This window comes from Conger conger, chromosome 10 (genome assembly GCF_963514075.1).
Source record: "Conger conger chromosome 10, fConCon1.1, whole genome shotgun sequence".
NCBI classification, from domain to species: domain Eukaryota; kingdom Metazoa; phylum Chordata; class Actinopteri; order Anguilliformes; family Congridae; genus Conger; species Conger conger.
This window is the reverse complement of record NC_083769.1, coordinates 3,811,165-3,955,343: the sequence shown is the minus strand read 5'-3', so window position 1 is coordinate 3,955,343 and position 144,179 is coordinate 3,811,165. Positions and strand designations below refer to the sequence as shown.

The following is a 144,179-nucleotide window of genomic DNA, read 5'->3' as shown; positions in this document are numbered from 1 at the left end:
CCTCAGTCTTTAATTTGATCAGTTAGATAATTATGTTACCTCTTTTTATGTAGCCTAATTGTTTGTGATATAGCATAATAAATACAACGTGAACACCCGACGGTTATTCTTCATGGAACGCATGTTTGTTCCTTTATTGAAATGACTTGGGCAAGCCTGCCTAAAAGTTTTTTCAAGCCAACTAAAGGAGGCGCAGAAAACACCTGTAAAACAATAAGAAATGGTCCTTGCATTTAATTTTGTTTAAGGTATAACTAAAGCCAGTGACAAATGGGAAAGTCCAAGCATTCTTTGAGTGAATGTATAAAAGTAATTTAGTGTAAATGCATGTGTAAATGCAAATGTGTTCATCCTTTTTATAGGCTATATTTCCCCCCAACTCAGGCACATAAATATGTAACCCATCAATAACTATTTAATGAGTTTATTTGTTTTTTTGGAACAATTTATATCTCAATTTATTTTTATATCTATGGCAGTAAAACTCGACCGACCCCAGTCACTGTGACACTGTGTCACCACCTAAGCCCTATTCTGAGCCAGGAAAACCCCTTGAATGCTTGAAAGCTATGTCTGACATAATGTGGCTTAAGAGGGAAAATAATCCCTCTAGACATGAAGACCTAAGACATGACCTAATTAAAAAAAAATTAACTTGTTCAAATCCTGGGATTGATTGGAATGAAGACCAGCATACACAGGGGGTCCCAGGATCATGTTTGGGAACCACTATCGTAGAGAATCTCTGTGTGCCAAGAGTGTATGTGTCTTTGCTTGTTTGTGTGTTTGTGTGTATGTGTCTTTGCTTGTTTGTGTGTTTGTGTGTATGTGTCTTTGCTTGTTTGTGTGTATGTGTCTTTGCTTGGTTGTGTGTTTGTGTGTATGTGTCTTTGCTTGGTTGTGTGTTTGTGTGTATGTGTCTTTGCTTGTTTGTGTGTTTGTGTGTATGTGTCTTTGCTTGTTTGTGTGTATGTGTCTTTGCTTGGTTGTGTGTTTGTGTGTATGTGTCTTTGCTTGTTTGTGTGTTTGTGTCTTTGCTTGGTTGTGTGTTTGTGTGTATGTGTCTTTGCTTGTTTGTGTGTTTGTGTGTATGTGTCTTTGCTTGGTTGTGTCTGTTTCCTTGACCTGAGCGCTCAGCTTCTGAACCACCCCCTGCTCTCTGCGCACATCGACGAGACTGACGAGGAGGCTCTCAGCTCCATGAGCCACCTAGAGGTGAGAGTGCGCTACTACAGCTATTCGCCTGAAGAACATGACTGTTTCATTTTGATTCAATTTGGGTTCTGTCTTTGTACTGCCAGCATAAGCATAAATATAACATAAGGGTTATATTTAGAGGGAATGCAAAAAAAGACAAAAGCCAAACTGAACATACTCATTTGCTTATTGATTATTTGTGAACATTGTAATTGCCTTAAAACACTCCTGAGAGAGGTTAGGGCCTCCAAATAAATAGATAGACATGTTTAATCACACTCTACAAACATTGTCCAAACATTAAGTGTTGGTTATAAGAAGTGATAGTTCCTCATACTAACAAGGTTGTGGCTCTCATTTGAATAGCCTGATGTATGGTACGCATTTCAGCTGTAAATGTCTAGCCCTGTCGTTGGCCACATCAGCTGTCTTGTTCAGCGTTTCCATCTTATAAATAACAGTCCACTGGCTACTTGTTTTCTGTCTCTTCTTAAATAACAGACAGACAGTCAGGGAAGATGGCATGTTCATTTATACATTCCACTTGCTCAACAGGCTGGTGGACAGGTGGGATATACTGAGCTCAGGTACAGCCGTTAGAAGCAGTTACTGGCAGTTACAGTCCCCAGGGTGGTAGTATAGCGGGGGTTGGGGGGCGGTAATGGAGAGGTGTGTATTTAACCAATATCGCTCACGCGCAAGTGCTGATGTACAGTATAACAGCGCACCTGCTTTTGTACAACACTTCTGTAAACAAGGCTGTTTATCCAGTAATGATAATTTCACACAATAATTTCAGATAATAGATTTTGATTTCATTGTTTATTTGGCACCGGCAACAAAATGAGTTCCTTCAAATTTCTATTAGCCACTGTAACGACTGCCACTTTTGCAGGCAACGCTGTAAACAAATGCAGAAACTGACTTATCTGACCAAAGTGTTGTCAGGCACTGTTGTTAGTATCACTGTTGGTCGCTGTATGCATTCAGCTGTACGTCCCCATGGATTGTGCAGTTGAAGCTGAAGCAGGACTCCAGGACTGCGGTGATTGAAACTCCAGATATGTTTGTTGCCTTTGTCTGCTGTTGAACGGTGTGCTGGATTCCCTGCAGCCTGTTAGGATGCTGCTGGTTCTCTTCCTGAACTCAGAAAGAGGCGTAGGAACACTGGACAAATATTCCTGTTGTCTAGTGGAAGAGATCATTTGATGTTATCATTGATGTTATCAAATGTATACCCGCTTTATTGAAACTGAAATGTAACTAGCTAACGAGGTAACCTTTTTTTCCCGATTTTGGTGGTATATCGCAATTGCAGATTGATCCCAGCCAGTGAGGAGGTTCGAGTGCTGTGATTTTGTGTATCAGCACTGATGTTACAACCGCTGGTGTGTGATAGTGTATGCGCAGTTGCAGTAGTGTTGAGGCTGGCTGGTGCTGATGCAGTAGTGTTGAGGTGGGCTGGTGTTGATGCAGTAGTGTTAAGGCGGGCTGGTGTTGATGCAGTGGTGTTGAGGCGGGCTGGTGTTGATGCAGTAGTGTTGAGGCGGGCTGGTGTTGATGCAGTAGTGTTGAGGCGGGCTGGTGTTGATGCAGTAGTGTTAAGGCGGGCTGGTGTTGATGCAGTGGTGTTGAGGCGGGCTGGTGTTGATGCAGTAGTGTTGAGGCGGGCTGGTGTTGATGCAGTAGTGTTGAGGTGGGCTGGTGTTGATGCAGTAGTGTTGAGGCGGGCTGGTGTTGATGCAGTAGTGTTGAGGTGGGCTGGTGTTGATGCAGTAGTGTTGAGGCGGGCTGGTGTTGATGCAGTGGTGTTGAGGCGGGCTGGTGTTGATGCAGTAGTGTTGAGGCGGGCTGGTGTTGATGCAGTAGTGTTGAGGCGGGCTGGTGTTGATGCAGTAGTGTTGAGGCGGGCTGGTGTTGATGCAGTAGTTTTGAGGCGGGCTGGTGTTGATGCAGTAGTGTTGAGGCGGGCTGGTGTTGATGCAGTAGTGTTGAGGCGGGCTTGTGTTGATGACTCTGTCCAGGTGGAGTTCCAGGAGGACCCGAGGAGGGGCTACCGTATCGCCTTCCACTTCAACCCAAACTCCTACTTCCACAACAACACCATCTTCAAGGAGCTCCACGTCAGACAGGCGGGTGAGTTCCCTTACAGGAGCTTTTTCACACAAGTCACCATGTTTATGTTCCAGTTTACATCTGACTGCCTTGCCAACTCCGTTTGTTCTGGGCGCAAAGTATCACTCAATTTAATATTTCAGTATGATATAATTTTCTCCATCCTTCCTCTTTTCTCTCCTCTGTCTTTCATCCCACCTATTTCCTCTGTTTCCCTCCATCCTTTGCATTATGGTAGTTTTTTCTCAGGAACTCGGGGGTAAAGTCTGTACTTTTAGTGTCAGTAGCTCAATAGGATGGAGAGACTAGTTTAATCTTCAATAATATTGTGGTAGTACATGTAGGTTTTCCTGGGTAGTGAAATGTGTTACAGTTGGCTCTGTTCCAGAATGTTCCTCCATCTTCCCTGCCAGGGTCCATGGTGTCCTTCTCCAACCCCATCCTGTGGCACCGGGGGCAGAACCTCACCTCACCGGGCGCTTCTGATAAAGAGAGCGGCAGCTTCTTCTGCTGGTTCAGTGACCACAGCGACCCCGGACATGATCAGATCGCCCAGGTATGACTGCAGCGTCCGTCTGTTAGTCTGTATTTCATCAGATCGCCCAGCATCTGTCTGTTAGTCTGTATTTCATCAGATCGCCCAGGTATGACTAGCTGTCTGTTTGTTAGTCTGTATTTCATCAGATCGCCCAGGTCTGACTGCAGCTGTCTGTCTGTTAGTCTGTATTTCAGTTCTTTCTTGCCAAATTGGATCTGATGAGCTGATTTTTATGCTGTTTCCCAGTGTTTTACTGCACAGTATTCCTGCTATCCAGGCTTCATTCAGTGGTTGAATGTAGAGCCAGGCCAAGTGTGTGGAACAGTTAGTTAGTTAGAACAGTTATTCGAGTTCTTTGACATGTAGAGGTTCTACCATAAGTGTTACCAAGTAATGTTGAGATGCTGAGTCTTGTTTTATGTTTTATGTTCCCCATTTACATTTTTATGTTTACACATTCCCCCCCCCACCTATGTCAACTTCATGAATTTTGTAACACACCATGTTAAACTGAACCAGCCTATTTGTTGTGTTGTAAAGTTGTCAATATAAAAATCTTTTCTGATGATTTGTTTAAAGAAAAAGGGACATTGTACAGTTACAGTTAATTTCTATTGAGGTGTAGGTTTCTTCACTCTTCCCCCTCACAGCCTCTCTCTCTCCCTCTCTCCCTCTTTCCTCCCCTCCCTCTCTCTCTCCCTCTCTCTCTCTCTCCCCCCTCTCTCCCTCTCCCTCCCTCCCTCCCCCCTCCCTCCCTCTCTCTCTCTCCCTCCCTCCCTCCCTCCCTCCCTCTCTCTGTAGACTCTGAAGGATGACTTGTACAGAAACCCTCTGAGATATTACCTCACCCCCCTGTGGGAGCCACGTGAGAACGGCAGGTCTGTGTCTTACGCACTTTCTAGTTTACCTACTAGTTTCATACACTAAACTTATAGGCCAGCGGAGGATGGGCGTGCCCCTATAGCCGGGTTCCTCCAGAGGTTCCTTCCCATCGAGGAGTTCTCGCCACTGTTAGAGGGTTTTTCTCCGCTGAGGGAGTGGTTTACCTCATATGCTATTGGGAGCTTAGGGCTGATATGTTGATCTCTCGCCTGTGTTATTCTGTAAAGTGTCTTTGTGACAGTCTTCTGTAAAAAGCGCTATACAAAAATAAATTGAATTCAATTAAATTGTCCACAACCATATCTTAGCGATTTCCCGACATAGACGCAGCAGTGGTGCTGTCACCAAATTATTATTCTTATTTTTGAGCTGTTCAGAGGCGAACGGCCCATTGGCTCAGAGTGGCTTTGTTCAAACCAACGCGTAAAACTGTACCATATTTTATTTTGCTAAACATTTGTATTCCTTAAAGATGCTGTCAGTGGAACATTCATTTTTTGCCATATTCATTCATATTCCAGCACAAAGCTTGCATAAATGGTTGCACTCATTTACTTACTGTTTCCATAATGCTTCAGACATGTATATATGGCCATGTGTATGACCCGCTCTATCATATATCATAATCATAATCAAAGTCTTAAAGGCCAATTTCACATCAGCTGTGTTTTTGGCTACATGTCAATATATTTGCTTTATTGGTCTGTATGTCTTCATGTCAAGAGTAAATGTTCAGAGTAAAAATATAGTTTTAAAGATGACACAAGTTATAGCCCCCGAGTTTTATAGCCCAGTGTCGGTAGTCTCCCAGCCTCACATAACTCTCAAAACAAAACTTTGAAGCCGTTCGTCTCAAAAACATAGTTTGGTGGCACTGAAAAATGAACTCCCTTGATATCTGGAGAGGTAACTTTTGTATGATTACAAAGCTTACTCCTCTTTTGGTTAAAACGCAAAATTGATTTTGATAGAGCAGATCACACAAATATGGTGTGCCTATTTTTAGACAGTTTAGACAGCATGTTTAGACAGCATGCAGAACCACAGATATACAGTTCTTTCCCAAAGTATTGGAACAGCAAGGTCAATTCCTTTGTTTTTGCAATAAACTGAATACATTCGGGGTTGAGATAAAAAGATGAACACGAGACAAGAATATTGAATTTCAGGTTTATTTCCTGGTATTTACACCTAGACTACTAACAACATAGCACCTTTGGTATCAGACCACCCAATTTTTAGGTGTGCAAAAGTATTGGAACACAGAGTATTTAAGTAAATGAAAGTAAATAACACTTAATATTTTGTAGCATATCCCTTGCTTGCATCAATCCTGCAACCCATTGACATCACCAAACTGTTGCATTCTTCTTTTGTGATGCTTTTCCAGGCTTGGAAATATACCTTTTTTCCGACTTACCCCGACTTACAAGATTTAATTTTCTTTTTTGTGCATTCACTGGCTTGGTTTCCATGTTAGCATAACATGTTAGCTTAGCATAAAGGCTTGAAGCCTATAGGAGTCAGTATTCCGTAACTCCAGGATTGGTTAACGCTGAAAAGTCTTCATTCAGTGTGACAGTCTCATTACATTACATTACATTAATGGCATTTGGCAGACCAGGGCAACGTACAGTTGATTAGACTAAGCAGGAGACAATCCTCCCCTGGAGCAATGCAGGGTTAAGGGCCTTGCTCAAGGGCCCAACGGCTGTGCGGATCTCATTGTGGCTACACTGGGATTAGAACCACCAACCTTCCGTGTCCCAGTAATGCACCTTAACCGCTACGCTACAGGCCGCCCAAATCTTTGTGTCTTTTCCTCTTCACCAGAGATTTCAAGCCTTCCCATTGATGGCAGCACCATATCCCACTCCGTGCAGCAAAGACATTCGATTTCCGTAGGCATAGGTTGGCAAACTCCACATTCATCTTCATCCTCTCTTATAAAGTTGGCCATGATCATAAGTAAAGTGTTAGCTAGTTAGCTAGTCACAGTTTTGTTCATAAGTGAGCGCACTTTGTGCTGGATCTAGCTCGACCTTCAGAAGGTGCGTGGATCACTGCTCAACCAGCGGAAGAAGGAAGGATCCATGCAAGGGGCGAAATGGCTCAGGCGGTAAGAGTAGTCGTCTGGCAGTCGGAGGGTTGCCGGTTCGGTCCCACCCTGGGTGTGTCGAAGTGTCTGTGAGCAAGACACCTAACCCCCAAATGCTCCTGACGAGCTGGCTGGTGCCCTGCATAGCAGCCAATCGCCGTTAGTGTGAGTGTGTATAGACGCTATATAAATGTGTGTTCTACACTTGTAAATCGCTTTGGATTAAAAGCGTCTGCCAAATGACAAAAATGTAAATGTAATGTAAATGTTCTGCGGTTATAGTTCTAACAGTCTAACTTCTCTGAAAATGTCGTCTCTCTTAAAAAAATTTTTTTTTTCCCACACATGTATTTTTAATCCACACGTTACCTTCTGTAAATAAGATCGCTTCGGAGTTACTGTAAGGTGTATTTCTTCACTTTAAAAGAGGTAGGCTACTGACTTCTTGGCTTCAAGTCTTTATGCTAAGCTAACACGTTATGCTAACATAGAAACCGAGCCAGTGAACGCACAAAAATTAAAATGAAATCAAACTCGAATCTCGTTTAAGTCTGGGTTAGTCGGAAAAAAGGTATATTTCCAAAATTCCTTTAACTGTACCCTTTTTCAGTTGGTGTTTATTTCTTGGGGGTGTTCCCTTCAGGAGGTGAAATGCATGCTCAATTGGCTGAAGGTCTGGTGATTGACTTGCCCAGTCTAAAACCTCCCAAAGTCTCTTGTGTTGGCAGTGTGTTTTGGGTCATTGTCTTGCTGCATGATGAAGTTCTTTGTTTGTTTGGACGCATTTCTCCGTAAGTTGGCAGACAAAATGTTTTTGTAGACTTCTGAATTCATCCTGCTGCTACCATCATGAGTTACATCATTAATAACGATTAATGAGCCCACTCCAGAAACAGCCACGCAAGCCCAAGCCATGACACTTCCTCCACCGTGCTTCACAGATGAGCTTGTATGTTTTGGATCATTAGCAGAACCTTTGTTTCTCCGCACCTTGGCCTTCACATCACTTTGGTCTCGTCAGTCCATAAAACTTTGTTCCAGAACTTTTGTGGCTCATCACTGCACTTCTTTGCAAATTGTAATCTTGCCTCCCGATTCTCTATTAGTCTTCTTCAAACAGTTGATTGAGAAACTTTCACCCCTGCCCTGTGGAGATTGTTTGTGATGTCACTGACTGCCCTGTGGAGATTGTTTGTGATGTCACTGACTGCCATGTGGAGATTGTTTGTGATGTCTCTGACTGCCCTGTGGAGATTGTTTGTGATGTCACTGGCTGCCCTGTGGAGATTGTTTGTGATGTCACTGGCTGCCCTGTGGAGATTGTTTGTGATGTCACTGGCTGCCCTGTGGAGATTGTTTGTGATGTCACTGACTGCCCTGTGGAGATTGTTTGTGATGTCACTGACTGCCCTGTGGAGATTGTTTGTGATGTCACTGACTGCCCTCTGGAGATTGTTTGTGATGTCACTGACTGCCCTGTGGAGATTGTTTGTGATGTCACTGACTGATGTTTTGGGGTTTTTTCTTCACAGCTCTCACATTGTTTCTGTCATCAGCTGCTGTTGTTTTCATTGTCAACCTGTTCAATGTCTATTGCTCAGTATGCCAGTTTCTTTCTTTTTCAGAATATTCCGAGTTGTTGTACAAGCTATTCCCAATGCTTGTGCAATCGCTCTGATTTCCCCTATTTTCTAAGCTTCAAAATGGCTTGCTTTTCTCCCATCGACAGCTCTCTGGTTGGTTTATCTTTTCTCACACAAATCCAGTCTCCACAGGCAAAACCCATGGCTAAAACCAAGAGTAGACATTCAGAACTATTTATTGTTGAACCAATCAATCTAACAGGACACATCTAGGCAACAAAAAACACCTGTCAGTCACATGTTCCAATTATTTTTTCTCACCTAAAAATTGGATGGTCTGATCCAAAAGGTTGTGTGTTCTAAGTTTAACACATCTAGATGAAAAGCAAATAAAAGCTGAAATTCAGATCTGTCATCTCATGTACATCTTTTGACCTCAAACTCAATTGTCTTCAGTGTATAGCAAAAACAAATGAATTAACCTTGCTGTTCCAATACTTTTGGTGGGGACTGTACATACATGGCAAGTTCAGCTGCAGATATGTGTGCATGGTATACAGTTACAGACCTGTGTACATGGTATACAGTTACAGACCTGTGTGCATGGTGTACAGTTACAGACCTGTGTACATGGTATACAGTTACAGACCTGTGTGCATGGTGTACATTTACAGACGTGTGTACATGGTATACACACAGTGAGCACTTTATTAGGTAGACCTGCACACCAGCTTCTTAATGCAAATATTTAATCAGCCAATCATGTGGCAGCAACTGAATGCATAAAAGCATGCTGACATGGTCAAGAGGGTCAGCTGTTTTTCAGACCAAATGTCAGAATGGGGAAGAAATGTGATCTAAGTGACTTTGACCGTGGAATGATTATTGGTGCCAGACAGGGTGGTTTGAGTATCTCAGAAACTGCTGACTTCCTGTTATTTTCACACATAGTCTCTATAGAGTTTGCAGAGAATGGTGCGGAAAACAAAAAACATCCAGTGAGCAGCAGTTCTGTGCGCAAAAACACGTTGTTAATGAGAGACGTCAGAGGAGAATGGCCAGACTGGTCAAAGCTGACAGGAAGGTGACAGTAACCCAAATAACCATACATTGCAACACTGGTATCTCTGAATGCATCAAACACGTCAAACCTCTAAGTGGATAGGCTATAACCGCAGAAGACCAATAGAATAAGTAAAAGAATAATAACAAAAGAGTAATTATAATAAATTCCTAATAAAGTGCTCAGTGCATGTATAAAGCTACACCATATGTGGCATGTTGAGAGGTATGGACTAGCAGTGAGGTATAGGCTAGAAGTGTATGTTTTTTGCTTTATAGATCTACAGAGGTGTTTATATAGTGTGTATAAGTACAGGGGTGTACATGGTGTGTATAAGTACAGGTGTGTGTGTATAAGTACAGCTGTGTGTGTATGGTGTGTATACGTGCAGGTGTGTGTGTATGGTGTGTATACGTACAGGTGTGTGTGTATACGTAGAGGTGTGTGTGGATGGCGTGTATACGTACAGGTGTGTGTGTATACGTACAGGTGTGTGTGTATGGTGTGTATACGCGCAGGTGTGTGTGTATGGTGTGTATACGTACAGGTGTGTATAAGTACAGGTGTGTGTGTATGGCGTGTATACGTACAGGTGTGTGTGTATACGTACAGGGGTGTGTGTATGGTATGTATAAGTACAGGTGTGTGTGTATGGTGTGTATAAGTACAGGTGTGTGTGTATGGTGTGTATAAGTACAGGTGTGTGTATGGTGTGTATACGTACAGGTGTGTGTATAAGTACAGGTGTGTGTGGATGGCGTGTATACGTACTGGTGTGTGTGTATACGTACAGGGGTGTGTGTATGGTGTGTATAAGTACAGCTGTGTGTGTATGGTGTGTATACGTACAGGTGTGTGTATAAGTACAGGTGTGTGTGTATGGTGTGTATAAGTACAGGTGTGTGTGTATGGTGTGTATAAGTACAGGTGTGTGTGTATGGTGTGTATAAGTACAGGTGTGTGTGTATGGTGTGTATAAGTACAGGTTTGTGTGTATTGCGTGTATAAGTACAGGTGTGTGTGTATAAGTACAGGTGTGTGTATCGTGTGTATACGTACAGGTGTGTGTGTATGGTGTGTATACGTACAGGTGTGTGTGTATGGTGTGTATACATACAGGTGTGTGTGGATGGCGTGTATAAGTACAGGAGTGTGTGTTTGGTGTGTATAAGTACAGCTGTGTGTGTATGGTGTGTATACGTACAGGTGTGTGTGTATGGTGTGTATACATACAGGTGTGTGTGTATGGTGTGTATACGTACAGGTGTGTGTATGGTGTGTATAAGTACAGGTGTGTGTGGATGGTGTGTATAAGTACAGGTGTGTGTGGATGGTGTGTATACATACAGGTGTGTGTGTATGGTGTGTATACGTACAGGTGTGTGTGTATGGTGTGTATAAGTACAGGTGTGTGTGTATGGTGTGTATAAGTACAGGTGTGTGTGTATGGTGTGTATACATACAGGTGTGTGTGTGTATGGTGTGTATACATACAGGTGTGTGTGTATGGTGTGTATACGTACAGGTGTGTGTATGGTGTGTATAAGTACAGGTGTGTGTGGATGGTGTGTATAAGTACAGGAGTGTGTGTTTGGTGTGTATAAGTACAGCTGTCTGTGTATGGTGTGTATACGTACAGATGTGTGTGTATGGTGTGTATACGTACAGGTGTGTGTGTATGGTGTGTATAAGTACAGGTGTGTGTGTATGGCGTGTATACGTACAGGTGTGTGTATAAGTACAGGTGTGTGTGTATGGTGTGTATAAGTACAGGTGTGTGTGTTTGGTGTGTATACGTACAGGTGTGTGTGTATGGTGTGTATACGTACAGGTGTGTGTGTATGGTGTGTATAAGTACAGGTGTGTGTGGATGGTGTGCATAGCTGCAGGTGTGTGACACTGTGATTGTCTCAGTGGACACAGGGCGATGGATCACAGCACTGGAAGCGATTGTGTGGTGATCTCAGACTCTGAGGAGGATGATGATGAGGGCACGGCTTGCAGGGATGAGGAGGAAGAGGCAGACACAGGTGAGGTTGTGCAAGTGGAGAGAGACACTTTTACAGAGACAGAGAATTTGAAATAATTACTCATTATTGGCAGCCTATTCAAACCACACATTGCTTGTAATCGTTTTCTATTCTAATTGCATATATCCTGTCTTCTTGGAGCCAACATTAATGAAATGCTTGTGGTTCTGTGCAAAGAATGACTTTCTATGGGGTGACTTCATTTCCTACTGTGTGCTCATTGTGCCAATACACCATATATTTTCTTGCTTGTTTTTCCGATAAAGAAAATTGAGGATGCTGCCAACAACCACGATATCTAAACAAGTTGACTTACAAGTGTTTTGATTATGATAGGGTAAAAAACATCTAGTCCGTTTGCTTAAAAGCAGAGGCAGCAAATTCTGTTAAGAAGGGGAGACGTACTACCGTTCAAAAATGAGCTTTTTCAGATAAAATTTTTTTTCTCTGTTTGTAATCAAAAAAATAATATGTAGTTAAAGCGCAGACTCCAAGATTTTATTAAAGGGTTTTTTTTAAATACATTTTGGTTTCACCATGTAGTAATTACAGCACCTTTGTATGTAGTCCCCCATTTCAGTGCCTGAGACAAATGAACATAATGTCAAATAAGAGTCATGTTTTGTATTTGGTTGCATATCCTTTGCATGCCGTGACTTCCTGAAGTCTGTGACCCATCAACATCATCATATTTTCAGGTTGTCCTTCAAGCAATACTAAAACTGTTTGCATTGAATGGATCTCTATTGGAATTGGGGGGTGGGGCTAGATTCAGCTGTAAATTATGCTGATACAGTATAGAACACATTTGTTGTCTAAATGGCTTTGAGTCATCAAGGGTCCAAGGTAACAAATGAGCCTCAAACTACTGGGCTGCTGTCAGATATGCAGTAGATACTACAAGAATTGTTTCCACTAATAGGGGTCAATTCCATCTCAGCGAATTGAATTGAAAGATGCTGATGATCTTGCAAGGGGGACACAACACTTGTCATGCAGTGAATTGAGTTTAATTTCATTCCCTGAATGGATTAAATTGAAAGTAAAGTATTAAATTATTTAATTGTAAGTAGCGTGCCTGTGCTGGAGACACATTTGAGAGATCTCCATGGCGATGCGTTCTTCAGGGTCGGGCGACAGCGAGGGCGCGGAGCTGCGCGGGGGCGACTCCTCCGACAGAGAAAAAGAGGAAGAGGAGGAGGAAGAGGAAGAGCTGGATGTGGAGGAGCTGGACGAAGAGCAGGAGTCCAGCAGCCCAGAGGTCAAAGGGCACGAAGAGGAGGAGGATGGGGCTGGAGCCTCGAACTGACCGTCTGAATATGATAACGAGGCTTGCCCTCACGCCATTTCGTGTACACACACTCTCAGAACCCTCTTCTCTCCCCCTCCTCTAGCGCCTTCACGGTGTGTCACACAGTACCTGCTCCCCTGACCAATTACATCATTACCCACTCATCAGAGAGACATATATTAAACAGCACTGTATGTACCCGTGACAACAAGGTATTCCACCCTTCAGTCAACCCTTACCCGCACAATGTTGTGCAGCACACAGGTCATAACACTCAGTACATACACAGTTCATAGCATACACTTGATGCACAGTTCATAATGTACACTAGATAGACAGTTCATAACACAGTGCAAACACAGTTCATGAAGAATAATAGCAATGATAATATCCCAGAGCAGTCGTCTGGAAGGCTGTGTGATGCGGGGACCAGGGGCCCATTTCTCTTATTTTTCTCCTCTTTTCATTTTCTTGCTCTTTTTTCTGCTCCGAGCTCTACCCACTGAGAGAGCCTAGAAAAACAGCCAGTTCGAAGCCACGTCATTTATAAGTCAGGCTTTCTGAAAGAAATACTTTCGCAAAGGATGCGCTGATGTTTCCTTGCTCAGAGGAAACATTGGGCGTACCTCACTTCTAGCTCCTAGAAAGAACATTTAACGGGTTGGAATGTCCCTAAAGATGGCGGACCTCGATCGATTTCTGGGTCAGGAGTAAGGAAATTAACAAGAGGAGAAAAATAAGTGATTGGCATGAACCCCAAGTTGTATTTTGTGAGTGGTGATGTCACAGGGGTCTAGTCTGGGCCGAGTGGGAGCTCCTGGAGTGACCTGTTGTGGTCTGAGCAGCTGAGTACACAGCATCCGGACCAAGATGCACCTTCATTCACACACACACTCACTCTCACACATACACATACACACACACACACTCACACACACACACACACACACACTCACACACACACTCACTCACACACACACACACACACTCACACACCCTCACACACACACACACACACACACACACACACACTCACACACACACTCACACACACACACTCACACACTCACTCACACACCCTCACACACACACACACACACACACACACACGCAGCGCTCACACACACACACACACACACACACACACACTCACACACACACACACACACACACTCACACACACACACACACACACACACACACGCAGCGCTCACTCACACATAGTAGGAACTCACACCTTATAGACTGACATAGCAAGACAATAATGCACGGTAGCGCCGCCAGAACAGGTTTCGCAATTCTAACATCGTCAGAATGTCAAACAGTGTGTAGTTTATTTGTTGCATTGGCATTAGCATTCACAGCTCTGACTGCTTTCTGCCAGGGGCGCTGCGGACCGGCGTTACTGGTGCACGTGCCCCTGTGATATTTCACTGTGTCCTAGTAACATGCTCATGAAACACTCTCAACCAAGTTTTGACAACTAATGAAACAAAAAACCTGTCTGCGCTTGTCAGCGAACGAGAGGCAATTTTACAGAAACATAATTTTTGGGGAAGTCAAACTCCAGTCCTGGAGGGCCGCAGTGTCTGCTGGTTTTTGGTGTGTTTCAGCACGAGAGATACATTTCTAAGTCTTTCATGGGCTAAAGAGTCCACACACCTTGTTCTCAAGGCCTTAATTGGCTGCTGATTGAAAGGAAACCACAAATACCAGCAGACACTGCGGCCCTCCAGGACTGGAGTTTGATACCCCTGGCTTAAAGAGTGAAGAAACATCAGGAGCATGTTCAGTCGAAAAACGCTTTGCTCCATTTTCCAGGTTTAACGATATGTTTCTTCCCAATGGTGTGCAACGTTTTGCAACAGGCTTTGGGTATGTTTGCTCCAATTTGGTAGGTGTGTTGTGGGTGTAGCCTGAATCAGTAATGATTTAGGCCTGTGCATTAAAGCCCAGAGAATGTACAGAATGGCCTTCTCAGACGCCTTAGTAGCAAACCACCCACTGGTACACCACTGGTACGAATACATAAAATTGGCTGTCTTATCTCGTTGGCAATATTTGTATCTATATCTGCAAAATGGACAAAGGCTGAGCTTAGTCCTGAACTATTCAGTTTTGTATGAAAGAGCTCCAATGGCCATCCTTTCCTGGCTATTGGTTTTATTTAGCAATGATTGATCTGGTTTATTATTGGTTGACTGAGGTCACGTGATCAGTGCTTTGAGGTCAGGTCCATACAGGCCAGCAGTAAAGACGGACACACATCTGTTACCCATCTGTTATCCACATACACAAGTCAACTGGAATCTGGTAGCAGTGCTTTAAACCTCTGTCATTATTTACTGTAAATATTTGCTTTATTATCGCTCCTATATTATTATTATGTGTAAAACTTGTGTAATCTACTCACTTTGGACCAGCCCAGTTTAGGAGGAATGTAAAATGGCTGATTTCAGTCACAGTAAATGTAGTGAGAGTAATCGGTGTATTGGACAGTACATTCCGTACTAGATAACTGGAGGCTGTTTAGTACAGACATTCGCTGGACACTATAGTTCAGTCCTGATAGGAACGGTGGCTTCGTCCCGACTCATTGGCATTTTCAGTCTTTCTTTTTGGAGAGGTGAGGAAAGGGAAGGTTTTTGTATTCCTAATGTAACAGGTCAAATGTGTGCTGACATTAGTGGACATAAATGGAGTTACGTTGATGTTTAAGGTAATTAAGGTTATTTATTATGGGAAATGACCTGTGCGTGTGGGTGCTGCTCCTCTAATATTTTGCTGTTTCTATGTGATTACACTTTTGTAGATTGTATATATTGATTTTCATAGTTTTTCCATTTGGAAAGCAGTTCGGCTTTGTAACCTTTGCATTTATTGTAATTATTATTAATAATTATTATTATTATTATAATTATAATGATAATAACAATAGTAATATGCCATTCCTTTCCATACTAGTTTGGATTTAGGATTTTTTGAAAATGGTAAAAACAGAAGGTATTTTGTGTGCTGAATTTACTTTGAACAGGCAGCCATTTTATAACATGGATAGTTTTTAGGAACAAAGAAATAATGTACTACAAAATTACTGTTCTGTATTTTTTTCTAATAAAGACAGATTTGCAATTGATTTGCTAGTGAATCAGATTCATTCTCACCCGGCGCTCATTCTCTGTACAGCGGTTGTCCTGGCCAGTCACTCATATACGAGTAATTACCCTCCTAAATTAACTGGTAACACAACCTTTCTCAGTCTTTCACATCTCTGTGAGGAATTTTAGCCCACTCCTGAATTAAATGCTTTCATTCAGACAATTTGGTAGGTTTTTGAGCATAAACTGTTAGTTTCTGGTCTGTGTCAGGATATCTCTATTGGGTTCAAATCAGGACTTTGACTAGACCACTCACTAGACTTGCTTTTGTGTTCCGGGGTTATTGTCGTGCTCTATAGCTTCACGGACAGAGGACCAGACATCCTCCTTAAGACTTTTCTGGTCGAGAACACAATTCACGTTTCCTTCAATAATGGCAAGTTGTCCAGGTTCCGAGGCAGTAAAGCATCCCACTACCATGTTTGACTTTTGGTATGATGTTCTTACTATGAAATCCCGTATTTGCTTACAGACCTAAGGGGACCCGTGTCATCAAAAAACGAATCCACCTTTGACACTGTCCATAGAACATTATCCCGAAAAGCAAGGCAAAGACGAGCATTGATGTTTCTCTCGGGGAGCTGTGATTTTCACCAAGCTAGCCGGAGCTAAGCCAAAATATTTCTTAGCATTTGCCTAATTCCTTTGCTTGTCTCCAAATTTAAACCAATATCAGTGGGACCAACAGGGCAAGTCACGCCCCTGAATACACATTTTAGTCAAGCCTGCAGCCTTGCAGAGTGGAGAATGAAGCCACATCCCATGATGCTGTTCTTCATGCAGGGCACCTGTAGGCGGGTTCAGGGAAGAAGAGAGGGTGGTGCCTTGCATGTGCATCCTCATCAGCCTTGGGCCAAATACAGCACTGTACTGTATGTTGGATTCAAATACTTTTCTGTGCTCGTTTGATCTTCCCTAGTGCACTTGAGGTGGGGTTTACAGGTGGGGTTTACAATTTTTGAGAGTATTTCATAGGTTCCAATACACCACACGCTCATTAAAGCGTAGAAAAGTATTTTAATCCAAAACGATTACGTATTTTACCGTGGTCTAGTTGTCCTCATACAGATGGCAACAAAGGAAAGAGCTAAGCAGGACTATTAAGTCTGGGAATTAATGTATGAGCCACTCCAAGCTTTCTTTTCTGTCTGTCAGAGGCTGTGAAAGAGGTCATTTTCATATTGAAGAAAATGGTTCAATTTCCTGTCTTCACTGTTAAACACTCGACTGCCCTGCTTCTGATGTCAAAACATCTAGTCCTTCAAATAACTGGATTCTCGGGGACGGTTGATCCCTGGTTCAGCGCTGAACAGAAGAGTGGTGTTGAAGGGATCCAGGTTGTAGAGTTTAACAGCCAGGAGGTGGTTGGGTGGGCAGGTGTATTTTCTTAATGCAAAGTACAAGGTGACTGAAAAGACAGCAGGACTTGGGTAGTAGTTTACCACAGAGCTGAGTTTGAAAGGAGGTAGATGTCTGATCTTTGTGAAGTCACCCTTGTTTTCATGCTTGAGAGAAGAAGTCTGAAGAAACTGCATGTGAGTGTAGTTCAAATGAGGAGCAATGTGTATAAATGTACCTTCCTGTACTGAGGGGTCATGTTTGGAGTTTTTGTTACCACCAGCAGGTGGCATAATTGCTTAAGAAGTTTTTTTCTGAAAAGGGTCCATTTTACATTAGATGAATATTTTACATGACACTATGACACACACTATCAAAAGATATTCCAGTAAAATACAACCATTGTATCAAAATATTCAAAAGGAGAGTAATTTAGACAGTCTAAACATTTGTAACAACTAGCTATATGATTCAAATTATAATTCAAGAGACCAACCTAAATTCTGTTCAACAGTTAATATTCTCGAACAAGTATGCAGAAAGCCATGTTGTTGAACAGAAAAGAAAAATAAAAAAAAACCTTTAATGACATAAAGTCTTTATGCAAAATTGGAAAAGAGCTGAAGGTGGCTTTGGGAATGGAAAATGAGAAACGTTTCAGTTGGATAACTGTAAGTCACCGTAAGCCTCCTTTGGCCCATTATGGCTAATGAGAAACAGCCAGAACGCATTTGGGGGTATTTGCCCTCCGAAAATATACTTAATATTTGGGTCATAGTTACAGCAAGAGAAAATACCATTGTGTGGAGAAGTTCAGATGGTTATAATTATAGTTTTTTTGAGTCCCCTGCCTGGCTGGCCCCCCGCGGCTCCTGGTCTGTCCGCTGCAGCGGGGGACATGGCTCCAGTCCGCTCCCCCGTCCCGGGCCGCGGTATATCCTCCGGATCATTGTGCGCGCGAGTCTGGACGTTTTTACGGCCACTGTGAACTTTCCCTCTGCCTCTTTCCCACACAATTCAGCCATGTTGTTTTTGCCTCTTTGAAAGGAGGCAGTTCTCTCTTCCTCCCAAGTCCTCTTCTCCGGCCTCCTCCCTGTGTGATGTGTTAACCGACACTGAGGCGCTGACGAAATCTAAGCGGGGACACGATTAAAGACCCCCCCCACAAACACAGACGTCATAAGTGCGGTATTCATGTGACGATGTTCTGCACCACAGGGTTGGACATTCACAGGCAGGTAAATAGAGGTCATGTTTAGCTGTGATATGTCATTATCTAGGGGTGAATGAAAGGTTATCGGCGAGGTTAAGGCTAAGTGATGGCTGTCAGTGTGGGCGTTGTAAAGGAGTGGTATTAAGGTGCCGCTGTACAGAGGACCAGTTTACGGATAATGTCCTGTCTGCAGTAGCAGCTTGTCTGCAGATGTCTCGGGACCAGCTCCTGTTTGTGTTATTTGAAATGGCCATCCTGTAAATGGAAATTATAGGATGTAGTCCATTTGCAGACCTGTCAATTGTCTGTTAGAGAGAGAGATACATTTGTTCTTACATGATATTCATGTTTTTTATGTCATTAGAAAGATAGAATATGACTGCCTGATACAACATACGACTGAGTTGCAGACATAATTACTACAATACATAATTACTACAATACATAATTACTACACCTTTATCTCTCAAAAACACTCCTCCCGTCAAGCGTCATTCCACTGGAACTGCCTGAGAGGTGCTTATTACCTGCCCCGAAAAGTAGTGCTAATCAAAGAAGCTATACACAGAGAAGAGCACAAGCACAGCGAGTGACTAAAGGCTTACGGACAGCGCTCAACAGCGTGACCCAGACTCGGTCTCTCTCTTCTCTTACACATCCAGACTCATGGGGGAGGATTTGATTTGATGGAGGCCCTAGAATCCCAAAGAATTCTTGAGCAAGGACACATGAGCACATCCTTCTTTTGCGGAAGTATTTATCTGGAATTACATTACATTATTGGCATTTGGCAGACGCTCTTATCCAGAGCGACGTACAACAAAGTACCCATAACCAGGGCTAAGTGCGCTGAAAGACCCTAGAGGGAAGTACAATTTCAATTGCTACCCGTACAACAAAGATAAGGACCAGGGCCTATATTTTTATTTTATTTTTATTTTTTTATAAACAACAAATAAACAAACAACAAAGCAAAAGTGACCAAACTTAACTATCCAAATACTGCTTACCTAGCCAACTAAAAATACCGAAACACTACGTAAATCACAAAGACAACAATTAAGGATCACAGGGAAGTAGGGAGGGATGGGGAGAGGTGCTGCTTGAAGAGGTGCGTCTTCAGTTTGCGCTTGAAGGTGGGGAGAGATTGTACAGTTCTGACCTCAACGGGGAGTTCGTTCCACCACAGTATAGCCAGAACAGACAGTAGTCGTGAGCGTGAGGTGGAGGTTTGGAGAGGGGGAGGTGCCAAGCGGCCTGTGGAGGCTGAACAAAGAGGTCTGGCAGGGGTGTAGGGTCTGATGATTTTTTGTAGGTAAGCTGGGGAAGACCCCGTAACTGCTTGGAAGGATAGCACCAATGTTTTGAATTTGATGCGAGCCATGACAGGCAGCCAGTGGAGGGAAGTAAGCAGGGGGGTGACGTGTGAGTATTTGGGAAGGTTGAAGACTAGACGAGCTGCTGCATTCTGGATAAGTTGGAGGGGTCTGATGGCGGACGCTGGGAGGCCAGCCAAGAGGGAATTGCAGTAGTCCAGGCGGGGCAGAACCATCGCTTGGACCAGGAGCTGGGTCGAGTAGGGGGTGAGAAAGGGGCGGATTCTCCGTATGTTGTATAGGAAGAACCTGCATGACCGGGTCACCGCCACAATGTTCTCGGAAAGGGACAGTCTGCTGTCCATCACCACGCTGCGGTTTCTTGCACTGGGTGTGGTATCCCTGAGGGAAATGGAGAGATCCAGGTGGGGAGAGGTATTAGCAGGGATGAATATCATTTCAGTCTTGCCTGGGTTGAGCTTTAGATAGTGGTTATCCATCCAGCTCTGGATGTCACTCAGGCAAGCAGAGATACGGGCAGAAACCTGTGTATCAGATGGTGGGAACGAGATGAAGAGTTGGGTATCATCCGCATAGCAGTGGTAGGATAGCTCATGTGCAGTGATCACAGGGCCAAGGGAACGAGTGTAAAGAGAAAAAAGAAGCAGGCCTAGGACTGAGCCCTGGGGAACTCCTGTGGCAAGGGGCCGAGGTGTCGATACCGTACCAGCCCAGGCAACCTGGAAGGAGCGACCAAAGAGGTAGGACTCAATCCAGTCCAGGGCTGTGCCACAGATGCCCGTTGCTGACAGGGCGGACAGGAGGACGGAGTGATCCATAGTGACGAAGGGAGCAGAGAGATCTAGAAGAATGAGGACAGAGGAGAGGGAGGCTGCTCGTGCGGCATGGAGCGACTCACTGACGGAGAGGAGTGCGGTCTCTGTCAAGTGGCCCGATCTGAAGCCAGACTGATGGGGGTCTAGCAGGTTGTTGTTAGAAAAGAAAGAAGAAAGTTGAGTAGAAGCGGCTCGTTCTATGGTTTTAGAAAGAAAACGAAGAAGAGATACTGGGTGGTAGTTCAGGATGATGGAGGGATCCAGTGTAGGCTTTTTTAGCAACGGAGTGATGTGGGAATGCATGATATATGAGGTGTGGCAATTACGTGTCTCAGCAGCCTCAAACTATTGAATTACATCATAGAGTCAGCCTCAAACTATTGAATTACATCATAGAGTCAGCCTCAAACTAATGAATTACAACATAGAGTCAGCCTCAAACTAATGATTACATCATAGAGTTGTGCAGCATTTGAACACTATATAAGCCCAGTCTGAGTTCTTTTAAAGTATTATTGTTGTTTTTACAGGTGAGTTTCTAACTCTTCTGAAGTGCACTCTGTAACCTAATGAGTTCTTGGCTAAACTGGAAAACAGTGTTCCTTCCACATGTCTTTGAGTACCACGAGTGCATGAGAGAGGGACGGGACAATGTGGAGCATGATCCCAAATCTGGACAACCCTCAACAAGAAGATCTGAGGCCAACATTCAGAGGGTCAATGAACTGGTGTGGATGGACCACAGATTGACAATCAGAACGATTGCTGAGGAATTATATTAAGAGTCTGTGAGGGTGATCTTGGTGGAAAATTTGGGAATTTAGAGGTGCGCAAAGAGGGTGCCCAAGTTCCTCTCTGAGCACAACAAGACTCGCCCCTCTATGAAACCCCTTGTGCCGCTCAAAGGGACATTGTCTGCTCCCTGTACACTTCTTTCAGCATGGTAAGGGTCTCTGTTGGTCAGCCAGTTTAGCCAAGGACTTGATGTTAGTCCTTGTATTAGTCCTTAAGATAGATTGAACAAAGTGAGTGAGTAGTGAGTATTCCCAGAATGCATCTGGACTTCTTTAACTCTTTAAGGCCTGAGATCACAAATATTGGAAAGTTTTTCAGGGAACATTCAAATGATGATGTAACAGGTGATCAAAAGCAATGGATTACTAGAAAATACTTAGAATTCTGAAAAAACATTCCAAAAGACTTACTCTTCAAAGCGTTAAAGCCACTCTGATTGGTGTGACCATCTGCAGCACTTAATTCTATAGCCAGGCATGTAGGCATAAGCAATGCTGTTTGGCTCCAACTTGCCACACATAGAATGATGTCTATGGCAGGAAGAAACTGGTAAAGAAATGTACAGGTTCATTTTAATGGATCTGAGTGGTATCTGAATGTACACATTGACACAATGGTTATATCAATTTTGGAAGATACACTGAAATATTGTAAAAAATCAGGCATATCAGGTCTGAGAATGATGCTGCGGTGCTGATGCATGATGTCTATGTTGGATTGTCGTTGCACTTCTGCTTGGTTCATTACATTTGACATCAAAGCGTCTCCATGAGTACATAATTCAGACTGTTTACCCACAAACACCACTCGGGCAATATCACCCCTGTCCTTGGATCATTGGCTCCGGGGGTTGAGAATAAGGAGTTGCTTGTTATCTATAAACATGGCCTGGTACTGTTGCATTTGCAGGGGTTAATTAAGCCAGGCCCTCCCAGGCACGCCCTGCATTCACAAACTGATGGTTTCTTCTGCTGGTCATCCATCCACCATGTACAGCTGGAGAAGATTTGAGTTGCCTTGCACATTGGCTCCTTTAACTCTTTAAGGTGAGAGGTCACAAATATGTGATTAGAATGTTCTAGAAGGCTCACTGCTGAAATTCTGAATGAAAAAACATTTTTAAAAACCTTGAATGTTCTAAAGGGTTAAATGAGGCCTAAAGGCATACCTGTTCCTGTGTGCCTATTGGAATTATATCTTATTTCCTTCCTTTTTTTCTTCATCTTCTTCCAGATCTTTTGTAATACAAATTAGATGTTTATATGAAGGCCCTCCATAACAGCTTGTTTTGTATATAGTGTACTGTAACTAAATCTGTGTTATTAAGACTGCCCTGTACTGTACTTCACCACATCAAAGTACTGTCTCTGCTAGCTAACACACACCACACATACACATCTAATACACTCACTGCAGACAACACAGCATACACATATACATAGAAGCTAAAGACAGTCCACACATATATTACACACACACACACACACACACACACACACACACACACATTAATGGCCTCTGTAATTCCATTCAGTTTAATCCATCAGAGTTCACAGTAAGTTCAGATGTTATTGCTGGTGTAAAATGCAAATTTACATTGACAGGTCTGAGCTATTCTATGCTCCAAAATACACTGGGCTATTGCTCTCCCTCCCACCAAAGTAGATTAGAACCCCCAAACCAGGTTAGCTTCAACCCTGCTATGTCATCACACCCATAAGGGTCAACCCATCAGCCCCATATGTTCACTGTCCAGAGAGAAGGGTAGACCCTTATGAAACCAATTGTATTACACCTGTCTTTGCTACACTGACAAATTATGCAATTCTTAGAAATGGTAAATAGTCTGTATTCATATAGCGCCTTCATCCAAAGCACTGTACAATTGATGCTTCTCATTCACCCAATCACACACACACTAACGGCGATTGCAAGGCACCAACCAGCTCGTCAGGAGCATTTGGGGGTTAGGTGTCTTGCTCAGGGACACTTCGCCACACCCATGGCGGGATCGAACCGACAACCCTCCGACTACCAGACCACTGCTCTTACCGCCTGAGCCAATGTCTCCTCCGTAAGAACACAACTTTGTTGTGATAGGAAACTCTTGGTGGGGTCATACAGGAGCATCCCTGTTCTATCTATTTGTCTTCTACCCATAGCACTTCCCACAAAGTCCTTCTTCTCTTTGCTTGTTTCTCTCTTTCAATGATGAGGCACCAAGCAACTCCTAATCCCAAAGAACAACAGCTTTTAGAGGCATCTACGACCTTTCCTGAACTCATCGGATGGATGGAAAATGGACTTGACCATGTGTTGTCTGAAAGAACCCATACCCTGAGGCAGCCAGAGGAGGATGCACTTTCCCTACTGAGTATGGCTGCACCTCCTAGGGCTTCCTTCTGTCCGTTTGGGAGTATTTCCTTGCCACAGTCACCTCCGCCTTGCTCTAAAAGGGTTTAGGCCTTGGTAAACTATGAAGTATATTGTGATTACTTCTATGTAAAATTCAGCACCATTTCAATGGAATTTGAAGGCTCATCTATCCATCCATCCATCCATTATCTTAACCCACTTATCCTGAACAGGGTTGCAGGGGTGCTGGAGTCTATCCCAGCATACATTGGGCGAAAGGCAGGAATACACCCTGGACAGGTCGCCAGTCCATCGCAGGGCACACACACCATTCACTCACAGACTCATACCTACGGGCAATTTAGACTCTCCAACCAGCCTAACCTGCATGTCTTTGGACCGTGGGAGGAAACCGGAGTACCTGGAGGAAACCCACGCAGACACGGGGAGAACATGCAAACACCGCACAGAGAGGCCCCAGCCGACGGGGATTCGAACCCAGGACCTCCTTGCTGTGAGGCGGCAGTGCTCATCTAATCAAACTTAAAAAAACCGGAAAGCCTGATCTCTCTCCTGTGTGTCGCCCTTCGCATGAGCTCCACTGGTGGATTATGGTCCATGTGGACCCTCTGACATCAGCAGTGCTGGACGAGTGCTTTTCAAATCTGTTTCCTGTATTTCCCAGAACAGGACATTCCATTCCTTATCAAGAATGTCCTGCAGCAATACTGTGCAGATCCAGCTCCTCTGTTAAATAGCGGGACGACAGAACCCCAACAGGATCCCAATAACTCCCCAACAGGATCCCAATAACTCCCCAACAGCATCCCAATAACTCCCCAACAGCATTCCAATAACTTTCCAACAGCATCCCAATAACTCCCCAATAACTTCCTTGTTGTTCCAGGTGTGCTGTTCTCAGGGGCTTGTTGTTCCAAGTGTGCTGTGATTTATTAGTAGAGTTGTGTGGGGTACAGAGTGGGTCAGTGTTTAGTAGAGTTGTGTCGGGTACAGAGTGGGTCAGTGTTTTAGTAGAGTTGTGTGGGGTACAGAGTGGGTTGGTGTTTTAGTAGACTTGTGTGGGGTATAGAGTGGGTCAGTGTTTTAGTAGAGTTGTGTGGGGTACAGAGTGGGTCCGTGTTTTAGTAGAGTTGTGTGGGGGTACAGATTTATTTGTGTTTTAGTAGCGTTGTGTGGCGTACAGAGTGGGTCAGTGTTTTAGTAGAGTTGTGTGGGGGTACAGAGTGGGTCAGTGTTTTAGTAGAGTTGTGTGGGGGTACAGAGTGGGTCAGTGTTTTAGTAGAGTTGTGTGGGGTACAGAGTGGGTCAGTGTTTTAGTAGAGTTGTGTGGGGTACAGAGTGGGTCAGTGTTTTAGTAGAGTTGTGTGGGGTACAGAGTGGGTCCGTGTTTTAGTAGAGTTGTGTGGGGGTACAGAGTGGGTCAGTGTTTTAGTAGAGTTGTGTGGGGTACAGAGTGGGTCAGTGTTTTAGTAGAGTTGTGTGGGGGTACAGATTTATTTGTGTTTTAGTAGCGTTGTGTGGGGTACAGAGTGGGTCAGTGTTTTAGTAGAGTTGTGTGGGGTACAGAGTGGGTCCGTGTTTTAGTAGAGTTGTGTGGGGTACAGAGTGGGTCAGTGTTTTAGTAGAGTTGTGTGGGGTACAGAGTGGGTCCGTGTTTTAGTAGAGTTGTGTCGGGTACAGAGTGGGTCAGTGTTTTAGTAGAGTTGTGTGGGGTACAGAGTGGGTCGGTGTTTTAGTAGAGTTGTGTGGGGTATAGAGTGGGTCAGTGTTTTAGTAGAGTTGTGTGGGGTACAGAGTGGGTCAGTGTTTTAGTAGAGTTGTGTGGGGGTACAGATTTATTTGTGTTTTAGTAGCGTTGTGTGGGGTACAGAGTGGGTCAGTGTTTTAGTAGAGTTGTGTGGGGTACAGAGTGGGTCAATGTTTAGTAGAGTTGTGTCGGGTACAGAGTGGGTTAGTGTTTTAGTAGAGTTGTGTGGGGGTACAGAGTGGGTCAGTGTTTTAGTAGAGTTGTGTGGGGGTACAGAGTGGGTCAGTGTTTTAGTAGAGTTGTGTGGGGTACAGAGTGGGTCCGTGTTTTAGTAGAGTTGTGTGGGGGTACAGAGTGGGTCAGTGTTTTAGTAGAGTTGTGTGGGGGTACAGAGTGGGTCAGTGTTTTAGTAGAGTTGTGTGGGGGTACAGAGTGGGTTAGTGTTTTAGTAGAGTTGTGTGGGGTACAGAGTGGGTCAGTGTTTTAATAGAGTTGTGCAGGCCAGCCTGGTGTCTATAGAGCTGTTTGGGGCTCAGCGGGATCTCGATAGTGCCTTTATGAGTGACCTCTTCCCCACAAAGGCCAGCCGGAGAGTGGGGGTGCTTCGGGAGAACACATGGGGGGACGGCAGGGTGTGAAAGCTCGCCCTAATCCCCCCGGTTACCCTGTTTCTCTTTTTGTTAGTTGGAGCACCAAGCTGCCAGGAATCCCAGGAATTCTACACCGACCCCCCCATCCCCCAGCTCCTGCTCAGGACAATGACATCAACATCTCTCACAACAGCCATTACTCACACACAGGGGGGTGTCTATTTGTGTTCCTGTCTAATTCACCCACATGCCTAAACATACCCCCAGCCTGTACGCTGCCTTCTGATAAATATCAGGCATAATAACAGACGGCTTGCCTTCGCGGATCATTGGGTCCTTCTCTCAACCTAGGGACAGTGTAGACCACTGCCATATGGGCGTGGCCTGCGGTGGAGCATCTGGAGTTTATCATCGATGAGCTGGCTGCAGTTTACCCCCCTAAGCTACTGTTTTATTTTAATATGAATCGCAAATCTACAGATAAATGGAAAGTACATTGTGGATTGGATGCGGTGGGGTTGGGGTTTCGGTGTGTGGGGGGGGGGGGGGGGGGTGCGCCACATGGATGGAGAGCCCATGAGTTTGGTGACAAGGATGAGAGAGAGAGAGAGAGAGAGAGAGAGAGAGAGAGAGAGAGAGATACAGGGGGGCATGAAATGGGGACTATGTCTGTGGCAATAAGAGCAGGATAGACAAGGAGTTTAGTCATTAACATCTGTATTCATGCTTATCTTCTTATCTTCTGTCATCTCAATGTGCTCGTTACAAAAAAGAAAGGAAGCGGCCCTGAAATTAAACATTACATTCTTTTGTTCATAGTAAATAAAATCATAATTTAATGTTTGCGTTTAAGTGTGCCACCGGCTCTTTGTCCCAACCGAATAATTCAAAGCCTTCACACCAGATGCGACGACTGCAGGCGTGATTCCCACTGCGGCTCGCTTTGCAGTGAAAGCGAGTCTTCGTGATGGTGTGGACCTTCCGTGTGTTTCAGTATAACAGCGCATTTTATTATTTGATGCTACGTGTGTTGAGTGCGGATTCAACACAATATATTGTATAGTAATTGTTCAGAAGTGTGAAAGTACAGTGTGTTTAAAATGTGATGGACCCAATAACAACGCTTAAGCAGAAATAATGCTAAAGCTTATAACAAGAAAATAATTGGCTCAAAACAAACTCCTAAATATGAGTAAACATTTGCAAAGATAGAAATGGTAAATCGTTATACTAATGATTATACACATGGCGTAATCATTCAAAAGGTGGTATTATCCTGAAAGTTGAGGGATGACTTGCAGCAATAAACATAAAAAACTAAATTTGACTGAAAATGTTTTGGAACCTGGGTTAACGCGGAGAGATCAGACGGAGAGAGAGAGAGAGAGAGAGAGAGAGAGAGAGAGAGAGAGAGAGAGAGAGAGAGAGAGAGAGAGAGATCTCAACACCTGCCAGCACTTGACTGGGGACTTACTGCAGTGTGCAGGGATATGTTTCTTTTTCTCTTTCAAGAGTTTTGAGAAAGGCGGAGGGCAGAGGCACGATTAATCAAACGCATCAAAGACTTTCTGACATATCACAAAAGACTCGGCTAAGATCGCACGCTTCGTTCCTTTTTACAGCTTTTTACGACTTCAGAACCAAAGCGGACTTTCACAAGTGGATTGTTTGAGGGTGATTTAAACTTGTGGAAGAGTTTCGAGTGCCTTTGTGCCGGACGGTGCGCTGAAACAGTGTTCAGTCGCCAGCGCAATGTAGCGACAATTGGGGGAGACAGCATCTACCTGCACATCAGCAGAGCAAGCACATTTTAATCTGCAATACCGAAAAAGAAAACATTACTAGGTAAGTTCTCTCTTCCTCACCAAATGCCATGCAACGTTTAAGTTGAGAAGCAGTTTGAATATTTGAGCGTGGTCAAGCCAATAATCTTGATGATTTTTTACGAACTAGTGAGTCTGTAGTCTGGTACATAAACCTGAGTGTTTTCTTGTGCTTGTAAAAATCACGTAAAAAATGTCTCACTTGAACAGGGAACAATAGTCAGTTGTAGCCTCGAGCGTTTAACTCTGGTATTTCTGTCGACCAGTTCAGCTCATTACTGACAGGGAAATGGTATAGCGCATATGCAATGATAATTGCTAAAATTGAGAATTTACACATTTGTTTCCATATGAACGAAAGTGGCGGTGTGGCACTTATTCGTATTACCATTTTCCCGGATGTCTGCCATTAGAAAAGTTATTTGTATTTATTCCACCTCTTTGTTGGCTTACAATGACAAGATGCGCAGACTGTATTTGTTCAACAAACCCGCTGAGCTCAACAACCACCCACTGAAGAGCTTGGTCTATAAATAATATAGAAAAGTTAAAAGCACAACCGTCTTGGTCACCTATTATTGATGCCAGAAATGTTCATCACCCATCTCTTAAGGCCTGTCTTATATAATTTAGTTTCGCTTGGTCTTTTATATAAGCCTAAACTATTTTGAAATTAAGCAGAAAATGTTGTGTGCCATGTATAAATACTCGTAAAAAGTTATATGGAATTTAATCTACCTTATCCAAGGAACTACAGTGGAGGAGGTGTGGTGGGCAATGTGTAAAACAAAAGGCTGCATGAAGATGCCGAACTCGACTTGAAAGAGCTTTTAGACATTTTCCACTTTTACAGGTTCTGTTTCATCCACTCCTGTTAGTTTTGACACACTGGCTAATGGCTTTTCATTGCTGGGCTGGCCATCATGGCTGAACACAGTTGGCGTCAAGGGCACTGATGGAAAACTGTGGTTTTTGTTGACATGCTCTGTCAAGGATAAAACCTTTGGGACCATACAGTCATACTGTTTCTGTGTATCTGCACATGTGTGTCTGTGTGAGTGTGTCTCTGTATGTGTGTGAGTGTGTGTGTGTGTGTGAATGTGTGTCTCTTTAAGTGTATGTGTGTGTGTGTGTGTGTGTGTGTGTGTGTGTGTCTGTATGTGTGTGTGTCTATGTGTGAGTCTGTATGTGTTTGTGCGTTTGTGTGAGTGTGTGTCTCTCTCTGTGTCTATGTGTGTGTATGTGTGTGAGTGAATGTGCGTCTCTAAGTGTATGTGTGTGTGTTTGTGTGTATTTGGGTTGTCCAGGTTTCTGTGTCCAGACCTGCTCTTTGTGTACTTTCTGTTCACAGTGCTATTCTATACTCCATTCAGTCTTTTATCTGATGCCAGCCTTCAGCAAAACAGGCAGAAATATTTGGGTATCTTGGTTTTGCTCTGTGTCACATTCCTGTCTGAGGTCCCTTTTCATGTGCAGCACAAAACGCCTCTGAAACCATGTGATCTGCTGGGCACAAAGAGAGAGATGACAGACAAACCCAACCCTTACCCCCCCCACCCCAACTTCCAGAATCTTCTGAGAATGCTCTTCGCACCGAATTGTCCTTAAGGATTTGGTGCATTCTGGTAGTTGCTAGGCAACTCCTCACCACAAAATACAGCCAGTCTACTGGGACTGTTGCTGTGACGACCTCAATGAGGTGTCAGAGGTCAAGTGGGGGTCAAGCAAGGCTCCTGGGGTCAGGAGGAGGAGGTGGGGGTAGAGTGATTTCTGTGGAAATGACAGCAGCTTTTATTCGTAAAAATACTCCAACAACATTTACTTTCTTACTCTGTGGTTTCTGTTGCATTTAAAGTGAGCATTTCATCTTATCCTCCTCATTTTTGTTTTGTTTTACAAAACAAGTGTCTTGGATGAAAATACAGTGCATGTGCTGTGGAAATATTTTTAATAACTGTTTCAGTACATAGGGCTTTGGGCTTTGGTTGAAAAGGTATTAGATGGGGAGTGCCATACATCACTCTTGGGATTTAATGGCAGTTACACTTAAAAAATAAGAGAAAATTGTATTATATTATTATTTTTGAATGTGGTGTAGGTTTCAGCATATCAGAATATATGGCTCTTCAGATGAGACAAACGCATGTCCCCTACAAGGGACAAAAATTGTTGGGACTTGGGAAGATGCAGCGGATAGATATTCACAAAAAATGCTATAAACTAAAAAATAATAGTTATACACATACGCTTTATGTCCCAACATGCGTTAAGTAGTGTGCTTTATTAATGATTCAGTAGAATCAAACAAAGTTTGGCACCCCTGGTGTAATACTTTGTGCAAAGATGACAGACTTTTCCTATAATTTGTGATAAGGTTAGAGAACACATTTGGTTTTTCATGGGATTTAAGTCTGGTGGCCATTGCCAAACATGGTTTTTGTTTTACTTAACCATTTCTGTGTGGATTTTGATTTATGCTTGGAGTCATTGTTCTACTGGATAATCTATCGACAACCAAGTCTCAGCTTCCTAGTAGAGGCAAGCAGATTTTCTGCCAAGATTTCCTGGTACTTTGTTGAATTCATTGTGTTATTGAGCTATTGAAATTGTGCCCCTGGACTACTGGCAGCAAAACATCTCCAAAACATCAATGATCCACCACCATATTTGACAGTAGGTATGAGGTGCTTCTCCTGTTGTATGGCCAAAATGTTTAAAATGTGGTCTCATCTGACCATACACTCTCTTCCAGTCATAATTCCAATGAGGTTTGGCCAGCTCGAGATGCTTGGTTTTGTTTATTGTGCTCTGTAAGGGCTGTCTTTGTGCCACCCTTCCAAAGAGTTTGCTGGAATGGAGGTGCCATTGTTTTTTTTAGAATTGGTGACCCCAAGACACAACCAATCTCTGCAATTCATAAACTGTGATCCTTGGGTTCTTTATGGCCTCCTTCTCCATCTTCCTTCCCATCCGTGGGGATAACATGCACTTACATCCTCTTCCTGGCAAGTTTGCAACCATTCTATATGTGTTATGCCTTTGTATTATTGCCCTGACAATGCTAAGTGATATGTTGAACCGATTATGTACAGTACCAGTCAAAAGTTTGGACACACCTTGCCGTTTATAACGTTTTCCTATAAATGTTTTATTTTCTCTGTTTCTAATCAAACAATTCTAACGTGGTGAAAGTGCAGATTCTCTGCTTTTATTAAGTGGTATTTTTTTACAGATTGGTTTCACCATGTCGTAATTACAGTACTCTTTATACATAGCCCTGTATTTCAGTGTTTGAGACAAATGAACAAAATGTCAAATAAAATAGTCATGTTTTATATTTGGTTGCATATTGTTTGCATGCCATGACTTCTTGAAGTCTGTGACCTATCAACATCACCAGAGTCTGGATATCATATTTTCAGGTTGTCTGGCAAGTGATACAAAAATCTTTTTGCATTTGAATGGATCTCTATAGGAACTGGGGAGTGGGACTGGATTCAGTTAAATTATCAGTAATTATTCAGTAAAAACAGTATGGAACACATTTGTTGGTTAAATGGCGTTATGTCATCAAGGGTCCAAGGTATCAGATGAGCTGCTGCCAGATATACTGGAGATCAGCGCTACTCAACTCCAAAGGCCGCAGTGTCTGCAGGTATTCGCACCAAACACCATCTGATTTAACAAATGAGTTGTCCCGCTTGGTTCAGATAATACTGCGGCCCGCAGGACGTGGAGTTGAGTAGCGCTGCAGACACTGCAGGACGTGGAGTTGAGTAGCACTGCAGACACTGCAGGACGTGGAGTTGAGTAGCACTGCAGACACTGTAGGACGTGGAGTTGAGTAGCACTGCAGACACTGCAGGACGTGGAGTTGAGTAGCACTGCAGGACGTGGAGTTGAGTAGCACTGCAGACACTGCAGGACGTGGAGTTGAGTAGCACTGCAGACACTGCAGGACGTGGAGTTGAGTAGCACTGCAGACACTGCAGGACGTGGAGTTGAGTACCTCTGCAGACACTGTAACCCGCAGGACGTGGAGTTGAGTAGCTCTGCAGACACTGCAGGACGTGGAGTTGAGTAGCAATGCAGACACTGCAGGACGTGGAGTTGAGTAGCGCTGCAGACACTGCAGGACGTGGAGTTGAGTAGCACTGCAGACACTGCAGGACGTGGAGTTGAGTAGCACTGCAGACACTGCAGGACGTGGAGTTGAGTAGCACTGCAGACACTGCAGGACGTGGAGTTGAGTAGCACTGCAGACACTGCAGGACGTGGAGTTGAGTAGCACTGCAGACACTGCAGGACGTGGAGTTGAGTACCTCTGCAGACACTGTAACCCGCAGGACGTGGAGTTGAGTAGCTCTGCAGACACTGCAGGACGTGGAGTTGAGTAGCAATGCAGACACTGCAGGACGTGGAGTTGAGTAGCGCTGCAGACACTGCAGGACGTGGAGTTGAGTAGCACTGCAGACACTGCAGGACGTGGAGTTGAGTAGCACTGCAGACACTGCAGGACGTGGAGTTGAGTACCTCTGCAGACACTGCAGGACGTGGAGTTGAGTAGCACTGCAGACACTGCAGGACGTGGAGTTGAGTACCTCTGCAGACACTGTAACCCGCAGGACGTGGAGTTGAGTAGCTCTGCAGACACTGCAGGACGTGGAGTTGAGTAGCAATGCAGACACTGCAGGACGTGGAGTTGAGTAGCGCTGCAGACACTGCAGGACGTGGAGTTGAGTAGCACTGCAGACACTGCAGGACGTGGAGTTGAGTAGCACTACAGTAGATACAAGGGACATTTCTCCTGACTAATTTTCCTGTTGAACTCAATGGAAGAATTATTTAGGAGAAACAACCCTTGAAGTATCTATTGTATATCTAGTAGCAGCACGGTTGTTTGAGGCTGGTTTGATACCTCCGACACTTGATGACTTAAGATCATTTGGCCAACAAATGTGTTCCATACTGTATTGGCATAATTTACAGATTAATCAGGTCCCACACTCCAATTCCCATAGAGATCCATTCAAATGTAGTATCACTTGTAGGACAATCTGAAGATATCCAGACTCTAGTGATGTTGATTGGTCACAGACCAATCAGGAAGTCATGGTTTGCATGACTATTTTATTTGACGTTATGTTTATTTGTCTGAAACGTGGGGCTATATATAAAAGGTACTGTAATTACTACATGGTGAAACCAATATGTACAGAAATACTCTATAATAAAAGCAGCGAAACTGCACTTTGACCACATATGAATTGTTTGATTACAAACAGTGCAAATAAAACATTAATCAAAAAAGCATGGTATATCAAAACTTTTGACTGGTACTGTATTTTTTGTGCCCATTACCAGACTTGTGGATGGTCAGTTAACATCTATCCTGAATTGACAGTTCTTTGGCTTTTCCCATGCTGATGGTTGACGGAGGGATTTAGCATGCTTGTTACCTAATTTCTATACTCTAGTGAAACAGGACGTGATGGAATGACACAATATAGTTCCTCTAGACTTAGATTAACTAAATTAAAGTAAAATTGTATTGCCAATTTACAATAAATGTTAAGGGTGCCAATAATTTTGACACCAGTGGTTTTCAGAAAAAAATAGATAAATAAAAAACATTGAAACATGAGAGTAAATGTATTAAAATAAAAGTATAGACTAATTGTAATTACTACTCATCCAGTATGTTTAAACATAAAATATATATAATTATCTATAATCTAGTTTATTATATGTAGCCATTTTGTAGCGCGTTTTGAGGCCCCACTGTATGTGCTTGCAGCTAAGAAGCAGTGACATTCAGCCACACTATTTAAAAGTGCATTCAGTGTATAAGTTCCTGCTTTGAGTCCTCCCAAAATCACTCAAAGCAGGAAGAGGAAGGTTCTGAACCTGACAGACCAAAGCCAAACTGGATTTTGTCCAGCTCGGAAGAAGCAGTGTTTATATTGATGTAGTTTTTTTGGTTTTAAATGCCATCATTCTATCCATTATGCAATCTTTTCTTCCAAATGGGAGTGCCTGAGTGTATGTCAAAGCCAATCCCACGACCTCACTCAAACACATCACACTGGGCACACTGAGAACGTTGAATTATAATGTTGTCACTGACATAAATATATAAATATAAATATGTTGTTTGTAGGGCAATTTGATTGGATTTTGATATTGTATATTCAGAGAGTACTTTTAAGGTGTCTCTGATAATTGTCTGTATATAATTGTTTTGGATTCAAATACATTTCTATGCTTTACTGAGCTTGTCTGGTGTATTGGTACCTATGAAATACTCTCAACAAGCGCAAACCCCACCTTCTGGTCCTCAGGCAAGATCAGTCAAGTATTTGAGACTGATCTTCACCATGGCACCCTCTCTGCTTTCTACCCGTCTGAATAAAGAAAAACAAATGTGAAAGCAGAGTGGCCAGTCCTGCTCTCTTTTCAGTAACTGTCATTTTAGGGATTATGGGCTACTAATAATCCATAAAATGATATATAAAGACTCAATAAACACTCTCTATGAAGGATATTTAAGTGCTGCATGTTGAATATAGATAGAATTGTTATTAATACTACAGTATTAATGCTGTGTGTTGTGGGGTCAGGGCACTTGTTCATGTCACTAGGACTTCAAACATGACAGCACCTGACGTGACTTGGGAATGTTAAACCCTCTGATCCTCTTCCTACAGCAATGGACACAATGCAGCGGGCAAAAGGGTAGCTAATCCGCCCAGCTGCCCCTGCCAGGGGCATTAAGCCTCCATACTGCACATTCCTGGGCTGCAGCCAGTGGGAGAGCTGGTGCCTCACGGCACAGAGGGTCATTACTGTAAGCACAACATCACAACATCACAGCCACAACAGCCACTTCTCCTAGCAACATGAGATCAGAGCTGGTCTGCTCTGTGCCAGTACAGATCTGGTCAATTAGAGAGTTGTGCTGTTCTACAGTGTGAGAGTGTAGATCTGCTCAGTGTGAGAGTGTAGATCTGCTCAGTGAGAGTGTAGATCTGCTCAGTGTGAGAGTGTAGATCTGCTCAGTGTGTGAGTGTAGATCTGCTCAGTGTGAGAGTGTAGATCTGCTCAGTATGAGATTATAGATCTGCTCAGTGTGAGAGTATAGATCTGCTCAGTGTGAGAGTGTAGATCTGCTCAGTGTGAGAGTGTAGATCTGCTCAGTGTGAGAGTGTAGATCTGCTCAGTGTGAGAGTGTAGATCTGCTCAGTGTGAGAGTGTAGATCTGCTCAGTGTGAGAGTGTAGATCTGCTCAGTATGAGAGTGTAGATCTGCTCAGTATGAGAGTGTAGATCTGCTCAGTATGAGAGTGTAGATCTGCTCAGTGTGAGTGTAGATCTGCTCAGTGTGAGTGTAGATCTGCTCAGTGTGAGAGTGTAGATCTGCTCAGTGTGAGAGTGTAGATCTGCTCAGTGTGAGAGTGTAGATCTGCTCAGTGTGAGAGTGTAGATCTGCTCAGTGTGAGAGTGTAGATCTGCTCAGTATGAGAGTGTAGATCTGCTCAGTATGAGAGTGTAGATCTGCTCAGTGTGAGTGTAGATCTGCTCAGTGTGAGTGTAGATCTGCTCAGTGTGAGAGTGTAGATCTGCTCAGTGTGAGAGTATAGATCTGCTCAGTGTGAGAGTGTAGATCTGCTCAGTGTGAGAGTGTAGATCTGCTCAGTGTGAGAGTGTAGATCTGCTCAGTGTGAGAGTATAGATCTGCTCAGTATGAGAGTGTAGATCTGCTCAGTCTGAGTGTAGATCTGCTCAGTGTGAGAGTGTAGATCTGCTCAGTCTGAGTGTAGATCTGCTCAATGTGAGAGTATAGATCTGCTGAGTGTGTGAGTGTAGATCTGCTCAGTTTGAGTGTAGATCTGCTCAGTTTGAGTGTAGATCTGCTCAGTGTGTGAGTGTAGATCTGCTCGCTCAGTGAGAAGCTGTAACATCCCCTAATTATACGGTTGTTGTGCAGTGAGATGGCAGAGGGACTCCACCCAGCTGTAGACCTGGTCTAATCCCACTTCTGGCAGACACGGGCAGGTGAGCCAAGAAACCGCAGGTTTAAGTTAGCACGGAAATGAGGGATTTAATTAATTAAACCGCTGGAAGCTTCTGGGGTTAAGGCTCTGGGCTCTATTTTAATGTTTTAAACACAGAGGAGAATGCTGTCTGACTGTGGCTTAGCACCGCTTTGTAATTATGCCATGGCAGCAGAGGGAGGTCCAGGTAGCTGGAGTGTGGCTGTCTGTCTAACTGACTAATAATGCGTTTGACTTCTTGAATCTTTAATCAAGCATAGTGCAGCCGGTTCAGCGTTAAACAGGTTTGTTGTGTCTTCTGAAGTCTTTGTATTTATCCACCTTTATTTGAGTTATTTGATTACTCAACTGCTTTCATATTTGTAACTGAAATCTCAGTGGCTTTAAAATGGTAGTATAAATTGGTGTGTCAGTTTGTCTGTTCTCCAGAACACTGTGAGTTGGCTGATTGCTGCCCTCAGCAATTTGTCCATAGCATTTTTAAGACATTTTGGTGTTCATTGAGGTGCCCAGTGGTTTCTAACAAAGCCTAGAACATAATGTCCCATTTAGCTAGCCCGAAGGCAAATATGTTGAGAATTAAGTGGTATTTCAAACCAGATGTTGTATCTTGGATTTGTAGTGCTGTGCCAGTAACCACCCTCTGGAGAATTTCTCGGGGCAGGATTACAGATTTAGCTGGATAACTGTGCTGAGTAAAACCTGTGACACCTCTTTTTACTGCAGTCCATGTTCCAGATTTGGTTGGCTTGCAGCTTTTACAAAAGCCTTTTACAATTAATATCTAAGTGAACAGAAGTGAACCTGACCTCTAAATAGTACAAAGTTAAACACAACAAATTTCTTCCCAAGTTTACTTTTTTGTTAAAAGTTTTGCTGTTTCAAAATAATAAATAGGAAAAGGGCACTGTGCAAAGGTTTGGGAACCCTATCAGTTAGTACTTTGTTACTCTGGCAACTATAACAGCTATAACAGCAACTATGGCAACTCTAGCAACTATAACAGCTGCAAACACTTTCCATAGCCAGCTAAGAGTCTTTCAATTCTCGCTTTTTCCCCATTCTTCCTGGCAGAACACCTCTAGCTCAGAAATATTCTTCAGCCTCCTTGCATGCATGACATGTTTGAGATCTATCCACAGACCTCCAATAATATTCAAGTCGGGGGTCTGTGGTGGCCATTCCAAAATCTTCATCCGTCTTTGCCATATTGGTCTTTGTTGTGTAAAGTATGTTGTATTGTTGTCCTGTGAACAGCTAGACCTGTGTTTGCTACACTTTTTTGCAGCTCTTTTGCAGTGATGTGTGGGTTCTTCTGAACATTTCTCACCAGGTCTTGGGCCATTCCAGACCTGACCTTGACTTCAGCTGTTCCATTTATTTTCTAATAATGTTTCAGTGGAAATAAGTAGCTTGAAACATTGAGATTTCATTCTGAAATCCTTGGACAACTGTTTAGAGGAACCCATGGCTGTTAACGCCAGACAGAACAGCCACTGCAGTTTGATAGATTAGAAGGCATGGAGTTACTTCAGAATAAAAAGTTCATCCCTCACTTTGCATTCACCTGACTCACTGAAGCCCTTAAAGTAAATCACCTGGGTCTTGGCCTCTAATCATCTTTTTAAGAAGTAACAAAGAATAATCCAAAAGGGTTCCCACTTCCTTTTTTTAATAATTTATAAACAGTAGAAAATGAAAATAAACAGCAATCTTGCTTTAAAATTTGCAGAAAGGTCTTAACTCTGTACCATTTAGAGTTCAGGTTTGCTTTCGATCACATACAGATTCATTGTAACAGACATTTGAACCAGGGGTGCCCACACTGTGTCAGTTGGAGGGATGTGGGCATATTTACCTCATGAGTCATAGCGGCAGTTTGTTTCGGTAAGCCTATTGTTTGCCCCATCTCTCTGTCTTTTTCCTTCTTATTTCTCATAATGGTTTCCTTGAATGTCATTGGCACAGTCTCTGGCACAGTCTCGTAGCTCTGGTCCTCATGTTGACAAACACAATAGCAGATTCAAAGGGCAACCAAAAGCCCAGAAACAAGACTAGATACTGAAAGATTTCTTATACCTGCACTAAGGAAGCAATTCTTTGGTCCCATAAAATGTAGGGACTTTGTATAAAAAGGGATGTAATTCCTACATGGATCTTCAAATATGGATGTACATAGTCTCAAATTAAACGTGACAGTCTGCACTTTAACTTTAACCTCCTATTCATTGTTTTGTTCCAATGTGCTGGAGTTCAGAGCCAAAAGAACAGAACAGTGTTACAATAACTGTCCAAATACTTCTGGGCTGAAATGTTCCTGGCAAAATATGAAACCTGTGTACAAAAATATGAACTTTCCCTGGGTTTCTTATTGTCACAGAGCTTCCTTCGGTGTTGTCTCACACCAGTCACACATTCAGTCACGCCACGTGAAATTTGGACAGGAACATTCTCTAAAGCTTTAAGATTAGATATGAGGAGTCAGGAAACCTTCTGATAAATGAGGCTATCGGAGGCTGTACGCTGGCTTTCTGAGGTACGCCATTTTAGTTCCAGCTGGCTGTGTTTTCAGAACTCAACTTCACAAGGGGAAACACATCTTTCATTCCTTAAAATAACAATAACAACCAGGTTCTAGAAAGATGCACTGAAGGAGATCTTGTCTGGTAGTCTGAGATATTCATTTAACATTACAATTGAACTTTAAACTGATAGAAGCTCAGATAAAAATAAAAATATACTCTGCAAAAACTGTCTTCAAGTGTTTTACTCTTGTAATAAGACATATTACAAGACTATTTAGCTTGTTACAGTATAAGTTACTGTTGCTTGACAAGTGAAAAATTAGCTCATTTTGAAATGAGTCAAACTGTCTTCCCTCATTGGCATTTCTTTTGTCTTATTCAGCATCAAAGCCATTAATTGTTTTTCTGAGCAGTATTATCAAAATTGGAGTCCATAATCTAAAAGCAAACAGAAAAGTGTGTCAAGATTTTGGATGTGACACTCCAAAAGCAACACCCCAAATTCCACTCGCAAGTGACTTTTTGGGTGTCACCACCCCCCGCAATGTTTAAAAGCCAATATCTCTACAACAAAAAATGCAATGAGTCTAATGTTGGGTATGTTCTCTATTGAATAGATATAGAACATTTACACAAAGTTTGAGCAACACTGGAGTGGTCACTCCACACCTCTGGTTTATTATTCACTGAATTATCCTTTTTTGTAGTGTGACATTGGCCGTGATGTGATGCATACTAAAAGTGATACAAGAAAGAAATATTAGAAACAATAAGCCGTGGGTATTAAAAGCACTATAAACATAGATGCAGCTGCATGTGCTTGTGTGTCATGCTGCTCAGCAGCTGTGTGGTATAAATAGGAGGGCTGGTAGTTGAACAGGAATCTGGTGTTTATTGTGTGAATGAGAAGCTACACTGTGCTACAGCTACACTGCGACAGGTGGTGGAATGTGTGCGCGTGCGTGCGTGCGTGCGTGTGTGTGTGTGCGTGCGTGTGCGTGTGTGTGTGTGCGTGTGCGTGTGCGTGTGTGTGTGTGTGGGGGGGGTGACTAAGGAGGGGGCACGGGGGATGGACAGCTTCAAAAGGAGGGGGGGGGCGGGGGGTACTTAGACACCCCTTTCCCTACACACATACACACACCACACACAGTGACAGAGTTTGCTAAAGTTCAAGTCTTTCATTTCATCCCCACCTGTCAGACTCCTCACTCTGAGAAGTGTGTCTTGTGTCTGTGTGCCTTGTCATTTTAGCATCCATGTGAAGTCCTGAGCAGACGTTTTCTGGAGCTAAACTGTCGCGTGTGGTGATGAGGGGGTGTGAGGGTGTGTGTGGTTGGGGGGGGGGGGGGGGGGGTGACTAAGGAGGGGGCACCGGGGACGGACAGCTTCAAAAGGGGCCGATAAGACGGCAGAAGCTTAGCACCGTTTGAAGAGAGGTGCTGAATCCGGTATTTAGGAGAGCTGAGGTTTAGTAGACCATACTCACAATCGCCACACACAGCCAGGATTAAGGACTGAACCCTGATCAGTCTGTCTGAGGACACAAGTTTAAGATATCTGCAAATAACACACAACCATCTGACCAATGACACTGTTCTCTCATTATCATAATGTTACACAAACACTGTTCTTGCATTATCATAATGTTACTCAAACACTGTTCTTGCATTATCATAATGTTACACAAACACTGTTCTTGCATTATCATAATGTTACACACACTGTTCTTGCATTATCATAATGTTACACACACTGTTCTTGCATTATCATAATGTTACACACACACTGTTCTTGCATTATCATAATGTTACACAAACACTGTTCTTGCATTATCATAATGTTACACAAACACTGTTCTTGCATTATCATAATGTTACACAAACACTGTTCTCTCATTATCATAATGTGACACAAACACTGTGCTCTTATCGTATTATATCGTACTAACACTTATTAATCAATAATGTCAGAGCACACTTTGTGAACTTCCATTGGAGTAATCAGCATAAATAAGAATAATCAGTGAGCAATAACAATTAGTGTAGTAATTTGTGTGCAGTAGTTAATAATCCATGTGATTATTATCAACAGCAGGCCATATGCATTATTTACAGTAAGTAATGCTCATTCGACATAGTAATTGGTGTGCAGTGACCGCAATTACTGTGATCTATTCAGTGTAATAAGTGCCCAATTTCTTTCACTATTTAATTTCTGCACAATAATGAGATTACTTGTGAATGAAAGAAAGCAATGCACGTTCGCTACCTTAATTACAGCCCAGTATAATGAGAGTAATTTGTTTACAATTGTCAGGTGAAAAATAATGCCAGTAACCTGTGGTTTATCTCTGCTCCTCTGCAGAGACGCACTGTTCTTAAATACTGCAGTTTTGGAGTATCTCCAGAACTGACCCAAAGACGGAAGGAAAGCCAGAGTTGAAAAGGGGGGCATGCCATTTATGGTGTTCAGATTACTGACAATATTTCTATTCGCAATGGTGTCAGAAGTGTGCATGACCACTGTGTTATGCAAGGGTACGCATGTGTGCTTGGCTTTGCTTTATCAGTGAGAAATGTCAAATTGTTTTTACTAATGGCGGCTGGGGATTGCTAAATAAGGATGTTTTCTGCTGTTATTGATGTAGTGTGTGTGTGTGTGTGTATGTGTAGGTCTGTGTGTGTGTGTGTGGGTCTGGGTGTGTGTGTGTGTGTGTGTGTGTGTGTATATGTGTAGGTCTGTGTGTGTGTGTAGGTCTGTATGTGTGTGTATGTGTGCGTGTGTGTAGGTCTGTGTATGTGTAGGTCTGTGTGTGTGTGTGTGTGTGTGTGTGTATGTGTAGGTCTGTGTGTGTGTGTGTGTGTGTGTGTGTGTATGTGTAGGTCTGTGTGTGTGTGTGTGTGTGTGTAGGTCTGTGTGTTTGTGTGTGTGTGTGTGTGTGTGTGTAGGTCTGTGTGTGTTTGTGTGTGTCTGTGTGGTGTGTGTGTGTGTGTGTGTGTGTGTGTGTGTAGGTCTCTGTGTGTGTGTGTGTGTGTGTGTGTGTGTAGGTCTGTGTGTAGGTCTGTGTGTAGGTCTGTGTGTGTGTGTGTAGGTCTGTGTGAGTGTGAGTGTGAGTGTGAGTGTGAGTGTGAGTGTGAGTGTGAGTGTGAGTGTGAGTGTGAGTGTGAGTGTGAGTGTGAGTGTGTAGGTCTGTGTGTGAGTGTGTGTATGTGTATGTGTATGTGTATGTGTATGTGTATGTGTATGTGTGTGTGTGTTCTGCCCCAATAGTAAACTACAGTACTCTAAAATACTGTTAACAACAGGTCTAATAAAAGAACATCGGTCTATGCATATAAACTTTCAGACTTTCAGAAAGCGTTTGCGGGATGGTTTCATGGAGGCCTTCGGAGAGTTTTTAGGGAAAGTTTTACATTGCTACCGGAGCGTGGGATGCTGCCCTGGTCCACATTTAGCTTCAGCTCCGACAGGAATGGGAACATTTCGGCTTTGCTGCAGAGCCAACAGCAGTTGATTAACAGTGAGCAAATATTCCCGCCAGAGGAGCCAAATCAGAAATCCTTGCCTGTTGTGCACTGGCATCAACATATCCTGTCCGTTTATCCGACTGACCTTCCCTTTCTGCGAACCATTTACCGTTCAGTCTTTCACCCTCCATTTTAGGAGATGGCCGCATTCCTCGCACCATGTCCCGGCCGTGAGTGACCCACAAACCCCCAGACGTGCGTGACCCACAAACCCCCAGACGTGCGTGACCCACAAACCCCCAGACGCGCGTGACCCACAAACCCCCAGACGTGAGTGACCCACAAACCCTCAGACGTGAGTGACCCACAAACCCCCAGACGTGCGTGACCCACAAACCCCCAGACGTGAGTGACCCACAAACCCCCAGACGTGAGTGACCCACAAACCCCCAGACGTGAGTGACCCACAAACCCCCAGACGTGAGTGACCCACAAACCCTCAGACGTGAGTGACCCACAAACCCCCAGACGTGAGTGACCCACAAACCCCCAGACGTGAGTGACCCACAAACCCCCAGACGTGCGTGACCCACAAACCCCCAGACGTGCGTGACCCACAAACCCCCAGACGTGAGTGACCCACAAACCCCCAGACGTGCGTGACCCACAAACCCCCAGACGTGAGTGACCCACAAACCCCCAGACGTGAGTGACCCACAAACCCTCAGACGTGAGTGACCCACAAACCCCCAGACGTGAGTGACCCACAAACCCCCAGACGCGCGTGACCCACAAACCCCTCCCTCCCTGTTCCTGCGCTGCAGCCTTCCTCCGGTTGGCGGTTATTTATAATAACCCAACAAAACAAAACTACACTAACCGTTTCTTTTAAGCACAGTGATTGGCCAGATGCATAATGTCAAAGCATTCCGATTGGCCTCGTACGCTGTAGTGTTAAAGTGCTGTGATGTTGCAGCAGGGTACGCTGTAGTGTTAAAGTGCTGTGATGTTGCAGCAGGTACACACAGGTACACACATGTACACACAGGTACACACAGGTACACACAGGTACACACAGGTACACACAGGTCATAAAGGGCCCAGCAGGCCAAATACGTCATCGTTTTGGATTCACTTTACTGAGCTTATATACTGAGGTATATTGAAACTTATGAAATACTCTTAGAAAGCGCAATCCCCACCTTCTGGTTTTCTTGCTTGGCTCAATTGCTCCAGATTAATCGAGAACAGAAGAGTATTTGAATCCAAAACAAATGCATTTGATCCAGGCCTGCTGGCTGTAATAAGTGATCCAGGCCTGCTGGCTGTAGTAGTGATCCAGGCCTGCTGGCTGTAGTAGTGACCCAGGTCTGCTGGCTGTAGTAGTGACCCAGGCCTGCTGGCTGTAGTAGTGATCCAGGTCTGCTGGCTGTAGTAAGTGATCCAGGCCTGCTGGCTGTAGTAGTGATCCAGGCCTGCTGGCTGTAGTAGTGACCCAGGCCTGCTGGCTGTAGTAGTGATCCAGGTCTGCTGGCTGTAGTAAGTGATCCAGGCCTGCTGGCTGTAGTAGTGATCCAGGCCTGCTGGCTGTAGTAGTGACCCAGGTCTGCTGGCTGTAGTAAGTGATCCAGGTCTGCTGGCTGTAGTAAGTGACCCAGGCCTGCTGGCTGTAGTAGTGATCCAGGCCTGCTGGCTGTAGTAGTGACCCAGGCCTGCTGGCTGTAGTAGTGATCCAGGTCTGCTGGCTGTAGTAAGTGATCCAGGCCTGCTGGCTGTAGTAGTGATCCAGGCCTGCTGGCTGTAGTAGTGACCCAGGTCTGCTGGCTGTAGTAAGTGATCCAGGTCTGCTGGCTGTAGTAGTGATCCAGGTCTGCTGGCTGTAGTAGTGATCCAGGTCTGCTGGCTGTAGTAGTGATCCAGGTCTGCTGGCTGTAGTAGTGACCCAGGTCTGCTGGCTGTAGTAGTGATCCAGGTCTGCTGGCTGTAGTAGTGACCCAGATCTGCTGGCTGTAGTAGTGACCCAGATCTGCTGGCTGTAGTAAGTGATCCAGGTCTGCTGGCTGTAGTAAGTGACCCAGGCCTGCTGGCTGTAGTAGTGATCCAGGCAGTCAATTGAACAGAGCCAGATGATGAACTATTATTTTTGTGTGATTGTACTGTATTTGTTTTCATGTGTTTTTTCATTTGAGGTGAGACCAAAAATATTTTTCCAGCCTTTGTGGGACAACCAACTTCTATTCTATTCCACTCTATTGTACTCTATTGTACTCTATTCTTCCCCAGACCGGGACAGGTAATGCGTTTGTGCATTCTGCTCTTCCCTCTGACAGCCTGTCTCCTTCTCCGGATTGTTCTTGTTTCTTAATGGGGGTGATTTTAGTGCAGATTATGCCTGAGATATCACCATGCTAATTTCAGACCCAGACCCAATTTTAATGGAGGTTAACGGATTCATTTGGTCTATCCTTGTTAGAGAGTCGGCTTTTGCCCGGTCACCGGTGATTTATTCCTCTCTCCATGGCGAAGCAGCAGTTGTGCCCCTCCCCTATCATTCTGACAAGACCAAAAGGCACAACATTTGCTCAGTTGTCTGGCAGTCGGAGGGTTGCTGGTTTGATCGTGCCCTGGGTGTGTCAAAGTGTCCCTGAGCAAGACACCTAGCCCCCAAATGCTCCTGACGAGCTGGTCGGTGCCTTGCATCACAGCCATTCACTGTGATGCACATTCACACATTCATGTGTGAGTGTGTGTATGAATGGGTGAATGAGAAGCATCAATTGTACAGCGCTTTGGATAAAGGCACTATATAAATTAATGGTGATGTTTGAGAGAGAAAGGGACATGACTCGTGTGACTGTTTTGTACGTCGCTTTGGATAACAGTGTCTGCTGAATAAAATGTAATGTAATGTGTGCGTACTTTCCATGTAAATAAGTGACGCTTTTTGGCCAGATTATGTGACCTATAGTACGTCTTCTTTTCTCTGTGTGCCACACTCAAACTTTGCTGATGTTGCAAAACACAGAGATGGAAACTTTAATTTCTATTTTCAGTCACAAATGAATAGAAAAGGAAAATGCATGGAGGACCCAATCGGAACATGGAAACGGTAAAGTGTGAGAGTCTGGTGTGGTTACTGTGTTCTGGCACTCTCACGGCCCTTGTGAACACTGATTTTGATTGGCTTTTGTGGGCCTGGGGGGTTGCCAAGCTCTCATTCTTGTGCACAGTTATGCTTCTGGCTGCTTCAGAGCCGCTAACAGGTTTTGCTATAACGGTAGCTGCGTGATTTTACAGCAGGGAATTTAACCCTTTAAATCACTCCTGAAACATCAGCACATTACCACAGACATGATTACTACATCAGCACACATTACCACAGACATGATGACTCCATCAGCACATTACCACAGACATGATGACTACATCAGCACATTACCACTGACATGATGACTACATCAGCACACATTACCACAGACATGATTACTACATCAGCACATTACCACAGACATGATGACTACATCAGCACATTACCACAGACATGATGACTACATCAGCACATTTAAAAAAAAGGAATTGACATTGCTGTTCCAATACTTTTGGAGGGAACTGTATACACTCAATGATCACTTTATTAGGTGGACCTGTGCATCAGCTTGTTAATGCAAATATTTAATCAGCCAATCATGTGGCAGCAACTAAATCCATAAAAGCATGCAGACGTGGTCAACAGGTTCAGCTGTTTTTCAGACCAAATGTCAGAATGAGGAAGAAAGTGGTCTTCGTGACTTTGATCATGGAATGATTGTTGGTGCCAGACAGGGTGGTTTGAGTATCTCAGACACTGCTGATCTCCTGGGATTTCCACACACTACAGCCTCTAGAGTTTGCAGAGAATTGAGCAAAAAACATACAGTGAGCAGCAGTTCTGCGGTCAGAGGAGAATGGCCAGACTGGTCAAAGCTGACAGGAAGGTGACAGTAATGCAAATAACCACACATTACAACAGAAGAGCATCTCTGAACACACAATGTGTGGATAGGCTACAGCAGACTTAAGTTTTAAGTCTAATAAATACCGAATAAAGTGTATGTATACTTACTATATACCGTAGAATGCAAATTAGTGCAGACACACTCAAACCAGACACAGCTGTAGTGCATTTAAAAGATATTTCCACCCAGGTTCTGCAAAGAAAATAATGTTTTCAAACTCAGCCTTATGATCAACATGGAAACACATTTCTCTTGTTTTGCATTTGTGCTCTAAATGCTTTCTGACCTATTATGTCATAGAAGCGTAAATTCCCAAGGTTTTATGTGAAAAGCAGGGATTTTTAAAAACCAATGTAATAAAAGGGTTTTACGGTCTGGGTCATGACTTGGGCCCTGGTTCCTGGAAAGATCACTGACTGGTCAGTCAACAGTGCCTGATCTCTCCATAAAAGCATTACAAATATACATCTTTATAAACAGCCATCTTTAGAAATTAATATCTTTATAAACAAGACCTCTATAAACAATCTTTATAAAAAGCTAAATGTGCATAGTTCTTTTCCAGAGCCATCCCATCATTACATTACATTACATGGCATTTAGCAGACACTCTTATCCAGAGCGATGTACAATGAAACCATTGGGTCTACCTCTCTGTTTTAACCTGTTTTAAAGACTGTTCTCTTTTCTCTCTGCAGGTGAACCGTGGCATCGTCACCATGGTGACGGCACCGCCCATCCTCTTCCTCCTCCTCTTCTTCAGTTTGCATGTCTCTGGTCTCCCAGGCAACCCCCGCCCTGCCCCCAGAGTGCACCTTTCTTTCAAAGGTAAGCCCTCTGAAAATGTGGCTTTTCCACGTTGACGTGTTTTGTTGATACACGTCAGGAATAATAGGTGAAAATAACGGCCTGTCCAAGGGGAATATTCTCCATAAGGAGCCCGCTCAGGCTGTTCTTCTACTGCGTTGCATTATTCAGATCTCTCCTTTATCACAATAAGGGTAGAAACTTGTACTGTTGGAACTAGGTCCTCAGAACTGCTCTGTTTTAATTGATTTCGATCCACTAATTTCAAATGCACTTGGACGGAGACTTTTATAACAGACCTGGATCAAATGTGTAAAAATCTGTAATTGTTTTGGATACAAATACTTTTCTATGCTTTACTGTGCTTGTCTGGTGTATTAGAATACTCTCTATAAGTCTTCTTGGTAGGCTCAACAGCACCAGGCAAGATGGAGCACAGAAAAATATTTGAATCCAAAAACAATGACGTATTTGACCCAGGTCTGCTTCAGGCTGGTATTTTCCATCATACCTGTAAATAGCAGTCTGCTGTTGTGCCCAGTGTGGCGCAGGCCTAGGTCTGTTTCTAGGAATGAGAAATCCCCCCTGTAGCCCCCGCCCCTCCCCCGCGGTGGACACCTGTCTGTGAGCCGGGGCGCGTGGGGGGTCACCCAGGGTGGGGCGGTGTGGGACGCTGGCGCCGGCCGGTTTGTGCGTAGGAGACGGGGAACTGGGCCGTGTTTCTGGGAAGCGGGATTGGCCGCCGTAGCGTCTGGCAGAGCGGGCGCACACTGGGAGGTATAAATAGGTCTGGATTTACCTCCGAGAGAGAGAGGCAGGGAAGCCCTGCTCCCTGCCAACAACCTGCTCCACAACACCGCTCCTGCACACCCGAAACCAGCACTGTCCCCCTCCCCGTGGCTCCCCCTCCTTTCTTTCCTCACCTCCATTCTCTCTTCCTCTCTTTCTTTCTTCTCCTTCCTCTTGTCTCCCCAGCTCTAGCTTCTGCTTTTAATGTAGTGGGAATGTGACAGTAAGCTCTCAAAAGGATGTATTGATGTCCAACACATTTTTTGTGTTACTTCTTTTGTGTTACTTTTCAACACATTTCTTGTCAAAGTTACTCCTTTTGTGTTAAATATGCAGAATATGTATTACAAAGGGACTGACTGTGTTGAAAATGTGTTTCAAAGGAACAGAAAATTTTGTCCTTAAATAGGCCTGGAGGTGTGTTGAAAAAAGACATGTTATGTGTTGCTTTAGCACATCTGTTTAGAAAGTGTTAGTCATAACAGGCATGTTGGCTCTGGATTTAGCTCAGACCTCTACAGTCACACTGGCTCTCTGCAGTCACACTGGCTCTCTACAGTCACACTGGCTCTCTGCAGTCACACTGGCTCTCTGCAGTCACACTGGCTCTCTACAGTCACACTGGCTCTCTACAGTCACACTGGCTCTGCAGTCACACTGGCTCTCTGCAGTCACACTGGCTCTCTACAGTCACACTGGCTCTCTGCAGTCACACTGGCTCTCTGCAGTCACACTGGCTCTCTCTCTCTACAGTCACACTGGCTCTACAGTCACACTGGCTCTCTGCAGTCACACTGGCTCTCTGCAGTCACACTGGCTCTCTGCAGTCACACTGGCTCTCTACAGTCACACTGGCTCTCTGCAGTCACACTGGCTCTCTACAGTCACACTGGCTCTACAGTCACACTGGCTCTACAGTCACACTGGCTCTCTACAGTCACACTGGCTCTCTGCAGTCACACTGGCTCTCTACAGTCACACTGGCTCTCTGCAGTCACACTGGCTCTACAGTCACACTGGCTCTCTACAGTCACACTGGCTCTCTACAGTCACACTGGCTCTCTGCAGTCACACTGGCTCTACAGTCACACTGGCTCTCTGCAGTCACACTGGCTCTCTACAGTCACACTGGCTCTCTACAGTCACACTGGCTCTCTACAGTCACACTGGCTCTACAGTCACACTGGCTCTCTACAGTCACACTGGCTCTACAGTCACACTGGCTCTCTACAGTCACACTGGCTCTCTACAGTCACACTGGCTCTCTACAGTCACACTGGCTCTCTGCAGTCACACTGGCTCTCTACAGTCACACTGGCTCTCTACAGTCACACTGGCTCTCTACAGTCACACTGGCTCTCTACAGTCACACTGGCTCTCTACAGTCACACTGGCTCTACAGTCACACTGGCTCTCTACAGTCACACTGGCTCTCTACAGTCACACTGGCTCTCTACAGTCACACTGGCTCTCTCTCTCTGCAGTCACACTGGCTCTCTGCAGTCACACTGGCTCTGCAGTCACACTGGCTCTCTGCAGTCACACTGGCTCTCTGTGCAGTCACGATGGGGAGACAGAAGGCGAGTGGAGGAGAGGCAGGGTAACAGCAAGTGTGCGTAAAAGCAGGAAAACTGCGCTGAGCTGTAACACTGACTAATTGTGTGAGAGGCATTTCTCCATTTCCTGGTGTCAATCTGACCAAGCTCTCTGGGAAATTCCTATTTAATGAGATTATATCTGTGCAGTAGTTTCTTCAAGCTTTTTTTTCTCCCTGTCTGTCTCCAAGTGCATCTAGAAGCACTATGTCACCAGGTAACCCAAATAGGCAACACATTCGGTTGAATCGAGTAAAAGAGTCGGGTAATACAGTGTATACAGTGCCGTCGATGGGACGTAGGAACTATCATAGATTCTTAGATTTTTGCCTTTTTTTGGCAGTTCCATGACTTTCTTAAAGTTTTCCTCTAATGTGATTTAACAGCAGTTTTCACATAAATCGTGATCTTTTCACTGCCTTGTCATAATCTGTGGAATTCAGGGCACTGACCTGTATTACTCTGTACTCTGGCCTCCCACCCACTCCTCTGAACTCTCTTCTTGTGTTTAGATTATTTTTTATATGTATGTATTAGTTTAGTTTACTTCTCAGAGAAAATGCACATTAATGACATTTTTGTAAATGTGCCAGGGTAAGCCCGGGAGGCTAATGCTAAAGGGGTGAACAAGCAAACTACGTGCAGTGGGGGACAGTGCCGGCCGCTGCACCTCTGTGTCGTCAGATAGGGTGGGGGCGGGGAGAGGACAGGCCTTTTCCATAACGCTTCCCTTCTGCTTCTGGCTCTCCCTGTAGAATTCTGTTTCTGGTGGTCCCTATAGAATTCTGCTTCTGGCAGCCCCTATAGAATTGTGCTTCTGGCAGTCAGTACTAGTGTCAATAAAAACATTATTTATGTCAGTATTGAGTGGTATTTATGATTTTATATGTATTTATAATTGTACTTTCATTCCATTCATTCAAGGGTTCACAGTGTAGCCTCGCTGTCCTTTGTGCATTTGTATTGATTTGACTGATTAGTTGGTTTAACACTGAGGAAATGGGTTGGCCTTCATTTCCCATGCTCCCCTATGACCCCGAGTTTGACCTTAGCTTCACTTAGCTTCCCTAATCGGCTTTAGTGAGGCCTTATACTACACAACACTGCAGCTGCTCACAGCAGAATAGCAGTGGACAGTCTGGCTTTAATTCGTGTGATTAACACAGTATTGTTATCCGAAAGTTTTATTTACGATTGTGAAGGTTTGTTTGCCAACTGGAAAATGTCCAGCTGGATCCAAAATGGTGTGCTTGTTCATAGATTTTTGATATTCTCATTAATATCCAAGATATTTAAGGTTTTCCAGGGAAGAAAGTCCCGATAGGAATGAATGGAGGAATTATCAGATTCTGCAGTGGTGACAATAAAATGGTAAATGGCAGGCATTTATATAGCGCCTTTATCCAAAGCGCTGTACAATTGATGCTTCTCCATTCACCCATTCATACACACACTCACACACCGACGGTGATTGGCTGCCATGCAAGGCCCCGACCAGCTCGTCAGGAGCATTTGGGGGTTAGGCGTCTTGCTCAGGGACACTCAGGCTCAGGGCCCGGGTGGGGGATCGAACCGGCAACCCTCCGACTGCCAGACGACTGCTCTTACTGCCTGAGCCATGTCGCCCCCCTATAATAAAAAATAATAAAAATAAAAAAAATGTTGACATTTTTTTAAACTGCCATTACTCTGCCAAACTGTTCATTTTTAACCGGCATACATTGTATAATAATTCCTCCTGTCTGCCCTGTCAGCAACAGGCATCTGTGGCACAGCCCTGGACTGGATTGAGTCCTACCTCTCTGGTCGCTCCTTCCAGGTTGCCTGGGCTGGTTCGGTATCGACACCTCGGCCCCTCGCCACAGGAGTTCCCCAGGGCTCAGTCCTTGGCCCACTTCTTTTTTCTCTTTACACTCGCTCCCTTGGCCCTGTGATCACTGCACATGGGCTATCCTACCACTGCTACGCGGACGATACCCAACTCTTCGTCTCGTTCCCGCCGTCTGATACGCAGGTTTCAGCCCGTATCTCTGCTTGCCTGAGGGACATCCAGAGCTGGGTGGACAACCACCATCTAAAGCTCAACCCAGGTAAAACTGAAATGATATTCATCCCTGCTAATACCTCTCCCCATCTGGATCTCTCCATTTCCCTCGGGGATACCACACTCACGCCGTCACCCAGTGCAAGGAACCACGGCGTGGTGATGGACAGCAGACTGTCCCTTTCCGAGAACATTGCGGCGGTGACCCGGTCTTGCAGGTTCTTCCTATACAACATACGGAGAATCCGCCCCTTTCTCACCCCCTACTCGACCCAGCTCCTGGTCCAAGCGATGGTTCTGTCCTGCCTGGACTACTGCAATTCCCTCTTGGCTGGCCTCCCAGCGTCCGCCATCAGACCCCTCCAACTCATCCAGAATGCAGCAGCTCGTCTGGTCTTCAACCTTCCCAAATACTCACACGTCACCCCCCTGCTTACTTCCCTCCACTGGCTGCCTGTCATGGCTCGCATCAAATTCAAAACATTGGTGCTAGCCTTCCAAGCAGTTAAAGGGTCTTCCCCAGCTTATCTGCAAAAAATCATCAGACCCTACACCCCTGCCAGACCTCTTCGTTCAACCTCCACAGGCCGCTTGGCACCTCCCCCTCTCAGAACCTCCACCTCACGCTCACGACTACTGTCTGTTCTGGCTCCACGGTGGTGGAACGAACTCCCCGTTGAGGTCAGAACTGTAGAATCTCTCCCCACCTTCAAGCGCAAGCTGAAGACACATCTCTTCAAGCAGCACCTCTCCCCATCCCTCCCTACCTCCCTGTGAACCTTAATTGTTGTCTCTGTGACTTGCTTTGTGTATCGGTATTTTTAGTTGGCTAGGTAAGCAGTGTTTGGATAGTTAACTTTTGGTCACTTTTGCTCTGTTTGTTTGTTTGTTCAAAAAAAAAAAAAAAAAAAAATTGGCCCTTGTTCTTATCTTTGTTGTACAGGTAGCAGTTGAAATTGTACTTCCCTCTAGGGTCTTTCAGCGAACTTATCCCTGGTTATGGGTATGCACTTTGTTGTACATCGCTCTGGATAAGAGCGTCTGCCAAATGCCAATAATGTAATGTAATGTAATAATACATCAAAATGTTCATATACACCTTTTCATTAGGCATACATGTACACCAGCTTGTACACGGAAGTATTTAAACACCATTGTATTAGCAGTAGTAGCAGTAGTCCACCGATTTGCTGCAATCATAGTCATGCTCATCTCTAGCTTTAACTGAAATCTGTCTAGGTGTCTCAGAACGGCAGCGTTTCTGAGACCAGGAGGACTGATAGGATCATTCAGCACACAATGAGACTGAAACATTTGCTGTATGTCACACAAGAGGTCTCAAGTGTTTTAGTCTTGTGATGAGGCTTAATTTTTTTTCCTCAAGTAGAAAATATTAGCATGTTGACAATACTGAAATTGTCTTACCCCATTGAAATCTTGAAATGATTAAAACTGTTTTTGCCTCCTTGGCAGTCTTTTTGGACTTATTTAGCAAAATAGTAATTTAAATAAGATTCTAAACCTAAAACTAAAATGTTGACTTTATTGTTTTGTTTTGGCCGTGTTCCCTCCCTTCCTGTTTACCTCCACTCAGGCATGATATGGAAGGCCAGTGAACATGGCCTGTGTTTGAACACAACAATGCTGCCGCAATAAATATGGCTGCAGTACACTAATCAAATTATACGATGCATGTGCACATGATGTGTGCATTAGCTTTAAAGTAGTGATAACCTTTCTGTATTTGGACAGTTGGTAGCATTTGATGCATGTAAACAGCACAGTCATTTCAAATAAGTCTCTTTACATTAGATTCAACTGATTGTCATTGCCTTCTAAGGCTTCCTCTGCATTTAACCCCTCCTAGTTACCTAGGAGTGGGCAGCTATACGGTGCCTGGGGACCAACTCCAGTTCTGAGGACAAGGCAGGAGTACACACATAATTAATCTAACCTGCATGTCTTTGGACTGTGGGAGGAAACCCATGCAGACACATATGAGGCTAAAGTGCAGACTGTCATCTTTAATTTGAGGGTATTTATTGGGTGATACGTGTAGGAATCGCATCCCTTTCTACAAAGTTACCCAATTTTAGAAAAGTTGGAGCCTCTTCACCTCAATCACTTCTTTAATGCAGGCTGAGAAATAAAAAAACTAAAACTAAATCAGAGATGTAGGCTAAACAATAAGCTTTCCAAAATAAACAGTTTGGAACATCATTAAGAAGAAAGAGAGCGCTGGTGAGCTCAGCATTCTCTGAGAGGCTGGTAGGCCAAGGAAGACCTCTACAGTCCATGATGGAAGAAATCTCATGTAGACAAGCCCCCAAAACACAGAGACATCCTTCAGGAGTCAAAATCAAAGCAAGGCAGTGATCCCAAACATACTCCAGTGCTCGCTTTCTTCTTAATGATGTTCCAAACAGTTTGTCTCAATCATAAGCCGATTGTTTGGCCTTTGTCTCTGACTGTTTTTTATGTCTCTGACTATATTCTCAGCCTCATGGTTCAAGGAATGGATTCCTTGACTGTCATTGGCACAACTCTGGTCCTCATGATGACAAACACCAATAACAGACTGTGTGACTCCAAAGGCAATGAAACGCTTAGAGTCAAGGCTAGATGCTGAAGGCTTTCTTATGCCTGCACTAAGGAAGCACTTTAATATGACTTCAGAAGCAGCTGAGAAGCCAACCATCCAATTACTTTTGGTCCCCTAAAATGGGGGAGGACTATGTATAAGAAGGGATGTGAATCCTACACGCATTACATGATATGGATGTGAATACGCTCAAATTAAAGGGGACCAACTTTCCAAATACATACGGACATATATGTGAACCTATCCGTTTTCTGGAAAACTGTATACCTTTTTCTTGAACTGCTTTTGAGAAATACAGTAGAGTGTCAAAAATTCACATGCCTTGCTTGGTTTATAGATTGCTATGAGAGACATAACACAGCCTCTCTCACACGCAAAATAATAGAACATAAAACCGCATATTCATCAAAATCTTAATCCTCATAACAAGAATAATTAGGATAATTCTGGTTATTGTCCTTTTTATTCTAGGTGCGGCAGTGTGTTTGTGTGACCTCTCCATTCTCCTCTCTACTGGTGTGTGTGTGTGTGTGTGTGTGTGTGTGTGTGACCTCTCCATTCTCCTCTCTACTGGTGTGTGTGTGTGTGTCCTCTCCTTTCTCCTCTCTGCTGGTGTGTGTGTGTGTGTGTGACCTCCCCTTTCTCCTCTCTGCTGGTGTGTGTGTGAGTGTGTGTGTGTGTATGTGTATGTGTGTGTGTGTATGTGCGTGTGTGTTTGTGTATGTGCGTGTGCGTGTGCGTGTGTGCGTGTGTGCGTGTGTGTGTGTGTGTGTGACCTCTCCATTCTCCTCTCTACTGGTGTGTGTGTGTGTGTCCTCTCCTTTCTCCTCTCTTCTGATATGTGTGTGTGTGTGTGTGTGTCCTCTCCTTTCTCCTCTCTGCTGGTGAGTGTGAGTGTGAGTGTGAGTGTGAGTGTGAGTGTGAGTGTGAGTGTGAGTGTGAGTGTGAGTGTGAGTGTGAGTGTGTGACCTCTCCTTTCTCCTCTCTGCTGGTGTGTGTGTGTGAGTGTGTGAGTGTGTGACCTCTCCTTTCTCCTCTCTGCTGGTGTGTGTGTGTGTGTGTGTGTGTGTGTGTGTGACCTCTCCTTTCTCCTCTCTGCTGGTGTGTGTGTGTGTGTGTGTGTGTGTGACCTCTCCTTTCTCCTCTCTGCTGGTGTGTGTGTGTGTGTGACCTCTCCTTTCTCCTCTCTGCTGGTGTGTGTGTGTTTGTGTGTGTGTGTGTGTGTGTGACCTCTCCTTTCTCCTCTCTGCTGGTGTAATTTATGCTCTGTGTTCAGCCACATGTCCCGCAGGTTGGCAGTAATGCCTCAGAGATCAAAGTGCTGGTGGCGCGGGGTTAGCATGAGTCATTTTTAGCGGCGCGGCGCTGCGCTGCCTCCCAGCCTCCCTGTTAGTGTCTGTCAGGGACCCGCCACCACGTCTGCACGTCCTCACTTCCTCTGATTTATGGCTAAAGTCAGCCGTGACTCTTCTTCTCTCTTTCTCTCTGTCTCTCTCTCTCTCTCTCTTTATGTCTCTGTCCTTCTCTCGCTCTTACTCAATTTCAGCTTTCAGTTTAGCTTTTCTTTTGTTTGATTGTTTGGTTGTTTGGCTTGCCAAAACAGAGCTTGTAACACTTGTTAACACGGCTAAAGTTTGATTGTAATGCAAAAAGCAAGTATAACTACATACATGCATGCATACTTGCATATATATTGTACATAAAACGTGCAATATGCAAAATGACATGAATAGCTGACTATTACCTTTTTATAGATGGTATATACACTCAGTGACCACTTTATTAGGTAGACCTGTACGCCTTGCTTGTTAATGCAAACATTTCATTCGCTAATCATGTGGCAGCAACTAAATGTGAAAGAGCATTTGGATGTGGTCAAGAGGTTCAGCTGTTTTTCAGACCAAATGTCACAATGACTGTGTAATGATTGTTGGTGCCGGACAGGGTGGTTTGAGTATCTCAGAAACTGTTTATCTTCTGGATTTTTTGCGCACAACTGTCTCTAAGGTTTGCAAAGAATGGTGCAGAAAACAAAATACATCCAGTGAGCAGCAGTTCTGCAGACAGAAATGCCTTGTTAATGAGTGAGGTCAGAGGAGAATGGTCAGACTGGTTGAAGCTGACAGGAAGGTGACAGTAACACAAATAACCACACATTACAACAGGTGGTATGCAGAAGAGCATCTCTGAACACACAACGCATCATCTCTGAGCGGATAGGCTACAGCAGTATAAGACTATTATTAATTAAAATAATAATAATAATAAGTGCCTAATAAAGTGCTGATAGAGTATATATAACAAAAGTACATAGTAAAGTGCTGTTAGAGAGTATATATAACAAAAGTACATAGTAAAGTGCTGATAGAGGGTATATATAACAAAAGTACTTAGTAAATGCTGCCAGTAACCCTGCAGGGTGAGGCACAAGAGGATTTAGCGTCCCCCACAAATGGGGTGGATTTACTATCTGGTATTAGTGTGCCCACTGTTAACCCCGCTGGTCAGTCAGGTACTCTCGAGTCCACCTGCTGCACTGTATGTCAAAATGTATGTCGTAAAGTGAAAAGTCCAACATGCAGCCTGCAGCCTGACCAGGAGGGCTGGCAGACATTGTGTGCTTTGCAGGAGAGCACGTGCACTTTTGCGCTGTCATGAATCTGCTGTGGAGCTCAGCAGCATGAGCATGACATCCCACACCTGGTAGAAAAGGGTGAAAAAGTACATATAAATACTTTAATAATAATAATACTCATGTATTGAGATTTTGGCTCTTTCTCTGTCTCTCTATCTCTCTCGCTATCTCTTTCTCTGTCAGAAATATATTGTGCTGCCTTCCTTCATTCCTGGAATTGGGAGTTTCTGTTCATCAGGAAGATTTCTGGAAATCTGTGCAAATCTGGGCCAGTTTTTCGTCTCCCTCCCTAATCCTCAATTCTTTATGACCGAACACAATTTCGTGGAACCTGTTTTTCCTGTTTCAATATTACGACAGTGGCTGTATTGGTGGTTCAGTGGCGATACTGTTGTTTTTATCCAGATGTAGTGAAATGTGGGTTCCCTCACAAGGGCATTTACTCCAGGCTGTCAGATGAAGAGCATTCAGAGAGGCAGGCATCTGGGGTGCTGCCCCTGCCCCGCTGTACTCTACTGCCCCTGCCCCTCTGTGCTCTACTGCCCCTGCCCCTCTGTGCTCTACTGCCCCTGCCCCTCTGTGCTCTACTGCCCCTCTGTTCTCTACTGCCCCGCTGTGCTCTACTGCCCCTCTGTGCCCCCCCCACCACTGCCCCTCTGTGCTCTACTGCCCCTGCCCCTCTGTGCTCTACTGCCCCTCTGTGCCCCCCCCCACCACTGCCCCTCTGTGCTCTACTGCCCCTGCCCCGCTGTGCTCTACTGCCCCTCTGTGCCCCCCCCGCCACTGCCCCTCTGTGCTCTACTGCCCCTCTGTGCCCCCCCCCCCCGCCACTGCCCCTCTGTGCTCTACTGCCCCTCTGTGCCCCCCCCGCCACTGCCCCTCTGTGCTCTACTGCCCCTGCCCCTCTGTGCTCTACTGCCCCTCTGTGCCCCCCCCCCCCGCCACTGCCCCTCTGTGCTCTACTGCCCCTCTGTGCCCCCCCCCCCCTGCCACTGCCCCTCTGTGCTCTACTGCCCCTCTGTAGAGCCGAACCAGGCTGGCTCATTATAGCCCTTTCCCACTGTAGAGCCGAACCAGGCTCGCTCATTATAGCCCTTTCCCACTGTAGAGCCGAACCAGGCTGGCTCATTATAGCCCTTTCCCACTGTAGAGCTGAACCAGGCTGGCTCATTATAGCCCTTTCCCACTGTAGAGCTGAACCAGGCTGGCTCATTATAGCCCTTTCCCACTGTAGAGCTGAACCAGGCTGGCTCATTATAGTCCTTTCCCACTGTAGAGCTGAACCAGGCTGGCTCATTATAGCCCTTTCCCACTGTAGAGCTGAACCAGGCTGGCTCATTATAGCCCTTTCCCACTGTAGAGCTGAACCAGGCTGGCTCATTATAGCCCTTTCCCACTGTAGAGCTGAACCAGGCTGGCTCATTATAGCCCTTTCCCACTGTAGAGCTGAACCAGGCTGGCTCATTATAGCCCTTTCCCACTGTAGAGCTGAACCAGGCTGGCTCATTATAGCCCTTTCCCACTGTAGAGCTGAACCAGGCTAGCTCATTGTATCCCTTTCCCCCTGCAGAGCTGTTGGACACCCGGACTATCAGGCCCTTCAGTTTTTCTTTCAACACCAGCGATTACCGGATCCTGCTGATGGACCAGGACCAGGGCCGGCTGTACCTGGGCAGCCGGGAATACTTGGTTGCCCTCGACATGCAGAACATCAACAAGGAGCCCCTAATTGTGAGAGCTGGGTGCCACACCCCACTGCTACATGCCACACCCCACTGCTACATGCCACGCCCCACTGCTACAAGCCACGCCCCCCTGTTACAAGCCACGCCCCCCTGCTACAAGCCACACCCCACTGCTACAAGCCACACCCCACTGCTACATGCCACACCCCACTGCTACATGCCACACCCCACTGCTACATGCCACACCCCACTGCTACATGCCACACCCCACTGCTACATGCCACACCCCACTGCTACATGCCACACCCCACTGCTACAAGCCACGCCCCCCTGCTACATGCCACACCCCACTGCTACATGCCACACCCCACTGCTACATGCCACACCCCCCTGCTACATGCCACACCTCACTGCTACATGCCACACCCCACTGCTACATGCCACGCCCCAATACTACCCCACTGCTACATGCCACGCCCCAATACTACCCCACTGCTACATGCCACACCCCACTGCTACATAGATCCAATCAGCAAGTGGACACTCCAAGTGCCCCCCCACCCCTGACTGCACAGAAAACTGTTTTAAAACCCGGATTTGCATTTTTATTTTATTGCCAACAGCTAACGGCATTGCCCATAAAATGAAATGATGTCCCTGAACAGACTGATGCAACGCCAGTGCTGTATTTCATTATATGATCATTTTTCAAGATGCATGACCGCTGTCATGTCACATGTCACGCATTGTGATTCCACTGCCTTTCTATGGGGTTTGTACAGGGCGCCTTAGTCCATAATGGGTTAACATTGCTTCTGCAACCGGATGTTAAAAATGAAAATGAACAAATATGATCAACTAGGTAGTCATATCCCCTAGGGGCTTTCCTAATGTCAAGAAATACTGTTGTATTTCTGTTGTATATGTGTGTGTGTATGTATGTAGGGAGCATTACTGTACATTGGCAAGAAATCATTGGAATGTTTTGTTGTAAAACAACATAAGTTTAACAGTTTCTCTTTACCCCTTTCAATACTCTTCCTCCCTCCCTCTCTCTTTCCCTCTCTCTCTCCCTCTCTCCCTCTCTCTCTCCCTCCCTCCCTCCCTCTCTCCCTCACTCTCCTCTCTCTCTCCTTCTCTCTCCTCTCTCTCTCTCCCTCTCTCCTCTCTCTCCTCCCTCCCTCACTCTCTCCCTCTCTCCTCTCTTTCTCCCTCCCTATCTCTCTCCTCTCTCTCCTCCCTCCCTCCCTCCCTCTCCTCTCTCCCACTGTCTCTCTCTCTCTCTCTCCTCTTTCCCACTGTTTCTCTCTCTCTCTCTCCCTCCCTCTTCCACTGTCTCCTCCCAGATCCATTGGCCAGTCAGCTCCCAGAGGAAAGCAGAATGTAGACTGACGGGTAAAGGAGGGCAGGTGGGGTGTCTCTCTTTCCTCTCACAATGATGACCACTTCCTGTCCAGAGTCACATCACACGGTTCACTCTGCCCTGAGCCTTCAGTGGCAGTCCCGTGATCTAGCAGAGCATAACTGGATTTAGACCACCTGATTCGGTAATCTGTGGGTTATTAAGTATAGTGGACTTGGGCCAGTGTGTGGCTTAATGTGTGGTGGTCATTTAGGTCAGTTTGGCAGTGACCTGGAATTTAATGAGCCATTAAACCGAACTACACAGTATGCTTGGGATAAAAATAAAGCAAAAGCATGCAGTCTGTTTGTTTTTGGACAGTGGGACAGCTTCTGTTCTTTTGACTCTGCTTTTCAGCATGCAGGATGTGAAATTAAACAATGAATATGAGGTTAAATTGCAGACTCTCACATTTAATTTACATTGCGTGATCCATGTAGGAATAACATCCATTTTTATGCATAGTCGAACATAATCGAACAGCTGTGTTCTCAGCTAGCCTGTGCCTTTGACCCCAGTACTGACCTTTTTTCTTATCATGTTTTTGGGAGGCCTTTTGGCGTGATTTTCCACCTAATTTGCATATTATTTTTTGCTATTTAAAATATTGACAAAAAAAGTACCTGATTGTAATGTCGAATGGCAAAGGCCCCAAATTGTCTACATAAATGGTGAAAGTCTTGGCTTTACAATGCACTTCACTGCAAATTGCTATGTAAAATGGATCAGAAGTTATCATACAAAACGTTGGGGCTATTCAAACAGCTGCGGACAAGGTTCCGCCCACTGGTTTAAACCATGCTAACTTCCAAACACAGGTAGGGATACAGGTAATATAGCTGGTTGAACAGGTAGGGATAGAGATAATATAGCTGGTTGAACGCATACAGATACAGATAATATAGCTGGTTGAACGCATACAGATACAGGTAATATAGCTGGTTGAACGCATACAGATACAGGTAATATAGCTGGTTGAATGCATACAGATACAGGTAATATAGCTGGTTGAACGCATACAAATACAGGTAATATAGCTGGTTGAACGCATACAGATACAGGTAATATTGTGGGTTGAACAGGTAGGGATACAGGTAATATAGCTGGTTGAACAGATACAGATAATGCCATACTCGCTCACCCCTAGTGATTATCTTTATTGGCATAATGTCATAATCAAAAATCATATTCAAAACACAATTAAGATACCTGGATTTTTGCCTTATCTTGTCTATTTTTTTTTGTGCATGCAGAGAGATGTCTAACTTTTCTTTTGGCTTTTTGAAACTGTGCATCCAGTCGATGACTGGAAACAAGCATGGTTGCCAATCGGTTCAGCATAGGCCAATTACGGAAATAATCATGAAAACACAGCTATTGATGTAATCTTATAATATTAATATAATACTTATATTCATATACACTGATTTGCTCTCAATAATCATGGAGTCATGCCTGGATAATTGTTTTGGATTGAAAAACTTTCATTCCAATTAATTGCCTGGTGCAAGATCAATAAATTAGCAACCACGAGGACCAGAAGGGTAGGATCTAATATGCCAGACAAGCTGAGTGTTTATTTGACCCAGGTCTGGCTGGTGTGCATGTAAACATGTTATTTGTAAAGGATTGAGACAGTGAAACATCCTCCTTCCTCCAGGGTGAGTGTGCCAACTTTGTGCGTCTGATCGAGCCCTGGAACCGGACCCACCTGTACACCTGCGGTACTGGGGCGTACAAACCCATCTGCACCTTCATCAACCGCGGCTGGAGGGCGGAGGTGCGTGCCCCTCCCTCAGAGAGCTCCAAACCCTCTGCCTTACAGTACCCACACCGTCTCACCCTCTCTCTCCCTCTCCTTCTCCCTCCCTTTAGGAGTATCTGTTCCGTCTGGTCCCAGGGTTTGTGGACTCTGGGAAGGGGAAGTGCTCCTACGACCCCCACCAAGAGGCTGCAGCCGCCCTCATCAGTGAGATCACAACCACTCAACACACACTTAAACATCTACTGCCTCATTACCACAGTCACTTCCTGTTAAACATCCACCCCCTCATTACCACCTTCACTTCCTGTTAAACATCCACCCCCTCATTACCATAGTCACTTCCTGTTAAACATCCACCCCCTCATTACCACAGTCACTTCCTGTTAAACATCCACCCCCTCATTACCACAGTCACTTCCTGTTAAACATCCACTGCCTCATTACCACAGTCACTTCCTGTTAAACATCCACCACCTCATTACCACAGTCACTTCCTGTTAAACATCCACCCCCTCATTACCACAATCACTTCCTGTTAAACATCCACCCACTCATTACCACAGTCACTTCCTGTTAAACATCCACCCCCTCATTACTACAGTCACTTCCTGTTAAACATCCACTCCCTCATTACCACAGTCACTTCCTGTTAAACATCCACCCCCTCATTACCACAGTCACTTCCTGTTAAACATCCACTCCCTCATTACCACAGTCAGTTCCTGTTAAACATCCACCCCCTCATTACCACAGTCACTTCCTGTTAAACATCCACCCCCTCATTACCACAGTCACTTCCTGTTAAACATCCACTCCCTCATTACCACAGTCACTTCCTGTTAAACATCCACCCCCTCATTACCACAGTCACTTCCTGTTAAACATCCACCCCCTCATTACCACAGTCACTTCTTGATTCTCACATATACTTCCTCCTCATCATAACTTCTTTCTTGCTTCAGACCACTTACCCTCAAAAAAGTACACATCCTCATAAGCATGTCAAAGTACTCACACTCATAATTTCCTCATCCTGACAATATTGCTTCTCTGGTAATAGCGTATATTTTTATTTGATCTCCATCATTTTGTCTACAATTCTTACTTTCTGCTCTTTCTCCCCAAGATGGAAATCTATATGCAGGGGTCCATGTAGACTTCATGGGCACAGACTCGGCCATCTTTCGAACCCTTGGTGACAGACCTGCTGTCAGAACTGAGCAGTATGATTCTAGGTGGCTCAATGGTGAGTTTTGCACTGGCACTTCATCTGGACAACTCTAAATTAAAATCAGACCTGGGTCAAATAATTCATTGTTTTGGATGGAAATACATTTTCCAAAACTTTACCAAGCTTGTCTGGTGTATTTGAACCTATGAAATACTCTCAAAAAGTGCAAACCCAAACTTTTGGTCCTCTTCGTTGGCTCACTTGCACCAGGCAAGATCAGTTGAGAAAAGAAAAGTCTTTGAATTTGACTATGATTAAAATGGATGACTCCGCTAAAACCTTCTCCTCTGTGTCCCTCTGGTAGAGCCAGTGTTTGTGAAAATCCAGCGAATTCCTGACAGCACAGAGAGGAACGATGACAAGCTCTACTTCTTCTTCCGGGAGAAGAGCCTAGACGCTACGGGAGGGGCCAGCCCCACAGTGCTGGCCAGGGTGGGCCGTGTCTGTCTGGTGAGACACGTCCGTCCAGTTAGTGCCACCCAGCACTTAATATGATATCACACCCCTTTGATGACCATTCAGACAGGAGGGATCTATCCCTACACATGCCCCCATCCATCATGCAAAGCTGCATCCTTTTACAAAGCCCCCTCACACACACACACACACACACACACACACACACACACAGACACACAGCTCCGGATCCCACCTACTTGGAGTGCCGCCTTTTTGGGTTCCTCTCCTGCTTGTGCATTAATGCACTCAGATTTACAATATAACAGTATACTTAATTACAACAGTAAAAAAACTACAAAAGTAGCTCTAATACTGCTCCAATAGGGCTAACAATATGACCCTCAAGCATTAGCACTCTATACATCCATACAAACACCAGCATGATGAAAGGGTAAATGAACCCTCTTCTTTCCTCAGAATGACGATGGAGGTCAAAGGTCCCTGGTGAATAAATGGACGACCTTCCTGAAGGCCCACTTGGTCTGCTCTGTTATTGGAGGAGATGATGGGGTGGAGACATATTTCCATGAACTGAGTGAGTCAGCTGATTGACCAGTTGTTAACCACTTTGAACTGGCCAGTAAGCATCTCTGGGGGAATTAAAAATGTGAAAGAAAACATTTTTGTCAACATGGAGAACAAAAATCTCTGTACCCATGTTTAATCATAGAATCATTGTGGTGGTCAGCTTTTCCAGCTCACTCTCCAGCTGGTTAATTGGCTCTCTGGACTGATTAGTGCTGTATGATCATACTCTCCTCCTTCCTGTCTCCAGGAGATGTTTTTATTCAGTCCACTCAGGATGAGCGTAATCCAGTCGTCTATGCAGTCTTCTCCTCCACTGGGTAATGTATCTCTCCCTCTCTGGACTATATCGTTCGCTTTGTTCATAGACCTCTACCTGTCTGGACTGTACCATCTCCCTTTTTTGGTGTGTCCCTCAGCACTGCTTCTCTCCCTCCATCAGGTCAGTGTTCAAAGGTTCTGCAGTGTGCGTGTACTCCATGGCCGACATTCGCAACGTCTTCAATGGCCCCTTCTCCCACAAGCAAGGCCACAGTTACCAGTGGACCCCGTATACTGGCAAGATCCCCTATCCTCGTCCAGGCACAGTGCGTCCTGCTCTCTTTCCGAATAAGTGTGGGTGACTGTATATGGATCTAGGTGATTGTGGGTAGGTGTAGATAAGTGTGGGTGACTGTATATGGGTTTAGGTGATTGTTTTCCACCCTCCCTTTACCTGGGAGTCTGCCGTGAAGAGAGTCTGGCCAATCAGTAGTACTAATTACCAAGGATTTCGATTTGAGGGCCAGAGTTGTTGTTCCCTGGTGTTTTAATCTCTTTTTCTATCTTTAGTGTCCAGGTGGAACCTTCACCCCAGGCTTTCGTTCCACCAAGGCGTTTTCGGACCAGGCGGTGAACTTTGTGCGTGCCCATCCCCTCATGTACCACCCGGTATACCCTGTACACAGGCGCCCCCTGGTGGTCCGCACAGGGGTGGACTACCGCTTCACCACCATCGCGGTGGACCAGGTGGACGCGGTGGATGGGCGATACGAGGTCCTCTTCCTGGGCACAGGCGAGTTCCTTCTCCAACGTCACCATATTTAATATCTTTGTCAGCCTGTAGCTTCAATCCCCGGTGTAGCCACGATAAGATCCATACAGCTGTTGGGCCCTTGGGCAAGGCGCTGAACACCACATTGCTCCAGGGGGACTGTCGCCTGCTTAGTCTAATCAACTATAAGTCACTTTGGATAAAAGTGTCAGCTAAATAACTAATTATTATTATAATTATTATGTATGTGATCTTAACAAGAGGTAACCACCCTTATTTTAGATCGTGGAACAGTCCAAAAGGTTATAGTCCTTCCAAAGGACCCCAGCACCACAGAAGAGCTCATTCTGGAAGAGGTGGAGGTTTTTAGGGTAATGGAAATCTACCATATATCTCTCTCTATCTCATATGTTCTGTGTTGTAAGCCAGTCCTACATAAATAAATGTACAGTAGCCACAGGGGTAAAGGAAACAACGGACCAAATACGTTCTTTTTTTCCAGATCCCAGCTCCTGTTAAAACCATGAAGATATCCTCCAAAAGGGTGAATCTTTTGATGCTTTTCATGCATTCAGTCAATGTGCTTTTCATCCATATGTGAGACTGTGATGCCTTGGTGTCTTCATAATTTAACTTTGCACATGCATTGTCCGATGTACTGTGCATGTGTTTTAGCTAAAGCTCATTTCCCAAACCAGTCTCTTGGTGAGCAAATATGGTCCATGCAGTCAGTAAAATTGGCACATTGTTGCAATGTTAAAATAGTGCAAGCTATAGTAAAAAATTGGGGTTCAAAAAACAAAAAACACTTAAATATTCAATGCCATTAAATTTGAATAGAACATTTGATCACAGAAAAATAAGTTACAAGGGTAAAGGTCTTCTCTGCTCTACAGCATTGCTGGTTGCTCTGTGTCCCTGAGGTGGGCGGCAAAGGCAGCAGATGTAATTATTTTTGATTCAAACACTTTTCAATGCTTTATGGAGCTTGTCTGGTATATATGGAATACTCTGAAAAAGCCCAAACACCTTCTGGTCCTGTTGGTTGGCTCACTTACACCAGGCAAGATCAATCGAGCACAGAACAGTATTTGAATCCAAAACGATGACATATTTGAGCCGGGTCTGAAAGGCAGCGGGACCTCCTCAGTGACGCTCTTCTCTCGCTCTGCGTCCCGTAGCAACAGCTGTACGTGTCGTCCGAGAGGGGCCTGACCCAGGTGTCGCTGCACAGGTGTGCTGTGTACGGGAAGGCCTGCTCCGACTGCTGCCTGGCCCGCGACCCCTACTGTGCCTGGGACGGGGAGAACTGTGCCCCTTTCACCACCGCCACCAAGAGGTGAGCCGCCAATCCCCTCTCCTCATACTGAGCCAACTGCCAATCCCCTCTCCTCATACTGAGCCAACTGCCAATCCCCTCTCCTCATACTGAGCCAACAGCCAATCCCCTCTCCTCATACTGAGCCAACTGCCAATCCCCTCTCCTCATACTGAGCTAACAACCAATCCCCTCTCCTCATACTGAGCCAACAGCCAATCCCCTCTCCTCATACTGAGCCAACTGCCAATCCCCTCTCCTCATACTGAGCCAACAGCCAATCCCCTCTCCTCATACTGAGCCAACTGCCAATCCCCTCTCCTCATACTGAGCCAACAGCCAATCCCCTCTCCTCATACTGAGCCAACTGCCAATCCCCTCTCCTCATACTGAGCTAACAACCAATCCCCTCTCCTCATACTGAGCCAACAGCCAATCCCCTCTCCTCATACTGAGCCAACTGCCAATCCCCTCTCCTCATACTGAGCCAACAGCCAATCCCCTCTCCTCATACTGAGCCAACTGCCAATCCCCTCTCCTCATACTGAGCCAACAGCCAATCCCCTCTCCTCATACTGAGCCAACAGCCAATCCCCTCTCCTCATACTGAGCCAACAGCCAATCCCCTCTCCTCATACTGAGCCAACTGCGAATCCCCTCTCCTCATACTGAGCCAACAGCCAATCCCCTCTCCTCATACTGAGCCAACTGTCAATCCCCTCTCCTCATACTGAGCCAACAGCCAATCCCCTCTCCTCATACTGAGCCAACTGCCAATCCCCTCTCCTCATACTGAGCCAACAGCCAATCCCCTCTCCTCATACTGAGCCAACTGCCAATCCCCTCTCCTCATACTGAGCTAACAACCAATCCCCTCTCCTCATACTGAGCCAACAGCCAATCCCCTCTCCTCATACTGAGCCAACAGCCAATCCCCTCTCCTCATACTGAGCAAACAGCCAATCCCCTTTCTTCATGCTGAGCAAACAGCCAGTACCCTCTGTTCATACTGAGCAATGAGCCAGTACCCTCTCTCCATAATGGGTACAGAACCAGTCTCCTGTCTCCATACAAACTGTAAAGCCCTGTCCATGCTGATTAGAGCCAATAGCCTGTCTCCTGACTGTCTATCCCTCAGGCGGAGTCGAAGGCAGGATATTAAACATGGGGACCCACTGCGCCAGTGTCGAGGGTTCAATGCCAAAGGTATATTCAAGTGAATTTTTCCTAAATTCATTGTCAGTGACACTTTTTGTCTGTAACTGCTGTCAGTAATCCCATGAGTCTGTGATTCTGTGTCTGTGATTCTGCAGTGTCAGTAGTCCCATGAGTCATTGATTCTGTGTCTGTGATTCTGCAGTGTCAGTAGTCCCATGAGTGATTGATTCTGTGTCTGTGACTCTGCAGTGTCAGTAGTCCCGTGAGTCAGTGATTCTGTGTCTGTGATTCTGCAGTGTCAGTAGTCCCATGAGTGATTGATTCTGTGTCTGTGACTCTGCAGTGACAGTTGTCCCACGAGTCAGTGATTCTGTGTCTGTGACTCTGCAGTGACAGTGATCCTGTGTGTTTGGCTCCCTCTAGTGGAGACACGGCTGCGGGAGACGGTGCAGTTTGGGGTGGAGGGGAGCAGTGCCTTCCTGGAGTGCCAGCCTCGCTCCCCTCAGGCCTCAGTCAAGTGGCTACTGCAGAAGGACGGGCGCCGGAAAGGGGTGCGGCTCGAATATCCTGTGTCTTTGGATGCTGTCGCTCCATTTTCATCATTTCAAGCGCAAATGTTTTTTTAAAAGCCCTCGTTTGTATTTATGAATGATAGGCAAAATGTGCAGTGGGGTGGCACGTATATACGTCACTGATGCGCTCTCTCTCTCTCTCTCTCTCTCTCTCTCTCTCTCTCTCTCTCCAGCTGAATAGGGACAGGGAGATGGTGAAGACGGGCCATGGTATCCTGCTGAAGTCTCTGTCGCAGTCAGACGCAGGGCTGTACCACTGCCTGGCCACAGAGAACAAGTTTAAGCACACGGTGGCGCGTATATCCCTCCGCGTCCTTGACCGCGAGATCGTGGAGGCCCTGACCGCCCCCGACGCCCCGCCCGAACACCACCGCCACGCCCATCCCCCGCCGCCCCCACCCCCTCCTCAAACTCTGCCGCCCCAGTCTGAGGTCAGACTCATACAGCAGTACTGTGAGTCCTACTGGGGGCAACTCGACAGCAGCCTGCAGCCCAAACGCACCAACAGGAGACACACTGACTCACACACCCATTCACACACGCCTCAGTGACTCACACACCCATTCACACACGCCTCAGTGACTCACACACACTGACTCACACACCCATTCACACACGCCTCAGTGACTCACACACCCATTCACACACGCCTCAGTGACTCACACACCCATTCACACACGCCTCAGTGACTCACACACCCATTCACACACGCCTCAGTGACTCACACACCCATTCACACACGCCTCAGTGACTCACACACCCATTCACACACGCCTCAGTGACTCACACACCCATTCACACACGCCTCAGTGACTCACACACCCATTCACACACGCCTCAGTGACTCACACACTCTGACTCACACACCCATTCACACACGCCTCAGTGACTCACACACTCTGACTCACACACCCATTCACACACGCCTCAGTGACTCACACACCCATTCACACACGCCTCAGTGACTCACACACTCTGACTCACACACCCATTCACACACGCCTCAGTGACTCACACACCCATTCACACACGCCTCAGTGACTCACACACTCTGACTCACACACAATGACTCACACACTCTGACTCACACACTCTGACTCACACACACTGACTCACACACTCTGACTCACACACTCTGACTCACACACACTGACTCACACACACTGACTCACACACTCTGACTCACACTCTGACTCACACACTCTGACTCACACCCTCTGACTCACACACTCTGACTCACACACTCTGACTCACACACACTGACTCACACATGCCTCATTAACTCACACACACTGACTCACACACACTGACTCACAGATACCTCAGTGACTCACACACACTGACTCACACACGCTCTTCTGACTCACACACTCTGACTCACACACATTGACTCACGCATGCCTCAGTGACTCACACACACTGACTGACACACACTGACACGCACTCTGACTCACACACACTGACTCTCACACACCACATTGACTCACACACTCTGACTCACACATGCCTCAGTGACACACACACTGGCTCACACACTGACGCACATACTCACATACTCACACCAAACACAATCCAAGAGTTGACCATTACAGTCACACACCTAACTCACACTCCAGACTCCAGCTTCTGTGCGTAGGTCACAGAGTCACTCTGTCCCTATGTCCCTCATCCTAGCCCGTCTTTCTTACCTGTCAATCAACACACATAATGACACACCCCAGGGACCAGATGTAGTCCATCAACAGAACTGCAGATGGACCAACCAGGTTAGGATTCACACCGTCAGGACCGCAGATTGACCTCTGTAGTCAGACTCTGGGTTCTGCCCCCCTACCAGACCGTCTTTTACTGATCAACAAAAGATCCAAAACAAGGCTCTTCCTAACAACCTGGACCCCTGCAGGCCTGTAAGAGACCGTAAGAGGCTGGATTTGGTTCTTCTGGGTCCATCAGAGATTGTCGGGGTGTTCCAATGTGTCTCTTTGCCACATGGCAACACGGCTTTTATAGTTAGATGCTGAGCAACACACAAAAAATGAACCAAAACACGCCAAAGAAGTCTATCCCTGTTTAATGGATCACTCACCCATTCCTTTCTGATCAACGATTCATCCACAACGTTCCCATGAGTCACAGTGTAAACTCACGGGATAATGCCGTGTCCACGTCACATGGGAGAAAGCGAAACCATCGGAAGACTTCCCACTTCCCCGACTCGGAAGTGTTCAGGCTCTGCACAGTCGTTGGGAAACTCAAGATGGCGGTCATGCATGAAATAAATCTGAAATCCTGTAACAATAAATGTACATGTATAAAATGACTTTATGATATTAACTTGAACTGTTGGCAAGTTTGTTATCGTGGAAGTCATTTTTCATGTTGCGTTCACGCAACTCCCGTGTTCTTTACAGGCGGGTCGGAGATAATGAAGCCCTCAGAAACTTCCCATATGTCCTGTTCGGAATTAGAGTTTTTTCCTCAGTCGGAACGTGGTAATTTCAGTAACTTCAATATGATGTGAACGCAGTTTAAGCCGAGATCACACCTCCTCTAAGACTATACCCAGTCAGAAGACCACCCCCCTCTGATTTTGGTGCAAAGCCTGATGGCTATCATCCGTCTCTGAGCTCCGCTCACTGTGCCACTGCTGATCTACACGGCGTCAGTGTAACAGTGGTGACAGTGCGTTCTATTGTAACAGTGCGTTCTCAGTGCGTTGTTAGTGTGTTCACATACTTGGTGCATTTGTGGCATGTTCATAGAGCATGTTCAGTGTTCTCTGCTGATACAAAACCGATTTTGGACCAAAAATGATCTCCATCATCTCAATTGCCAAAATCAAAATAATGAACAAAACTAATTGTAAATAAGTCACGATAAGTATTTGTATTGTTTTAAAATGTTTTGAACTAAAAACCTTGATGAAAGCGTTCTTGTGTAAAGCAATGCATTTATTTTGCAAGTAATGGCTACAGTTTAAAGGGCATGTATATTTGTCCTGTAGATCATCCCGATTTAGGTAGACATTTCATACACTGATGTTGGCACGCTAGTTGTGTTGCATTATGGGAATTGCATTGTGAACCAAGGTTCATATCAAGTGAACTAAGTCCTTCAAAGTTGTCATCCCTGTAAAGCACATAATCACCTCAGTCATATCCCACAATGCACCACTCAATATTACATGTTTATTGCAGAAAGGTTTTTTCTTCTCCTGCTGGATGTTACAAGGCAATCGGCTCCCCTGCCTGTAGTCTCCAGTACATGTGCAGTAGATCATGCTTTTTCACTGGTGCAAGAAACACATTATCATCATATTTTAAATGTGGTTCTCTCACACTGTGCTGTGATGAATGTTTATTTTGACAGTGTAGATATTCCTGTAAGTTATGCACTATTTAGATGAGGGTGTGAGACGATAACGTGCGTCAGACCTGGGTCAAATACTGAATACTGGATGAAAATACTTTTCTATGATTCACTGAGTTTGTCTGGTGATTTGGAATCTATTAAATACTCCCAGAAACAAAGTGCAAACCCTGCCTTCTGGTCCTCTTGCTTTGCTCCATTGCATCCGGCAATTGAGCACAGAAAAGTACTTGAATCCAAAATAATTATGCATTTGACCCAGGTCTGATGTGTATTAATGAACAGGACCAGTATTCATAGATCAAAGCTTTGAGGGAAGAAGTTGACGATTGGAACACTCCTAACACATTTGTGCATGAAAATGTTGCCACACTGTACTGACTTGGCTGTTCACGGTTGTATACTGTAGAAGTGTTATTATTGTATTTTGTAGAAGGGTTATTAATCATTTAAAATGCCCCTTGGCACAGCCACAAGCTGTTTCGTATCCATTCTGCCTGTCCAGACACTCAAATATTTTCAGTTTTGTCTATCTGTGATTTGTATCTATTTCAGACCATTCCAGCATATGATGTTAATAAATTTTGTTTAATGTTGTTTTGATAACGATTCTCCAGTAGAGACCAGGCCAGAGTTCACCAGAGCCCTTTCTGTAGAATATAATTTTTACCAAAATATTAAAAGGAAGTGTGATGCAGAGATATGTGGGTTGCCATATGTCTTGCTGGCAGAAAGGCCCCCTTGGGGGGAGAGATGATCTGGAGAGATTGTATTTGAGGTGCTGTAGAGATGCTAATGTAGCCCCCCCACCAACCCGCAATCAGCCTCAATGATCTTGGGGGGAAAACCCCAAGAAAAACCGACAAACACACACACACACACACAACCCCTCCCCCCCAAGACCTTCTCTGTGCACACACACACACACAGCCCACACAAACACACATACACACACAACCTCACCCTCAACACACACACATATGCACACCGCCTCATCCTCGCCCTTAACACACACACACAGCCCCCCCCCCCAAACACACACACACACACACACACACACCAGCCTGGAGGGGTCGCAGCCCTCTCTGTGAAGAACACACACTCTGTCACACAGCTTGCTGTGTTTGTTGTTGGACTAAATAATCTGCACCCATTTCATTTTCCCTTTGTGTTAGTAGTCATATTTTTGATAGCTTCAAATAGATAAGATTTGTTTGTAATTAATATTATTTTATTATGAAATGTTTTGTTTGGGAGTTTGTATAGAGATAATAAATATGTTTTATAAACTTGAGGAATTATCCATCTTTTGTGTGTGTTTTTTTTTTCCCATTTATTTATTTATTTATTTTTAAATCTTCTGGTCGCACTCATCGTTGCGAGCTGTGAACATGGACTGAAGTCAAAAGAGCTGTGCCAGGTGATACTGCGTTATCCAGTGCAGCTATCCAGTGCAGTTATCCAGTGCAGCTATCCAGTGCAGCTATCCAGTGCAGTTATCCAGTGCAGCTATCCAGTGCAGCTATCCAGTGCAGCTATCCAGTGCAGTTATCCAGTGCAGTTATCCAGTGCAGCTATCCAGTGCAGTTATCCAGCTCACTGTGACCCTGCTCTGTGGAACGGGCCCCAGGAGGTGTGCTTGCCATGACTTGATGCAGAGGAGATGCTACGCACACAAGCATGGGTCATTGTGTGTAATTGTAATACCTAATTGTTTTGTATTCAAATACTTTTCTGTGCTCGATTGACCTTGGCTGGTGCAACTGAGAGTATTTCCTACTTTTCTATTGCATTACATTAAAACCAGACAAGAAGTAAAGCATATACTTTGCAAATAGAAAAGTATGTAAATTCAAAGCAATTATGTATTTGACCCAGGTGCCACACCTGCCATCGTCATATAGGTGGTTGGAGCTTGACTGGCCAGTAGGGGGAGCTGGGGAGCAGTGTAACAAAGTCTTCCCCTGTCCCTGTGCGAGGCTAAGGTCAGTTATGTGATGCCCCTCAGGGCTGTGGTCAGTTATGTGACGCCCCTCAGGGCTATGGTCAGTTATGTGATGCCCCTCAGGGCTATGGTCAGTTATGTGATGCCCCTCAGGGCTGTGGTCAGTTATGTGATGCCCCTCAGGGCTGTGGTCAGTTATGTGACGCCCCTCAGGGCTATGGTCAGTTATGTGATGCCCCTCAGGGCTATGGTCAGTTATGTGATGCCCCTCAGGGCTGTGGTCAGTTATGTGATGCCCCTCAGGGCTATGGTCAGTTATGTGACGGCCCTGTGTGGCTGTGGTCAGTTATGTGATGCCCCTCAGGGCTGTGGTCAGTTACGAGGTTTCATCGTATAATAAATATGTTACAACCTCAAATTCCGTCAGTATTACTATTTTATTATGATTTATGATTTATTACAGATGGGCTGCTCATATACATTGCTGATCTGTGATTGGAGTATCTTCCATATACACTCACTGAGCACTTTATCAGGAACACCTGTACCAGTACTTATTCATGATATTATCTAATCAGCCAATTGTGTGGCAGCAGATATGGGTCACTTTTGACCATGGAATGATAGTTGGTGACAGACAGGATCGTTTGAGTATCTCCTGGGATTTTTATGTCTCAGAATGTTGCAAAAAGCAAAAAAACATCCAGTGAGCATTAGTTCTGCAGGTAGAAATGCCTTTTTAATGAGAGGTCTGAGGGGAATGGCCAGAAGGAAGGTGACAGTATCACCACACATTACAACACTGGGATGCAGAAGAGCATCTCTGAACACACGTGTCAAACCTGTGAGTGCAGCATGAGACTTAAATCTAAAAAATAAGTAATAAATACCTAATGAAGTGCTCAGTGAGTGTATATGCTCACATGCACATACATACGCACAGGCATACACGCACACATACAGACACAGACACACACGCACACATGCAGACACACACGCACACACATACAGACACAGACACAGACACACACACACTACTGAAGTACAGCAGATTTCAGGATGACTTGGCGTTAGAGGTGGAAGAATAAAGGCGGATTTATCAGTTGTCCCATTCGTCGTCGTCATCATCATCACCTTCTTCATCCTCCCCCTCATCTGAAATGAGAGAGGACAGAGGTGAGCTTGTGAACCTCTGCAGTGCGTCGCCTGCTTCTTGTTTTTCCAGTTCAGCAATTTGCATGTAAACAACCCTGCATTGGTCTTATTGGTGGGGCAGCCTATAAGCTAGGGGCTAACATACATGACTCAGACCTGGAAGGTTGGTGGTTCAAGCCCTGATGTAGCTTCAATTGGATAAAAATGTCTCCGCTAAATAACTGTAATGTAATGTATTGGTTTGTAATGGTCATGGATGGAGATTGTTAGAGTGGTGATTGAGGAGTGGTGATTTATCAGAGGAGTGGATGGAGATTGTTAGAGTGGTGATTGAGGAGTGGTGATTTATCAGAGGAGTGGATGGAGATTATTAGAGGTGATTGAGGAGTGGATGGAGGTTGTTAGAGTGGTGATTGAGCAGTGGATGGAGGTTGTTAGAGTGGTGATTGAGCAGTGGATGGAGATTGTTAGAGTGGTGATTGAGCAGTGGATGGAGATTGTTAGAGTGGTGATTGAGGAGTGGTGATTTTTTACCTGAGGAGTGGATGGAGATTATTAGAGTGGTGATTGAGCAGTGGATGGAGATTGTTAGAGTGGTGATTGAGCAGTGGTGATTGAGCAGTGGATGGAGGTTGTTAGAGTGGTGATTGAGCAGTGGATGGAGGTTGTTAGAGTGGTGATTGAGCAGTGGATGGAGATTGTTAGAGTGGTGATTGAGGAGTGGTGATTTTTTACCTGAGGAGTGGATGGCTTTGCTCCTCTTCTGCATGACCATCATCAGCGCTCCCACGATGCCTTCGCTGCTCTCTGACTGTCCGGGAGAGTGGGGCTCAGGGCTGTCTGTCACCTGTGAAGCACACTGCAGGGTCACTGAGGGTGTAATCTGTGAGCACAGCTGCAGGGTTACTGAGGGCGTAATCTGTGAGCACAGCTGCAGGGTCACTGAGGGCGTAATCTGTGAGCACAGCTGCAGGGTTACTGAGGGCGTAATCTGTGAAGCACAGCTGCAGGGTTACTGAGGGCGTAATCTGTGAAGCACAGCTGCAGGGTTACTGAGGGCGTAATCTGTGAGCACAGCTGCAGGGTTACTGAGGGCGTAATCTGTGAGCACACTGCAGGGTTACTGAGGGCGTAATCTGTGAGCACAGCTGCAGGGTCACTGAGGGCGTAATCTGTGAGCACAGCTGCAGGGTTACTGAGGGCGTAATCTGTGAAGCACAGCTGCAGGGTTACTGAGGGCGTAATCTGTGAAGCACAGCTGCAGGGTTACTGAGGGCGTAATCTGTGAGCACAGCTGCAGGGTTACTGAGGGCGTAATCTGTGAGCACAGCTGCAGGGTTACTGAGGGCGTAATCTGTGAGCACAGCTGCAGGGTTACTGAGGGCGTAATCTGTGACTCACAGCTGCAGGGTTACTGAGGGCGTAATCTGTGAGCACAGCTGCAGGGTTACTGAGGGCGTAATCTGTGAAGCACAGCTGCAGGGTTACTGAGGGCGTAATCTGTGAGCACAGCTGCAGGGTTACTGAGGGCGTAATCTGTGACCACAGCTGCAGGGTTACTGAGGGCGTAATCTGTGACCACAGCTGCAGGGTTACTGAGGGCGTAATCTGTGACTCACAGCTGCAGGGTTACTGAGGGCGTAATCTGTGAGCACAGCTGCAGGGTTACTGAGGGCGTAATCTGTGACTCACAGCTGCAGGGTTACTGAGGGCGTAATCTGTGAGCACAGCTGCAGGGTTACTGAGGGCGTAATCTGTGAGCACAGCTGCAGGGTTACTGAGGGCGTAATCTGTGACCACAGCTGCAGGGTGGGGGGGGGTCTCCGGTTTTACCCACTGAATTTGGGCTACTTTGAGGATGAAAATACAGGGCGTAAATGAAAGTGATTTGTGCAGTTTTTCTGGACTAATTATACAATGTTACGGGGTCACAGTGAGACACAGAGGAAGGTTGGTGGTTCAAGCCCCGGTGTAGCTGTGATAAGATCCGTACAGCTGTTGGGCCCTTGAGCAAGGCCATTAACCCTGAATTGCTCCAGGGGGGATTGTCCCCTGCTGAGTCTAATCAACTGTAAGTCGCTTTGGAGAAAAGCGTCAGCTTATTATTATAGTTTATGGTGGAAATGATATCAATCAGTATTTGGTCAGTCACTATATCATGGATTTTATTTAATTTTTTTTGCTCCAAACACCAGTTTTTCCTCTTTAAGCTTCTTCTTCATCCACCACAGCCTACATATCTAAAAAGAAGTCACAGCGTGACACTAGCGCTCAGGAGGCCTGGTGACTAGGCTGGAAATCACAGTAGCTGGGTTTCCAACGGTTAGTTCCATCATTCGGGCTTACTCATTCTTAGCTAGGCTTGGGTTCGGAGACTGTGAGCCAAAGGTACAAAGTTAACACAAAATGTTCTCAGAATTTTATGGGAATGTTTTGTCAATGTGATAGCCTTTGGCGCTACACAACAGCGATGTTTGCAACATGTTGCATTAGTTGGGACATAGTTACTGTGTAGGCATCCAGTCACAGAGAATCACAGGAGAAACGCAGTTATGGAAGTTGTGAACTCACGTTTTTCAGCTTTGTGCCCGAGCGGATCTGGTCCAGTAGGTCCCCCCGCCCACCCTTGCTTTGGGCTGCAGCGGGTAGAGTGGCAGAGCCGCCCCCGAGGGGTGGAGGCAGGCCAGGGGCACTGGGGGGTGGGGGAGGGGGCGGTGGAGGCGGTGGGGGAGGGGGGGCACCCCCGTAGCGAGGCTGGCCGGGAGGAGGTGGGGGGGGAGGGGTTCCACGGTGGGAAGGGGAGCCGGAGCTGCGGGGAGGCTGTCCTGGGACAGGGGGTAGACCCCGAGCCGGGGGCCCAGAAGGGCGGGGTGGGGGGCCTGTCGAATCTGAGGGAGAGAGAGGATGACAGGATTTGTTGGTTATATGTGGCATGATCGCTGACTGACGTAACCAAAGGTCAAGTTAAGGCAAGTCAATTCTGGGTCATTCCAGGGAAAATCCTCAAAACTTAGTCTGACACAATGTTCTGTCTACTTTCACACCATGAACTTACAAGGAAAATGAAGTGAAATACGTTCACTGAGCCCCTGAATACCTTCTTATTCATGCGATTATCTAATCAGCCAATTGTGTTGCAGCAGTGCAATGCATACAGTCATGTAGATATGGGTCAGGAGCTGCAGTTAATGGTCACATCGACCATCAGAATTGTGAAAAAAAATATGATCTCAGTGATTTTGACCGTGGGATGATTGTTGGTGCCAGACGGGACAGAGACTGCTGATCTCCTGGGATTTTCACGCTCAACAGTGTCCGCAGGTATTGCTCCTACCTTGCGCTACACCACCTGATTTCACTTTCAGCCTTAATTTGAGTATTTACATCTAAATCAGGTGAACGGTGCAGGACCCTTTCTATACACAGTCCCGCCAATTTTAGGTGCTCAAAAATAATCAGACAAATTAACATAATCATAGATTATGTCATTTTTGTATACTTGGTTGCATATACTTTGTCCTACAAGCGATACTAAAACTCTTTGTATTGAATAGATCTCTATGGGAATTGGGAGGTGGGACTAGATTCGGCTGTAAATTATGCTGATACAGTATAGAACACATTTGTTGGCTAAATGGCTTTAAGTTGTAAAGGGTCCAAGGTATCAAATCAGCCTCAAACCATCATGCTGTTATTAGATATGCAGCCGATATGGATGGATTACTTCAAGGGTTGTTTCTCCTGAATAATTTTTCCATTGAAAACTTAGATGTAAATACCCTCAAATTAAATCTGAAAGTCTGCACTTTGACCTCATATTCATAATTTACTTCCAACTCCAATATCCTGTGGTAGACAGCTAAAATAACAATAACTGTCAATGTCCAAATATTTATCTACTTGTCTTAAAAGTTTGGAAGTCATGCAACAAGTGGTGCTGATGCAATAAGCCATCAAAGTAAGCCAATTGGCACATTTTTGCATTTCTTAATTACCATAACTTATTATGAATTATGACAATCGGAGAAAACAAATCTGAAAGTAGACAGATAACTGTCAGGGTTTTCCCTGTTTTAATGCCAAAGATATGCTGCTCCAAAATCATCAGAAACACCCATTTCTATTCTCAAGTGACTGGGTGCGCATCTCCATTCCTCGAGGGCCGATCTGTGTACTAAATTTTGTTCCAACGCATAGCCTTGTTTTAAATTTGCTGACAGCTCTATATATTATCCTGGTTCAAGCCTGTACTTGAGCACAGTAAAATCATTAGGATACACTTGCAGTCTGCAGCTGTACCAGGTAGGCAGACACATGTCAGATAAATTATTCAATTTAGAGTCAATTTAATCATTAAGACCAAAAGTTGAAACGAAATCCTGAAACGGATCGGCCATTGTTGTGCACCCCTGCTCTAGAACAAATATTTACACAAAGTTTGAGCAGAATTGGAGTGGTCATCCCAACACCTCTGGTTGATATTTTATGGAAATTACCCTTGTATTTTTACAGAAAACTGTCATGAAGCAGAGCTCCCTAAAACAGCGGCTGGGCAAACCTTGTTTTCTCATTTCCTGTTTGACAGCCTCCAGCCCCCCTGAGTTCTCGATGAAATCGTAGATGAGCTTGGAGGTCTCGGCGTCGGTGAGCTGATCCTCACTGATGCCAGCGGAGGAGAAGAGCTTCTTCAGGTCGGGGTCCAGGTTGTTGGTCTGGTGACAGAGAGCCAGAGGGGATGGCGTCAGGGCACCACACTCATGGTGGTCACACATCCAGCAGAGCAGGTTTAACCTGCAGTGCGGTCACTGCAGCGCCCCCTGCTGGGCCACACTGTGAACTCCATGAGCCTGATTTACTGTTCATCTACACCTTCAACACACACGCAAGGCTAATAACGCAACCAACGAATGGTGAAAAACAAACACCATGACCAATCATTGGTTATGTTATTGGTTTCCCGTGTGTTAAAACGTTTTGCACGTACTAAAGGTCTTAGTAAATCAGGCCCTGTTGCCCAAGCACAAACGAGAGCCAAACACTGTCAGAGAGCTTCTCTGACACCACCTCCCTCTGTGTGTAACAAAAACCTCTTACATTAATAAACAACACATGTATTTATTTTTATTGGTGTATGTGTAAAACTGTACATAATGCAGTCCAGCATCGATTTTTGAGTATAATAATCTTACATCAAATCCTGTGTTTGGATCCCACCCAACATGAGTGATGTGCCTAAAGACAGGGAAAGAACAGAGGATGATCGCAACCAATCACAGCAAACTCTGAAGCTCACTGTAAACATCAACCAATCACAATGACCTTATTGGTGTAGCTACATAAAGATCCGCACAGCTGTTGGGCCCTTGAGCAAGGCCCTTAACCCCGCATTGCTCCAGGGGGAATTGTCCCCTGCTTCGTCTAATCAACTGTAAGTCGCTTTGGAGAAAAGCATTGGCTAAATAACACATTTATTTAACATCTGAATGACACCAAATCACAGCAATACGAGCGAGTGATCTTCCCTCCCTTTGCAGCTGTCACCCATCTTGTATGTCAGGGCTGTTCTGAATATATTGTGATCCTATTATGACAGTAGTTAAACTGCATCTTGTTCATGTTCATAGCTATATCACACCTACAGTATCAGGAGTGACTCTGACCCTCTCTCTGCTGTGCATGGACGTCAGTACCCACTTGAAGTCACTGGGGGCACCGATGTCAGCCTTGGTCAGTTTGGGGCGTCCCTTCTTATTATTCTTCTTCTTGTCATTTTTGCCAATGGTGATGCAGGCGGGCGCCGGTGTTGGGACAGATGTTGAACGGTAACGTGACGCCTGGATGTCCGGGTTCTGGATGTCCACTGTGCGGAGGCTCCCAGAATTCCCTGGGGCGAGTACTGATAGAACACAGTGGATGTGTAAGTCCTGATGTCATACAGGGGAAACATCTTATACAGTCATGCTGCAGAAATTCAGCTTTTCATGACCCTTTCATTAAATCAGATTGAAAATTCTAAACTAAACAACTTTATTGGGCATGTATTAGATTTAAAGGTACAAAAGGTAATTTCAGGCTAACGGTGAAGGGAAGCATTGCAGCAACAAACACCCTCAAACCATGACACTGTTTATCCTTCCCCCTTCTCTGTGAACATGCTGATGTTGAACCTTCCCCCCACCCCACTGACTGGCGATTAGAACCAATTTTCGACCAATGAGCTTGAATTATTATACAGTTGTACAATGTTTTGGTACAGAGGGTCGGTCCGTCAACTGTATATTTTGAAACCCAAATTTAAGGACTATAAACGCAGTCAACATGTCAGTGAGCCTTTTTCAATGATAGGAAGGGATTTACAATGGCCTTGTAACAATGTTTTAACACAAAAACCTATTGTACGTTTAATTTATTACTTATTAGTCTTTGCCGCTGTAGCCCATCCACTTCAAGGTTTGACATGTTTTGAGATGCTCTTCTGCATACCACTGTTGTAACGTGTGGTTATTTGAGTAACACCTTCCTGTCATTCTAGAGACAGTTCCAGGAGAACTAGGTTCTGTAGTGGCCTACGGCTGAGGCATCAGTTCGATGCAGTTGCGCAACGAGGACCAGGGTGGGAAAAATTCTGGTGAGTTGCTGGCACGTGATTGCTTAATTACATAATTGCATTAATGAGCTGGTGTACTGGTCTGCCTAATAAAGTATGTATATTTACATATTTCACGCAGTGACATGTCCAAGTGTACACCTGGATAATTAAATCAGTAAATTCTTGAAGGGGAAAAATAATAATAATAATCAGTTTGTCTGCCTTTGAGGTTAATTTAACTGTGAGATTTTCTGTGACTGTCACTGCTCCCATTCTGCAGGCATTTATCTGTGAAATTACTCTGTGTGCTGTCTTTGTGCAACTGGTCTTTCTGTAGCCCGGAACTCACCATTTGGGGGAGGTGGTGGGGGCAGCCCTCTGTTATCTGCGAAGAGAACGGGTGGTTTGTTTGAGGTTCTGACACGCAGTGCAATAAGACGGTCCACAATATAGTCAACCAAATCTGCCATTCGCTCCGCTGTCGAATGAGTCCGCCCTCAACCATGTCCACAGCAGACCAGGGTCATCGTCTGGTGTATTAGAGCCAATGAAATCCTTTCAACTGCAAACAGTTGGCTTAATTGTGACAGGCAAGATCAGTCGAGCACAGAAAAGTATTTGAATCCAAAATGATGACATATTTTACCCAGGTCTAGTCCACAGTGCTGGTGGCCTCGATGCGGACTGCAGATAAAGCAAAATAAAAGTTCTACGCTCTTCCATCTAGCCACCATGCAACCCACACAAAACCCTGTTCAGTTTACCAATGAACTGTTAGGTAGCTGATCTACTTTCTCTATGTTTCATGGTAACATTCTGACAGAATGAAATTACTTTGGCTCATGTGTGGCCACAGATGATTTCCTGTTATGACGTCAGATTGAGGCAGAAAAACACCAAAGGGGAGGATGTATGCAGTATAAGGTATGCTGCAGGGAGGGGCAGGAAGCAGTTTTTTCTATGAGCGAGGAGGGACAGAAACAGGAACAGAAGAAGCAGAGAGAGGAAGAAAGACGTCTCTGTGTGTCAGGGTTCAGTTTCTGTTCCACCGCACAGAAAGTTAGGCTTCTCAGAGTCCCACCAATCATAACACTCATAAGAACATCGGTACCAATCACAACACTCATAAGAACATCAGCGGCAGCTACAGTAAGTAAGTAAGTATTTGGAAAGTAGCATATATTTTGTTGTATTCGCTCTGTACTCCAGCAAACAGTTGAAATAAAACAATCACTATGTGGTTAAAGTGAAGACTTTCAGCTTTAATATGAGGGTTATTACATCCATATCAGGTGAACCGTGTAGGAATTACCACCATTTTTATACGTAGTCCCCCAAATTTTATGGGACCGAAAGTAATTGGACAATTGGCTGCTTAAATGTTTTTTGGACATGTGTGTTAAGTTTCCTAATTTCATCTATTCTAGGGGTTCCATCTGCATTTAGAGTCTGTTGTTGTCTCAACCTGAAGGCCAAAGAAGTGTCAATGCCAGTAAAGCAGGCCATTATTATCCTGAAGAATTATAATAAATAAATCGGAGATGGAGTGTCGAAATCAACTGTTTGGTGCTTTGTCAAGAAGCAAGAACATACTGGTAAGCTCAGCAATGCCAAATGACCTGGTAGACCACAGAAGAGTCCTTCAAATGGTGAAGAAATGTAAATGTAAATGTCCAACAGATCAAGAGCACTCTACAGGATGTAGGCGTAGATGTGTCAGAGACGACCATCAAGATAAGACTATGCCATACAGAGTCACTGTCATCTTTCAAAAAACTTCTCAAAACTCATCTGTTTACTCTTGCATACCCCTGACTGTTTCCTTCCCTTTACATGTTGTTGTATCTATCTCTGTCTGCTGTCTGTTTGTTTGATATTAATTGTATGTTCATTGTAAATTATTTTTAATTGGATATGTTGTATCATGTTTTCTTTTTTGTTGATGATTTTAAATGGGATATTTTGTATCATGTTTTTACCATGTTTATTTTGTATTTTGTACAATGTAAGGTGACCTTGAGTGTCCAGAAAGGTGCCACTTCAAATAAAATTGTATTATTATTTATTATTATTATGTCAGCATAAGGGTTCCCCACAAGATGCAAACTTCAAGAAGGTTACAGTTTGCAAAAATGTACATAAAAAACCGGCAGAGTTCAGGACCAAAGTGTGATGGACAGATGAGACGATGATCAGTGATGGAAAGAGGAAAGTGTGGAGAAAAGGAACAGCTCATGATCAAAAGCATATGTTACATTTGGGCATGGTTCTGACCTACATGTGAGTGTTGTTATGACCTACATGTGAGTGGTGTTATGACCTACATGTGAGTGTGGTTATTACCTACATGTCAGTGTTGTTATGACCTACATGTGAGTGTTGTTATGACCTACATGTGAGTGTTGTTATTACCTACATGTGAGTGTGGTTATTACCTACATGTGAGTGTTGTTATGATCTAACTGTGAGTGTGGTTATTTCCTACCCATGGCTACGGTTATCACCTACATGTGGGCCTGGTTTTGACCTAACTTACCTGTGGGTGTGGTTATGGCATGACCGTAGGTGCGGTTATGATGTACCTGTGGGTGAGGTTATGGCATGACCGTAGGTGCGGTTATGATGTACCTGTGGGGGAGGTTATGGCATGACCGTAGGTGCGGTTATGATGTACCTGTGGGTGAGGTTATGGCATGACCGTAGGTGCGGTTATGATGTACCTGTGGGTGAGGTTATGGCATGACCGTAGGTGCGGTTATGATGTACCTGTGGGTGAGGTTATGGCATGACCGTAGGTGCGGTTATGATGTACCTGTGGGTGTGGACATGACCTACCTTGGCGATTGGCCCTCTGGGAGAGCTTCTCCTCCAATGTGTCTTTGAAGGCGTCTGCTTCCTGTTCACTAGTGAAGTTCAGGCCCACCTGGCAGTCCTGTGGCAGAACATTGAGCATTGAGTTTTCTTACAGAACTGCACCATAATCAAAATATGCAGATAAATACACTCACTGAGCACTTTATTAGGTATTTATTAGACTTCGTTTTTAGACTTCTTCTGCTGTAGCCTATCCACTTGGAGTTATGATGCGTTGTGTGTTCAGAGATGCTCTTCTGCATACCACTGTTGTAATGTGGGGTTATTTGCATTACTGTCGCTTCCTGTCAGCTTTGACCAGTCTGGCCATTCTCCTCTGATGTCTCACTAACAAGGCATTTCTGTCTGCAGAACTGCTGCTCACTGGATTCTTTTGTTTTTTGCACCATTCTTTGCAAATTATAGAGACTAGTGTGCGTGAAAATCCCAGGAGATCAGCAGTTTCTGAGATACTCAAACAACCCTGTCTGCCACCAACAATCATTCCATGGTCAAAGTCACTTAGGTCATATTTTTCCCCATTCTGATGGTTGATGTGAACATTAACTGAAGCTCCTGACCCGTATCTACATGGCTGTATGCATTGCCCTGCATGAATCACAGCACTCGGTCAGTACGTCTCAGTTGCCCTGACAGTGTTGTACAGTGAAATGGTGGTGAAAACCACTCCACCCAAGGAAAGGAGTAAAAACCGCTTTGGAGGTATTTGAAGTTAATCTTCTTGCTTAAGACACAAACCTTGAATGTCCCAATGCCACCATTGCGAAGGCAGCCATTTCTCAGTCTTACATCATGAAGAGCAAATGAGCATGTGACAACTGTGGCAGACCACATGTGCCCCCTGAGAGGTCCCTGACCGTGCTCTACCCCTGTGCAGGGTAGCTCTGTCCCTGATGCTGCTCTACCCCTGTGCAGGGTAGCTCTGTCCCTGATGCTGCTCTACCCCTGTGCAGGGTAGCTCTGTCCCTGATGCTGCTCTACCCCTGTGCAGGGTAGCTCTGTACTCACGCCTGCTCTAACCCTGTGCAGGGTAGCTCTGTCCCTGATGCTGCTCTACCCCTGTGCAGGGTAGCTCTGTACTCACGCCTGCTCTAACCCTGTGCAGGGTAGCTCTGTCCCTGATGCTGCTCTACCCCTGTGCAGGGTAGCTCTGTACTCACGCCTGCTCTAACCCTGTGCAGGGTAGCTCTGTACTCACGCCTGCTCTAACCCTGTGCAGGGTAGCTCTGTACTCACGCCTGCTCTAACCCTGTGCAGGGTAGCTCTGTACTCACGCCTGCTCTAACCCTGTGTAGGGTAGCTCTGTACTCACGCTTGCTCTAACCCTGTGCAGGGTAGCTCTGTACTTACATCTGCGCTGAAAGTGTGGAAGTATGGCCGTGGACTGCAGTACTTCATCTGGTTATACATCTCCTGCTCCCACACCTGCCTCCCTTCCTGAAAACACACACACACACACACACACACACATTAAGATATATTCCTGTTTTTCTTTTTACCACTTTCTTTTTCTGAATCTAGATCTAGAGTCTAGAGATCGAGACACAGTCTCAAGTGTTGGAAATAGGCAGACAAGCCGAAGATCAGATGATTGTGAATCCAATACATCATTTGTATCTGGGACTATCAAAATTAATTTGGGACATTTTCGAAAAGCGTATGCATTTATGTGGTTTTGTATGATTTATTTAGGGTGAATTAGACGGTGGGGGAGCGGGGTTAGGGTGTAGGGTATGAGAATAAGGGATGTACGCAGGGCGTTGGAGGACCTTGACATCGAAGACGCGGATGAAGTAGGATCGGCGGGGGTTGTCCTTGATGAAGCAGACCACGCCGATGTGCTGCAGACTCCAGAGCGTGGGGCTGTTGGGCAGAGCCATGTAGAGCTGCACCACCGCAGTAGCCACCGCCTGCAGACAGAGGGCAGCACTCACTCCACGGTCACTGTGTGCTACTTCTGTTCCCCCTGCGGTCCAGCCACGCCCGCGCTTTTCTGCACCGTGCTACTGCAGATTGTCTACAGTACTGTGCAGAAGTCTTAGGCACCCTAGACTTTATTATATATATGCTTTTGTGTGTGTGTGTGTGTGTGTGTGTGTGTTAGTATAAAAGAATACATTTGAGATTTCTAAATATTCATTTTCCAAAAGATTCAATTTTACAGAGACATTTTTGTATTTAATTTAAAAGTAACATATTGCTGTGAGCAATTTACTACTTTTTACATAAAAACTTGATCATGGCTGTCTGAGATCAGAAGCAAGGAGCCAACCAAAGTCTGCAGAAGAACTGTGGCAAGTTCTCCAACTTGCTTGGAACAACCTCCCTGCTGATTGTCTTATAGAACTGCAGGACAGCGTTGGCCATCTCAGAGAAGTGATGTAGTTTTAACGCCGAAGGGTGGTCACAAAGAATATTGATTTGATTCAGTTTTTAACTGTTCTGCCAAGTGACTAAAATGTAATGTAAAATGTATAGTATATTTATTTAGGAACTTTCATTGAATTATTTTTGAAATAATCTTTTCTGTACAGAATGTTATACAAGTGCCTAAGACATTATTTTTCCTTTTTTCTTTTTTTTTCTGTTTTTTTTACAGTTAACTTTTTGTTGACTATGTTATGAACTACTATGTTTCGGTTCTTCTCTTGGTAGGTATTGATTTTTGGCTCTGTGGTCTGAGGGAACTGAGAGACACCTTCCTGTTACTGTGTTCCTGATAAAGATACACACCATCATTTTCAGTTTGACAGACCTCACACACACACACACACACACATGCTCACACGCCCGCACGCACACACGTGCACGCACACACGCACGCACACTACTATCTCTCATAGAGGGTGGGTGATTTCAATGGTAGCCTTTGAGTCTCACAGTGTGGTATGCATGTGGAAGCACAGCCTTCAGAGAAAAGAGTGTTTTGCTGTGTGTGTCCGTGGCTAAAGCAGTCACATGCTCTTTAGTGGTGAGGAAATGGCCTCAGTTCCGTTTGCAGTACCTATGTTTGGTTCCTGGCAGGCTCCGTGTGTTGAACCAGCAGTGGAATGACTGCTATTTAAATTAATCCTAAATTAAATTAATGACTCACAGAGACAGACTAACTGGAATTCACCCCGTTCTTCTAAATAAAAACTGCATTGTCTAGCCACATATACACACGTACACCGATGAGCCAAAACATTATGACTAGCTGCCTAACTTGCTGTTGGTCCCCCGTATCTCTGACCCACCCGCATGGACTCTGTAAGACCTGTGAAGGCGCCCTGTGGTATCTGGCACCAAGACGTTGGCAGCCGATCCTTTGAGCCATGGATCGGACTTGTTATTCCAGTCCATCCCACAGATGCTTGATCGGATTGAGATCTGGGGGATTTGGAGGCAACACCTTGAACTCTTCGTCATGTTCCTCAAACCATTCCCAAACAATTTGTGCAGTGTGGCAGTGCGCATTATCCTGCAGAAAGAGGCCACTGCCATCAGGAAATACCGTTGCTGTGAAGCGGTTTACCTGGTTCGCAATGAAGCTATGTGGCATGTGTCAAATCATAATGTTTTGGCTCATCGTGGTATAGGGTTCCAGTTGCAGTTCATAGGCATCTCTTGATAAGCCCAGGACCATGTTAATTATGTAAATGTTTTCCTTATGATCCTAGATTTCACGTCTTATGACATGGCAACATCATCATGCTAATTCTACCCCAGGATTCTCAACTGAGAAACTGAAACTGTGCTGTCTTCTGTGATGCCAAACAGTCAAAGACCTGCATATGGAACTATATTTAATCCCCGGTGTAAAATCCAGCTATGACCAGCTTGAAATACCAGCTACCAGCTTCCTGAGCTGGTCTAACTGGTCAACCAGCTACCAGCTGTTTTAAAACCGAGCTTGAGCTGTTTTATTCAGCAGGGATAATAGGAGTGCAGGGAATCCTGGTGCTGCAGAAGATCTCAGAAGGCTGTACGATTGAAGCTGCTGTCAGAGACAGCGGTTGCTAACAATGCACAGGAAAGGGAAGTACTGGTTGCTAAGGAAATAGGAAATCTTTTCTTGAACTTTGTGATTGACACAGCAATCCATTCTTGGCTGACATTTGTGGCAGTCAATAATTACAACCCCATTATCATGGTCGCTAACAGGGACTGTAGCTTTGTCTCACAAAATGAATTTAATGAATTACATCAAAGTCTAATTGCAGTGCCCCTTCCACTGGCTAACATGCACACACAAACACACACACACACACACACGCACACACACGCACAAACACACACACACACACACACACACCCACAAACACACACACACTTACACACACACACACAAACACACACACGCACGCACACACACACACATACACACACACATGATATGTGCTATATATCATACATCATATATGAGCCCACCTCCACTTACCACACACCTGCGGCCCAGCAGAATCCCCAGCTGCTCCCTCTCCTGGGTGCTGAGGAGGGCGCTCAGGTTGTTCTCCTGAGCCTTGGCCTGATAGCCCCGGCTCATGGTCACGCTGTTACTCTCTCTCTGATAGATTTAATCCCAAAAATGCACCCCTCTGTCTCTCTGGCTGGCTAGGGTGGGGAGCTTCTGGCTGACTGCAGACGCTCTTCTGTGCTCCTCTGTGTGTGAGATCACTGAGCTCGGGCGGAGAACAGGAAGTGGAGCACCGCAGCCTGAGCGCAGAGCAAGGTTTAACACCGCTAGAGGGAGGGGGGGGACACCGATGTGCTGTCAGATTGGCGAGCGGGGAGGAGAATAGAGGTCCTGCTGACTGTTGGGGACTGTTTCTGTGTCACATAATTATCTCTGTGTTTCCAGGAGAAAAATAAATAAATAATTTCCTTAATTCAACCCCCAAACTGCTTTTATAAGTATATTTCATATGTCTGTCACAGCGTATGAAAGACACTGTTACAAGTAATATAGGCCAAGAGGTGTTTGCCGCCCACATTGTAGGCAGCCATTTTGTGCTGGAAGGCTCACGGTGCATCTGCTGAGCTTAAGGGAATCATGAATGTCATTTACCTGGGGGACGATTATACGGCCAGATTGACCATGCAGGGTTGGAAATTTGGTCAGGAAAGCAAGGTTAACTCTTTCCACTTCGGCTCCCTGGAAGGCAATTTCTGCCTATTTTGTGTTAGTCCTTTAAAAGTGTCAATATCTGAAAAACTATTTGCTGCACACTCATGGTTGCAGACTTAAATTAAAGAAGAGGCTCGTACCATTCAGATATATGAGGCAGAACAAATGTATACATACACAAAAAATACATGGAAAGAAAATTACAAACGTCTTGTGTTTTTATGCTGATTTAGCACTGAATATCTCGAAGTCAAGGGCCAACCCAGAACTACTTTATATTTGTGCACAAACTTGATCTCAATGGGTCTCATTTATCAAAATTTTCTGAAATCCGTGTGCAAATGTATGTGTGATCAGAAACAAACTAAAAATTTGCACAGGATTCATAAAAGGAGCAGTAGACAAAGTTTTTTTTTCATATCCAAATATGTGTGTGTTGATAAATACCAATCAATCGTAAACAAAAAGCATATAAGTGTATAAGTGTATAATTACCATAAACGGATGCCCCTAAAATATCTTATAAGGACCATAGAAATTAATTCCAGGCCATTTAAGGAGATGGCAGAGAAAAGATGAAAAAACATTGTTTTTAAATACTGTTTAGCCTACACATGATCAGATTTTGATTCATTTTTTTAATCATTATATGACTGTATGTGCTTCAGCTACTTTGTAACTTGTCTTTGTGAACATGAAAATGTATATGAAAACTTATTTAGGATTTAACATCTTCGATGCCAGAGACGTTACTGTCTGGGATTACTAAGGAGTGATATATTTTCACTGTCCTGTGTCAGTCCGCAACAGGCTGAGGACAGAAATCACCTGACCATGTTCTGGAAGTCAGCCATGCTTTAATATTCTATTTATGTCATGGTTTCCCCAGCATTACATGGTTTTCCTATATATGGAAATTCTGGGTTTTACATCTCGTGCCGGCCATTGCTCTTAGTCTTGAAAGGCATTCAGGAAGCTCTTTAGAATTAATTGAAGCATAGGAACTGGTAGTTCTGGAAATGGTTAACCCACTCTACTAATAATGACACAACGGTTAATGGTATATGTGGTTTTGTGAACAACAGAAAAGTTACACAACAAACCCAAACCCCAACTCTTGCCTCCAGCTCTCTTTATAATGACAGAGCTATCCAACGAGGCGAGGCAAGCACAGAAAGCACACCATGTCTGTGCTTGGCATTTATATAGCGCCTTTATCCAAAGCGCTGTACAATTGATGTAGTAATAAGAGCAGCGACCATCACGGAGAAATGAAAGGCTGTTTCTCTATTTGAATGAGAGGAGAACAGTTCTCCAGCTAACATGCACTTTATTTGGGCAAATGCAAAAGATAAAATGAAGGGAAAACTAAAGTAAATGCGCAAGGCAGACTCTACCTCCAGCTAACCTAAAAGGGCCATAGCTGACACGCCAAGGCAAGAGAGTGTTTCAGGTAGAAGAGACCAAACGGGCGTCAGGTGGTGAGTCTCCAGGCTATTAACCCGACCAAGTGTGGCAAGGAAAGCCACTCCATAGACTTGCTTCCCTTGCTACAGGAAGATCTTGAAACAGGAAGATTTGTTTTACACAGCAAAGACGTTCCTGAAATCCTTTTAATTTTAAAAACGTTCCAGTCTCCCGACTAACTCTTTACAGGCTTTGTGAATGACAGAACGTGAAGTATACCACCAAAGACCAGGTATATATAGAGTAAAAACACTTGTTTACGACTACCACTCCTCATGCAATCAGAGATAACTAACAGACAACCCTGTTAGTTTCCCCATTTCTATGTGTCCTCTGTGTTCCATGTTTTCTCTTTCTCCGTGACCTGTATCTGCCCCCCACACCATATATCCCCTGGAACAACAGGTCAAAAGATGTACATGAGATCCACATTTCAGCTTTTATTTCCTGGTATTTTTATCTAAGTTAAACAACTTAGAACATATCACCTTTTGTAGCAGACCGCCCAATTTTTAGCTGAGTTTTGTATTGGAACATGTGACTGGCTGGTGTTTTCGCCCAATGTGTCCTGTTAGATTGATCGGTTAAACAGTTGTAAAACCCCATGCTAATGAGGGCGAAGTGCTTGTTCTTCTGGTGTTGCTGAAATAATCTTTGTAGGGTTAAATGTTACTGACCACTATGTGGAGAGACCAAGATAACCAAAGACCAAAAGATAAACCAAGATACAAAGACAGTAGTACCACTGCCTTCCACTTTCTACTGGTCTAGGCTGACCAAGAATCTCCACTATAGGGCCCAATAAATCTACCTTCGTTATATCTGACTCCGTTTAGAATTATAATTTAGACAAGACATCTACCAAAGGCAGATAACTAATTCATAATTTTGACTTGATCGCTATAGGAATCCTGTACTGAGATGTACTCTTTTGAACAGTCCTCTGCTGGTTCCACCGCCTGTCACATCGGCCGTTATGTGCATGTCTCACGAGCTGGCTAGATATCTGCAGTCATTTCAGAGGTCACAGAAATAGCTACTTTTGGGTGTGGCTGATGGCAGCTCAGGGACCCAAGAAGACCAACATTCGCTACGACTGTTCTCCACATGAATGAACTACCACGCGGAGGAAAGTGACTTACTGACAGAGGTCTATGGGTGCAGTACACTGTGATACATTAAGTGTAAATTTACATCCTCCCTAGACCAACTCGAGGGGGTAATCAAGCATTCCCTGTGTAACATTGAGTGTCAGTAAGGGAAACCACACAAATCAAGTATAAGAATTTTTAATTACATAGTTAATTACATTCTAATTCCAAATAAAATTTACATTAAAGTATTACAAAAGAAACCAAATCACGGAGTCTTAAAAGTCATACCTGGTAATAAAGGCTACATATGGGGGTCTGGCTACAGACACCCAGTACATAGAAGCTATAAACGTGGTGTGCACCCGCCCAGATCACTTGGTTTCCCCTGCTTATAAGCCAAAACCAGGCCTTTGATCTCCTTCTAAAAATGGTCCAAATCCAAATTTATTCAATTCGGATTTAGAAGCATTACTCTCCAGGCGGTGGGTGCTGGTCACGAGATAGAGACAGGTGGCTTCACGGGGGCAGGTTTCCACAGTTCTCCCCAGGTTCCTGGATGGTTACCAAGTCCTAGGTTTACTGTTGTGGAAATTAGACCATTGCACCAGTCGCAATGAAACAAGCTAAATAATACTAAACATGAATATACCCAAAACCTGCTTTGTCATGAAACATCCCGTGCTTAATTAATTCCAGTGCCTGAACCCTGAGAGTACTGAGACAGAGTGATTGACAAGAGAACAGATGGTCTTCCCTTGTCTGCCCTTCATGTGCCCTAACTAGGTGCAGAGAAGGGACTATGGCTGACTGGAATAGAATGGTGTGTTGTTGTGGGAGGTTTTAAACTTTTATGGCACCACTACCAGAGGAACGCCACTTCACCTGCTCACTGACAGTTGTGTAACAGTGCAACTAAGAAAGGGTATTCCAGCCAGTCCGCCTTACACAGTAAAGAGTTCTGAATGTCTACTCTTGGTTTTAGTCTTGGGTTTTTCCTGTGAAGACTGCATTTGTGTTAGAAATGATAAACCAACATGAACAGCAGAGTGCTGTCTTTGGGAGAAAAGCAAGCCATTTTGAAGCTTAGAAAAGAGGGGAAATCAATCAGAGCCTTTGCACCAGCATTGGGGATAGCTTGTACAACAACTTGGAATGTCCTGAAAAAGAAAGACCTGAGCAACAGACATCAAACTGGTTGAGCAAGGAAAACAACAGCAGAAGCTGTGAAGAAAAACCCCAAAACATCAGTCAGTGACACCAGAAACAATCTCCACCGGGCAGGCATGAAGGTATTTCTATCTCAATGCAGGCGACATTGGCTCAGGCGGTAAGAGCAGTTATCCCACCCTGGGTGTGTCGAAGTGTCACTGAGTAAGACACCTAACCCCTAAATCCTCCTGACAAGCTGGTTGGTGCCTTTCATGGCAGCCAATTGCCGTTAGTGTGTGTGTGAATGGGTGATCAAGAAGCATCAATGGTACAGCGCTTTGGATAAAGGCACTAAATAAATGCAGACATCCACCATTTTCAATCAACCGTTCAAAGACTTAGAGGCCATTCCACAAGATGCTAACCACTGATCAGTCGTAAGAATCGGAAGGCGAGATTACAATTTGCAAAGACGTGAGCCACAAAAGTTCTGGAACAAAGTTTTATGGACTGATGAGACCAAGATTAACCTCTACCAAAATGATGGAAAGGCCAAAGTGTGGAGAAAGAAGGGATCTGCTCATGATCTAAAACAAGCTCATCTGTGAAGCACAGTGAAGGAAGCATGGCTTGGGCTTGCATGGCTGCTTCTGTGGGCTCACTAATCTTTATTAATGATATAACTGATGGTAGCAGCAGGATGAATTCGGAAGTCTAAAAAACATCCTGCCTGCTAACTTACGGAGAAATGTGTCCAGTTTAACGCAAACGCTCACTGGATGTTTCGGGCACATCTGAATGTTGATTCTGCTCTGCGAACACAGCGATATTCCGAAACTGTCCGTCACCTGAATATGACACATTATACCTTGTTGGAAAGGGTAGGGAACCATAAAGAAGACTGGCATGTTTCAAATACTGAAATGATCTATGCAACACCCAGTAAAGACAATATTTGCTAAACAAAATTTATATTTCTAACAAATCGGAAATATGTTGGTCAGACATGCAATTAAATGTAACTTCATTTCAGATGCATAGGTTCATATCAGTAAAAACAAAACGTATTAAAGTACAAAACAAGGACACACAATGCAGAGATATGTCACTTTGTGTAGGTTCAATTAAAGCCGACATGAAATGAAATTCATGAAATTCCTCAACACTGCATGAAAAGTGGGAACATTACTTGTCACAAACTAGTGCAATAGGCTTTAAAAAGAGCTGTTTTAGTACCATCAGTGAAAGTTAGCTAAGAAAAAAACTGTTTATTCATGCAACTTCTGAATTGTATATTTTAGTTTTTATATTGGAACATGATTTTTTGACATACCGTAAATCCTCAAATTGTGTCTGGGGTCTTTTATTTACTTAGGCTGCACAAAGCACAGGCCTTTATTTGGGGCAGGCTTGTATTCGAGGCAGGCCTTTATTTCTTATTAGGCTTCTGGTGTAGAATTTTATTCTTAGAAATAAAGTAAAAGGCTACACTTAAAGTGGGCCAACACTGTTCAACACTTCCTGTAACCGTTTAGAAATCAATTAGTGTAGGCTAATCAGGAAACACCGTTTGGTAAGTCATAGTGTCAGTCTTAACAGACTTTATTGCAAATATTCTCAAACACAATAAATCACATGCAAGTCCAGAATCCATAAAATAACAATTTGCCAGACACGCCTTCATGAACAATAACAAATTAGCGTAGATAACAGCAAGTTAAGGATCTTTTTTTCCTAAAGTGCATTTTATTGTGAGACATGGAGCAGCATACCTATAGGCTATCAAAAGATTTTCGCTTTGGTTTGGGATTTCATTTACTTTTGGACTTTTGATTCTATTGCTAAATGTTGGGACTGATGGGCACTGAAATCTGGGGGGTATTTGATGGTTCACTGTTAAGTTTTATTTAGTTGAAAGAGTGTCGGGATTTCCACCCGTCTGTTTATTGCGAGCCAAGGCAGCCACTTTCATTCATTCATTGAACGTGCGCTGTGCTGTAAATACATGGAAACCTTATTGCGTAGCCAAGTAGCCGAAATTGAGTTAATTTTTAATTTTGCCTGATTTACTTTTTATTAAATTCGTAGGCTGGAATGCCTCGCGGCAACAACTGTGTTTAAATGTATACTGCTTCAGCCTTTGGCAAGCTACTTAGAAGGGGGCGGCAAGCGACTGGTAGCTTGAGAGCAACGTGTTGGAGACCCATGGTGTAGGACAACGACTTTTCATTGGCAATAGTATTAAACCAACCAACAATATAAAATATTAAGAAGAGCTCTTTTATTTCATTGAGTTAAATCGAAACAATGTCTTCTAGTGCTCATGGACTGATAGCCCTACTGGTAGGGAATATTACCCCGGCTTGTATTTGGGGGCCGGCCTTTATTTGTCCAAATCGACCACGCCCCCGGCTATTATCTGAGGCCCGGCTTCAAATAGAATTTACTGTAGATAAATGGTATAATATGCCTTTTATTGTCTGAATCTGTGATGAGGTCAGTGTCGTAAGCCATGAGCATGGCATGGCATGCTGTTTTATTGCCCTGCTTTGCAAAATTGCCCTGCTTTCCAAAGTTCTCCAAGCGGAAAGTCTTTTTAACAATCAGGCATTGCCATCTTGCGGTTTTATTAAGTCACAGTTTTTTTAATGATATAAATATGAACGCAACAATAATTTGAGAAGTCGGTGACTCAACCACAAGGGGGCAGCATGGAGGGGTTTAACAGTCTCAGATGAAAAACAGTCCAGTAGGGGCCCTTTGGTGGACTGGGTCTGGGAATGGAGCAGCTATGCCAGGTTCACAGTGCTCCTCCACAGCACCCACTACATCCCAAAGAAGAGTAAAGAAAGAAGAGAAACTGCAGCTATCTGGAGAACCCCACCCTCCAAATATTACAGAGGACATTAACTTACCGCAATGGGATAGGACTAGTGGCTAAGATGCATGACTGGGACAGCATGTAGCCTAGTGGCTAAGATGCATGACTGGGACAGCATGTAGCCTAGTGGCTAAGGTGCATGACTGGGGCAGCATGTAGCCTAGTGGTTAAGGTTCATGATTGGGACAGCATGTAGCCTCGTGGCTAAGGTGCATGACTGGGGCAGCATGTAGCCTAGTGGTTAAGGTTCATGATTGGGACAGCATGTAGCCTAGTGGCTAAGGTACATGACTGGGGCAGCCTGTAGCCTAGTGGCTAAGGTACATGACTGGGGCAGCCTGTAGCCTAGTGGCTAAGGTGCATGACTGGGGCAGCCTGTAGCCTAGTGGTTAAGGTTCATGATTGGGACAGCATGTAGCCTCGTGGTTAAGGTGCATGACTGGGGCAGCATGTAGCCTCGTGGCTAAGGTTCATGACTGGGACAGCATGTAGCCTAGTGGCTAAGGTTCATGATTGGGACAGCATGTAGCCTCGTGGTTAAGGTGCATGATTGGGACAGCATGTAGCCTAGTGGCTAAGGTGCATGACTGGGGCAGCCTGTAGCCTAGTGGCTAAGGTGCATGACTGGGGCAGCATGTAGCCTCGTGGTTAAGGTTCATGACTGGGACAGCATGTAGCCTCGTGGTTAAGGTTCATGACTGGGACAGCATGTAGCCTCGTGGCTAAGATGCATGACTGGGGCAGCCTGTAGCCTAGTGGCTAAGGTACATGACTGGGGCAGCCTGTAGCCTAGTGGCTAAGGTACATGACTGGGGCAGCCTGTAGCCTAGTGGCTAAGGTACATGACTGGGGCAGCCTGTAGCCTAGTGGCTAAGGTACATGACTGGGGCAGCCTGTAGCCTCGTGGCTAAGGTACATGACTGGGGCAGCATGTAGCCTCGTGGCTAAGATGCATGACTGGGGCAGCATGTAGCCTCGTGGCTAAGGTACATGACTGGGGCAGCCTGTAGCCTCGTGGCTAAGGTACATGACTGGGGCAGCCTGTAGCCTCGTGGCTAAGGTGCATGAATGGGACAGCATGTAGCCTCGTGGCTAAGGTGCATGACTGGGACAGCATGTAGCCTCGTGGCTAAGGTGCATGACTGGGACAGCATGTAGCCTCGTGGCTAAGGTACATGACTGGGGCAGCATGTAGCCTAGTGGCTAAGGTTCATGACTGGGGCAGCATGTAGCCTCGTGGCTAAGGTACATGATTGGGACAGCATGTAGCCTAGTGGCTAAGGTTCATGACTGGGACCCAGAGGGTTGGTGGTTCAAGCCACGGTGTAACCACAATAGCAACAGATGATGAGTACATACTACTTCACAAGCAGTTTTTCTTTAATTATTTTTTAAATCACATCTATCTGTATCTATGTTACTGAGCTAGTTTGCTAGTTTGCTGTGAGCAAGGCCCTTAACCCCGCATTGCTCCCAGGGGGATTGTGTGTAGGGTGTGTAGTGTGTGTACTGTGTGTATGCATGTATTGTTTTAGGTGCTGCACACCAAATCTCGTTGTACTGTTGTTGTGCAATGACAATAAAGCTTTCTGATTCTGATTTCTGATTTCTGATTGTCCCATGCTTAGTCTAATCAACTGTAAGTCAGTTTGGTTAAAAGCGCCAGATAAAATGACTACTGTTCTACTAATACTGTAATTGGTGGCAAAATAACAGATGGGTAAAAATACAAGAATAAAGAGCAAATTGACAAATTGACAGGATCTTTCTCCTTTATTACAAACAGCATTGAACCATTGTCACAAAACATACATTTGATAAATGGAAAATGAAAATACACATAGGAGAAGAACAACTGTATCTTTATGTTCCTCTGTCCTGACGTGATGAAATCCAGAACTCGGTAATGAGTAATGAGCTACCGCAACCCTGTTCATTATGCCTCAGCTCTGGGCTTCCCGTTTCTGAATAACAGTGGATTCATTTAGACATGAAACCTCATTGCTCTTATCACTGCAGACAGACACGCTCTCTGTCAACAATGGCTCAGATACTTAGCAACCTCAAGCAAGCCAAATACCATAGACAGAGAGACCGACAGACTGACAAGAAAACAGCAGAACTCGACGCCCCCTGCTGGTGGAATGGGTTATTATGATGGAGGTGTGAGGAGTTCAGTACTCCCCCCCACAGGGGGCACTGTCTCAGTGATCTGAGGGCTGAGCAAGGCTGAGAGGCCCTCTGGCACCCATGGTACTTTCCTCTCTCAATAACGCCTGACTGCTGCCTCCAAGACAAATAGCAGTTCGACAGCTCACCCAACCACAGATGATGTGAACATACCTCTTCGTAGGCAGTTTTTCTTAAAAAATGTTTTAGATATCTGTATCTATGTTAGTTAGCTAGTTTGCTTATCTGTCGCAATTTGTTTTCTTGTTCTAAAAGCTGCTGCCTTCCATGCTTCACTGACAGGAGGAAAGTACCTTGGGCCCTTCTGGCACATCACACAGTCCACAGGGTGAGGTGAGAAACCACTACTTCCCAAAAACCACCAGACACCAGTTTTGAAAATCAATACTTATATTCATATTCCTATTCATATTGACTGCAATAACAGCACAATATTATATCCGACTGAAGCTGTAAAATGGCTAAATACAAACTCTGGATATCATTTTCAGCATTTTTATACATAATTTCAGCATCGTTTATACATCTTCATCCAGGTGGTGTGACCGACTCTAAAGCCCATGCACCCTTTCCCATTGGCTGCAGGGTGAGGGCTGACCGCAAAAACAATAAATACATTTGAAAGGCACTTATTCAACATCATTGCAAAGCTGCAAGATAAAATATAAATAACATTTTAAAAATAAATGCATACTTTTTCTTTTTTTTTTCAGCACTTGATTCCTCTATTCCTCTTTGACGCCCTGGTTAGAGAGCGCTGAATGTACTACTCTAAAATAGCTGCTTAATTTGGCTCAGGATGTACTTTGGCTTCTGTTCAACTTTAACATCTGATCGGGGAACAAACCGCTCGGCAGCGGTGCCCCACGCGGCTGTGTTGGAACATTCTGGAAGGCGAGGGACAAGAGGGCTGGCAGGTCGCTCCTCACCTGTGTGACATTAAAAGGCATGTTTTCTCTCATTTTTGTATCATTATTAGCTGAGCGCCAGAAGACCGAGGGCACCACAGCCAGTGGGAGCGCAATGGTGATCGCCCCACCCATCTGAGGCACATCCAAGCAGGCACGGAGACAGCTATGATTCTCCTGCTGGAGGAGGTTGGGGAGTGACATCACTGTGCTTGCCAAAACTCTACCAGGTCTCCACGTGAGAGTGTGACATCAATTTTAGATTGGGAAGGGTGGGGTGGGATCAGCCTTTCACAGGGGCATCTTACGGCAGACCAATAGGGGGTGGGGTGGGGTGAGGGTTTGTTGTGCCCGTTTTGGATCCTAGTGCCCGCCCCCACTCCTGCTCTCCCCACGCACCCAGTCCATCACGATGAACGACATGCTCATCACCATAAACACAAACCCCAGAGTCATGAAGCACGCGGCCTGAGAGAGAGAGAGAGAGGGAGAGGGAGAGAGAGAGGGAGAGGGAGAGAGAGAGGGAGAATGAGAGAGAGAGGGAGAAGGAGAGAGAGAGGGAGAGGGAGAGAGAGAGAAAGGGAGAGAGAGAGAGTCAGAGTGTCAGTCAACTTCAGTCAAACTTGTGTCTCTCTTGATGCAGAATATTTATTATTCTTTATTTATTCAGAGATGGAAAATCCAGGTTCAGAAAGTAAAAGTATTTGCGTTCATGAAAGCAGTGTGTTGATGTGACTTTGTTTCATGGAAACAGAAAAAAAAGATTTTAAAGCAAAGTTAATACTTCAATTTAAATTGTAAACTCTTTCACCGCTTTGGTTTGAACACTGCCTGCTCTTCTGTTCGCTTTAGTGACCTGACGCAGTGCACTTTGGGATAGTTGTGCAAGCAGTGTCATCCCATATGGAGATATAGTAAGAGTATGTGATTTTGGATGCAGCCATGGACTTTTACTCTGTGACCCCTGAACTTTGCAGCTCTGCATGTATGTATTTACTTTTTTTAATATGATTTTTATATAAACATACAGCACTTACATTTCTGTGTCTTACATCATATTTGATTTGTTTGCTTTGGTTTAATTCTTATATCCACTTTATTGTATTAACAGAAGTGTCCTGAATTGAGCTGAACTGAGAGAGATAGGTGATATGAGGTGATGGGGGGGGGGGGGGGGGTAGAGAGAGATAGAGAGAGATAGAGAGAGATAGAGAGAGATAGGTGATATGAGGAGACGTATGCTGTACCTGAATCTTTGGCCTGGAGTTTTGAGGCTCCTGGTCGGTAGGGACGATACGCAAGTAGAACAACCCCGGCAAAATAAAGATCAAACTAGGAGCAGTCGTGGCTCCTAAGGGGCAGATGACAGACAGACGGATGGGCAGACAGATGGAGGTCAGGTTTGGTTCACTGTCTGACTGTAAAAAGTGCACCAGGGTTTGTGTAAACCCCTAGTGATGATGAACACTCACCGATGATGCCGAAGATGTCCCGGATGTTTGGCACGAAGATGACGAGGAGGTTGACCACGAAGAGGAGCGAGAGAGCAATGCCGATGTGTCTCGCCCAGTGGAAGGGCTTCTCAGGAAACAGCAGCTGGAGCAGAGCTCTCCGTATCTGTATGCACACACACACACACACACACACACACCGCACATAGATGTGCGCCACACACACACACACAGATGTGGATGACATACACACGCATGCAAGCACACAAATACACACACAAACACAGATGTGCATGACACACACAGACATAGACAGAACATAGACATAGACAGAACCTTGGTTACATGATTCAGTCTGTGTATTTTCAACTGTACAGCTCAGTCATGAAAAACCTTTTATGCTATTTGAAAAATATTCTGCTGGACTAAGTTATGTGATAAAACATAAAACAGAACTACAGCTAAAGACTGTTGCATCAATAAGAGTATGGTTCCAGACATTTTTAAATAGTGATCTGCAGTCCTGGATTCAACCCGGACGAGGAATTCACATGCAGTTGTTGAAAGTCTCACTGTTTTTCAGCATGTGTAACTTTCCCAAGTCCTGTGTGAAATTCCAAACAGTACCAAGAAGAGCAGCGAACACGTAACTGGTTGTAATGGCAGAAACTGTGGTGACAGTTTAAGCATGGTGAGGGCAGGTGCAGATTAAGGGGTGAACATTATGACAGTGTGGGTCAATTTAAGAGGAGAACATGGTGGCTGTATGACAGTTTAAGAGTGGAACATGGTGGCTGTATGTGACAGTTTAAGAGTGGAACATGGTGGCTGTATGTGACAGTTTAAGAGTGGAACATGGTGGCTGTATGTGACAGTTTAAGAGTGGAACATGGTGGCTGTATGTGACAGTTTAAGATTGGAACATGGTGGCTGTATGTGACAGTTTAAGAGTGGAACATGGTGGCTGTATGTGACAGTTTAAGAGTGGAACATGGTGGCTGTATGTGACAGTTTAAGATTGGAACATGGTGGCTGTATGTGACAGTTTAAGATTGGAACATGGTGGCTGTATGTGACAGTTTAAGAGTGGAACATGGTGGCTGTATGTGACAGTTTAAGAGTGGAACATGGTGGCTTTATCTGACAGTTTAAGAGTGGAACATGGTGGCTGTATGTGACAGTTTAAGAGTGGAACATGGTGGCTGTATGTGACAGTTTAAGTGTAAACTGGTGCATGGCATGGTGTTCTCACAGGAAAGAGGACCACAGGGACAGTGAGGGTTACAGCCACCAGCACTGCCACACGCACACACAGCACCAGCCGGTCCAGAGGGTCCACCTTACTGTACGTGTGCAACAGCTCAGCCTCCGCGCCAGCTGCAACCACAGTGAGAGCAGCGGGTTATAGGCAGACTGCCACTGCAGAATTCACAATCACCTCAGACCCAGTACAGACTATCACTGCAGAATTCACAATCACCTCAGTCCCAGTACAGACTGTCGCTGCAGAATTCACAATCACCTCAGACCCAGTACAGACTGCCACTGCAGAATTCACAATCACCTCAGACCCAGTACAGACTATCACTGCAGAATTCACAATCACCTCAGACCCAGTACAGACTGCCACTGCAGAATTCACAATCACCTCAGACCCAGTACAGACTGTCGCTGCAGAATTCACAATCACCTCAGTCCCAGTACAGACTATCACTGCAGAATTCACAATCACCTCAGTCCCAGTACAGACTATCACTGCAGAATTCACAATCACCTCAATCCCAGTACAGACTGTCGCTGCAGAATTCACAATCACCTCAGTCCCAGTACAGACTATCACTGCAGAATTCACAATCACCTCAGTCCCAGTACAGACTATCACTGCAGAATTCACAATAATCTCAGTCCCAGTACAGACTATCACTGCAGAATTCACAATCACCTCAGTCCCAGTACAGACTATCACTGCAGAATTCACAATCACCTCAGTCCCAGTACAGACTATCACTGCAGAATTCACAATCACCTCAATCCCAGTACAGACTGTCGCTGCAGAATTCACAATCACCTCAGTCCCAGTACAGACTATCACTGCAGAATTCACAATAATCTCAGTCCCAGTACAGACTATCACTGCAGAATTCACAATCACCTCAGTCCCAGTACAGACTATCACTGCAGAATTCACAATCACCTCAGTCCCAGTACAGACTATCACTGCAGAATTCACAATCACCTCAGTCCCAGTACAGACTGCCACTGCACGAATGAAATCACACAACCTGCCAGTGACCTGACTCATACAGCTGATTATAACTGCTGAATTGATTACAAATGACTGTCAGCTCATAAAAACAATGGTTAATCCTTAATGGTTATGGACGTGAATTGGTATTTACTAATGTAGTTTGTTAATCACGTACAAATACATAAACAAAGCTGTACACAAAAATTCATTGTAAATTCAGAATTCACACAACCGTGCTTGCATTTTTCATGTTTAACTTGTGACTGGGAGGTTACCTCAGGCCATATCGAGGTTAATAAACCCAGACCATGTGCAGTGCAATCCAGCGTGTCACGGGTTGACTGAACACAAGGTGTCTCTTCCCATCACAGTCTGATGTGAAGCTACTGCACTTTAGTCCCAGTTTATCAACTCAGGAAATCAGAGACAGGGAGGTTTGACTATGGTGTACACACTTGTTAGCAGACCTGGGTCAAATACATAATTGTTTTGGATTCAAATAAGTTTCTACACTTCACTGACCTTCGCTGGTGTATTTGAATCTATGGAATACTTTTAAAATACTTCTGGTTCTCTTGGTTGGCTCAATTGCACCAGGCAAGATGAGTTGAGCACAGAAAAGTGTTTGAACAGAGGGGTTTTTTCATCTAAAACAGTTAAGTATTTTCTGCTTCGTCACTGTTGTATCAGTGATAGATGAACTGACATACAGTATGGTATTTGTTCACTTCTCTCTCTGGCGACGGTATCTTACAGAAGAAGGTGAGGTAGCCGAAGATAGCAGTGAGAAGGTACATCACAAACATCCCTAAGATGGAGACGTTGGCGATGGCTTGCATGCGCTTCTTGGTAGCACTGCGAAGGAGAGAGAGTGCCGTCAGCATTATTCCCTCACAGGTATCAACCGACCAGGTGAATCTGGCCTAATAATCGTTCTACACATGAGTTCTGAACAACATTCACTCTCACGCAAGAGCCAGATTATTGGTAATTTTTATTCCATTTTGCAGTTTTTGGATTTATTTTTCTTCATAAATATTGCATACAATCACATACAAAAATAATTTGACATGAGTAAGTAATCTTCTGTGGAATGGACAGGAAAAACAGTGGATATTCTAGAGTATATGTCTGCAGTTAATCTATAACTGATCACAAAGTTCATATGCTTCAGTAAATAAAATAAATGTGTTGGTTAAGGGACAGTTCTGGAGGCCCCGGCACTTGGATGTTCCCTTGTTAGATTGTGTAAGTTCCTCTGTTTGAAGGGAGTTACATAAAGTGGAGTTGGTTCGGGCCAGTCTTACTTTCGCAGCTCGGTGTAAATTGGCAGGATCTCAGGGTGGCACACGAAGGCGAAGGCCAGGATGGGGACGGTGTAGGCCGTCTGAAAACCAGAATGTGAGTAAACTGTGTGAGTAAACTCTACATACAGACATAGTGGGTAGAACTGTGTGAGTAAACTCTACATACAGACATAGTGGGTAAACTGTGTGAGTAAACTCTACATACAGACATAGTGGGTTGAACTGTGTGAGTAAACTCTACATACAGACATAGTGGGTAGAACTGTGTGAGTAAATTCGACATACAGACATAGTGGGTTGAACTGTGTGAGTAAACTCTACATACAAACATAGTGGGTAGAACTGTGTGAGTAAACTCTACATACAGACATAGTGGGTTGAACTGTGTGAGTAAACTCTACATACAAACATAGTGGGTAGAACTGTGTGAGTAAATTCGACATACAGACATAGTGGGTAGAACTGTGTGAGTAAATTCGACATACAGACATAGTGAGTAAACTGTGTGAGTAAACTCTACATACAGACATAGTGGGTTGAACTGTGTGAGTAATCTCTAATCTACATGCTAACAGTGCATGACCAGAGCTGTACAATGGTGTGAACAAACACACTTGGGCATCAGTGTGAGAGTGAAAGGAAACATTTTATCTATCCACAGTCTACGTACGTGGCAAAAACTAAAAGAATAAGTCAATCCTAATGAGTATTTCAGCCTTATATTTAGGCTTATAATCATATTTGTTTTATTATTGTTTTTTATTAAATAAGGCAAAAAGATTTAGGTCGAGACAGTTTCTCATTTTAAGATTTACCATTGGGCCAAGACCATAAGACACTATCACTTGTCAAGTAAAAACTTTAAACAAACTAATATTTTCTACTTGATTTCAAGTGCCTTTGCAAGACTGAAAACTGAGCCATTTATTTGAAGTGTAACAGTGCCATTTCAAACAAAGCAGGACCTGCCAGGCTACACTGAAACAAGCCAGATATCTGAGGAACACAGGCCAAAACTGATTAAACCTACACTCAATGCTGATGAGAAAGGATATTACAGATCAATTAGCTTTATATCTGAATGGCTCATCCTGCTAAACACTGCGCTCCAGTTCGTAATTCCCAAAACTGTCAGCCAGTGGGTGGCACGGTGGTGCAGTGGGTAGCATTGCTGCCTCAATACAAGAAGGTCTTCAAGCCCTGCCTGGGCCTTTCTGTGTGGAGTTTGTATGTTCTCCCCGTGTCTGTGTGGAGTTTGTATGTTCTCCCCGTGTCTGTGTGGAGTTTGTATGTTCTCCCCGTGTCTGTGTGGAGTTTGTATGTTCTCCCCGTGTCTGTGTGGGCTTTCTGAAAATGTTGATTAATGTGCACAATCCCGAGTTCCCGAGATATTGAATCATGAACATAGCAGTGCCATAATTCGACAGGGGCAGTGTATGATTGGTGCATGCTGTATAGCCCAGGGGCTTGGCTTGTGGGAATGGACTCGTCTCTGTTTGAGTCCAGCTCCTCTAGTCAGCAAGCAGCCAACGAATTGGAGCATAATTGTTTGACGTGGCGACTACAGATCGCAGAGCAGAAAGAGGATGTTTTGGCAGCACGTGCGTGTGGGAGAGTGCACGCTTGTCCACAATCCCACAAATGGAGGAGTTGTGGCTGTGAGGCGGGCCTTCGGAGAATGCCCGATTTGGCTCTTGCGAGTTGGTTGGAAGTGTGGGTCGGCTTTGCTGCTTGTGGGCCACAACAGGCTCAGAGCCAGCATATACAGTGGGTCTGCCATCTTAAACAGCCCTCCCCCACTTCACTCCAAATAACTCCCACTCTGAGCGGCCTGGACTCACACTCTAAATAGCTCCCAGCCTTATCTGGTGACTCTACGACAGCAGGGCTGAACAGTGATGTCACAGGAGAGGCCTCTGCTGGCCCTGCCCCCCCCCCACACCCCCGTGCCCCGCCCCTCTGTGCCCCGCCCCCCCGTGCCCCGCCCCTCTGTGCCCCGCCCGGCCCCGCCCCTCTGTGCCCCGCCCCTCTGTGCCACGCCCCTCTGTGCCCCGCCCCTCTGTGCCACGCCCGGCCCTGCTACCTGCTGGTTGATGGTGAAGAGTTTCGCCTCACAATCCCCCTCCATGCTGCTGTTGACGGAGTGATTCCCATTGGATCCCATAGGACAGGGGATATTAAATTTCTTATATATTACCTGAGGGAGAGAGAGAGAGAATGCAAGAAAGAGAGTATTTTTTAAAAATATACAAGAAAGAGAAAGAATTCAAGCCACATTTATTGGGGTGTAAAGCCATAGAAATGCATGTGAAAAACAGCACTTTATTTGTGTTGTGGGAGGGGGGTATTCATATATTTGCTCACTGCGTCATTCTTTACTTTTCACTTTTCTTCTTTATTCATGTGCCCAAAGCTAGCTCAGTTTATTCTCTTTTTGTGTATTTTCCATGTACTTCTCATATGCCTGTGTGTGATACTCTGTTTGCAAAAAATAAACTATCAATATGCTAATTATATAGGGTCAAATAAGAATAAAACAGTGAGGAAACAGAAAATGATTTAGAAGGAAGAGAGGAAGGAGGGAGAGGGAGAGGGGTAGAGGAGGGAGGGAGAGAGAGAGAGAAGAGGGAGGGGGAGAGGCAGAGGAGGGAGGGAGAGAGAGAGGGAGAGGAGGGAGAGGCAGAGGAAGGAGGGAGAGGGAGAGGGAGGAGAGAGAGAGGGAGGAGAGAGATGGACAGGGAGTGAGGAGGACGTTCAGAGATAAGATAGATAGATAGACACTCGCAAACATCCACTCCACCGGCACACAAAATGACATCCTGCTCACTCCCAGCTGAGTGTGCAATAAAGACCAGTTTCTCTATCATATCTCACAGCACTCTAGCACTTTGTGTCTTAGCCTGTTTTCCCATCATGCATTGCAGCATGTCTGGAAACACGAGACCCCTGAGAAGGTCATAAGCCCAGGGCTCAGGCCATGTCTATAAATATCTGCTTGTAGAAATTCTGCTTCATATGAATTGAAGCCAAGTTTTTAATATTTCTTCTGGCGTGTTGCTGTTCCTTCAGAGCACCCAATCACTCAAAAGATGAGTTGAGATTTGAGTCCCGCCCCGCCACCCACACTCACTGATATGAGGAAGAACACCATGCAGGTGAGAGAAAAGCCACTGGTGTAGCCCAGGTACCCTGCAAAGAACATCATAAAACCCTGGGTCATCATCCCATCCAAGATAATCAAAGGTACCATGTACTGCATTAACACACGTACATTTCATTTTAACAGTAAATTTAACAGTACATTTAAAAGTGTGTACTGAATGTACAGTCGTAAAATTAGTTTTTAATTCAACTTTTATTCTGTGTGAAATAATCTAGTAATTTGGAAGAGGAGAAATGTGTTTGTTGTCCTGTTGTGATGGCTGACCTGGTGCCAGGCCTGTGGTTCTGGTGTAAACATTAACAGTGGAAACGGAGCATGGCTAACGGGGTCCATGGGTGAGACATACCCAGCTGCCTCATCAGGGCCAGAGGCAGGATTACGATGATGCTGACGATGATGATCAGATTATTCCCATTCAGAAACCACTCTCTGAGGAAGAAGGTACACACAGCCAAACATTCAGCAATGTACACCATCTCTGCAATGTGTCATACATATACATACATAGCTGTATGCTGCACACGCACACACACAACATTGTACACAATTCCAATCTCACACATACACATGCACACACAACATTGCACACAATTCCAATCTCACACACACGCACACACACTCACACACCGCTGTACACTATTCCAATATCACACACACACACAGATACACACACAGCTCTACACCCTCTCTACTATTTAGAAAGGCGCATTATCATTTAAGTGCTGCCCCTAGTCTTTGTGTTTGCTTGACAAATCAGCATTGGAGTTCAGAATTTGGCAGCAGCCCCTCAGAAGCTGAGGCTGGATCGTGGAGCCGCCTCTCTGTGGAATTTCCTCCAGTCTCGGCCGAGTGAGGACAGCAGCACTCAGGCTGTACGACAATAACTGCTTCTCATTGGTCACTACTGTGCGTGTTACGTCCTGACACCGTGTCTACCTCACCCACTGTGAGTGGACTGAAGGCCCAGGAAGGCTTGGATCACCAGCGGCAGTTCGTACTTCACGATGAAGAGGTAGCTGGACATTGCTGTGGAGACGCACACAGACACAAGAACATATAGCTTTATCACCTTCTCTGCCTTCCAATATGACAATTTATTTGTATCGCACCTATATTTTTAAAGCTATTTGCAGTTGTATAGTGAAGGGGTCATCAATTCTGGTCCGCAAATCCATATCCAGTCCTGGGGTTTTTTTCTCCCAGGTAATTAGTGCTAGCGATTGGCTTCATACCTGGAAAACCAGCAGTCCTTGACCCTGGACCCTGCTGATCTCTGGTATAGTAAATGGAGTACTATAAATAACAAACTGCTGGTTCTCACTTTACTTGAGAGTCAGATGTGAAGCCAGTCTGGCCAATCAGTAGCACTAATTTTTCAGTTAATTATCCGGGAGAAACGAAAACCAGAGCTGGATTTGGATTGAAGGTCCAGATTTGATGATCCCTGGGATAGAGTGTACAGCAGAACTGGCTGTCTCCAGGGCTCGAATCCGTGACCTCCTGTGCTCTGACGGCGACTGACCTCCGATGTTGTGCATTGTAATGATCACAGCTGCCAGAATTTTCCCTGGGTGCCCAAATGCCCGTTTCCCTAGCTGCTCGTATGCTCGAATTCCTGAAAAACAATGCAGACACAATCCACCATCATTTCAGCTCTCAGCTTATGATTTGATTCATCAGACACTGTTGGTTAGATCATTTTTGAGAATTTTTTCAACTTAAAGACCTGCGTAATGGAGGGTCAGTGTAGATGACTCTAAGTGTAAAAGAATCGGTGTTAAAGATTCAGTGTAGATGACCCAGTGAAGGTGCCCCTGTGTGGAGAGCTTAGCATAGATGACCCAGATGACCAAGTATAGGCGATTCCATGAAGAGGGCTAAGAATAGACACCTCTGTGTAGAAGACTCAGCGAGGAAAACTCTGTGTAGATGACTCAGTGCAGAAGATTCACTTGTAAGACTCTGTGTAAATGACTCAGTGTGGAAGATTCACTTGTAAGACTCCATGTAAATTACTCAGTGTGGAAGATTCAGTATGGAACTCTGTGTAGATAACTCAGTGTGGAAGATTCAGTATGGAACTCTGTGTAGATGACTCAGTACGGAAGATTCAGTATGGAACTCTGTGTAGATAACTCAGTGTGGAAGATTCAGTATGGAACTCTGTGTGGATAACTCAGTGTGGAAGATTCAGTATGGAACTCTGTGTAGATAACTCAGTGTGGAAGATTCAGTATGTAACTCTGTGTAGATAACTCAGTGTGGAAGATTCAGTATGGAACTCTGTGTAGATGACTCAGTGCAGAAGATTCAGTATGGAACTCTGTGTAGATAACTCAGTATGGAAGATTCAGTATGGAACTCTGTGTAGATGACTCAGTATGGAAGATTCAGTATGGAACTCTGTGTAGATGACTCAGTATGGAAGATTCAGTATTGAACTCTGTGTAAATGACTCAGTGTGGAAGATTCAGTATGGAACTCTGTGTAGAGGGCTCTCACCTACAACCCCGGCACATTTCAGAAGAAGATGAACAGAGTAGGCTGACAGAATGGCAATAGATGTGAGCAGGACCCTGTGGAGGACAGAAAAACACAAATTCACCCTCATGGATTTGCAGGTTTGAAGCATGCATCCAAATCAAGTGCTGTACGTTAGTGAAGTAGATCCGTTAGGAGCCTTAATGTGAGCCTCATGCTCCTCTTGTATAACCTGCACCTGCTCATCTCCACCCTGCTAACCCCACTACACTACCCACAGGCTGTGTTCCTGCTCATCCCACCCTGCTGACCCCACTACACTACCCACAGGCTGTGTTCCTGCTCATCTCCACCCTGCTGACCCCACTACACTACCCACAGGCTGTGTTCCTGCTCATCCCCACCCTGCTGACCCCACTACACTACCCACGGGCTGTGTTCCTGCTCATCCCACCCTGCTGACCCCACTACACTACCCACAGGCTGTGTTCCTGCTCATCTCCACCCTGCTGACCCCACTACACTACCCACAGGCTGTGTTCCTGCTCATCCCACCCTGCTGACCCCACTACACTACCCACAGGCTGTGTTCCTGCTCATCCCCACCCTGCTGACCCCACTACACTACCCACAGGCTGTGTTCCTGCTCATCCCACCCTGCTGACCCCACTACACTACCCACAGGCTGTGTTCCTGCTCATCCCACCCTGCTGACCCCACTACACTACCCACAGGCTGTGTTCCTGCTCATCCCACCCTGCTGACCCCACTACACTACCCACAGGCTGTGTTCCTGCTCATCCCCACCCTGCTGACCCCACTACACTACCCACAGGCTGTGTTCCTGCTCATCCCACCCTGCTGACCCCACTACACTACCCACAGGCTGTGTTCCTGCTCATCCCACCCTGCTGACCCCACTACACTACCCACAGGCTGTGTTCCTGCTCATCTCCACCCTGCTGACCCCACTACACTACCCACAGGCTGTGTGCCTGCTCATCCCACCCTGCTGACCCCACTACACTACCCACAGGCTGTGTTCCTGCTCATCCCACCCTGCTGACCCCACTACACTACCCACAGGCTGTGTTCCTGCTCATCCCACCCTGCTGACCCCACTACACTACCCACAGGCTGTGTTCCTGCTCATCCCCACCCTGCTGACCCCACTACACTACCCACAGGCTGTGTTCCTGCTCATCCCACCCTGCTGACCCCACTACACTACCCACAGGCTGCGTTCCTGCTCATCCCCACCCTCATTTTAACCCCTCAGTACCTCTAACCCCATTCACATCATCGCATTACAGACCATATGATTCTCAGACAGCATTTTACTACTCCTCCTTTCTTGCTTTGGATATGTTCCCTACATGCAATCCAAACTGTAATTTTACAGTCCTGCCATTCTCCAGGATCATCAGATCCTTGGCAGACTCCCGGCTTTGTTTCAGCAGTTTGCTATGCAGCCTGGTTCACATAAGGACACGCTTGTCGCCTGCAGACAGGCTAGTATGAAACTTGAGTCGTGGGTGGCAGAATGCGACTGTTGTTGTAGCTTCAATGTAGCAACCTGTGAGCAAGTTGCTTTTTTAAAGCTTAGAAATACACAGTTGTGAGGTATTAAGAGATGTTACTGAACTTGTTGAACAAAAACGTGAAACCCTCCTAAGCAGGGAAGAACACTGATATAATTCTATCGAGGGTAGGGTTTGCCTTGATCATGGGTTGTTGTTAGTTTCACACAAGCCTGTCCACACATTAGTACTCCCAGAAGTACAGAGAGTAGCCCTTTCTCCCAGCCAGTAACATTGTGATCCCAGCGGCTGGGTCTGAGCCAGACAGATCCCACTCTCCCACTCTCCACCCTGCTATCGGCTCTCCTTCTCCTGCCCTGCTGCCGGAGGCTTGGCTGTGACAGCAGGGCAGTGCTGGTGGGAGCAGGGATAAGCAGCTGGCCCTGCCACTCCCGCTAAAGTATAGTCAGACCCAAAAGGCCTGGCAGGCTATGGAGGTCACATTCATGATGTTTTATTCAAATATGTAAACTCAAACAGAACTTATCGGCCCATTGTCAGCTGTTATTATTATTATTATTATTTCTCTACTGAGATAATGGTGGGGGCTATAATTTATAGTTCTTTTGCAGAAACGAAAAGCCTTTCACATAACAAGCTAGTTATACAAAGACACAGTCGTGTGCCGTGTCCTATCACCGAGGTAAAGGGACGGCAGGGTTGCTTTTTTCCTATAATTGGAATGCTGAGGCGCAGAAGACGGCCAGTGAATCTGCCATCCAGATTGGTTGGGTAAGGTCAGCCCACCATTGAGGAATGAGGTCAGAGCAGAGCTGCCAGATGCTCAAGGAGAAGGTGCCAGCGGGGGCCAGGGTGGTGAGAGGCGAGGAGGGAGGCCACAGGATCGAGTGCTTTCTGAAATGTGCCCCGAGAAGACCATGTAGTATTCTGTGGTCACACAAAAATTCTCGGCCCAGATAGCAACTGAGTGATGATCCAGCACTGGCCCACAGTTACAACTGAATTCGGCCCACATACCACCATGGAATAACGGTGACTAACCCATCCAAATCTGGCTGCCAGAACACAGCCACAACTCAACCGTCACAAGAACATTTTTCAAGTATGATATGCATTTGGGCCACGTTTGGCCAACATCCAAATACAATGATAAAACTAGTTACAATTGGGCTACTCTTGGCCCCAAATCGAGATGCCGCACAGACTTGTGGTCCGTTGGCTGGCACTTCTGGGCCACAATACACTTTTCATTACCATAACTGACACTTAACTGCCAAACCTCAACTGTATTTGGCCCAGAATTGTCTGCGATCTGGGGAGGGAGAGACACTGCAGAGCGATTGACTTTAATGAAGCATCAATCTGCAGGTAACCCTTTGCTGGGAGGAGTTCTCTCCTCCCCTGGTTAGTGGACATCCCAGCTACAGTATCAGACAGACATGTAGAGACACACTCCTGAATGCGGGAGCTGGAGGGAGACCGCAAAGAAGAGTTCAGCTTCATCACCACAGCAATGAGAGGACATGCTATGAACAGAGATAACTGGACCAATGATTTTGTGTGAAGAGAGAAGCGGACCAAGCACTGAGCTGGGACACCTGCTAAGAGGGGCTGTTAGAAGGATCTGTTTAGTTTTACTTTATTTAGTTTAGTTTTGTCGACTATAAAAGTAAGACATACATCCGAACAATTGCCAACAAGCATTTTTTGATACAGAGTTTACATTTTCAGAACTCTTCACATAGTCAGTACAGCAGCAGTCTACATGGAACTGTGAATAGTATTTTCATTGCTTTGACAAAAAATGCATTTGATGGAGACAGTTTTAAAAAATCTGGAATCTACATCAACAGTGGCCTTGAGAAAAAATTAGACAGGACGATTTTAGAAGGTTTTTTGAAAAATAATCTGTGTGTACTCTCCAGTTTTAGAATATCTGCTTTTGTCGGCTAGCATTTCCGAAACTGACCACGTCCAGCGGATGCTGGAAAGATGGTGGAGTTGTGCACAGCAGAGTGAGCGGTGTGGAGTTGTGCAGAGCGGGGCGGGAGGTGTGGAGTTGTGCACAGCGGAGAGAGAGGTGTGGAGTTGTGCACAGCGGAGAGAGAGGTGTGGAGTTGTGCACAGCGGGGCGGGAGGTGTGGAGTTGTGCACAGCGGAGAGAGAGGTGTGGAGTTGTGCACAGCAGAGTGAGAGGTGTGGAGTTCTGCACAGCGGAGCGGGAGGTGTGGAGTTGTGCAGAGCGGAGCAGGAGGTGTGGAGTTGTGCACAGCAGAGTGAGAGGTGTGGAGTTGTGCGGAGCGGAGTGAGAGGTGTGGAGTTGTGCACAGCGCGGCGGGAGGTGTGGAGTTGTGCACAGCAGAGCGGGAGGTGTGGAGTTGTGCGGAGCGGGGCGAGAGGTGCTGCTCATCAAACTGTAAACCCCTTAAAGCTCCCGGCCCAGGGCTGGGGCCTTTTCAATCACTATGGTAACAGGATATACCGTTTGAAAGCTTTAAAACTTACAGCCGTATCTGTATAACCTATTTAAAGATGCCACTGCTTTAGTGACAACAGAGCCTTATTTTGTAACATGGGTGGTAAAACAAGTGTGGGGGGACCTCACTTTCTCTGCATTTTGGAAATCCACAGACTACAAGAAAGAAGGTAATGTCAGTGTCGTTTTAACGACAGGTGTCCAGCAGACCAAATTCATTATAGTTTCTCATTCAAAAAAAAGTACTCCAGTGAATGTCCGTTGTTTACTTATAATTTCCCTGGAGGAATGATCATTGTTGTCTTTTCGCCATTGTATACTTCTACAAAAGTACTTGTACAAAGAAAATCTATTATGTACAGATTGCATAGGCTCTCTCGAACACGATGAGCCCACGTACCACCATCTCTGGCCAGTTTTCATAACGTAGTTGCAGAGAAAATGCGTTACCCCCATCCGTGTATAAGAAAATTCAGTTTGACTTCAGCTCATCAAAGTACCGACTACGAGCATGTTATTGAAGTGATCACAAAAAAGCATTTTAGCTAATGACATTATATTTTCAACAGTGTATAATTTGTTAGGCTTGCATGAAAGAACACAGCATTTTTTCACCTGCGTAACGAAACTGTAGCATGTTCAATACGCACATGGAACCTGTTGCGCTTCAGCAAAAATAATTCTAGAGATGTTATGCCAAAAGAAGTGTTTGGGATGAGTGCAAACCCTTTTTATCAGAATGTTGCATAGTTTAGTAAGCAAAAACACAGTATTTTACACTTCATAAGACCCATGATATTATTTACATTATTTAAATGTAAAATGCTTCTGTGTTTCAGTTTCTGTAACTTTGTTTTAGTAATATTTGGAGTAATTCTGACTGGATGGCAAACAAACCCCGAAGGGTTACCTTTCAGAAGAGACCAGGATCATGCCTGTATTCAAAAGGGTCCAAGAATAGTAACCATTTTATTTTGGGTATGTCATTTTTAAGCTTGTGTCCAGAAAAGGGGCAATACTTGGGGTTAAGGGGTTACCTTAAGGGGGTAGCTAATGTTGGAAAAATATAGACATATATAATATAATACAATAAATATTAACAATACAACATTAATGTTAGCTAGATAAACAAAATATATATATATAAAGTTCACTAGCAGAAACATAAGTCGTTGTTATGGAAAGATTCGTTTAAATGTTTACTTTGGTGCTTTAGTATGGACTGCCTAGTTTTTACTCGGATGTTCTGAGATTTTAATTAGGACATTCTGAGATTTTCTTTTGGATGTTCTGAGATTTCTCCTGTCTTGTCTTGTCTTGTCGTCTCTCAAGTTGGCTGTTTGATGTAGGCTTCACAGATTTATCCAATATTACTGACTTAGCCAATAGTACAACACTGATTTAGGCAATTTTACAACACTTATTTACTAAATTATAGTATAGATGCCAGCTTCTGGCATATTTAATTGAATAACAGAGTGCCCACAAGAGAAACCAAATATACAAAAACCTCTTTTCTAAGAACACCTTGACTCAGGTTTGTGGAAAACCCACATCACCATTTCTAATGCAACTCCCCTCTGGGCTCGGCTGTCTGGCTAAAACAGGTCATCATTGATTAATTTTATGAGGGGAGCATCTGTGCTGCCCTGAGAAATGTTCTATGATTGTGTGCATACGTGTGTGTGTGTGTCTGTCTGTGTGTGACTCTGCATGTGTGTGTGGGACTGTGTGTTGTGTGTGTAATTTGCATGTGCATGTGTGCATACGTGTGTGTGTGTGGGTTTGTGTGTTGTGTGTTTAATTTGTGTGTGTGAGTGTGTGTGTGTCACTGTGCATGTGTGTGTGGGACTGTGTGTTGTGTGTGTAGTTTGCGTGTACATGCGTGTGTGTGTGTGTGGGATTGTGTGTTGTGTGTGTAATTTGCGTGTGCATGCATGCATGTGTGTGTGCATGGGATTGTGTGTGTGTGTGTGTGTGTGTGTGTGTGGGTTGTGTGTGTGTGTGTGTGTGTGTGTTTGCGGGATTGTGTGTGACTGTGAGTGTGTGTGTGGGTTGTGTGTGTGTGCGTGTGTGGGATTGTGTGTTGTGTGTATTTGCGTGTGCATGCGTGCGTTGGGACACTTACAGGAAGAGAATAATGCCAGTGTTTGACATGGCATATGCCAGGCCCAGAATCCCGCTTCCCATGATGGCATTACTGAGGTTAAAGACTGACATTCCAAACGACGTCTTCCCTTCAAACTGTGACAAGGACAGAGACAGTCACTCACCACACCTTCATTTGTGCAGTGGATTGATCTTTTCTGCTCTACGTCTCTGAAGCACTGTGTACTCACATCTGTAAACTGGGCCTTCTTCTTTCCAGTAGACCCATGGGGCAGAAACTCCTCCTGCTCCGTTGACATACTGTAACAGCCATTAAAGAGTAGAGGACAGAGCAGAACAGACATTTATATGAATAAATCCCTTACTTTCTGTACAAATGCTCTCACAGTGACTCTGAATCTCACAGTGACTCTGCTCTCACAGTGACTCTGCTCTCACACAGGGATGAGCACATTGGTGAGTTACCTGTCCTCCAGCATGGCTTTCTGTGAGGCTGTGTCTATGTTTACCTGTGCTCCAGCACAGCTTTCTGTGAGGCTGTGTCTATGTTTACTTGTGCTCCAGCATGGCTTTCTGTGAGGCTGTGTCTATGTTTACTTGTGCTCCAGCATGGCTTTCTGTGAGGCTGTGTCTATGTTTACTTGTGCTCCAGCACGGCTTTCTGTGAGGCTGTGTCTATGTTTACTTGTGCTCCAGCATGGCTTTCTGTGAGGCTGTGTCTATGTTTACTTGTGCTCCAGCATGGCTTTCTGTGAGGCTGTGTCTATGGTTACTTGTGCTCCAACATGGCTTTCTGTGAGGCTGTGTCTATGCTTACTTGTCCTCCAACATGGCTTTCTCCGAGGCTGTGTCTATGCTGTTGGTGCTGTCAGAGAACATCTGCAGCTCCATGTTATGATAGGGCTCCATCAGAACCACCCTCAACTGCAGAGACAATCTGAAGAGGAGAAAGTGGAGCCATAGGTCACTGTATTGAACAGCTGACTGGAGAGACCTTAGGTAGAGGGGGAGGCTTGTAGGCAACTGTGGGCATCACTATATCCATGCAATATTTTAGTCACAGCCCTAAAACCCCTTGCATTTAACTGGAAGTTAGAGTGGCCGGACATATTAACAGGCAAGGTATAAAGAACTTGAAATAAAAGGCAATATTAAATAAAGGATATATAAATTTAAACTGGTGAATGACATCAAATGTTCATACCAGTTTGCAGAAGGCGATATTGACCACAGAGAGAGACAATGGCTAACTAGTCGACTGTGATGGATTTTGTTTCTGAAGGACTGGTCTGAAAATAAAAATTGCCAAAACGACAAAACAAAAATATCCAGCAGATACAGTGCATCCAGAAAGTATTCACAGCGCTTCACTTTTCCCACATTTTATGTTACAGCCTTATTCCAAAATGGAATAAATTAATTTTTTTCCTCAAAATTCTACACACAGCACCCCATAATGACAACATGAAAGAAGTTTTTTTTAGATTTTTGCAAATTTATTAAAAATAAAAAACTAAGAAATTACATGTACATAAGTATTCACAGCCTTTGCCATGAAGCTCAAAATTGAGCTCAGGTGCATCCTGTTTCCACTGATCAACCCTGAGATGTTTCTACAGCTTAATTGGAGTCCACCTGTGGTAAATTCAGTTGATTGGACATGATTTGGAAAGGCACACACCTGTCTATATAAGGTCTCACAGTTGACAGTGCATGTCGGAGCACAAACCAAGCATGAAGTCAAAGGAATTGTCTGTAGACCTCCGAGACAGGATTGTCTTGAGGCACAAATCTGGGGAAGGGTACAGAACAATTTCTGCTGCTTTGAAGGTCCCAATGAGCACAGTGGCGGAATGGTTTTCGGAATCACCAGGACTCTTCCTAGAGCTGGCCGCCCGTCTAAACTGAGCAATCGGGGGAGAAGGGCCTTAGTCAGGGAGGTGACCAAGAACCCGATGGTCACTCTGTCAGAGCTCCAGCGTTCCTCTGTGGAGAGAGGAGAACCTTCCAGAAGGACAACCATGTCTGCAGCAATCCACCAATCAGGCCTGTATGGTGGCCAGACGGAAGCCTCTCCTTAGTAAAAGGTACATGGCAGCCCACCTGGAGTTTGCCAAAAAGGCACCTGAAGGACTCTCAGACCATGAGAAACAAAATTCTCTGGTCTGATGAGACAAAGATTGAACTCTTTGGCGTGAATGCCAGGCGTCATGTTTGGAGGAAACCAGGCACCGCTTATCACCTGGCCAATACAGTGAAGCATGGTGGTGGCAGCATCATGCTGTGGGGATGTTTTTCAGCGGCAGGAACTGGGAGACTAGTCAGGATTGAGGGAAAAATGAATGCAGCAATGTACAGAGACATCCTGGATGAAAACCTGCTCCAGAGCGCTCTTGACCTCAGACTGGGGCGACGGTTCATCTTTCAGCAGGACAACGACCCAAAGCACACAGCCAAGATATCAAAGGAGTGGCTTCAGGACAACTCTGTGAATGTCCTTGAGTGGCCCAGCCAGAGCCCAGACTTGAATCCGATTGAACATCTCTGGAGAGATCTGAAAATGGCTGTGCACCGACGCTCCCCATCCAACCTGATGAGAGGTGCTGCAAAGAGGAATGGGCGAAACTGCCCAAAGATAGGTGTGCCAAGCTTGTGGCATCATATTCAAAAAGACTTGAGGCTGTAATTGCTGCCAAAGGTGCATCAACAAAGTATTGAGCAAAGGCTATGAATACTTATGTACATTTCTTAGTTTTTTATTTTTAATAAACTTTCAAAAATTTCAAAAAAACTTATTTCATGTTGTCATTATGGGGTGTTTTGAGGAAAAAAATGAATTTATTCCATTTTGGAATAAGTGCTGTAACATAACAAAATGTGGGGAAAAGTGAAGTGCTGTGAATACTTTCTGGATGCACTGTAACTGTTCTAATCTGCCTGCAACTTACTACCAAAAACAAAGCAATGATTTTCACAAATTTCATAATGGTCAAAATGGCATTCTTTGGGTTGCCTCTTTTGTCAACTGCAGACTCAATACAATACATTTTAAAACAGTGTAACATTGCAATATTTCAGTGACAATAATTTATATATTTTCATTACATTTTTATCTGTTGGAATATCTTGATACAATATTTTAGTATATTAAACTTCCATATATTTTCCATAAATGTCCACATATTAAAATGCTTTTTTCAACAATAAAAATGTTAAATGTTGAAACCTTGTGTTTTTGATCTGATCTGAGCACGCACGCGCGCACACACACACACCACACACACACACCCCACACACACACACACCCACACACACACACACACACACTCACACACACACACACTCACACACACACACACAGATCCTCTCTCCCCACACCCTCTCAGAAAAACCAGTTATACCATGCCACACCCCCAGTAGGGAAATTCACACATCAGAACAAGAATGACTACAGCCTGTCTGGCTCCAAACGTTTAATCCTGTCCGTCTCTCACTTTCTCCGTCACGATATCTAAATATTTATCTTGCTTTTTCTCTCTCTCTTTGTGTGAGATCTGTGAAAAAAGCCCATTGAATAAAAATGACACTTTCCACCATCTACCTAGATTTTCTGTCTACTTCAGGAAATACTATTCATCAAACATAAGCATATTCCATATACACACGTATAGTGCCTGCATTTAGCAAATTGGAAATACAGTAGATATTTAACATTACCTTTTTCAAATTTGATTTATTTATATAAGGCTTAGAAAACTGTGAGAGTGTGACTCAATTAGCTTTGGGGGACTGTACAGTCTCAGTATAAACAGCTGTCAGACATAAAGCTGCCTATTTTCACTATATTTGAATTTCACATTTTGACACATTTTGAGGCGGCACGGATGGTGCAGTGGGTAGCACTGCCGCCTCACAGCAAGGAGGTCCTGGGTTTGAATCCCCGTCGGCCAGGGCCTCTCTGTGCGGAGTTTGCATGTTCTCCCCGTGTCTGCATGGGTTTCCTCCGGGTACTCCGGTTTCCTCCCACAGTCCAAAGACATGCACGTTAGGCTGATTGGAGAGTCTAAATTGCCCGTAGGTATGAGTGTGTGAGTGAATGGTGTGTGTGCTCTGCGATAGACAGGCGACCTGTCCAGGGTGTATTCCTGCCTTTTGCCCAATGTATGCTGGGATAGGCTCCAGCCCCCCTGCGACCCTGATCAGGATAAGCGGGTTCAGATAATGGATGGATGGATGGACACATTTTGACACATTTGGACACAGGAGCTATGTTCTTAATGGCTCCTGCATACATGGAACAGGATTTAAAGTTACATTAAATAAGTTATATTACAGGGCAGAATACTGCACTGAGAAATGGTTGGCATTAATATAGCACCTTTATCCAAAGCGCTGTACAATTGATGCTTCTCATTCACCCATCCATACACACACTCACACACCAACGGCGATTGGCTGCCACACAAGGCACCAACCAGCTCGTCAGGAGCATTTTGGGGGTTCCATGTCTTGTTCAGGGACACTTCGACACACCCAGGGCAGGATCAAACCGGCAACCCTCCGACTGCCAGACGACTGCTGTCCTCCATTCAGCTCATGAGGTAAAGCAGTGGTGTGCATTCTATGGTGGATATACACTCAGTGACCAATTTATTAGGTAGAGCTGTACACCAGCTTGTCAATGCAAATATTGAATCAGCCAATCATGTGGCAGCAACTAAATGCATTAAAGAAATGCAAACCTGGTCAAGAGGTTCAACTGTTTTTCAGACCAAATATCAGAATTGGGAATAAATGTGATCTAAGTCAATTTGACCGTGGAATGATATTGGTGCCAGAGTGGTTCTGAGAAACTGCTGATCTCTTGGGATTTTCACGCACAATAGTCTCAAGAGTTTGCAGAGAATGGTGTGAAAAACCAAAAACATCCAGTGAGCAGCAGTTCTGTGGGCAGAAACGCCTTGTTAATGAGAGACGTCAGAGGAGAAGGGTCAGACTGGTCAAAGCTGACAGGAAGGTGAGAGTAAGGCAAATAACCACACATTACAACTGTGGCATGCAGAAGAGCATCTCTGAACACACAACATGTCAAACTTCTGAGTGGATAGGCTAGAGCAGCAGAAGACCAATAAATCTAAAGAATAAGTCTAAAAATACCTAATAAAGTGCTCACAGAGTATATATGACTATTGCAAGGACGTAACTTTAGTTAGAATATTCTAGAAATAGAATAGATAGATTTATAGTGAAATAAATTGATAGGCTGGTGCATTTAATCGCTTTATTTGGTCGTGGAAGGAAAGAGCACGCCTTTTTGCCAGAATTTTGTTAGAAATAGAGATCGCTCAAACTGCATGACTGGAATAAAACATGGTTTCTGTGCATTTTTATTCATTCAAAGTTTGTTTTGGTACAGAATGTTGAGCATTGTGAGGTTTGAAGGAGCTCTGGGCATCAAACATCTGCACAGCTGACGACCATGAGAACCCAGCCCATTCTGAGATCTGTATAGGCCGACGGCATGGCTAAAGGAAGGGACCTTGATGCGGGCATCAGTTTGTCACAGTTGCACACTGAGGATGGGGGTTCTGGTCCTGCCCAGACTCACATAGAGCGGTGTAATGGGTCACTCTGAGGGCGGGGGGGGCTCAGTCAGGGGGGGCTCAGTCAGGGGGGGTCAGTGAGATCGCCCCAGGCACCGCAGAATCACAGCCACGGGCCGGGTGACGCGGCTCGGAGAACGCCTGATGATCCCCCCCCACCACCGCGCTGTACCCCCCGCTAACACACAGGCCACCGCGGTGTACCACCCGCTAACACACAGGCCACCGCGGTGTACCCCCCGCTAACACACAGGCCACCGCGGTGTACCCCCCGCTAACACACAGGCCACCGCGCTGTACCCCCCGCTAACACACAGGCCACCGCGGTGTACCCCCCGCTAACACACAGGCCACCGCGCTGTACCCCCCGCTAACACACAGGCCACCACGGTGTACCCCCCGCTAACACACAGGCCACCGCGGTGTACCCCCCGCTAACACACAGGCCACCACGGTGTACCCCCCGCTAACACACAGGCCACCACGGTGTACCCCCCGCTAACACACAGGCCACCGCGCTGTACCCCCCGCTAACACACAGGCCACCGCGCTGTACCCCCCGCTAACACACAGGCCACCGCGCTGTACCCCCCGCTAACACACAGGCCACCGCGCTGTACCCCCCGCTAACACACAGGCCACCGCGCTGTACCCCCCGCTAACACACAGGCCACTGGGACACATAGAGGAACGGGCCACTGGAATAGATAGAGGAACGGGCCACTGGGACAGATAGAGGAACACAGGCCACTGGAACAGATAGAGGAACGGGCCACCGGAATAGATAGAGGAACGGGCCACTGGGACAGATAGAGGAACACAGGCCACTGGAACAGATAGAGGAACACAGGCCACTGGAACAGATAGAGGAACACAGGCCACTGGGACAGATAGAGGAACACAGGCCACTGGGACAGATAGAGGAACGGGCCACTGGGACAGATAGAGGAACACAGGCCACTGGAACAGATAGAGGAACACAGGCCACTGGAACAGATAGAGGAACACAGGCCACTGGAATAGATAGAGGAACACGGGCCACTGGAACAGATAGAGGAACACAGGCCACTGGAACAGATAGAGGAACGGGCCACTGGAACAGATAGAGGACACAGGCCACTGGAACATATAGAGGAACACAGGCCACTGGGACAGATGGAGGAACACAGGCCACTGGAACAGATAGAGGAACACAGGCCACTGGGACAGATAGAGGAACACAGGCCACTGGAACAGATAGAGGAACACAGGCCATTGGGACATATAGAGGAACACGGGCCACTGGAACAGATAGAGGAACACAGGCCACTGGAACAGATAGAGGAACACAGGCCACTGGAACAGATAGAGGAACACAGGCCACTGGAACAGATAGAGGAACACGGGCCACTGGAACAGATAGAGGAACACGGGCCACTGGAACAGATAGAGGAACACAGGCCACTGGAACAGATAGAGGAACACAGGCCACTGGAACAGATAGAGGAACACGGGCCACTGGAACAGATAGAGGAACACAGGCCACTGGAACAGATAGAGGAACGGGCCACTGGGACAGATAGAGGAACACAGGCCACTGGAACAGATAGAGGAACACGGGCCATTGGGACATATAGAGGAACACGGGCCACTGGAACAGATAGAGGAACACAGGCCACTGGGACACATAGAGGAACGGGTGATTGGAACAGATAGAGGAACGGGCCATTGGGACATATAGAGGAACACAGGCCACTGGGACAGATGGAGGAACGGGTGATTGGAACAGATAGAGGAACGGGCCACTGGAACAGATAGAGAAAACGGGAAAGTCACAAAATCCGTGCCAACTGCAACTGTGACAAACAGCCAGCCTTACTGATCACCATATTCCAATCATGTCATGAAATCCCCATCTTTATTATCTCAACATATTTTTCTCATGGTGATGCTACATGATTGGAGGGGTGAGTTGGGGCCTATTGTGTAATATTGAGGGTGTTATTGGACATGACGCCCTTGGATCATTGTCTGTTTCCACCGCAGTATCACCGTGGACCAGTGATCCAGATGTAATATCCCTCATCCTCTCATGCACAGCTGCACCCTTAGCAGTCATTCATAGCTGCAGGGCATAGATGGGTTCAGCTGTGGGTTATAGAGAATGCTGCGCTGTAAGGCACAGTGACTGTTGGGTGTAACGTGTCACATACTGTGTTTATACAAACTTGTTTTCAACTTCTCCAACTTCACAAGAGAAAATATATACATCTCAGTAAACCATAACCAACTTCACCAGAGCTGGTTATATTACAGTGAGCACACCATAGGTAACTTCATTAGAGAAAATGTTCGATTTAAGCAATAACTCATGACTGGCAGTGGTATATTAAAATTTTATCGCAGCTTAGGGGCATTGTTCGGCCCAACACCCAGGAGAGGGTCACAACCCCAGTAGCTGTGACAACATTTCTATATACTGTGTCCTGGAGTGAGTTGTTGCTTTTGTAAAACGGTTACCAAAAATGTTTTATTAACAGTTTCATTACAAGAATAATTTAAAAGTAATTCATGTATGCTTATAAGTGCCAGGTGAGTGCTATGCAATGTTAGTAAACTCTAACGCTGTTACAAAAATCCATCCAAGGGAGAGTTTCCCGATCCAGAAATCCTTGAACACTGAGTTGCACTGAACCAGAAAAGCACATGCCTTTGAGTTTAAAATACACCTCTTCTAAAATCTTGGAACCTATCGTCAGGTATGCGTTATGAGTTTCTCTTCCATCCAGACACCATCGGAGATCGCCTTGGACAATCATTTTTTAAGTTGCGAATGGTTTAGACTGGAACTTGACTTTCAGTACCACCAAGGGTAGCAATAAACATCTGAACGGGGTGTAGGAAGCGGACCTCAGCTATTTCACTGCCATATATAACCTTTGGAAGGTTATTTGATTGCGAATAAAAGCAACTCCAGGAACAAATATGCAAAACCATTCAATGGTTAGTATCATAACACAATATAGTTTTAGCTGTAAGAATCCAGAAATGAGCAGTTAATTGTCCAAGGAAATGTATTATTACAGAAATAGAAATAGGGCAGGAAAGGTTTCAGTAGGCTGTTCTCCAGCTGTGACCGAGCTGTGGGATGTATACGTGGCTCTGTGTGCTCCAGCCCTGGAGCCACTCCAGGGTTTGCTTCACGCCCACCAGCTGCTGCACATCTCAGCCTTGAAGGCTCACTGCTGTCACAGGGCCAGAGGCTGTGTGAGACCGTGTCTGTGTGGGACTGTGTGTGTGTCTGTGTGAGACTGTGTCTGTGTGGGACTGTGTGTGTCTGTGTGAGACTGTGTCTGTGTGGGACTGTGTGTGTCTGTGTGAGACTGTGTCTGTGTGGGACTGTGTGTGTCTGTGTGAGACTGTGTCTGTGTGGGACTGTGTGTGTTTGTGTGAGACTGTGTCTGTGTGAGACTGTGTCTGTGTGGGACTGTGTCTGTGTGGGACTGTGTGAGACTGTGTCTGTGTGGGACTGTGTGTGTGTCTGTGTGAGACTGTGTCTGTGTGGGACTGTGTGTGACTGTGTGTGTTTGTGTCAGACTGTGTGTGTCTGTGTGAGACTGTGTGAGACTGTGTGTGTTTGTGTGAGACTGTGTTTGTGTGAGACTATGTGTGTTTGTGTGAGACTGTGTGTGTTTCTGTGAGAATGTGTGTGTCTGTGTGGGACTGTGTGTGTCTGTGTGAGACTGTGTCTGTGTGGGACTGTGTGTGTGTGGGACTGTGTGTGACTGTGTGTGTTTTTGTCAGACTGTGTGTGTCTGTGTGAGACTGTATCTGTGTGGGACTCTGTGTGTGTCTGTGTGAGACTGTGTCTGTGTGGGACTGTGTGTGACTGTGTGTTTGCGTCAGACTGTGTGTGTCTGTGTGAGACTGTGTGAGACTGTGTGTGTTTGTGTGAGACTGTGTTTGTGTGAGACTATGTGTGTTTGTGTGAGGCTGTGTGTGTTTCTGTGAGAATGTGTGTGTTTGTGTGAGACTGTGTGTCTGTGTGAGACTGTGTTTGTGTGAGACTATGTGTGTTTGTGTGAGACTGTGTGTGTTTGTGTGAGACTGTGTTTGTGTGAGACTGTGTGTTTGTGTGAGACTGTGTGTTTGCATGAGACTGTGTGTCTGTGTGAGACTGTGTTTGTGTGGGACTGTGTGTCTGTGTGAGACTGTGTGAGACTGTGTTTGTGTGGGACTGTGTGTGTCTGTGTGAGACTGTGTGTTTGTGTGAGACTATGTGTGTTTGTGTGAGACTGTGTGTGTTTGTGTGAGACTGTGTTTGTGTGGGACTGTGTGTGTCTGTGTGAGACTGTGTGTGTTTGTGTGAGACTGTGTGTTTGCATGAGACTGTGTGTGTATGTGTGAGACTGTGTGTTTGTGTGAGACTGTGTTTGTGTGGAACTGTGTGTGTCTGTGTGAGACTGTGTTAGTGTGGGACTGTGTGTGTCTGTGTGAGGCTGTGTTTGTGTGGGACTGTGTGTGTCTGTGTGAGACGGTGTGTGTTTGTATGAGACTGTGTCTGTGTGGGACTGTGTGTTTGTGTGGGACTGTGTTTGTGTGAGACTGTGTGTGTCTCAGGACTAGACTGTGTGGGTCTCAGGACCAGACTCTGTGTGTCTCAGGACCAGACTGTGTGTGTCTCAGGATCAGATGGTGGTAGACCCTGCTGCTCAGTGCTGTATCCCTGCAGCATACCTCTCTCTCCTCATTCTCTCTCTGTTCGGGGAGAAGGCTGTTCCTTTTCTTCACTCTCAGAAATAAATGTACAAAATGTGCCTAAAATGTACAAATGCTGTTCGTTGGAAAGGTATCCAATAGCTGCATAAAATTGTACCCCTAGCCAGCAATATATAATTAATTTGTAGAAATTTTGCTTAGAAAATGATTGTACTTTCATGTTACACTGAGGAAATTTGATCCTCGAAGAAAGAAAACTGTTCCTGAACTGTCACTTTATTTCTGAGCGTGTACTATCCATCAGGGTGCAGGCTGACGGAAATTTCCAGGCCGCTTAAGGAGACATGAGAGACACGTGAGCCGCAGCCTTCTCCCACCTCTCTTATCTTTAGACTTCCCCGTTCCCTTCAGCTGAGTACAGAGCTGAATTTCCCAGGCGGAGGCCTGCAATCTCATAGATTAGCCAGGGACAACAACGCAGCCAGCAGGGACAACAGAGGAGGTGTAGAGAGGAGCAATGAGGAGGTGTAGAGAGGAGCAGTGAGGAGGAGGAGGAGGAGAGGAGCAGTAAGGAGGAGGAGAGGAGCAGTGAGGAGGTGTAGAGGGGCAGTGAGGAGGTGTAGAGAGGAGCACAGAGGAGGAGGAGAGAAGCAGTGAGGAGGAGGAGAGGAGTAGTGAGGAGGAGGAGAGGAGCAGTGAGGAGGTGTAGAGGGGCAGTGAGGAGGTGTAGAGAGGAGCACTGAGGAGGTGTAGAGAGGAGCAGTGAGGAGGAGGAGAGGAGCAGTAAGGAGGTATAGAGGGGCAGTGAGGAGGTGTAGAGGGGAGCAGTGAGGAGGAGGAGAGGAGCAGTGAGGAGGTGTAGAGAGGAGCAGTGAGGAGGAGGGGAGGAGCAGTGAAGAGGAGGGGAGTAGCAGTGAGGAGGTGTAGAGAGGAGCAGTGAGGAGATGTAGAGAGGAGCAGTGAGGAGGGGGAGAGGGGCAGTGAGGAGGAGGAGAGGAGTAGTGAGGAGGAGGAGAGGAGCAGTGAGGAGGAGGGGAGGAGCAGTGAGGATGTGTAGAGAGGAGCAGTGAGGAGATGTAGAGAGGAGCAGTGAGGAGGTGTAGAGAGGGGCAGTGAGGAGGAGGAGAGGAGCAGTGAGGAGGAGGAGAGGGGCAGTGAGGAGGAGGAGAGGGGCAGTGAGGAGGTGTAGAGAGGAGCAGTGAGGAGGTGTAGAGAGGAGCAGTGAGGAGGTATAGAGAGGAGCAGTGGGGAGGAGGAGAGGAGCAGTGAGGAGGTGGAGAGAGGAGCAGTGAGGAGGAGGGGAGGAGCAGTGAGGAGGTATAGAGAGGAGCAGTGAGGAGATGTAGAGAGGAGCAGTGAGGAGGGGGAGAGGGGCAGTGAGGAGGAGGAGAGGAGCAGTGAGGAGGTGTAGAGAGGGGCAGTGAGGAGGTGTAGAGAGGAGCAGTGAGGAGGTGTAGAGAGGGGCAGTGGGGAGGAGGAGAGGAGCAGTGAGGAGGTGTAGAGAGGAGCAGTGAGGAGGAGGAGAGGTGCAGTGAGGAGGAGGGGAGGAGCAGTGAGGAGGTGTAGAGAGGAGCAGTGAGGAGATGTAGAGAGGAGCAGTGAGGAGGGGGAGAGGGGCAGTGAGGAGAAGGAGAGGAGCAGTGAGGAGGAGGAGAGGAGCAGTGAGGAGGTGTAGAGAGGAGCAGTGAGGAGGTGTAGAGAGGGGCAGTGAGGAGGTGTAGAGAGGAGCAGTGAGGAGGTATAGAGAGGAGCAGTGAGGAGGTGTAGAGAGGGGCAGTGGGGAGGAGGAGAGGAGCACTGAGGAGGTGTAGAGAGGAGCAGTGAGGAGGAGGAGAGGTGCAGTGAGGAGGTGTAGAGAGGGGCAGTGAGGAGGTGTAGAGAGGAGCAGTGAGGAGGAGGGGAGGAGCAGTGAGGAGGTGTAGAGAGGAGCAGTGAGGAGATGTAGAGAGGAGCAGTGAGGAGGGGGAGAGGGGCAGTGAGGAGGAGGAGAGGAGCAGTGAGGAGGAGAGGAGGAGCAGTGAGGAGGTGTAGAGAGGAGCAGTGAGGAGGTGTAGAGAGGAGCAGTGAGGAGGAGGAGAGGGGCAGTGAGGAGGTATAGAGAGGAGCAGTGAGGAGGAGGAGAGGAGCAGTGAGGAGGAGGAGGAGAGGAGCAGTGAGGAGGTGTAGAGAGGAGCAGTGAGGAGGTGTAGAGAGGGGCAGTGAGGAGGTGTAGAGAGGAGCAGTGAGGAGGTATAGAGAGGAGCAGTGAGGAGGTGTAGAGAGGGGCAGTGAGGAGGAGGGGAGGAGCAGTGAGGAGGTAAATGAGGAGTACTGAAAAAAACAATGCAAAAATTAAAAATAACATCACTCAGTTAAAAAAACACAAACATAACATAAAAATCTATACTTTATGCATTGGCCTTTTTTCCATGATCTATACAAGGCAAAGGAATGAATAGACAGCTTCAAGACATATTCTCAGAAATGACGTCTCACAGCACGTGTGCAGTCTTCCTGGACGTATCAGCCCAAAGCTTTCCTATGAGCCCAATGAGATTGTTGTTTGGTTACATTTTTCACAAGTTTGAGATCGTGCCATTATTTTGCTTTCCCCACTGCCTAGCTTTCCAAGACTGCAATGTGTGGCTTATAGTTATTTCCAGGCAAGACGGATGTGGTACGCTGTAATTGTTAGGATAATTATTAGAAGGCTAGTTTGCATTGGTAATTAGCAGTTTATATAGGCGTGTTCAGAGTGACGCTGGCGTCCCTCCCTCCCATTTGGAATGGTATGCTGTGTCAGTACCCCATTACAGTCTGCTCTCCCCCCTTCAGAACGCACTTCTCTCTTCCTACCTCTCGCAGAATAACCTGCTGGACCCCCACCAGTCCGGCTTCAGACCTGGCCACTCGACAGAGAACGCACTCCTCTCCGTCAATGAGTCCCTTCAGGCTGCACGAGCAGCCTCCCTCTCCACTGTCCTGATCCTTCTTGACCTCTCTGCGGCCTTCAATACAGTCAACCACTCCATCCTCTTAGCCTCCCTGGCATCTACAGGGATCTGTGGCACAGCCTTAGAGTGGATTAAATCTTATCTCTCTGGCCGGTCCTCCCAGGTGTCCTGGGCTGGAAGAGTGTCAACCCCTCGCCCCCTTGTTACAGGAGTCCCCCAGGGCTCAGTCCTCAGACCCCGCCTCTTCTCCATTTACACCAGATCCCTTGGCCCTGTTATCTCTGCTCATGGCATCTCATATCATTGTTATGCTGATGACACCCAACTCTTTCTCTCCTTCCCCCCATCAGACACACAGGTCTCTACCCGTATCTCCGCCTGCCTGAGAGACATCCAGAGCTGGATGGGCAACCACCATCTAAAGCTCAACCCAGGTAAGACGGAGGTAATCTTCATCCCTGCTCTAACCTCTCCCTTCTCCGATTTTTCCATCTCAGTCGGGGATACCACAGTGACCTCATCCCCTAGTGCAAGAAACCTTGGAGTGGTGATGGACAACAGGCTGTCCTTCTCCGAGAACATCGCTACGGTGACCCAGGCGTGCAGGTTCTTCCTGTACAACATCCGGAGAATCCGACCCTTTCTCACCACCTACTCCACTCAGCTCGTTGTCCAAGCAATGGTCCTGTCCCGCCTGGACTATTGCAATTCTCTGCTGGCTGGCCTTCCAGCATCTGCCATCAGACCCCTATAACTGATCCAGAATGTTCCCAGACATTCATATGTCACCCCCCTGCTCAACAACCTCGCATCAAATTTAAAACTTTGGTGCTCGCATACCAGGCAGTTAAGGGATCAGCCCATGTATATATTCAATCCCTTATCAAGACCTATACACCAACAAGACCCCTCCGTTCTGCCACTTCCTGCTGTCTGGTGCCTCCCCCTCGCCACACCTGCACTTCACGCTCACGACTGCTGTCTGTTCTGGCCCCACGGTGGTGGAATGACCTCCCAGTGGATGTCAGAATGGTAGAGTCTCTGACCTCCTTCAAGCGCAGACTGAAGACTCACCTCTTCAGGTTACACCTTTCCCTCCCTAACTCACCACCATGATTAGCCTTATATATGCCATAGACTGTAATTGTAGATTGTATAGATATTGTTACTTGTATAGATATTGTTTTTTTTGTATTAGCTATTGTATTGTTGTAATCAGGGTATTCTAGCTGCCAACTGTGGTATGCTAGTTTGGAAGTTGATTGTATTCTTCAAGGGTTCTGATTATTTGTATGTTTACACTAGGACTCGGAACTGTACTGTCCTCTCAGGTCCTCTTCGCACTTGTACTTGTGTTTGATCTGCACTTCACTGTACATTGCTCTGGATAAGAGTGTGTGCTAAATGTCATGTAAAAAGATGGCACAGACATTTTAATGTTAGCTTTAACTACTTTAAGAGCAAATTCATTTGTTGCTTTAATTCTGGATCTTAGAAACAAAATAAATATGTAAGAATAGTAATGCTCCAGTCACACCCTTGGAGCTTGACCAGTATTCTGGCACGTCAGGGAATGGGCCGGGCTTTTGTCCTGAAATGCTTTCTCTCCGAACGTAAGCACAAGACCTGACTCGCCAGGGCTGTGTAACTGTCAAATCCCAATTTCCTGGTAATTTTTATTGGCTGAGAAAAAGCCGGCAAACATTTCAGAATTACGAACACACCAAAGGTTGGGTTACCTTTGTTGCATAAGACTAGGGCGGGAACCTTTTTCAAAGACCATGTCTAAACTTGCCATGACTTTGTGTCAGCATGACATTTCCATAGTGACATTTCCATAAAGTACTGCTTCCACTGTTTGAACATGATGTTCTGACATAAATGGCAGACAAACATCACTACTACTGCACAATAGCTTTACTGTATAATTTCTCAGAATTTAAACTGTTTTATTACATTTGCAAGGAAGATAATTTATTGATATTTTGACAGTGACACTGTGCACTGGTGTTTGAAGATTTCATGTCAATACAGTTACATGAACACTGGATATGATAACAAAAACAGGAAACTATGAGGTTAAAGTTATTTTAAAGTTATCCCCTTTTAGGGGAGCAATAGTAATTGTAACAGTAATAGTAATAGTAATAGTAACAAGGAGCTGCACATGTACTTTTGGGGCTAGCTGTGTGTCTTTGGGCAAGAAAGCAAACAAAATGCTCATTCTAGGGGTGAAATTTGCATTTTGAATTTGTTGTTGTCAGTAAACATGACCAATTAAGTGTCACTGCCAGTAAAGCAGGGCATCATGAGGCTGAAAAAACAGAATACATTGATCAGACTGTAATGATTCATTGTAGGCAGCAAGGAGGCACTGGTGAGCTCAGGAATAGCAAACAACCACGGTAGTGGAAGACGATGAATTGTGAAAACGCTACTTTTGAACTGTCAAACAGATCAAAAAACTATCTCCATGATGGAGGTGTGTCAAAGAGTTGCACAAAGACAAAACTACAGCAGTACAGCCTCAGGGGGCTCACTGGGGCACCCCAGAACAGCCAGGTTAGAGTTCTGGAAAAAATGTCTCGTGGACAGATGAGACCAACATTGACTTGTATGATAGTGATGGCAAGAGCAAAATGTGGAGGCCATAAGAAACTGCCCCAGACCCAACCCCCCCCCTCTGGGAAACATGGGGTGTTATAGTTTGTGTATGTACAGCTGCCACATTTGCCGGCTAATTGTCCTCAGTGATGATGTCACTGCTGATGGCTACAGGTTGAATTTTGAAGTGCACAGAAATATCTTATCTGCTCAGATCCAACCAAATGCCTCAACTTATTGGACAGTGCCTCACCTGGCAGCCGGACAATAACCGCAAACATACCAATGAGCTTAACAGGGCCAAAAAGTGGAATGTTCTTGACGACCACATCAATCCAACTGAACATGAATCCAACAGAACAAGCATTTTGTTCGATGAAAGCAAGACTGAGGGCAAAGCACCCCGGGAACAAACAGGAACTGAAGATAGCTGCAGCACAGGCCTGCCAGAGCATCACCAGTGAAGATACCCAGCATCTGGTCATGTCTGTGGGTCACAGACTTGCCACAAAGTACCAAATAGCATTAAATCCAATTAATTTTGCTCCCTTAAAATGGAGGGGACTATGTATGAAAAGGGCTGTAACACCTTGTAATAGGGCTCGATGGAAACTGAAATTTAAACTCATATTCATCGTTTCATTATATTTTGAAATTTTGAGTAAAGAGGCAACAAATTGTATATTGTATTAGCTGCATAATGAATCAATATTTTGAGACCCATTGCTTTTGATATGCAAAATCTCATAGGTGTCACTGGTGTTCCTTCAAATGCTAAATAAAATTAAGCCATTTCAGGTGACTGGGGACTGTAGGAGTCATACTTCACACGTCTCTCTCTGTCGTCCCCTACAAGATGCCTTGCTCCCTGCTCTGGTCTCCCGTTTCCCCCAGCATGCTCTCGAGCCACACGACCATATTTCCAACCCTTCTCACGATCCTGGGTCATCAGGTTCCCAACTCTGCTCTCTAACTCCATGCTTGCAGTCCCCCCCCACCCCCCACCCCCCCCCCCTCCTCATTTGGAAATCACCAGCTGCTGCAAGTCTCTGTCATTCTGTCACTGCTCAGATGACTGAGCGCGTCGCAGATTGCTGTGGAAGTTTTGGATTGGTTACCCACGTGTTCGCTCTGGCGGGGGAGGGGTCAGCGGGGAGAGCTGCAGGCTGGTGGAACAGCTCCACCTCCCCATGAGTTATGAGTGTAAGTGGTCTGACCAGTATAGGCTGAATGGAACGCATCTGAAATATGCAGAATAAAAACTCAAGAAAAAAAGAAATCTACTAACTAACCTCTAAAGACACGGTTTTACAGAGAACCGACCGCCTTTAAAAACATGCTGCATTCTCACTCATAGCACACCAGGAATGCCAAAGAAAGTTTTGAGAAAGTGCCAAAGTCATCCAAAATTATCTCTCTCTGTGATCAGTTCTCTGTGCGTAGTTGCCGGAATCAAGACTGCAACTCTCTTTAGAATCAGGTCAGCCAATCAAGTTTGTTGTGAAAACAGACATCCCAGAAAAAAAGTGAATCTATGAAAACCCACTCACCTTTGCTGAAGATCCAAAGGATCCAAGTGGGAGATATGGACCTCTTATCCTTAATGTTTTTACACATAGAATCTTCCTCAAATCTACCAGCTACTGAACAGCTGCTGTACCGACATCCAGGCAGTCCGTCAGTTATATATTCCTAAAAGCACACAAGCAAGAAACAGAGATAGTGAGAGAGAGCAGTAGAGTGAGGGAGCAGGAGAAAGAGAGGGGGAGAAAGAGAGGGAGAGGGAGGGGGAGAGAGGGAGAGGGAGAGAGGGAGAGGGAGAGTGTATATAGTACCGCCCATATTTAACCCCTACTGTGCAGTCATGGTGTTTCCCTACTTTGGGGAGTGTAAAGTTGATCTCGGGTTCTGGACCTCAAATCATCTCCAGTTCTCAAGCACACTACACAAACAGCATGTAATTAATGCCTAATCTTGAAAACATGATTTGTGGGAACCAGAAAGAGGGACTAGCAGATGGTATGTAGGGGCATGGTGTAGGAGTCTAGTATGGGGTATTCATATTGTACACTGGTGTGCAGAAATTTGAACACCCCTGGTCAAAAAGCCTTTTACAATACATTAATCTCACAAGTTTGTGCTCAATTTTCAAAGCCTTAGACACAAGACTCAAAACGGTAAGCATTTGTAACACTGTTTGCCTGTTCAAAACATGCATTGTGTATTCATATCTTTAAAGAAATCTTGCACTTCTGAGCTCATTGTTTCAAATTCATCATTTTTCATGAAATACTATAGGAACATTTGTTTAGATCGCCCACACCAAAGATACCTATAGCTTCACTGTTTAGTTTACAATACTTTACAATAGCAGGAAAACATCCTTGATACATGTTTTAAAATGGTTATTCTTTTGGTTCTAAATAAAGGCAATAGTGGAAACAGTAGAGTGGAATCATTGAACAAAATCAGAATACTGTAAAAAAGATATATAATTACAACTTTTCACACAGTTAGCACAAGAGCACTGTATGTGCACCAAACTGAATGATTTTTTCATTGTTTTTCCAAAACATCAGGCTCAACCACCAAAATCTAAACATTTCTACAGTCCAATTTGCAAATCACTGACAGAAAATAGTACATCTATTGTAATGCCACTGGTTGTTAGTGTTTTTTTGTTCTATGATTGACAAAAGAAATCTAGCGCTGGTGCTTTTCCTTTGAGACATGTTTGTAGTGGTTTGGCAGTTTTGATGCATTTTGTGAATGAAATGAACTGTTGTGCAAAGCTGCTTGTTGGTGCAGAGAGTTGTATGAGAAGTTTTGAAAAAAGTGAATTCAATTGTAAAAAAAGAAATAAATTAAAAAACGAATCATAGCAACAGTGGGAAAGAAATCCTCAACTGCAGTGAAAGACACTGCCTCTAAGACGAGAAACAAGGCCACCTCTCTGAAGGAGTACTTGTCGTCTGTCACCTCCTCCTCCTCTTCCTCCTCCTCTCACTGCTTGATCTCTATTCTAACATGGACCATCTGACTGCTGCATGTTGTTGCAGGTGGATACACATCCTTACTCCTGCTCTTAGCACTAGGTAAAATCAATCATTAGTTATTTGAGCACCAGCTCAAATTACAAACTGGGGGGGGCATGTCATAAAAGGTTGAAAACCCCTGTGCTGTGACAAAGGATAGTGAGGAAATCTTACATTCAGTCATAATGTGGTAAAATTGATTGAATTGATGGAATATTATTACAAGTATTTTAGGAGTAATGTTGTAGTTACTTATCATTTTGAGTAGTGGAATACATTGGGAGTTAGATGCATTGTAATGAACGAAAACACAGTATTTTCAAATGTAATGTGTGTAATTCATTTTGAAATGCTAATACTTTGAACGTTAAGTTATGTCATTGTGAACAAGTGACTTGGTTCAGCGAACAAATGGTTTTTGGTTTATGTATATTGTACCAAAGCAATTGAAAAAAGTGTTTAGAGTTGTGAAAAATGACCTCATGGTTCTGAAATTAGTGTCAGGTTCTGAAATCATGTTATGGCTTAATTCCTCCGATAAGCCACAACATTAAAACCACCTGTTTATGATTCATGATTACAAATGCTTTAAACTGTATAAACTTGTATATAGATACATAAGTAATATTTCATTGTATTATATATGTGTATATGAGCAGATAATCATAAGTAAATTGTATTCAAAAGTTGAATTTGTTAAATGAAAATGGAAATCTTGTAAGCTCGTGGGGGGGGGGTGGTATTGCTTTGTTAATTAAATGTATGTTGATACATACTGGTGTTCATCATGACGTCTATCTTAACAGATGCTCCAGGACATGAACAATTTTTCATATTTAAAAAAGTAGGAATAAAAGGCATGCAACATACCTTCTTTGGTGGTGGCCCAAAAATTCAATTTTGGTCTCATCAGTCCAAAGCACATTGTTTCAAAAGGCTTCAGGCGTCTCAATGTTGTTGTTTTTTGCATACTTCAGATGCGTAATTTTGTGTTGAGGTCATTCTTTCTGCCAGCTCTGCCATGTAGGTCTGTGTTGTTTAAAGTACATTGTATTGTTGCCCTGCTGCTACTTTAGAAGGCATGGAGTTACTTCAGAATAAAAAGATCAGCCCAACATTATACTCACCTGACTCACTGAAGCCCTAACGAGTAATCACCTGGGTCTGGGCCTTAGTAATCATCTTTTTAAACAGTAACAGAATAATCTAAAAGGGTTCCCAAACTTTTGCACTGGGCCATTTTCCTTTTTTTTTTTTTTATAAACAGTAAAAAATGAAAATAAAAAGCAATCTTGCTTTGCTTACCATTTACAGTTCAGGTTCGCTTTCGACCACACACAGACTCACTGTGACAGACATTTAAACCAGGAGGGCCCTCATTTTTAGAGTAGAGCAGGAGTGTAGTGTGATATAGCAGGATGGGGTAGTTTATGATTCATGATTACAAATGCTTTAAACTGTATAAACTTGTATATAGATACATAAGTAATATTTCATTGTATTATATATGTGTATATGAGCAGATAATCATAAGTAAATTGTATTCAAAAGTTGAATTTGTTAAATGAAAATGGAAATCTTGTAAGCTCGTGGGGGGGGGTGGTATTGCTTTGTTAATTAAATGTATGTTGATACATACTGGTGTTCATCATGACGTCTATCTTAACAGATGCTCCAGGACATGAACAATTTTTCATATTTAAAAAAGTAGGAATAAAAGGCATGCAACATACCTTCTTTGGTGGTGGCCCAAAAATTCAATTTTGGTCTCATCAGTCCAAAGCACATTGTTTCAAAAGGCTTCAGGCGTCTCAATGTTGTTGTTTTTTGCATACTTCAGATGCGTAATTTTGTGTTGAGGTCATTCTTTCTGCCAGCTCTGCCATGTAGGTCTGTGTTGTTTAAAGTACATTGTATTGTTGCCCTGCTGCTACTTTAGAAGGCATGGAGTTACTTCAGAATAAAAAGATCAGCCCAACATTATACTCACCTGACTCACTGAAGCCCTAACGAGTAATCACCTGGGTCTGGGCCTTAGTAATCATCTTTTTAAACAGTAACAGAATAATCTAAAAGGGTTCCCAAACTTTTGCACTGGGCCATTTTCCTTTTTTTTTTTTTTATAAACAGTAAAAAATGAAAATAAAAAGCAATCTTGCTTTGCTTACCATTTACAGTTCAGGTTCGCTTTCGACCACACACAGACTCACTGTGACAGACATTTAAACCAGGAGGGCCCTCATTTTTAGAGTAGAGCAGGAGTGTAGTGTGATATAGCAGGATGGGGTAGTATCTGAGTGTCATGAAGAATAAGAGCATTTTCTTCCTAGGAGCCCACTTTTGTTCAACCCTTGTGTAGTCTGAACATTCTGTATACCCCCCTTGTCCTAAGGATAAAAAATTACCCACTTTCACTAAACCTCTATAATTAAGCAGCTTCATTGAATTTTCAACCCCAAATCTATTTTGCATGAAGGAACAACCTGTCACTCATCACAAACTTGAGTCACTGCATCTGTGTGAATGTTGAGTCACTGAATCTGTGTGAATGTTGAGTCACTGACTCTGTGTGAATGTTGAGTCACTGAATCTGTGTGAATGTTGAGTCACTGAATCTGTGTGAATGTTGAGTCACTGAATCTGTGTGAATGTTGAGTCACTGAATCTGTGTGAATGTTGAGTCACTGAATCTGTGTGAATGTTGAGTCACTGAATCTGTGTGAATGTTGAGTCACTGACTCTGTGTGAATGTTGAGTCACTGAATCTGTGTGAATGTTGAGTCACTGAATCTGTGTGAATGTTGAGTCACTGAATCTGTGTGAATGTTGAGTCACTGACTCTGTGTGTATGTTGAGTCACTGACTCTGTGTGAATGTTGAGTCACTGACTCTGTGTGAATGTTGAGTCACTGACTCTGTGTGTATGTTGAGTCACTGAATCTGTGTGAATGTTGAGTCACTGACTCTGTGTGAATGTTGAGTCACTGAATCTGTGTGAATGTTGAGTCACTGACTCTGTGTGAATGTTGAGTCACTGAATCTGTGTGAATGTTGAGTCACTGAATCTGTGTGAATGTTGAGTCACTGAATCTGTGTGAATGTTGCCATGCTTTTCAGGCAGCCTGATGATTCATTTTGGGGAGTCACTGAAGGTGCACAGGCCTTGGTTATCCAGTTGGTGAGCCCAAGAGCCATCTCTATGGTTCCCCATATACACACCAGAGTGAGCACGGTCACAGAGGCTGTGTCCGAAACTGCCTCCTAACTACTGTTGTCAGGTTCTGTGTTTCTCGTTGTCCAGTCTTCAGTACTCAGCATTGTATTACTCTCCGTGCACAATGTAGTCAGTCTGTCAGTTCATTCATTCGCTGTTATTTGTTTCACCTGTGATTGTTTCCCACACCTGATTACCATTCCCTCTTGTTACCTGTGTTATTTAAACCCCTTTGTTTGTCGTCATATTGTTATGTGTCTTTATCATACTCTCCAGTGTTATTATCTGACTGATTTCTGTTAAGACCTGTTTCACCCCCGACTTCCACTTCCTTTTGTTTATCCCATCTGTAGTTTTGAACCTCTGCTGATCGACCCGTTTCTGTTTTTCGACTTCGTCTTCTGGATACCTATTCTGTCTGATTTGGTCGTTTGTTTTCGACCCTTCGCCTGTGACCACGACTATGTTTTGGATGATCCATATTGTACCTGTTTGCTGGAGAGTTCACCCATTGTCTGGACTATTAACTACGAACTGCCTTACCCCTGCTGATTCTGTTTGCTAGCTATTGTCTGACTATTCTAATGAAGACTCTGAACTAACTCCTGCCTGCTGGATTTCTGCGACTGGGTCTGTTTGTTCTGCAAACCTGATAACTGTGTTCTCAAAATATGTACTGGCTACTGAGCACATTGCTTATGTACACTCACTGAGCACTTTATTAGGTTGTTGAATGTATTCTCCTGAACACTTTTCAGGAAGTAAACCATACTTTTTAGGAGGTTCAACAGAGAGGAATCATGTCATCTGTTTTTGTGGCTAAGAGCAAGTGCCACTGCAAATTAACCTGCCATTGGTGTTTTCTCAGCAGCTGTGATGGTGAACAGCAGATGTGATGGGGATCAGCAGGTGTGATGGTGAACAGCAGGTGTGATGGTGAACAGCAGGTGTGATGGCATTCTCTGCACAGGCCTGCTCCATTTCTGAAGCTGAATGTGGGATCTGACTCACAGCCGCAATGTGTGCACATTGTGTTTTTTATAGTACTTACAGCAGTGTGAAAGTGAACATTCTGCAGTGTGAAAGTAGACTTATAGCAGTGTGAAAGTGGACTTATAGCAGTGTGAAAGTGAACATTCTGCAGTGTGAAAGTGGACTTATAGCAGTGTGAAAGTGAACATTCTGCAGTGTGAAAGTGGACTTATTGCAGTGTGAAAGTGGACTTATAGCAGTGTGAAAGTGGACTTATAGCAGTGTGAAAGTGGACTTATAGCAGTGTGAAAGTGAACATTCTGCAGTGTGAAAGTGGACTTATAGCAGTGTGAAAGTGGACTTATAGCAGTGTGAAAGTGGACTTATAGCAGTGTGAAAGTGAACATTCTGCAGTGTGAAAGTGGACTTATAGCAGTGTGAAAGTGGACTTATAGCAGTGTGAAAGTAGACTTATAGCAGTGTGAAAGTGGACTTATAGCAGTGTGAAAGTGGACTTATAGCAGTGTGAAAGTGGACTTATAGCAGTGTGAAAGTAGACTTATAGCAGTGTGAAAGTAGACTTATAGCAGTGTGAAAGTAGACTTATAGCAGTGTGAAAGTAGACTTATAGCAGTGTGAAAGTGGACTTATAGCAGTGTGAAAGTGGACTTATAGCTGTGTGAAAGTGAACATTCTGCAGTGTGAAAGTGGACTTATAGCAGTGTGAAAGTGGACTTATAGCAGTGTGAAAGTAGATTTATTGCAGGGAGAAAGTGAGCATGGACGCAGTGCAATAGTCCTCAGTTAGCCAATTATGTAAGATATAAACCACAACAAATCCACACCACAGTATACAAGAATATATGGCACGACTTATAGCAGTGTGAAATTAATAATAAAACTTGAATGTTTGTGAAAGTTTTCGCATAAGGATTGGCACCTGTACTGAGACAAAAAACCCAGATTACCGTGCCAATATGCACTTTACTGTACCTGTACAGTACGGTACAATACTGTATAATGCATGGCTGTCAGAATTGAGTATTTCTTTAAAAACAGTGAGGACATTTTTCTGTGACATGCTGCATTGGCTTTCAAAAATTATTTTATATATGAAATATAATAGAGCGCTGGTGTTTGCTGTCATTACATGCATATGGGTGCTCATCTTTCTATAGTGCCTGAGTGCAATTTTCACTTAAATCAGTCAGGCATGGGAAAGTCAATTGACTTTCCCATGGTTGACTGGTGTCATATTCCTCCTGCCTACAGAACTACAGACACCAGCAGACAGGAATACTGCATGTAGAAGCAGCACCAGGTACAGGGGTTGGCCAGACACCTTCAGACTTTACACTGGAGTTTCCATTTCTGTTCACTAACTGGACAAATGTAGCTTACATGTTAACGCATGACCAGTGAAACGCACACTTTCATCATGTGTATTTTTTATGCCATTCATCTTGTATCTACAGTATGTGGTATCAGGGACACTGTCAGGCCAGTGTGAAAGTGAACATATACGATGTTGGAGGTACAGTGTATGATTGAGGGTCTGAATCATACAGTTCGTCCTGTTCAAAACTATTGTGATATCTCAGTGTCAGTAGGCTTGAAGGATTGGGCTTCTTTATACTTTCTCTAGTTTTACCCAAATGGAAAACCTCTCTGCCTCTCCATATCCCACCCCTCTCTCTCTCCCTCTCTCCCTTCCTCTCTCTCTTCCCCTATCCCACCTCTCCCTCTCTCTCTCTCACTCTCTCTCTCTCTCCCTCCCTATCCCACCCCTCTCTCTTTCGCTCTTTCTCCCCTATCCCACCTCTCACTCTCTCTCTTTGCATGTGTGTGTGTGTGTGTGTGTGTGTATGTGCCTGTGTGTGCGCATGTGTGTTTGCGTGCGTGTGTACATGTGTGTGTGGATGTGTGTTTGCGTGTGTGCGTACGTGTTCAGCAGTTTCCGCGACCTCCCCTCGTACCACATGAAGCTGAAGTGGGCCGTTTCCCTCAGAGCTGTCTGAAGCGCTGCTTTCTGAAGAAAGGTATTATGGGTAAAGCAGAGACAGGAGTAGTTCCCCATGTATGGGAGGGAGCGGGGCAGGGGGAGCGTGTGCGCCCCAGCAGGTTAGGGTTACCCGTGACGTCACATGCAGCCCCCGCCCCAGCCTCTCAAACGCAGGCCTGTGCCGGACAGGGTTGGGTCGGGACAGGCTCCGGCTGCTTGCAGCAATGCTCCGACTCCTTCAACACATACTGGGCCCATTGTGGACTGAGAGTACACTCACATTTTCCACATTTCCCTGTAAGCCAAACCCACAGGGGAAAAAGTATGGCAAGCCCATTACACTACAGTTACATAAGTGTTTGGTTCAATTATTCAAGTTACATCAGGCCCAGTACACACAAACTTACACACAGTAATTCATACACAGACACACACACACACACACAAAGCTCCTCTGTGCTGCTGCTGTTGGTGTAATATCAATCCAAGTCAGGACAAAAAAACATTTATAGATCTAAGAAAGAGTTTATATTACAGTAAATGTAATTTGCTGAAATTCAAATTCAATTCAGATAATGAAGGAAGGTTGAAGTATCACCAATAAGAAAGAGTTTTATTATTTATCAATAATATTGATTTCAAGAAAACCTCTCACCTTTTCCAACTATTTTCATAGATGGCTGTGTCAATACAACCTTTTCACATGATATGTAGCTTTGCCAGCGGGACACACAAAACTTGAACAACCATCAATGTTAGACTGTGAAGCAACACTGCCCCTTACTGGCCATGTGTAGAATCAACCACAGCTAAATAACTCCAAACCATGACCCTGGAGAGCCGCATCGTCTTCTTACTCAGCTTTTTGACTAATTCAAGTAGTTGACTCATCTCATCTGGTTTTAGGGCCTGCAAACAAACCAGTGGCTCTCAGGGCTGAAGACCCCCTGGTGCACTACATCATACAAGCATTATACAACCTGCACTCAGAACTTTTAAAGGCAATACTGCTATACTGCCTTCATCAGTGAAGTGGTGAAAAAAGAAATTCAGCTATTGGCCTGAAGTTGAGCTGGGGGATGGCACAGCTTGACCAGAATGTGGATCAACGATTATTTTAGACTGGTCGCTTTCGAGAATCTCAATTTAAAAGGCTCACGCTTAATTTGAGAAGTTTGAAAACTTCACCATAACAAACAGAAATTTGTCTTTATCCACACTGCTCAGAAAGAGCTGGGAGATCTTCTTTGATATTTTACTTGTTTACTCAATTTAATTGCTTTTTCAATAGTTAACAAAACGGATGTGTAGCATAAGATTATTTTTAATAACTTTGTATCTAAGATGTGTTCTTATAAGAATTAAAACATGATGCATAGTCAATATACACTCAGTGAGTACTTTATTAAGTATTTATTAGACTTATTAAGACTTCTGCTGCTGTAGCCCATCCACTTAGAGGTTTGACACGTTGTGTGTTCAGAGATGCTCCTCTGCTCCGGCCCTAATCCTCTGACTTCTCTCATTAACAACATGTTTCTGCTGCTCACTGGATGTTTTTAGTTTTTTGTATGCTCTGCAAATTCTAGAGACTGTTGTGCGTAAAAATCCCAGGAGATTAGCAGTTACAGAAATATAGAAATCACTGAGATCACATTGGCTGAATAAATAATCACATGAATAATTAGGTGTGCAGATTTTCCTAATAAAGTGCTCAGTGAGTGTATACATTCTGGTCCATGATTATTGGGTCCTTTGGTAAATATGCACAAAAAATACTGTAAACTGAAAAATAATAGTTGTTGACATACACATTATTTGATGAATGATTAAATGGAATCAACTAATAAAAACATTATTTTACCAAAAAATAGGTTCCACAATTATTTTCTCATGAAGATGGATGACGAAGGTATTTGCGTGCTTGTTATCTCATTTTTATACTCTAGTGAAACAGGAAGTGGAATTACATTATATAGTTCCTTTAGATTAGGGGTGTCAAACTGAATTCCCAGGGGGCCGCAGTGTCTGCGGGTTTTTGTGATTTGCTTTTAATCAGATGCCAATTAAGGCCAATTAAGGCCTTGAGAACAAGGCGTGTGGATACTTTAACCAATCAATGACTTGAATGAACCCAGAACACCCCAAAAACCAGCAGACACTACGGTCTTTCAGGACTGGAGTTTGACACCTGTGCTTTAGATGGAGAATAACAAAATTAACCCTTTCCAAGTTGCCCCCAAGAGGGCAATTTCCACCTATTTTGTACTAGTCCTATAAAAGTGTCTGTACAATACATGGTTAAAGACTTAATTAAAAAATTAAAGAAAAGGTGTGTACCATTCAGAGATTTGAGACAAAACAAATTTATGTCAGTGTCACGTCTGTGGCCTTTTCCCATTGTGTTTTCTGTGTATTCACTCACCTTCCTTTTTCAGTTTCCTTTGCATTTTGTGTCCTATGTCCCTGTTCTCTTTGCATAGTCCATCGTGTTCTGCCTGTTCATTCTGTGCATCTGTGTTTCCGCCATCTACTCCTTATATGCATTTCCTTCCTGTCTCTTGTCATTAGTTTCACCTGTTGCTTGTTGTTTGCTCGTTAGTTTTGTATTTAAGCCTGTCCTTTTCAGTTCTTATTGTTAGTTTGTCTTATCCTGTACCTGATTCTGTCCCTGTTTATGTCTGGTTCCTGGTTCTAGCCTCTGCTTCCCTGGTCCTGCATTGGATCTGGATCTTGGTTCTGTCTTGGATATCCTGTTCTATGATCTCTGCCTGGCTTTTGACTCTGTGTTTTGGATTTTGCGTTTGTACCATCGCTTTCTTGGACTGCCTACCAGTTTTTGAATTCTGTCTGTTTATCATTAGGCTACTGATTCTCATGGATTTACCTGTCTGCCAGGATTTTGGCCATTGCCTGTTTCTGGATTACATTCCTGGTCTGCCCATTGTTAACAAAGCCTGCCTTTCATGTTATCCCTGAGTCTGCATTGGTTCCTCTGTTTCGGTCCCTGACAGTCAGAGCATGTACAAAGAATGTACACTAAAATCCAAAAAAGACAAAACGGTGTTGCCAATGGTCGGGGATGAAACAGGTCAAAACAGGTATCAATACGAAAACGCTGGAGAGTATGGAATAAACACATAACAATCTGGCAACTAACTGCACAAACAGAGGGGTTTTTATACACAGGTAACAAGAGCGAATGGGAATCAGGTGGGGAAACACTCAGGAAGTGAAACAGGTGAAACGAATGAATGAAGTGACAGGGAGACTATGGTTTATACGGAGGTAACAAAAACCCGAAAACGCTAACAACATAGGCAGAATATAGAACATGAAAAACACGAAACCTAACACAACCCAGAACTGCTTGATATTTGTGCACAAACTTGATGTCAACTTGTGTACAAAAGTTGGTAAAGATATCAACAGGCATTCAAATTCCACATGAATTTCCCCAAAACTGCACCCAGATATCTTCAAGACCACAGTCCTGTTAGCCAGTACAATTACAGGTTAAAAGCAAGTCCAAATCCTGCAATTACACAAGTCTGTATATTCATTCTGCTATGCAACCGCAGAGATATTCCAAAACTGTCCATCACCTGAATATGACACATTGTACCTTGATGGAAAGTATAGGAAGCTTGCATTCTGGCTGAGCGGATTACAAAATAAACTTCAACGTTAGTCAGAAAATAGAGCTTCATAACCAGGTGGGATATTTGGCTCCATAAATATGTCTGTATCAAATTCTTTATACCAAACTGGAAATATGTCGGCTGGATGTGCAATAAAAGTGAGCCAAGAAAAAAACTATGAGTTTATTCATTCAAATTCTGGTATATTTTTGTTCTTATATGGGAACATGATATTTTGACGCAGAGAAATGGTATCAAGGATTGTTAGAATATGCCTCTTATTGTCTGGGACTGTGGCGAGGTGAGGATTGTAAACTGTGGTGT

The 144,179-nt window shown here is 44.8% G+C and overlaps 4 protein-coding genes and 1 long non-coding RNA gene across 6 annotated transcripts in view; 3 read left to right on the top strand and 2 right to left on the bottom strand.

Annotated features, from left to right (window-relative positions):
- LOC133138172 (testis-specific Y-encoded-like protein 1) overlaps positions 1–13,758 on the top strand; it is a 17,876-nt gene extending 4,118 nt beyond the window's left edge. The window contains exons 2-7 of the mRNA XM_061256698.1: positions 1,138–1,215; positions 3,222–3,333; positions 3,726–3,868; positions 4,652–4,728; positions 11,391–11,506; positions 12,634–13,758. Coding sequence (XP_061112682.1) covers positions 1,138–1,215; positions 3,222–3,333; positions 3,726–3,868; positions 4,652–4,728; positions 11,391–11,506; positions 12,634–12,815 — 708 coding nt within the window. The 3' untranslated portion in view covers positions 12,816–13,758. The remainder of the gene's footprint in view (positions 1–1,137; positions 1,216–3,221; positions 3,334–3,725; positions 3,869–4,651; positions 4,729–11,390; positions 11,507–12,633) is intronic.
- A 13,880-nt stretch (positions 13,759–27,638) lies between these two features.
- sema3gb (sema domain, immunoglobulin domain (Ig), short basic domain, secreted, (semaphorin) 3Gb) lies at positions 27,639–68,713 on the top strand. The gene is made up of 19 exons (XM_061257729.1): positions 27,639–28,011; positions 46,728–46,857; positions 58,072–58,232; positions 59,533–59,595; positions 61,249–61,368; positions 61,464–61,557; positions 62,480–62,599; positions 62,889–63,034; positions 63,461–63,578; positions 63,819–63,888; positions 64,011–64,155; positions 64,400–64,622; positions 64,884–64,972; positions 65,104–65,145; positions 65,783–65,940; positions 67,058–67,125; positions 67,501–67,628; positions 67,823–68,192; positions 68,486–68,713. Exons 2-19 carry the CDS (start codon positions 46,749–46,751, stop codon positions 68,491–68,493), a joined length of 2,232 nt encoding a protein of 743 aa, XP_061113713.1. The 5' UTR covers positions 27,639–28,011; positions 46,728–46,748; the 3' UTR covers positions 68,494–68,713.
- Positions 68,714–73,381: 4,668 nt separating this feature from the next.
- wasb (WASP actin nucleation promoting factor b) lies at positions 73,382–88,250 on the bottom strand. The gene is made up of 11 exons (XM_061257954.1): positions 88,002–88,250; positions 85,351–85,491; positions 84,932–85,018; positions 83,543–83,639; positions 81,057–81,092; positions 79,813–80,014; positions 79,308–79,350; positions 78,677–78,830; positions 76,690–77,006; positions 74,854–74,965; positions 73,382–74,118 (listed from the first exon to the last, which is right to left on the bottom strand). The coding sequence occupies exons 1-11, from the start codon at positions 88,104–88,106 to the stop codon at positions 74,063–74,065; spliced, it is 1,350 nt and encodes a 449-aa protein (XP_061113938.1). The 5' UTR covers positions 88,107–88,250; the 3' UTR covers positions 73,382–74,062.
- On the top strand, positions 81,691–82,775 carry LOC133138850 (uncharacterized). Its single transcript, XR_009709765.1, has 2 exons — positions 81,691–81,864; positions 82,135–82,775. It is a non-coding gene; the product is annotated as an uncharacterized LOC133138850 (long non-coding RNA).
- Positions 88,251–97,033: 8,783 nt separating the features above from the next.
- slc38a5b (solute carrier family 38 member 5b) lies at positions 97,034–132,766 on the bottom strand. Of its 2 annotated transcripts, XM_061257262.1 has the most exons (16): positions 132,542–132,766; positions 115,971–116,090; positions 115,384–115,453; positions 115,173–115,288; positions 109,049–109,122; positions 108,069–108,161; positions 107,488–107,572; positions 106,893–106,975; positions 106,514–106,572; positions 105,467–105,580; positions 103,384–103,463; positions 102,831–102,931; positions 101,081–101,205; positions 99,850–99,994; positions 99,625–99,728; positions 97,034–98,845 (listed from the first exon to the last, which is right to left on the bottom strand). In XM_061257262.1, the coding sequence occupies exons 2-16, from the start codon at positions 116,060–116,062 to the stop codon at positions 98,741–98,743; spliced, it is 1,446 nt and encodes a 481-aa protein (XP_061113246.1). In that variant the 5' UTR covers positions 116,063–116,090; positions 132,542–132,766; the 3' UTR covers positions 97,034–98,740. The 2 variants fall into 2 exon arrangements, with proteins under 2 accessions (XP_061113246.1, XP_061113247.1); XM_061257263.1 differs by lacking the exon at positions 115,971–116,090.
- Positions 132,767–144,179: the final 11,413 nt, after the last annotated feature.

Excerpts from the sequence above, each read along its gene's own strand:
- slc38a5b (XM_061257262.1), bottom strand. The coding sequence starts at position 116,062 with ATGGAGCCCTATCATAACATGGAGCTGCAGATGTTCTCTGACAGCACC. Across the intron at positions 115,454-115,970 it reads AAAGCCATGTTGGAGGACAA|TATGTCAACGGAGCAGGAGG; the intron begins GTAAGCATAGAC and ends TGGCTGTTACAG. Across the intron at positions 109,123-115,172 it reads ACTGGCATTATTCTCTTCCT|GGTCCTGCTCACATCTATTG; the intron begins GTAAGTGTCCCA and ends TGTCCTCCACAG.
- wasb (XM_061257954.1), bottom strand. The coding sequence starts at position 88,106 with ATGAGCCGGGGCTATCAGGCCAAGGCTCAGGAGAACAACCTGAGCGCC. Across the intron at positions 85,019-85,350 it reads TCCGCGTCTTCGATGTCAAG|GAAGGGAGGCAGGTGTGGGA; the intron begins GTCCTCCAACGC and ends GTGTGTTTTCAG. Across the intron at positions 78,831-79,307 it reads ATCCAAACACAGGATTTGAT|ACCAACAACCTGGACCCCGA; the intron begins GTAAGATTATTA and ends CTCTGTCACCAG.
- sema3gb (XM_061257729.1), top strand. The coding sequence starts at position 46,749 with ATGGTGACGGCACCGCCCATCCTCTTCCTCCTCCTCTTCTTCAGTTTG. Across the intron at positions 62,600-62,888 it reads TGATTCTAGGTGGCTCAATG|AGCCAGTGTTTGTGAAAATC; the intron begins GTGAGTTTTGCA and ends TCCCTCTGGTAG. Across the intron at positions 64,156-64,399 it reads CCTATCCTCGTCCAGGCACA|TGTCCAGGTGGAACCTTCAC; the intron begins GTGCGTCCTGCT and ends TTCTATCTTTAG.